Source organism: Erithacus rubecula (genome assembly GCF_903797595.1).
Source record: "Erithacus rubecula genome assembly, chromosome: 2".
NCBI lineage: Eukaryota > Metazoa > Chordata > Aves > Passeriformes > Muscicapidae > Erithacus > Erithacus rubecula.
In genome coordinates, this window is record NC_136685.1 from 8,793,773 (window position 1) to 8,936,065 (window position 142,293).

Consider the following 142,293-nt stretch of genomic DNA (forward strand, 5'->3'; position numbering starts at 1 on the left):
TTTGCCAGAAGTCCCAAAGAAACTGTGAGGTTTGAGAACGAGTGAATGACACGCAGAAAGAAACCCCCAAGACGCGCGACCCGGGATGATCTCCCCTCTTGCTCCTGCCACTCCCAAGCGGGTGGCGGGCGCCTGACGCCGGGTAGAAGGGATGGGCGGAAGGGCTGGGTGGATGGCCGGGTGAACGGGCTGGGTATCAGGGCCGGGTGAACGGGCTGGGTATCAGGGCTGGGTAGCAGGTCTGGGTATCAGGGCAGGGTAGCAGGGCGGTCCCCGCCCTCACGGGGGTCGCGCCGCCGCCCTCCCGGCGCGGGCGGTGAGGGGCGGGTCGGGCCCGCCCTCACGCGCCCCGCGGCCCGGCGGAAGGAGCGGCCCGGCCGCGCCCGCCCCTCACCGCCGGCTGCTTCCGCCCGCTGTCGGCACAGACAGCGCCGGCCGCCGCCGTGCCGGGAGCCGGGGAGCCTGCGGAAGGGGAAGGTACGTGCCTGCCCTGCCCTCCCCTGCCTCCCCTGTCCCCGTGCCGGGTCCCAGAGCCGCCCCGAGCCCGCGGGCGGGCACCCCCGCCGCCCAGCGGGGCTGGCCCGGAGCCTCGCCCAGCAGGGAGGTGCCGCCAGCAGGCTGTGTCGGCTGTCAGGTCTGTAGCAGACCTATTCCGCCAGATAACGCTGGTGATATCTAAGCGTGCGATTGAGGATGGTCTGGCATCCCATGCAGGAAGAAGCGCTTCCTACGTGCTCCCTTGACTTGTTTTGTCGTGGAGACTTCATGAAACGAGTGCTAAGTGGTGTCTCCTTTTCCAGAAAATAAATGAGGTGATGCTATTTGTAGTATTTTTTCTGTGTGTTAGCGCTTGTTGCTGTGAAGCATCTCTCGCAGATGAGTGATGCTTGTTACCCTGGTGGCGTGTTATAAAACAAGAAACGGAGGAAAAGTCTGTGACCTGAAAGGCCTATAAATAGGAAAATAAAATTATGAATTCTTTAAAGTTAGAAGCGAGATGAGCTTTTTTTTAAGTGGGAAGAGGCGTGATTTATCAAAGGAGCTGCTGTTTTGTTTTGCTGTTTTGCCTCCTCCGGCAGCTGCAGCCTGTCAGTGCCGGTGCCGGGGCAGCATCACTGTCAGCACCCACCTCACACCCGCATCTGCTGCACTGCCTGTGCCAGACACGGTGAGCGCAGGGTCAGGAAACTAGTAAATGCTGGCATGGAAATGTGCAGTGAAAGAAATTAGGATAATGATGAAGGGCTGTTTGAGGCATGACAGTTGCTGAGAGCTTTCTTTAGGGGTAAGTTTTTTGTTGTGTTGCAAAAATGAAGAAGCAGTTTATTTTCTTGCAACTTAACTATAATATTAAAGCCTTGAATGGCTTGAATGATGCAGACTCTTATTTTTTTTTAGGTGTTGTTTACTCCTAGCCTTCTGGGGTCTTATGATGCCCAGTTCAGGTCTGAGAGTACATCCACATGGGCCTGTGTCAGAATCTGGATATAAATCTGTATTCTATATGTCTCACAGACTAGAAGCCTTCAATTACTAATTGTGATTATTGCAGCTTCCTATTTTTTTGTGGCACTTGCTTATGATGTCATTGAGGGAGGTGGTCACACATTTACAGACCTGGGTAAGCGATAACACTAAGACTTTATACTTTCCATCATGGAATTACTACAAGGATTATATCAAAGCAGTCAAACTCAGTTATTTTTTATGAATCTTGGACAGTACCCTAAGCAGATGCCTGTGAAAAAGGCAAGCATGTATGATTGTACTTTACCTAGTCCAACTCTGTGAGTGTCCACTCAGCTTGCAACAAAGTACAGTCCAGGAACTTTCTGGAAAAGATGTGCTGAGGTCTTAAGGATCCACTGGGAATTTCTCAACTCATCCTTGTCTTTGACCCATCCAGCCTCAACTAGTTCTGTGGGTCAAAAATCCACTAACTCACTAATGTCTGTTGGTTTTCAAAACGCTTTCTGCTACTTCTATGTAGTATTTCCTACTTTTTAAATTAAAATAGACAATGATTGATTGTTATCTGTTTATTTGCCTTGTTTGATTCACAAGGACAACTACAATAAATAGTGTATGGGTAATGGTAAAACAAAATTTCCAATATGACTGCCAAGTCAAAAATTTACCAAGTAAATTTGACAAGATTTACTCTAAAGCTTTCTAATTGCACTGTTTTCAATGCTGTTTTTATTTTTTTGTTTGCTTTTTGATTGATAGTTTTGATTTCTTTTAAATTAAACATTTTCCATTCTTGTGGTTTATTATAATAAGGTCACCTTGTCTGGAAGAAGGAGTGGTCCCCATTCTGGATGATGTCTCAGTTATTTTTACTAAGTATTAGAATCAGAATTTCAAGGTTTCATCTCTAGAGCATGCTAAGCATGCATTTGTACGAAAAACATGTTTGCAGGATATGAAGGACAAGTAATTTTCACTTGCCTAAATCTCTTTATAGCAATGTGGCTGTGTTTTCTGTGCTCCTTACAAATCATTGTGTAGACACTGAATTCCCAGTGAAATGTTTGACAACATTGGATTCCAACTTACATGTTGAATGATGACATTTCAATGCCTTATGAGGCTTGTAAGCAGGTTGTACTGAGGGAAGTAAGTTATTCTGGTAGAAGAATATTCATAATAGGAAAAAAAAAGTGTAATATGAAATGTCTGAGCTTAAGTAACAGTTAAACATGAGACAAATCAAGTTTTCACACTGAACTGGTGAAATGAATGAGAACTACTTGTTTGGCTCTCTGGGGTTGCACAACCACCTCATGTAGAGTGACAGTGCCTTGTTATCATATGTTAGATAATCCTGATATGCCAAAAGAATGTCTAACTAGTGATGCTACAACTTCAAGTTTGACAAGGTTTCTTTCATCATTATTATTCTTTCTTTCTTTGCTTCCTCCTGCTGCTGCCAAGCTGTTCACTTTGTTCTTTCCTTTTTCCATCTCGTCTCTGGCTGCTGTTTCGATTCTGTTCCTGTTGTCCTTTGTTTAGACCAATTCTTTATTCAAATCTTTAGCTTAAAAAAAAAAAGCAAAACACTTGTGATACAAACTTTTTGCAGAAGTCTGACTCCTCAAATTTTACGTCTTGAAAGAAACAGTAGCACCAACTGGTAATGAGTATCAGATGATAACAGGATCGTTATTTGAACCTGTGATGAGCACAGGCTTTTTGTTCCTCTATGTATTTGCTCATAGCCACGAGTTACCAGGATTTAGCAGAGTTACCCTGATGGCAGGGGCTGGGCCCTTGTGCAAAATGCTGTAGTAGAGTAACTTTGGGGGTTATTACTGTGGTGAGAACAAGCTGCAGTTTTCCCAGCATGGTGAATTGCCTTTGGATCCTCTTGTGACTAGAACTGTAAGTCTGTATGTCAGAGCCTTGGCATTTGCAGGCCTTCCTGCAGCACTGCTTCTGGAGAAACCTTCTGGTTCCTGCACCGTTGTTTCCAGCCTGGCTTTTCAAGTCCCTGTCCTCTCCTCCTGATGAGCAGAACCAGTGGTTCTTCTTGGGAAGGGCTCAGACTCCAGGTCTCATATCAGCAGTACAATCAGTAGAGAATGATATTGCTGTAGTGACTCAGAAAGGGATCTAATGCTACCTGGTGTTATTCATGTCTCCTGTTCAATGATTGTCCTGTTTGACTTTGTTTTTTGTACAGAGCTCCATACAGTCTACTTCAGTCTGTTTTCATGTCTCTGCTTGCAGTACCTTCCTAACCTGTTTAGGTGAGTGGAGGAGTATCAGAATGTACAGCTGCTGCAGGAAACATGAGGAGGAGGTGGTAAGCAGCAAGCACAGGTTGAGAGGTTACTGGAGAATGCAGCTGTGACTAGTGAGTTGGTCTACTGTGAGTAAATGGGATTTTGATTAATTCTTTTATGTCCTCATTAGAAAGAAAACTAGCAGCAGCTGGAGAGATAAGCTTTAAGGTGGGATAAACAGTTGATGTAGGAACATATGCAAGTTGAAATAATAAAATGAGAAGAAAAAGATGTGTTGAATTTGGAGCATATTTTAGGTTAAAGGAGAATAACTAACATGGAAATATGGAAGAAACAAAGAAATAAGGGGTAGTTCTGTGGGGAGATTTATGCTGAACAGCATAGGAAAGGATGGGGGAAGCCAAATCAAGGGTAGTGTGATGCTAATTGTACTTGTGGACTTTTTTTTTTTTTTTTAAGATTTGATACCTGCTTCTTGCTAGCATTCATTATGCCCTTTGAACTTCTCATTACTTGACAAGACAAAAAAAGAATAGTGCTCTCCATGAAGCAGTGAATCATTCTCATAGAAAGTGGAAAAGGTGTTATTGAACATAAGGTGAAATAGATTTGCCTTTTTTGCTTTTGCATGTTGTTATTGCTGCTGAAAGATGGATGTTTCTTCAAATGCTTGACTTCTGGGAGCTCTGGTTTAAGTGATTATGTAGGTTGCTGTTATTTTGCATTGTTGCATTACTATGTTTCATCAATGTTGGGCAGATTACCTGTATTACTTAAACAGCTGTCCAACAGGAATGTGAGAATTGTAGTTATTTAGATGCAGGAGAAAAAATAAGAGTATAGAACATATAGTTAAAGAGTCAAATAGTTTTTTTTTTTTTGTTTTTTTTTTTTTCTTTTTTCTTTTGGAAAGGTCTCATTTTCCCTAGGGGTAGTAGGAACCATAAAGAAGTATCTTTGTTTAGTGAGCAAGTGGCTTTTTTCCAGACTCTTAGACCACAAGCAGTCTTATTTTCATTTCTATGTTTCCTTTCTCTCAATGCTATTTTCAGTTGATTCTTGTCCATGTGTCCTTGATAACTTGTTCCTTCTCTCTTTTTTTCTTTTTTTCTGCAGTATATTTTGATATTTCTCTCTTTTTTGAAGCAGTACCCTGTGGAAGGCTATGTCTTCTCCCCTATAATTCACATAATTGTTCTCTTTTGAACATACTTTGGTTTGTGTGGTGATTTGTGCTGAAGTTTAGAGACCATGGATGTTTCTACTCTCTGTGTCCAAACATAAGCATGATGGGTTATTGTTCATGAAGTATAACATTCCCACCTCTGACTTCAGCCAAGTTTAAACCCAGTCTCTAGTCATGGTGTTACATTTCAGTTTTGCCCAGTGCCTCCCAAAGTACTGATGTCCAACATAATTCAAATAAACAAATTGTATACTTGCAAACTTTACTGTATTTGTCACAATTTTCTCATGCTGTCAATTCCAACGTGATTTATTCTCCCTTTGACTTTCTAATGCAATGGGAAAGTTTATTTACAAGGTTCTCTTGACATGAGTCTGCTGTGTCTTTGAAATTTGTTGGTCAGAAGAGACCTGGAGTAGTTTATTTCCCTGGAAATCTTTCTTACCATGTAGACATTGTACTTCAGTAGCAGCTTTTTATGTTCTTTCACATAGATGCTATATTTGACTGAGGTTTTGCTAGCATTGCAATTTAGTCTCAGAATATAAAATAAATTTATTATACTCACATGTTTTTCATGCCTACCACCTTCTGTTTATTCCTCTGTGAGATTTCAGTTTTAAAAGGCCTGTTTTTTCTCTGGATCCAGTACTTTAATCCAGTATTTGGAGGGAAATCTCTCTTTGAAAGTTACTTTATTTCACCCGTAAATTTCAGTAGTGTGTACAAATGAACGACTTTTTCTTCCTTTGAGACTAAAGGGCTTCCCAAAAATCACACTTTCTGTTCTGAAAAATGCTTCATATCACACCAAATTAAGCCATCCTGTTTGCTTTAATGCAAATGAAACCATCATTATTTCCTTGAGTTTCTCTAAGCAACAGCTTTCTTGCTCATTTCGTTTTGGGTCATGGACATTCTTAGCTTTTCCATCAGGCCTGCATATGACTGGGAAATTGGAAATTTCCTGGGAGAATAGCTACTGCTTTCTTGTAATCTGTGGGATTCCCAACCTTAATTATGCTTATGAAGTTACTTTAAGAAAAAAGAAACCAAGACAAAAAAATATGGATTTGTTTGGGGTCATTTTCATGTTGGTAGCTCTCAACAGGTCACTTGTGAAAAATTGAAGGTATGATTAAATAGAATGGCAGGATATGATATGCAGGACCTCTTCCACTGCATCCTGAAATGTGTTTGATAAATAATTCTCCACTTTTAGAATGCATGTCTTTATTCTTTTGGATACATTCATAGTGGCTGGTGTGAAGCCTCAGGACCCTCAGCCAGGGTAACTTCTCAGGGTTTCCTTTACATTTGCTCTCACTTCAGTGCTTTGTGTTTCTAACCAAGTGTGAAACTGGGACAGCAAATGGAGAAGTTTTGATCTAGCTGGTTGCAAAGGACATGGACTCTGCTCTTTGGGCACTGGGCGAGCATAACTGGAGTTTTGTGACCTTTGTTGAACTGAGGTCTGTGTTTGCCAAAGGAGAGAGAGACCAGGCATCAAACTTGGAGTGTTTGTAGTGAAACATCAGATCCACTTGCAGACTGCTAAGTGCTGTAGGCCAACAGTTGATGCTTTCAGAGGTGTGACTACTTTTATAAAGGATGTCAGTTTGCCTGATCGCCATGGAAGTCTTTAATTTGCTTTTTCACCCTCTTGAGAGTAGTGGGGAAGTCAAGGCCACAAGGCCAAAGTACTCTAGTAATGTAGCTCCATTATGATAATTAATAGAAGCTTTTTTATTTTTTTTTTTTCAGTCTTCAGTACATGCTGAACTTCTCAAAGCTACAACTTGCAGTGACATATAAGGATTGGTTACAAGTTATGGTGGGCCTTCCTTATCCATTTCCCCAGGGTTTTGATCATCTTATCTTTTTAGTAATTTTGTGCCAGGCCAATGTATCATTGTGAGATCTGAAAATGTTTTCCAATTTATTGATTCCCTAACTCCAAGACTCTTTCAAATTATTCATTTCAGAGCAAAGCACCTTTTTTGGAATAAGGTTGGTAGAGAATGCATCTGTTTCTGATTTGACTCCTCAAATGGACCTTTCCAAGCTAACAATTTTTTTCATTTGTGAGTCCTGTCCTGCTTTGATCAATAATTGCTTTTATAATGTTTGGTAGTGTCAAGGGACCACTTGTCTGGTATAAAAGGGATAGCCAGAAGTTATTTTCCCTGCATCCCTAACAGTGGGACTGTGCATACTTTCTTGGTCATTGCTACAAGATTATTAATGGTAATAGGATGTTACAAGGTCTTTCAGATAGGTCCAGTTCTTAAAACTAAATTTCTGCCTCCTTAGGTCTTTGCACAGTCCTCCATATGGTGTCTCTGAACAAGATTCAGACTTGAGGAGTGATTACAGTTTTCATTCTGCACTTCAGCTTTTTATCATTACAACCCTAAACATGAGTAAGCTGTACCCCACTTCCACATGTGTCACTGATATTTTTATACTGTCATCAGTGAAATTCTCCTGGCTGTTTTACTCCTTGAGGGAGGGGCATAGGGAGAATGACACAGGAACAAAATAAATTGAAGGCATTGAAGGTATTGCAAGCTCATCAAGTGATCACTAAAAACAAGGCCTCCTAATTATTTCACTATTTTAGAGGAAAGCAGTGTTATTTGACATAACTATCTTGGTTCGTTTGATGTGTCTGTAATGTTAATTTTTTAGCTTTGTTCATTTTTACAAATAATGCCTTATTTACTAGGAGCTAGTGTGAAAGGGACTTGTATATGACTTTGACAGAGAATTGTTCTGGAAAGTACAATGAAGAAATGTTTCATTTTTATGTGCTACTGGCTGCTGCTGCTTTTCTTACACAGAATTGGTCAAGATTTGTGACTGATGTCACAACAGCTTGCAGAGTCTTTGGCCTGTGTTTGTTGTTTTCCCTGAGAAAATCTGGCATCCATTGTTAATTGTTTTTCCAGATAAATCTTTGATGAGATCTGTGCACCGTGTGTCATGTCATACCTCATCTCTCACATCATGTAATCCCCCCTTTCCACTGTTCCTCTTTGCAGTTTTCTTACCAGGTCGGTCAGTCTGTCCCCTTCTAGTTCCTTTAGCTATGAGCATGCAAGTTCCAGTGTGCAGATCAAAGAGCTTGCATCAGGCTTGGATGATTCTCCTGTGGCAATAATATTGGAGAAATTGTCACAGTCTTAGTGCAGAAGGCAGCTGAAGGAATCTTGTGATTTTTCCCATTAGTTCAATCCAGTCACATAAAATCACCTGTTAGGGCAGGGTTTCTTTTTTTATTTAAGCTGGTACAGCTAATCAGTAGAACACATCTACTTCAGTTTCCTGTATTTTTGGGGGACTGGTCTAGTTTAGATTCCTTTTCTCTGACCTAAATACTTAGTTACTGTCATGTACCATGTTTATGAAACTCTGCATTTACTAAGGTACTAGAAAAGTTGTTTGAGATCCTTGTTTCACCTCCTGCGTTATTTTTTTCTGCAGTTTTAGGGCTGTAAGAATTGTAAACTGTTGATTTGTGGAAAACTCTGGAGAAAAACTTAGACCATCTTTCTGCTGAGATCAGAATTACTGTTTTGTTCAGTCTTAAAAACCTCCAAGAGAGGTTCTGCTGCCTTCCTAGCCATCATCCATTGCCTTCTTAGCTGCTATTTTTTTATGATGCCTTGGAGTGTCAAGACACAACTTGTGGCTGTTTCCTCTTATCTTCTTCCATTGCAAAATTAGGTTTGGCTATGCTGCTTTTGTGGGTCTCCTTCAAATGGCTCTAGGTTGCTGTTTGATTACAGCATGGGAGCCTAAAAAACCACCATTCATAAAGCTTTTCCTCTGGCCTAGTTACTTAGTTGGCTCTCCCAAGTTTCCTTGTGTTCTTGATGTGTTGGGGTTGAACAGAGCTGGGCTCAGTGTTGCTCAGTATGTTTCTGATGAAAAATCCTGAATTTTATAGGCTCCAGTATTGACCCAATATTACTTGACAGCTGGCAGACAGTAGTTGATTATCTTTTAAGCTTGTTCAGTTACTTTTCAAACTATGCAAGTCAGTTTATTCAACCTGCATTTCCTTGGCCTAGAAAGGAGAATGCAGTGGGAGACAGTGCCAAAATTCTTAATAAGGCAGTGTGCATTGTATTTACATATTTTCTTACATTCTTGTAGCCAGGTATTTTATAATTGAGGGCAATTGTGTTGCTTGAGCATGATTTGCTCTTGGCAGACTGGTCACTTATTCTGAATTAACATCTTTTCCTTCATGAGATTAGAGGAATTTACACAATACATGTTCCTGTGTTGTTTTTTTTTTTTTTTTCTGTGGATTAGCTGAGCCAGATCTGCCTATAGAGCCATGAGTGCTCTTTCTTGCCTTTTCTGATGAAAAATGGCTATGATTTTAAATATCTTTTCGTTCTTAACCATCAAGACCTCCACTGATTTACAGTGGTTTTTGATAAACAGCATCCTTGCAGTTGGGACTTTATGGTGTATCTAGTCCAGTCTCGTGAATTTACATGCATCCAACTTTCTAGGTTATCCCTAAAATGTAGTCCAGGTCCTTTCTCAGAAAGGTCTGTGCAGCTCAGGTTGCCGCAAGCATTGTCCTGTTGGACATTGTCCTGCCTTTCAGGGCAACTTTTATTATTTGATAGTCCTAATTGTGCGTGTGAAGGAAACCTTTGTTACTGTTACAGCCTGTTGGTTTGTCTTTTTTCCCCTGACATTTTGCACAGCCCTTCTGGAGTAGCTCCTGTCCTCTGTGCAGATGTTCAGTGAAGACATAGAACATTATCATTGACCAGCACTGATCTTGAAAGGCATCGTTGGTATGTTTCATGTGGTTGTGGTTGTTTCATGTTCTTGGGTACATCTTCAAGAGGGATTTTTTTATAATACAGCTGAGGTGAGTTTGACTGTGCTAGAGCTCCCAGGACACTCTAACTTGGGCATGATGGTTGCCTTTTTTTTGCAATTTCCAGACACGTTTCCCAATCACAGAATTGTTAAGGTTGAAAAAGAGCTCTAACATCATTGAGTCTGACTGTTAACCCAGCATTTACACGTTCATCACTAAACCATGTCCCCAAAGACCACATCTACACATAATTTGGATGCTTCCACCACTCTCCTGGGTAGCTTTTTCCAATGCCATTGTGACCAGAAAGGATAGAGAGTGGCCTCACAGTAACCTTGGCCATGGACACCTTGGGATGTGTCCCTCATATTTTGTGCAACCTTGTATGTCAAATCTGCTGCAGTGGTCGTTTTCCTTTATTTTGATTTCACCATTGTTTTATGCAACTTAACTTTTCCCTTGTTACCATTGCATCTTTCACTGCAGCATCATGTTTCAGAATAGGTACACCAACCTGTTTGACATGTCTTGTGATTGAATATTTTAATTTACTTACTCTGATTACATTAAGTTGTGCTAGTCTGAGTTTGTGATAACTCTTTCATTAGACACTTTTAAGCGTAAATCAAATTTTGTTATTTCCAAATTATCTTTTAAATAAAATGTCAATTCCAAGTAATAGTGTAGGATGGAGCTGTTAAAATGTTCTATCAAGAAAGATGCATAATTAGACTGATGTTTGCAAAGTTCACTTAGCACATTTTACTTTGGGGTCAATTGAACCAAAGATGAAAAGAATTGGTCCTATAGCAGAGATAATCTGCCCTTTGTAGGTAACTCTGTTTCCAGATTTTTTTGTCTGAAAAAATGACTGTAGGTGGCTTCTGGATCAGTAATGAGATACCTGAATATATGTGTTGGTTTGCAGGTGTAAATGTATGCCTTCATATGTTTTTTACTATAGGTTTTGCTAACCAGGAGAGGATTCTTCTAATCCTGAGGTGGCAACCAAGAAGCTGATCCCACAATTATTCCCCTAATCAGTTCATGTATTGGCACATAAGGCTTTGTATCCTGTAATAGGAGTTTGTTTTTTGGTAGACACCTACATAAAGGGTGTGTTAATCTAGAGCTAAAGCCCCATGAATTGAAACCTGTATTTCAGTATTCCATAAGACATTTTGATACTAGATTAAGCAATCTTGGCAGAAACTGAATTTCTTGTAAGACTTTTTGTGCATAGGGTTAGAGAATTTATGTGCAGGGGTTGAAGAGAAGGAAGAAAACACTGCTTGGGATGTAATAAGATCTGATTTCCTAGGTAGTTGCATCTCTTTGAGTCTTGTTACTTTTTTCCATGATAATTAGTGAAATTCCCACCAATCAAGTTTTGTCTCCTCAGCATTCTAGGAGCTGCTGTGGCACAAACTGGGCTCTCTCTGTGGGCTGACAGAGCCAGTAGGAGCCTCATCTCTCCAGATCTCCGCCTGTTAAATCAGTTTGGAAATTGATAGACCATCTTAAGATATTTCTAGGGGAAATGCAGGCAATTTGTGCCAAAGATAGATGCCTGTAATAGAAATACTGTTCTTCAAAGCTTCATTTAGGAAGAAGGAAGGAGATTCAGAGATATTTTTGGCTGTTACTGATTTCATCTTGAAATGGGACTGAATAGTATTATGGGAATATATCCACTATCTTTTCCCTGTTTTTCTCTTCTGTCTATTCTGATTACCAAGGGCCATAAAGTCTCAAATTAAAAACCTAACAATAAATGAATAAAAATCCCTCCTATATTACATAGAGAGAAGCCATTTGGGATTGTCTCAGGTAGTTTTTCAGATAACCATTTCTTCTCTAGTTGCAGTCTTCCTTCCAGGTACTGCAGCACTGTGTGTTTCTGAAATTAGGAGTTAAAGACTGGACCAAAGCTACAACAGCAAGTCTCTGTGAACCTGAAAATCCTTCCATGCCAGTCCAAAATGTATTGCTGAGTTCTCTGTTCTCATTGCTTAACTTCTGACCTTGATAATGGAAATAGTTTTTTTGTATGAAGAGTTGTCAATGACATTTCTATTTAGATTTGTTAGTGAAATCAATTAATAATGAAAATATGCAACATGGTTCAGAAACTTTGTCCAAAACCTAATTTCTTGTGTAAGAACTAGTTACTTGTGCTTCTTGGACTTTAAACACATCAGTCAGAAAAGGGGTGACAAGTTATGTTTACTGTGGTTGTTGATGTAACTGGATTTTTTTGTTGCTCTTGGCTTCTTTCAGCTTTAAATAATGACTAAACAAAAGCAGGGGTAATGCATTAACGATGTATCTCTTTATAGTTTGGCAAAATTCACTTTACTTACATTTCAGTCACAAGTTAGATAATAACATGGCAAACAATGAAGTAGTATAGTTCTCTGCATTGTCATTAAAATAACTTTTTTGGGATGCTGGAGTGAAATAGGCAGATGGGGGTACAAGGTTTCATCCAGAGAATTGTGCTGTAGTTGACATTATTAAAGAATGCTTCTCCTTTCCCTCCAGAAGTGTTTTTCATTTGTACTATATTCAGTTTTTTTCAAGGTGGCACTTGTTAGTTCAAAACAAAACATTTTCTGTCTTTTCTGCCTTGGTTGTTCTTTACCTTAAACCTTTCAAAACCCCAGATTAAAACTGGGGAAAGTAAGGAAATGCTGTTTCTTCAAGTGTACTTTTCTAATGTTGTCAAGTGCCATTACTTGAAATTTTAGTCAGATCTGTTCCTTTTAAGTTATGTAGCAATGAAAATTTTCCTTTGGCTATTAGTGAGGGTAGTGCCCCTCACTTAGTAGTGCAGCAGTCCCTCTTGGGGGTGGGGTGGTTTGGCTGGATTTTTTTGCAGTTATCCTGGGGTAAGGCATAATAGCAAAGAGCACAATAGCAAACTGTGTAAGTATTTACCTGTTACAACAGTGTCTTATTCTACTTAACAGCAAACATGAGGTCGGGGTCAGAAGAGCCAGTCCCCTTACATGAAGAATTTATCTACTGCTGTGGAGCTGCCACCCATGTCTTAAAGTGTGGGCCCTGGAAAGACCTCTCAAAAGATGAAAGTAAAAATCTACCCAGGCTCTTGTTCATGATTATTCCAGGTAAGGATTTTTATTTGTTTATGTCTAGAAGTTTGTTGATTGAAAGGGGTATGTCCAGTTTCATTTTAAGAAATCTCACTATGTAAGTGGTAGATTTTGGCTCATGCACATGGCCAAAAAATCATTAATAATGCAGTGGTGAAATTTCTTTGTTACATTTCATTGTAAAACTCCAGACTGGGTGCTATCTGGGGTGCCAGAACTGATGCCTTGAAAGGCTGACCTGGAAGAGAGACTAGACAGAGCAAAAGGAATGAAACAGGTATTTATTGAAGGGATACACCTTGGGCAGTGCAAGAGCCTGGCTGGGGCTTTGCCCAAATCAAATCCAAGATCCTAGTCATGAGTTTTTACACTTCTATAAGTTTTGGTTCATCTATATGTTGGGTTCAATTGTCCAGCCACAGCCCCAGGCTATGAAGTATCAGCCCCTGGCTTGCCCCCTTCCCTTTGACATTTTTTATGCTTTTTTAGTAATGGGCATCCTTGATTCTCTAGCTGGAATAGGATTGTTTTGTCTAACTACCCTGTGAAGAGAACTTAGTAACACCTAATATGACGTGTCACAGTAACACACCAAGCAGAAAAGAATCTGAAATATATAAAAGCTAAAAGCCAAGGCATCACTACTCCTACCTTTATTTTTAACAGTGTCAGAAGACACTACTTAGAAATTAGAATGTTTTAGTCATTTACTTTGTGGTTGTGGTTTACTGAGAGCGTTGTGGGTTTTTGTTTCATTGCTCTTCTTCCATTTATCTCTTGCACCTTGAAATATTACTGCAATGGCAGCTGTGTGCCAACTGACAGATAAAAGTTACAGTATTTGAGGGAAAAATCTAGATCCAGATGTTTTTTTTAAATAGTAAAAGTTTTTTTAATTTAGATTTTTGCACATGAATTTTTATGCTGACCCTCTTGAACTCAGTGAGTATTGTACAGTTATTCATTATATTTAAATGTGCCTGTCTTAAAATGAGACCTCTAAAGTGGCATTTGGCTTATGTTAAAATGAATGGAGAAGTCCAAATTTTGTTGCAGTCTACCAATGAACTGTAGAAGTTCTGCCTTTAGCAAAAGTAGAGCTTGAGCCTACTCAAGCACAGATACTATGACTCTTTCACTGCCTTACAGTTTGCAGATTTCTAATGCTTTCCATAGTTTATTTGAGTGTACTGGATACTATTGTTATTTCCCCCAGAATGAGTGGTGTAAATCCTGACTTTTCTGTATATCCACAACTTTGGTTCATTGTTAGTGTACCTCGTTGCTGTTTATGGACTGTGTGTGGCTTGATCTTCACTTAGTGGTGGAAGAGAGCACAGGTGCAATTTTTCAGGGTTTATTTTTCAATGTTTTGGAAGTTCAATGGAATATTTTATGTTCATTTCCTTGGGCACAATGGTTTTATACCTTTGCCTCCAGAAGCTGAATAGTAACTTTTTTAGCCAGTGACAGTGCAGTTTAAGTTCTTTCCTTAACTGAACAGAGGCAGCATTCTTTGAGTACATCTTGTTCCTGCTTTGTGGGGAATAACCTTTTTAAACCAAATACACTATGCAGAATCTCTTTAGTACCTCTCTGGAGGTACAAGCCTGACTTCATGCTTTTCAACTGCTGCTTTCTCTCAGTTAAGGCATTTGTGGAAGGTTTAATTGAACAGCTAGGTTTAAAGTTTCTTTTTCCCACAAGTTCTTCAGATTTCACCTGTGTTCAGGCTGATACTTCTGTTTGGTATGATAATAGAGGCTGTAACAGGGATAAATCTAAAGCTAGATTATATCAGTAGAAAGATACGTAGGGGAAGATCACAAAAGTTAAACATTAGTATCCAAGACATATTACCTCTACAAGGCACGTAAGTAATTCTGTTCAAAATGTACCAAGTCACATACATTGCATGGTCTCCATATTCATCACAGGAAATTTTTAATGCAGTAAAATACAGTGGCAGGACTACATGGAGCTGATTTCTTGTAGAACAGTTATAAGAAGACTCTTTAGTAACATCTTGACTAGTTAGATATTTGGAATTAGACATGAGTGAAATATTCAGTGTGCTTCTTCTGTCATGGTCTTCAGGCTCTTGCAAGCAGCTGGTTTATGGTTTTGCTCTTATTTCAGAATTATGTTGATGGCAAGCTGAAGTTCTCTCACTGTGAAAACAATTTAAAACCTCACCAACTGCTATAATGCTATCTTCACTTTAGGTGGCCAATTTCAGTAGTTAGTTAAGATACCCAGGCTTTTTGCTTTGGCTGGCAGGGAGCTTAGTGGGACCTAGCATAACAAAGTGCAGTTTTGCTTCTCATAAAACAAATGGTGGAGGTTTTTGCTACTGTTATGTACCTCATTTTCAGCCTTCAAGGGAATGCTTCAAGGGAATCTGCCAGTGAAAAAAACACAGTCTTAGGAGAAATCTGGACATTTGGGTCATCTGGCAGCATGTTTGTGTACCTAAAGAGTCAGGATTAGATAGCATTCCCCTTGTGCTTTTGTAACTTCCTGAATATGAAATGTGGAGCCTTTCAGGAGTCCAGCAATTTTCACACTTGACAGGCATGTATCCATGGTTGAGATTCTTTATGGAATGAGGGAAAGGGGCAAAAGGACAGCTTGGTACACAAGTCAAGGAAAGGAATAGCCAGACAAGGGCAGCTCTGGCTTTGAAAAGAGAGTATGCACAGCCAAATGTTGAGTGATCCAAAAACTGAAGGTGGTTAGTCCTGCTGCATGTGTTACTACTCTTCATGTATTAAACTGCTCTGGTACATACTTTTCCAGTCCTAATGAAATTCAGTCATATGATTTTGTTGACATGTAGTCAAACTAGAGTTGTGCGTGGGTATTTAGAAAGATGACAGAATTCTCAGCTTCTGCTGCAATTGAATTGTTGCAGGAGATTTGAGAATAAATCCTGTATATTTATTTTCATTTTGTGTTTTAATTGTTACTTCAGAACAGGGAGGATTCCTCTCAGATCCAACTTAGCTTTCTCCATCTCTCCACATTTTAAAAAGAAATAACTCCAGAACATTCTTCTACTCTGAAATCAATGGCAAAATTCCCATTGACTTAAAATGAGGCAGGATTCTGCCTCCTGAGAACTGATAGCTCACTGTGCTTGAAGCAGTTGAAAAACAGAACATGCAGCAGAGTTTAATTTCATTTAGCTGCAACAAGCTAATGGTTTTTTAATTAGTGGCAGTGTGTGTGAACTTATATTAATAAAACTTTACTGTATTAATTGAAATGTTTAATATACACATTTTGTTTCATAACATTTTTTCTTGTGTACACAAAGCTTCTGAGTAGCAATAAGAATGCTTACTAAATTAACTATTATATAGAAGGTCTAGTTTTTGCTCAGTCCAGAATATATTCATATACTTGTTTGACTTTCTTAATACTACTTCTTTTCTATTAAAATTTGTGAGATTTACTCATGAGAATAACATTAAATGTGTACAGTTGAAGAATCAGGTCCATTGTTTCTTGGAAAGGACAGGAATTACTGTTTTTCCTCTTGTGTCCTAAAGGACTGTTTTCATTTTTACACTATTTGTTCAGTGTAAAATTAGTAGATTTTGTATTTCACTTCTACAGCAATATTTAACATTGTTTGTGTTCAATGAAAACCATAATCCACAAAATCCACAAAGTGTAATGGAATTTTTTTTCTGCTTTAATACTGTCTATTTGGGCTGTGTATTTATGAAACATTTAGTCTTGTAAATAAATACAAATTTTAAAACCACTGTGCTGTTTAGCTCATGACATTTTACTTTTCATCAAAGTTTTCTTTGCATTTCATTGCAGGAGTATATTGGGATAGCTTTGTTTCAGGCTACCTATAATTTGTGTTACCATTGCTGTAAACAAGGCAATTTTGCAGTTTACAAAATTTTACTTGGGAAGCATATGTAATGTAAATAATTTTTTTTTTTGTGGTAAATCATCAATCAAAAGTTTCATTTATTAATATACAGAAATAATTTCAGAATCTAGTTTTCTGGCCTGCATGTTGAGTACTCCCTATACTTTGCCAGGTTTCTGGATCTGCCTGTTTGCAGTTGAATCACTGCTGGGTTTTTGGATCCTCTTATTGTTTTACCACCTCATGCTGTCACTTGGTGATGTTTAAGGGCTATGAGGACTTAAACAGACACTTTTTTCAAGTATAAAGATCTTTCTTCTGAGCTAATTGTCTGAGTCAAGAATTGCTTGTGCACAACATAAATTCAGGACTTGGATTCTCTTCATCTCCTAGGAGTAGTTACATGTACTACATGAACAGCATTTTCACTTGAAAACTACTGAGCTATTTTTCAGCAGTGAAAACAGTGCAAACAATTTGCCTGGATTATGACAAGTCTTTAGTATATTGTCTCTTGAGATGGGAATTCCTGTTAGTTTTAAAGTCTTTAAAATTCCATTTTTGACTGTAACATAGGTACTCTGAAAAGCTTTCAGTACATTATTTGGCTTTATCTCACCTGCTGTTTTACTTAACAGTCATCACCCTCAACATTTGCATAAGAAGATTTATAATAAGAATCATTGTGTTTTAATATTTTGCAATAACACTAATTGTATAGCCCTGAAGCTTAGTTCCTTTGTATTTTGTTTTTGGCTCCCACCAAACCAGCTTTCTGAAAGTTATTAATCATTCAATCTTCTCAGCAGTTACTGGAACGAATTGCTCTTCAGAGGGTCTGCTGTCACCACTGAGACCAAGGGGTAAAAGAATCTATTTCCTCAGTCAGCAAACTGTGTAAAGCATGTTTAATTCTCTTCAGTTTTGTTTTAGAATGGGTTGTTGATTTATACAAAATTTATATGACTAAATGCCCTTGTTGGTACATAATCTTTCCACTGCAATTGGTCTGCAACAACTAATTAGGATCTGGTGAGGACTCTCAGTATCAGCAGATGAGGTTTCAGCGTGTAGCTGCTGGCAGCCCTAACCAGGATATAATCTGGAATCCTGTATGGAATTTTGGCACCTCATGTGGGTGCATCAGAACTGTTTATGTGAAGCAAAATCTGATTTTGGAGTCAAAACCATTGAGTTACTTGGGGAAGGTACTTTATCTTCTCAGACACTACTTTCTAAGTCAGCAGCCAGAGTCTCCTCCTCCAGCACATAGCAGTGTTCATGAAATGCAACTGGAGGGAAGGGAATGTTGCTGGCAATGGACAGACATATTAAGAGGAAAACAGATTGCTTACCTCCTGGGCAAGGGGAGTTCTGGGTCATGTATTTTTTGTGCCTACAGTCACTGAATGAGCTCCAGCAACAATTCTGTGAACAAAGTTGAGAACCTGTTATATCTGAATGCGTTAGGCAGTTTTTTTCCTCTTTCTAGTTTTGTGGTTGTTTTTTTTTTCATTTGTTGGGGTTTTTTTTTGGTGGAACATTACCAGAGCATCATCCAGGAAAAAAAGTTTGTCCTCATGTATTCTCTGCAGTTTTGTCACTACCAGCAGGATTATGAGAGCTGTTATGAAGTTGTTTTTATTTTATTATTTGTTTGCTTTTTGCTTGGTGGTTTGTTGATTTTTTTTTGGGGGGAGGGGGAGTTGGAGGGGGTGGTGATCAGGCTGAGTCCATGACATGACACTTGGTTCAGAAAGGGATTCTAAGGCCCAATTTCATCCAGTCTGATACTAAACAACTAATTCAGGTGCAGAAGGAATGAGCATAAATTTCTGGGTGGTTTGTAGAACCAATAGATAGGGATAGGACTGCCATGACAGTTTCTGCCTACTGAGGGATTAGGTTGCCCTGAGATCTGAATTTCCACTTGTGGTGGTAATCAGAACTTGGCTGCGTGTGCAGCCTGCTCTGACTGCATGAGCAGAGAGGGGCTGGGCTCAGGGATCTCAGATGATCCCTTCAAACTCAGTGATCCTGCAAATGTGAGCCCTGAACTGGCCATCCAGGCTCTTGTCCATGTGTGGATTCTGGTCTTGGTTGATATTAGGATACTTTCAAAAGGTACTTAAAGTTTTTGGATAATTTCAGATAAATACTTGCTAGTCGTCCTTTCAAAAGCTGTAGTTGGCTTCACAGTACTGAACAGTGAGAGCCTTAACAATGAAACTGGGTTTGTTAAGTGTTGGGAACCAAATAGAATTAAAAATTGGTAAGGAATGAAGCTTGTTACTTAAATGCAGTATAAGCATAGTATGCCAGAAGAGGGAGCTGTTCTAAAGATTAGAAAAAAAAAAATTGTGTTTTGGCAAAGTTATTGCTATAATAGCCAGATATACCATACTACAGGCTTCAGGCTCTCCTCTGAATGCACAGGTTGATTTTCTACTGTATTCTTTTCAGAAAAAATTACTAGTTTTATAAGACCATGTGACAGTCATTAACCAGTTATGTTAGTTGTTAAGGGTCATACAAATGCCTTATATTTGCAGTAGGAGGAGTGAAATAAAGCAAGTCAATTACAGCAGAGAGTATAAGATTGGGAGTGCTGGGTTTTCTGTTCCCACCTTTCCTTTGGGTTGCTTCTCAGTAGATGGTCAGTCATCCTCACAAATTGTGTTCCAGATCACCAAACAAATCTTCACTGGCATTTACAGTATTTATAATTTTACAGTAACCTAAGCTTCTAAGCTACCATTCACTTACAATCAGCTAACACCAAGTAAATAAATTAACATAAAAGCACAGCTTCATAGAGTAAGACAATAAATACTTCTTCTTCTGGAATGTTTAAGTAATTGGCAGCTCCATGGGCAGCTCCTCTCTCACTGTTAAAAATTCTTGTGCCAGGGCAGGCATCACCTTCCAATGTACAGCAGTAAATACCCAAAGGACATTAAGGAAAATAACTCATCACTTGAAAGTACTTCAGGTCTTTTTTAAAAGAATCATTCATTTAACTTTGGATTTTGAGGGTTGAATTAAGTAATGCTTCTACATGCAATAAGAATTTTTAGGTGAAATTCTGAAAGTGTACTTATGTACTTACACTTGTACTTATGTTGAAAAAAGCTATGGAGGTCTGTTCATACACTAACTTACACTTTTCTTAATCCTGGATCACGTAGTTCTGGTGACCTAAAGCTGAGGTTGTTTTCTATGTGGAAGTTTTCCATTATATTAACATTGTGCTTTGTGTTTTTATCATCACCTACCTCTACTATAAGATACAAGGTTTCATGAGTCCTACTCCCTTTACTTATTTTGGTCATACCATCCCAAGAAATGTAGTGCATCTGTTGTCCATCCTCAGCTGAGACAATGGAGCAGAGAAAAAGGACATTTTAGCTGCTCAAAAATGAAGATGTTGTTTAACACATCTGGTCCAGGAAATGAACTTTAAAATCTTGTTTGAACGGAGTCTTGGCTCTCTCGACAAGGCATGTGGAGGGTTATGGAGCTCAGAATGGCATCTAGTCCAGCTGGCACATTTGACTCGCATGTGGCTAATCAGCAGGAACCACAAAAAGTCTGAATTTTGCATCTGATTCGTGTCCTGATTATATGCTGTTCATATCCAAACAGCTGAGCAGAATTCCTTGTGTGTGTTCACAGATGCTCTATTTGTTTAGCAAGGATTTCTCTTTTACATTTTATCTTAGCAGCAATATTCATCCATTCTATGATATTTGCAGTGCTTGAAATTAAACTTAGTTCTGCAGATACTATACTTGACTGGGTTATTTACTATCAAACATTGTTCCTTACTGTGTGGAGAGAATGGCTGTGAATCTGCAGCCCTTTCCTGCAGAGAGGAGGAGAAATGCTATGCTTTTTTATTGTGGTCTCACCTGTAGCATCAGGGTGGATGATCTTTGAATGTATTATTTGCCTACTGGGCTGTTCATCACACTGGCTCAGAGAAAACTACCTGATGTTCCTAAAATTTTCAAGAGCGTCTTTCCCTGTATTCCATCGCTCTGTGTTATGATCTTATGTGATCAGTACAAGATAATCAGAGTTTTCCAGGAAAGTCTCTATCATTACCTGCTTTTATTAGCAGGCAGTGCTTAATTAACTGAGCCTCTCTTTGGATGTGGGCAGCCAGTGAAGAGACTGGGCCAGTCATAGAGCTCTTGCCTTCACACAGCTGTTAGAACCATGGAGTTAGGTATGTGTATATATATATATATATATATATATATATATAGGTAGGTAGGTAGGAAGTAGATGCTCCTGAATGTAAAGTAGTGTGGAAGTTAGAAACTGATTGTAGAGTGTTCATTAAGACTTACCAGACAATGGAAATGGAAATCCAAGATTAGTGCTTGGAGCACTTAAGAAACTTCCCAAGGCCATTATTTTGCAATTTAAAATGTTTGTCAACAATACTGGCATAAGGTATTCCTTTTCCCATCATGCTGTGCCATTCCACCCCTCAGTTATGCCAGAACAATACTTGAGAGATCGTGCTGTGAATTAACTAAATACATACATTTCTTTCTGGGGTCTTTTTGCAGCTGGAACAGTTCCCTGTTTGGGTTCACAGCAGGGCCCCTGCAGAACTGTGCCAGTGTAACACAGGGGTGGGTGAGCTGTGGTAGGAGGGTGGGAATGATCACCAGGGGGGAAGGTGGGAATTCCTTCAGCTGGATTTGCTACAGAACTTTCTGCTAATAAATTATGGTGTCAGTCCACAACACTCAGCACATGCATGAGTTCACATGCTCAGTCTGGAGACTTCTTTGGCAGGAGCTGGTACCCCACCAGCCTCTCCAGGTGGTAGTGATTCCCTGAGAATGCCTCTCCCTTGAGGCTTCTGCTTTTGTTTCCTCTGCAGCTCCAGATGAAGCTGCCAACTCTTCGCATTTTACTCTGAGTTCTCAGATTCTGATGTGGAGAATTTGTATTTTACATTGTAATGAAGTTTGGGTTTTTTTCTGAGTAAAAAAATTGACTTTCCTATTCTCCTGTAACTGGTATGTGGGATGCAAGAGTCATTATTGAGAAGAGACTACACTGCAGAGTTAGAAGTTTGTGCAGCATAACAATCCAGGTGGAAGTACATAGTGTAAGATAAAATGTTCTTCCCTTTCTCTGTGACTGGTCTTCTTATCAGCAGGTAAGGAAGTAAGAGCACAGTTTTCTATTTTAGTGAGACATAAACACTGCAAAACAGTCTTTATTCTTATGCTTGTATGGGATGTGTGTCACCATATTTTGTGTATTTGACTTTGAACAGGAGCAAAAGCATGCACACAAACCAAGAAACAACCCACCCATATCTTCCTGATATTTCCAAAGGCACTCCTCCCAATTTTTCAAGCCATTTCTTTATCTCTAGCACAAATACTCATGATGTAATTACAAGATCAGCCTTGTTTCCTCAGTTGGTCATGCATGTAAGGTACTGTAAGCTGAAGTTCTTTGTGCGTGAAAATTAAAGTATTACTAGCCACTGATTATTTGGTCTGTTTCTTATTTGTAAAATGTGAATAAATTTTCAGATGATCCTCCTCTTTACTTACTGAGGTAAATAGGTTGACTTTCTGAGGACATTATTTATAGCAGATAATACTCATTTGTCTGTACCTATTTGATTTGTGTTTTCAGTCCACATAAAACTTTGAATATGTCAATGCATTTTCCCCAGGTTTTTTCTGAGACATAGTGGACACCAAAGTATACCAAAAATAAAGTTTGTCTAGAAGACTTGCATGCTGGTAGAGTACCCCCTGAAGGAAAGGTGTGTATTCTATCCCACATTATATATAAAAAATTTAAATTCTTAGGACACTGTTCTCCATTATTTTTGCTGCTTATGTACTACTTGTTTGTGACTAATATTTTAAAATATGCTGACAGTTGAGCTTTGTTTACTGGGTCAGCCCACGAGCTTCTATTGTCTTTAGAACAGAAAAAATCATAGTTTTTCATTAAAAATAAAAACTTCCTCATGCAGAGAGGAGCCTGTATGTCAGATCTAGGCCTGAAATATTCCATTTTTGTTGAATTTCCCAGTGCTCCAGAAGTACCTCTGATGGGGGCTTGGCACAGTTGAGCTTGTTAAGTTTGAGAAGGCAGAGTAATGACAGGATGGTTGAACGTCCAACTGTGCTTGACAGTATTTCCCTCCACTAAATCTGGGTGGCAGATGTGACTTACTGAAGTGACTTACTGAAATTTCTCAATCCACAGTCTTCTTTTGGTGTCCTCTCCCTACTAATGAGGCGTTTTCAGCATGGATCCTTCCTGCCTGGCTGTGTGAGCAGCATCAGGGGAGGAAGTGGTCCCTCTCCTGCAGCATGCAGTGGCTTGGGTTGGCCAGAGTTATGGAAAAGTTGTGTTCTAGGGGATTTTGCTTGATTTGAAAATTTTAAAAAGGATCTGTTTCTCTTCATGGGATGTCTGAGGCAGGAGGGAAGAAGAAATGGCTTAGTGAAGAACCTACCTATGAAGGAAATCCAGTGTTTCCATGTGCATCTTGTACAAATAAAGCACTTAAAATGTTTAAAGCTACAGCAGCAATGTATAATGTACTTTCTTTATGGGAGCTAATACAAGAAATACCTGACCTACCGTGAATTTGCCGTGATGTAAAACATTTTGACACTGAAAAGAATGAAAAATAAAAATCCTCTTTCAGATTCTAGTCAACACATGTCCTTATTTCAATCCAGTAGTAACTCTTTTGGATCACTGAATGTATAGTAGAAATAAATATGACCCATTATGTTTAATATCTGGATTATGGAAAACATTGACCAGAAACTCAGTCTGTCATAACTCTTGCTCCTGTTTTCCTGGTACAGGTATGATGGAAGAATTTGATCTTTGTCTTGATTTCCATTTTTGAAAACAAACCATGGTTATCCTTGTTGGATTAAAAAACTCCCATAGGAATAAGTAAATATATAGTGATACATAAATACTGCCTTCCATCTGTAGGCTTTCCATATTTTATATCCATTATCACAGTCTTCTCTTAAGAGGCAGAAACTCTTCACTATAGATCTTGAATGGTGAATGAAAGTGCTTGTAAAGTGACTTGTGTTATGTGTTTTCCTGAAAACAGTGTTTCAGTTGAAATATTCATGGAGCATCCACTTAGAACCAGTATTAATACCACAACTACAATAACTTTTGCCTCAGTCAGAAATACAGTGGTGTCTATGCAGAGAGTCTTTCCCTCAGGATGTGAATTGATAAATCTTGGTTTATCCCTGTTCAAAAAAGTCTAGGTTTTATCTCACATTTCTGAAGACTCAAGGCAGATGCAAATGCAAAATTCCTTTATAAAATCACCTTAGACTGTTGGTTTCAAATACAACATTCTGGAAGTTTCAATGCACAAAAATTTCAGAAACACATTTTCAGCCTTTTTTCTGAAATTAACTGTGTTGGTGTTCTCTGTTGCTATTTGTTTCTTGTCTGTTCCTATATCAATAAAACAAAACAAGCAATAGCCAAATCTAATAACTCAAAGCACCCAAACCTGTGCTTTTTCTTTTTTTTTTTTTTTTTTTAATTCTCACCAGTGGTACAGCATAGGAAATTCTTTCTGGTGCCTTTTGGGTGTATTGTTTGCTTTCTCCTTGTATATTATTCAAAAGTGATCAAATTTTCAGAGCTGTGTATCTGCACAAAGCAAATAATTTGTGGTTATCTTGGGTTTGAATTATTTATTTTCCTGTCTTTGTCTTTTTCCTGCTGCTGTTTTCTCATCAGGGTTGTGTTATTCAGATGTTTCTGAGGCTTTCTTGTGAACCCATTTGACATCAAGTCTCGTGTTCCTCTTCACGCACTTCCTTTGTTCTCCCCCTTTCTTTCAGAAGAAGGTTTGTTTTCTTCTTGTTTCAGACCACAAAAGCTGGCTGAAAAATTTCCACTGGGAATTCTAGACCCAGCACAGAGCTCACGGTAGCCTCTCTTACCAGCATTGGTTGTAGGATGGATTGGATCAGACCAACCACCTCTGGGGTGTTAAAAGTGGTTATATTTGTCTTCATCTGCTTTAGGCACTGTGTAGGTGTAGGTGTGTACTAGGAGATCTAACTAAATGTTTTTATTTTTTCATTTACTATAGGGAAAATGTCACAAAAATTATTTAAGTGTAAGCACTAGAAAATCCTGGGTTCTACCATTGAAAAGTGTGAAAAATTGGCTGTTCCATTGGGAACTCAATTATTTCAGTTTTGTGTCTCAGTCTTAACCCCCTTCAAGTAACATTAGTTTACAGACACATTAGAAAAAATTGAAATTAAAGCTTTTGTGTTTATGTATCTCTTTTGGTTGAGATGACAGAAGTAATTCTTGAAATACATCTGTGGACTTTATAACCCTTGCAATATTGCTTAGTTTCAAAGTCCAGTAGGTTTGCAGTGGGTGAAATCAGCATTTTGGACTTCATATCTTATCTGCCTGGATAGATGCTGTTAATTATTTCCAGGGGAAGACCATCATATTTTTTCACAATTTTTAGCTGGTAATTTTAATTCCCAAGCTTCAGGCACTCTTGTCACTTGGGTAAAAACAGCTGTGTTAGGTTAATTCAGGTTTATCAGACTATCTGTGGGATTTCTTTAGAGGTGAATGAACTTGCATTTATCCTAAAGGTGAAACAGCATTAGAGAGAAACAGACAAGCTTGTTGGCTTTGCAAAATATATACAAAGAATGTATATTATAAAACCCTATACAGAAGTTTTATAGCTGTGTCAAACTAATAACAGTGTATGTGAGTATGTATATATAGGAAAAAAATGTGAAATGTTCTTGAAAAACTTCTCTAATAAGCTGTGTTACAGACACCTGGCTGAATCCTTCTGAGATTCCATGTTTTCACAACCCAAGCAAATATCTTAAGGTGCTTTCCAGCCAAATTCACCATTCCAGAGTTAGAGAGGATCAAACAGAGTTTTCACATGTGTTTCTCTATAACGTCCTTGTAATGTTTTGTTCCTTGGCTGATGCTGCTTCCCTGGAGTAGGGACTATAAAGGGATACGTGACAAAGAATGCCAGTGCCTGAGACGTGCAAACAGGTGAAGGCTTCATTGACATGAGTTTATGATGGTCACTCAAATATTATTTGACATGTTTTATATGAAATCCCTTGACCTTGCACGTCAGAGAGACCTGTGTGTTGCCTTTTAAGGCCTGATCACCAGCCACGGTGTCAGATTCTGCAGTTTTCTCCCTAGTGTGAGAACATCATTGTGTTTTTTGCATGCTCCATTTAAATTCTTCTGACATCTGCGTGGGCTGCTTTCCATTCATTAACATAGGGGAGTTGCATCTTCTTCCATGGTGGCTGGTCAGATGCCAAAGGCAGATTAAGTTTCCTTGAGCAAGGAACTTGTCACTGAGGCTCTTCGAGCTGGAGCTGGGAGCTTTGGCAGCTCTGTGAAGAGGCAATGAGAATCATCGCCACAAAAATGATTTTTATGTGTCCTGCTGTGCACCCCTGGATTTCAAATTTGATTTATGGTTGCTCTTTTTCTTTCTTTTTAGAAGCTGCATTTGTTTTTTCTTGCAGGAGACTATAATGTAAATATTGCGGCATACACTTAATTCTGAAACCGTGTATTTTTTCTAAAATTATACTTATGGTAATTGCTGGCATATTTTCCAGTTTCTCAAAGTTCTGTGTAAACCCACTGCTGGCTGTGTATTTCCCTTCTTGTATTCATGTAGCTGCCTTGATTCTTTATAGTCCTGCTGAGTCCCAGAGCAAGCAAAAAGCAACTGCTGGAGAAGTGCATAAAGCACCAGGGCTGAGTGCCAGCTACTGCTCCCAGGGATGGTCAGGCTCCTGGAGCCCCAACTGGAAACACTGGGGAATGTCTCAGGACAGTGCATGGAACCCAAACGCTTGTGTCAAAGCAAGGTGCAAGAAACCTTGTCACTGTTTGGGATGACTTACTTAGTGTCAGTTTTTTATTCACTCTCCACCACTCTTGGCTTTTACTATGTACTGCTTAAATAAATCTTTCTCAATTCAGCTATCCCTTCCAGAACTGCTAAAAATTACCTAGTTTTATGTTTTAGTCTCAATTTCTTTTGTGCAAGCTGTATATATTTTTGACTTACATTTTTCTGGACAGAATAATTTTCTTTCATGTTTTGGTTTTATCTTCATTTCTAACCTGGAACATTTTTTGTATGGGGTTATCTATTGCTAGTGTTGTCCTAATTATGGTTTTTATTTGACATGAATGTGTTCTGTGGCTGAAGAATTCAAAATGCTTGACAATTTATAAGCCATAAAAGCTGTCATTGCTTGTGAGGAATGACTGTTGTCTGTGACTTTTTAAATGAGCATGATGTGTTTGTTGTTTTCCATTCATAATTAAACTGATTGAGTTGCACTGTATGTAAGTTTAAATTTATCAAGTCTGAGTAATTTCTCTTGTGCAAGTGCTGCATCTTGAATATTACTATTTCATTTTAAGACAGGCCAAGTTTGACTTTATGATGCATTGTATAGGAAATCATGTGAAATCAGGATAAAGGTTATTCTTTAGGAGTGATATCCTGAGGTAAATATTCTGTTTGTACAAGTTGTTCTCTCTCCATTCCCTAAATGTCTTATTGAGGAAGCAGATGGCATTTAAAGTCTTGATTTGATGGGAAAAGCATTAGCAGGAAAATGTTTGAAAGTTAAAGGTAGGCAAATGCATAATTTTAAGTAATGTATGTATTTCTACTTATATGAATGACTAAAGAGTAGTAGTTCTAGTTCTTGGAATCCTGTACCTGCAGTATATAGAAGTGGAGAATATTTGCCTCCTAAAATAGCTCTGAGTTCCACCTCTGCACTCTCAGTTGTTCTGTCCTGTTTTGTGTTAGCTGTGGGTGGAACAGATCGGAAAAGGAAACAGTGGATTCCCGTCTTCAAATTAAAAATGGAAAGACTGGGCTTAGTGTAGAATAGCTGGGTGAAATGTCATGTGTTACAGAGAAAAACAGGGAGTGTGGCAAGAGTGCTTTGGTTATTGCAGCTTATGGGTACATCAGATGAAGTGGTCCTGCTGTTCTCATTCACTGTATAAATTGTCCATTTGACACACTCTTCCCATGAAATGCTTATAAATCTTCTGCAAATGAGACAAATCCTCAGTGTATTACAGTCTTGGGTCTTTGTTATGGTCACCATTTACAGCTATTGTTTAAAAGACTTCTGAAACAACATAAATGCTGTTGAAAATTAAGCACAGTTGAGAGTAACTGCTTCAGATGTGCTTATGGTTCAGATGACTGCAATTTGAGATTTGTTGGCGTGCATGAATGACTCAGCTGCCCTGAGGTGTCTAAGGATTGATGTGGTATTCAAATAACTGGAGTAACCTTCAAATCATGGAGGTTAACACTGCATTTACTTATGGTTTCCATTTTTTGACACTTAGTTGCTGAGTGATACAGCATAGGCAGTTCTGGTTTACTGTACTGGGAAATCCTTAAAAAGCACAAATGAGCACTGTGTTTCCTGGGTGTCCTTGTGATTAACCTGGTACTTCTTTACTTATAAAATGAAATAATTTAATTGAACACATTTCAGTTTCAAAGATTAGCCTGAAACATAATTTATCACAGACTGCTATACGTATTAAGTCGCAGTTATTTCTGTTAGCTGTTACTAACTAAAAAATCTTCATCAGTCCAGGTCTTTTTCTGTTTCCTCCCCATAAAGTATTCTGACAGATAGCAGCAAAATCAAAAACATACAAAATTAGTTGGAAGGTATGTGAGATAAACATTCTTCACTCATAAATATTGTAGATGCCAGCTTTCAAGAGCAGGGAGTATTAATCTGCATTTACTTAGGTCGGTGCAAGTCTGGAATAACTCAATTGGGATTGCAAGTTCATTAAAGGATAAATTTATTGGTGCTTTACACATGGTGATTTCTCTGTAGAATTTTTTTTTTTCTGTTAAAATTATTGTTGATTTTAATTCTCTTGTGTGCCATCAGTTTTCATTCATACCCCTTCAAGACATTTTGAAATGCCAGTAGCAGTTGTAACAGCTCAGACCTCTCAGAATATCTCTTACCATGAGAAGAGATGCTTTAACCCAGAGATTAGGGATTTTTTTTGCATTTGTTTATTTTCTCTTTCACCTGCCTAAAATACACACCATATTTATCATGGGATAAAAATCCCCTTTCCCTGAAAGAAGTATTATTAGTATTATTTCTTAGGCTTTGTATAATATTTAATGCAAAGCCTCACTGTTCTTGAGCTGTTCTTATCTGACCATTCTTCTACTGATTACCAAATCCTGAGCAGATTTTTTGTGTTAGATTCACCTGGCTGATGGTGGAAAAGAGCACCAAAATGTCTAAGCTGCTGTCATTTCTCCCCCATCCTTGTTCTGCATTATTAAAGAAGAGAAAATTACAAAGAAAAAATGCTGTAATTGAGATTAATTTTGTGATTCCTTGATCTCAAAACTCCTAATGGTATTATATTCCAGGATTAGACATAATACAAAACATTATGATCATTAGTACTACAAAAGACACAATTGGTTTTGGATTGCTGCTACTTTTTTCCTTAGCCTTGCTGAAAGACAGATTTCCTCTGAGTAACATCAATCCAAGGAACTTGACAGATGATGTCGAGATTATGTTTTATTGTCTCTGGGGCCCTTCATATTATATATTTTTGATGTATGAAAGTGTAATGCAATTGTGTGAATGTATGAACCTTGCAAATTTCAAATTGTTTTCCTGTAAATCAACTTGCACAAATTTGGTCATGTGTTCTGGAGTTTTGACAAAGCAAGTTTCTTTTTTTTTTTAAGTTTCCTTTAATGGCAAGCTTACAAAGAGATGCTTAGAAACACCTAAAAACTGATAGTGATATTTTGGGTTTGGGTGTTTTTTCTTTTTTTTCCCCACATCTGTGTAGTCCAGTAAAAATAATGTTTTTCTAAGATCAGTAGTTTTATTAAGATTTAAAAGCCCCTAGTGACACTTCCTACATGTAAGTGAGGGGTGAAGTGTGTGAGATACATTACCTAGAGTGAAAGGCTCCCTTCCTGTGCTCGTGCATCATCCCAGGGTGAGCCCTGGTGTCACCTCCCATGCACGTGGCTCTGCTCCTTGTGGCTGTGGGTGCCTTGGTGGCACTGGGCTCAGGCAACCTCTTGGGAGGGTGAATGAACTTACTCTGGGCTACCCGAAGAGCAAAAGGGTGGAAATAAAAGAAGAAAATACTAAAATGCCCACTACAGAAAGAGAAGAAGTGGAATAACCCTTGTTTTTATTTCCATGCACTGTTTTCACAGGTACTAATTCGATTATAGGTCTAATTCTTCTTCTCTGTCACTGTCAATACTTACACAGCTCAGCCTCTGTTTTTACAATGGGACTGATACAGAGGAGTTGACAAAATACAAATGAAGGTGGTTTTGTTTTGTAATGCACTGGTGTTATTTTGGAATGTCTATGTCTTAAAAAATGACATCCTTTTTTTAAGCAATACTGCTCCTGCTGCCTTTTGCTGTTGATGATATCCAAACTAAGAATTGCCTGATGTGAGAGTTGAAAGACACATAACTGAGCAATCCCAATGATGAGGGTGAGCTTTGCTGGTGTCTAAATGATAACAAAAAACACAGTCTAACTACTCTGGAAAATCACTGAATAAATAAATAGAAATTGTATGTTCTTGTGTCCATGTGGAATTTTTATGCATCATGTGAAAATTAGGAAAGTTCTGCTTCATCTTCACACAGATTTCCTCATCAATTTGCATCACTAGTGATATCCAAAGAGAAAGAAAAAAGGAGGAGCAAAGTGTAGATTTTTGTTTGGCAATCCAGATATCCCTTTTGTATGTGTACTTTTATCTTTGGGACAGTATACCTGTTTTCACTTAAGCAGTGGTATATGAGAGTTGATATTTTCCATGTTTTATAGTGGATTTTAGAGCAGGGTGGTCTGGATTCCCAGGGCAAGCTATGTCCATTCAGATACCAGCCTTTTCTGAGAAATCCTCAAAAGCTGCTGGGACACCAGGAGGGAGGACAGATTCTCCCATTGTTCTAGAGCACAAGGGTTGAAAAGGAAAGAGCTTCTCCACTGGTGTAGAAAGGGACAGAAAGAAAATGAAGTTGCAAACAGGAAAATATTTATTTGATCCAATGTATTTAAAATAAAATCATCCATTATTTTAAGGTCAGGACAGCCTTTTTATGTAGTAACAATGCCACATACCTGTTTTGAAGTGGTAACACTATATTTGAGATATTTGGAGAGCAGACATCTGGATCAGGCAATGCATGCTATAGTCATTGTGATGTTTTAATTTCACATTTCTGTAACTGGATGGGATAGATAAGCAAGCTGGTTGACCTCTGATGGAAAAAAATGTTTTCACCTGTGTTTGACTTCAATTTTAGGTTTTGCAAGTAATTTCAAAGTAATTCTGTAAAATGCTTCCCATGAGTGCTGTTGGTCAGTGGAATTAAACAAGCTGAATAGCATATCCCATAACATTGGGGAAATAAAAACTGGAAATGTACTATAGAAAATAAATTAATAAATTGTGGTGTACTGCTGTTTTAGGTTGTTTTGAAGCAGAATTCTTGCTGTTGGAAGGTTATTATTGACTGTGCTTGTATGTTTTGTTTTTTGGCAGGTAACCCTGGACTGGCAGGTTATTACAGGACCTTTATACAGGCCCTTTATTGTGGACTGAACCAGCAGTATCCTGTCTGGGTTGTGAGCCATGCTGGACACTGTAAACCTCCCAGTGGGATGGAAATGATAGAAGGTACAATACTGTAACTTGTGCATAAGATTTTGTACCCTTCTGATTTCAATGGCAAAACTTATGCCTATTGAAAACAGATTGACATGATTTTTAAATGTATCCATTGTATTTCCACAGAACAATTTTCAGAGTTGTATGAGAAGTTAGTGAAGTATTTCAGGTAAATTAGATTTGCCAGACAAATAAGTGTCGTTAAAAGAATAAGAGAGTTTACTTTTGGCAGTCATTAGAGACAAGTTAGAGTGAAGAAGGTCTAGAATGTGTTTATGTTGAGAAGAGTACATTTTAAAATTAAATGTCCAATTCAGAGATCGAGTACGTTAGGAGAGATATAGTTATCTCTGAATTTAAAAATAGCTGTACTAAATTAGTGAATTTCCTGGAAGCAAGTATGTCTTTCTGAGACTGAGGTATGGAATGTTTGCAGGGGAGAGGTTTCTTGTGTATCTGTTAAGAGTCTTTTGACATGCAGATCTCCAGGAAGAGGTGGTGCTCCAGGCGTTGTTAGATGGTGGGGAACCAGCAGTGAATCCTGTCCTGAAAGCTGATTAATGTTAAAAGTCCTCTGGATTGGTCAAGCTGCTGTGATGTAGCAATAAATTAGCGTTTCTGATATTTTCTTCTGATATCACACTGTGCAAGCACCCCACTTTGGAGACCACTGATTTAGAGTGTGCAAGCATTTAAATTGTGCACTTGACTTATGGCCTGTAAAGGGCTCTAAAATGTAGCAAACTACATAGGAATAATATGCCTGATTCATTTAGTTCAAGTAGATTTTGAAAGTCTCAAAGACTAAAGCAAGTTTTCCAACAGCAGCCATCAATCACAGACTACTTCCTAACTGACTGGAGGGATATCACTTAGCAATTTGGAAACTGAACAAAGCTACACCCTTCATTTCTACTTCTGTATGATATCCTTGTGTTCAGAGAACTCTTGCAAGCTTGCTCCACAGAGACAGCATTAATTGCACATTTCACTGCTGTAATTCTGCTCCTGGCAATCAATTCACTGTACAAAAATATTTGAAACTTAATTTTACTCAGTGAATACAATAGAAGAGTTATACCTCAATTCCAACATCCTTATCCTCCTCCTCACCTTTTAAAAAGACATTTGTTTTGAACACTGCTGTGAATGTAAAACAGGCCACATGAATCCTTAGGTGTAGGCAAAATTAGAAAAAGGAGAACAGTTTTCTAGTCTCCCTTACTTTGTTTAAAAATTAGCATAAAATATATGCACAGACAGCAGGTATGCATACATAGCCATGTTTTAGGGTGGTTTAATTCTGTGGACGTCTGCTGTGGCTTGATGAGAAATAAGAAATAGAACATCTCAGGCAGAAATAAGTGTAGAATCATGGAATCATTACATTTGGAAAAGACCACCAAGATCAAGTCCAAGGCAACCAAATACCACCATACCCACTAAACCATATCATGTATCACATCTGCTTTTTCTTTAACACTTCCCAAGATGGGGACTCCACCACTTCCTGGGGCAGCCTGTTCCACTGCTTAACCACTCTCAGTGAAGAAATTTTTCCTGGTTTGTTGTACAGAGCAGTAAGGTCCTCCCTGAACTTCTTTTTTCCAAGCTGAACACCCCCAGCTCCCTGAGCTGCTCCTGATCAGACTAGTGCTCCAGGCCCTTGCCCAGCTTGTTGCCTTTCTCTGGACACACTCCAGTGCCTCAGTGTCCTTCACAAAGATTGAAAGCTTGCTTTTGTTTGTCATTAGGGCTTCTAATAAATACTTTTGGTAGCAAAGTAAGACTGAGAGTTAGGAAAAATTAAATCAGAATTAAATTACTAATTTATTTGCCCTGATAGTCTATGTTTGCCAAGTGCTGCAGAAATGTGGAACTCTGTGATTCATATCTTAATCAACTAAAGAGACATAACTGATGTATTAAAATATCATATACCTAATAAGCAGTTAGTCAGCATTCATGACTTAATGATGCAATATTTGGTCAAATGATAAATTAAATTCAAGATAAATCTCTAGAACTTTATAAATTATACGGATGAGTATTGAGCTACGCAGTCAAATCAGCAAGGCATGTTTTTCCTTCTGAATGACAGGAAATTTTGAGTGACATTCTTAATAGTTAATTTACAAAGTAAACTTCTATTTTGATCTTTTATGTTCTATGGATTGTAGAAGATAATAGTGTGTCTTTAACATCTGCTAAACTAACCTTAGTTTATGGTTCTTGGTGGAAAAAAGACAGGTAATGATTGATTTCAAGCTTATCAAAAGAGTATTTCACAGCTTTCTCTTTAAACAGGGGGAGTAGGGCCTTCAGACCATTTTGAAACTGAATTACATCCTAAGAAACAGAATGGGAAAAGCAGAGAAGTGGTGAAGGAATAATAAATTATCTGTGAAGACATTGATTATGTGAACCCAAAATGTTAATGTACCATCAGTGTGAAGTTTTGAACTGAAATTAAGTTGTGCATAAAAAAAAATAAATTCTAATGTTACAGGAAAATTTGGAAGTGGTGTGCAGCTTAGATTTATTTGATATATTCCTTTTTGGCTGCTGTTGCAATTCATCTGAATGGAGTTTGCTTTTGCAGCCCTCTGGCTTCTAATGAAACTGCAGAATTGGCTATGAGTAAGAGTTTGCCTCTGGCTCAAGTGATATAAATCCAGAAAAAATGACTGAAATTGTTTGGGTGAAATTGAATTTATCCTTCAGCAAGTTAATAATCTCGTTAATTGCTGGCTAGATGTTCATCAAATGACAGATAGAAGTGTGGGCATGATTAGCAGATATGAGCCAGAAGTTTTTACCCATCATGATATGCTATACTTGTGGGAAAGAGCCTAAAATAGTAGCCTGAGCAAGACAAAGAGTGTGGTGTTCTCTAATAAGAGGGTTACAAGTTATTTAGGACAGTGATTCCCAAACTCTGATCTGGCTGATCAGATGCAGTTGGCACTTTCCTCGCTTTCCACTTCCTAAGCAGGAGGAATAGCAACTAAGAATTCTTTTCCAGTCACACTTCTGTGTAAGCATTTGCTGCAGTGCCCTTGGAGATCTTCTGCTACCATGAACCTGTGGTGATGGCAGGGAGTGGGATTGTGGTCTGCACTGCTGCAGACAGGAGAGGAGGAGGGCATGGGAGTTTGGTGTTCCAAGAACTGTGTTCTTAAATAGGGACTTGTTGGTGTATATCACAGAATTATAGAATAGCCTGGGTTGGAAGGCAGCTTAAGTATCATTTAGTTCCAACCCCCCTGCTGTGGACACAGACACCTTCCACTTCCACTAGGTTGCTCACAGCTCCATCCAGCCTGGCTTTAAACATTTCCAGGGACAGAAGTTACACAGACACAGGGACTCTATGTGGATGTGGTAGTTTTTGCTGGCTTGTGACTCATTTATTTTAAGTAGAATAGATGTTTTTAGCAATTGCTGATGATGGAAAATACCTACATTGCTGAATCAGGTGGATCAGAGATACTGGCAGTTTCTTTGGTCAGTACAAAAACACCTCAGAATTAATCTCTGTCATACTCAGAAGTTTTTTGACCAGCAAATCCTTATCTGTGCTTCAGCCCTGCTATAACAGCAGATATGTGGCCACATTGAGGTACACAGTGATAGGTGTGTTTAAAAAGCATTTCTGTCTTGCATATTTCTATACACATAGGGAGAAAAGCAGGAGGAAGGCAGCTGTGCTGGCATCTCACATGCATACTGGCATACTGGGCTGGCATGCTTTAAACTTGTGCATACACACATATAATTTACGTTACATACATTTAATTCACATTAATTTCTATTTCAGCAACATTTTCTGCTTCCTAGGCATATAAATTAAAAAATCTGAGAGTCCCTGAAAGATGAATTATCTTTAATATAAGTTCCTTTGAGGTGCACAGAGGGACTGGTTTCCACAGGATGGGACTTGGACTGTCAGGAACTGCAGTGCAGCCCTGCTGCCCCTCCTGATCCAGCAACTGCCCCTGCCCAGAAACATTATTCCTTTCTTGTCTTGGAAAAGGCAGTCTAAGGAAGGAAGTGTGTGTGCATGTGTAAAAGTTATTATGAGCCATTTAAATGTTGAGGTTTTTGTCTTAGCCTGGTAAGATCTGAATTTTACTGTATGGCTTTAATGCTAAGTGTCTATTTTAAGGAAACAAATGGTCATTTCATGTTATGAACCCATTGGAATGCTTGAAATCTAGATGTGTGAAAAGTAAGCAGCCCTAGGGATGCTGCACTTCTCCATTTACTTCTTCTCTTTAAACCACATTCAGTTAATTATTCATGGAGGTCCCATAATCATGCCCATAATTATGCAAATACATCCTTAGAGTGAAATCCTGGCATTTGGCATTGACTTTATCAGTCCTGCTTGATTTTAAGCATGTGTTTAAAAGTCTTGTTCCATTCAAAATCAAAACTAAGAAAAATAAAATTTCTCCATATATGAAGTATTTTTAAGTTGCTCTGTTGTTTTCTTTTCTGGCCATTCAAGAATGTTAACATTTTTAAGTGTTTATGTTATCATACCTTAGCAGCCATGTATTTATTTGTAAAGATCACTTAAACACTATTAAGCTCATTTTGGTACCACTTAATGTATCTCTATATCCCATTGAGTTTGATGTAGCAGTGAGTAATTTTTGCTGACATTACAAGGAATAGGGCTTTGTCTTTACATTTCTTACAGCTACATGAAAAATAGGTTCTCTGCATTCTCTGTTTCTTTTAAAGTTTTCCACCAAGTCTGTTGATCTATTGGAATATTATTTAAAAATGTAATCCATTCTAGTACTTTATTCAACTAGTTCATTGTTTAAAAGAACCAGAATTTTTCATCTATATGTACAAATAAGATTAATATAATTCTGTTTTTAAAAGTTTTTGAAAACTGATAAAATCTTCTGGATCTTTATCCAGAAAACAAGATGTTTAAAAAAAAAAAAAAAAAAAGGAATTCATCCATTAGGGAGCACAGTGTCTTTACTGCATTCCAGGAAACTTTGGATGTAGGTTTTGAACTTGTTTATAGGTTACTTTCTGCATTTTGTACCATGACCATAGGTATGTTCTCCAAATGATACTACCATTTCTGTTTAGATGCAGGTGGCTTTTAGTGGGGGGAAAAAAATGTTCAAGAAACTGAAAGTGGTGAGTAGATAACAGTTGCATCTTCTGGCATCTGGCACTGCTATGATGTTTCAGAGTAGCTTGTTTAAATGTTTACCATACTGTTAAATGGAAAGTAAAACCTAATGTAATTTGAAAAAAAACCCCACAGTATGTAGAAGATCAGGTTATTTTCCCCAGGGAGAACACTTAGGAATCTTTTAATGCAACTCAATTTGAAAGATAATCTTGCATCTGCTAACAGAATGACAGTGAAGTAACCCCACAGCAGGGAATAATCATCACGTCTGAAGGTGTAAGTGGTCTGGATTTGCTTTTGTAGTTGAGTCAAAAAGTTTCTTCACTGCACAGGTTGGCTGCAGGAAGAAAGCTGATCAATACTTTCATTTAGCAATTCCAATTTATAATAGGTATATTTGATTTAATTTTGATACCCACAAAATTTGCAACAATTGTTGGAGATCTTGATGGGATCAGTCCAGTGTTTAATAACATTTTTAGTTTTTAATTGATAGCCATCTATAGATGTAAGAGTGAGAAATTATCAGTAATGCACATCATTCCAGATTCTGAAAGTAGTCAGATTTGGAGTGTGGACCCTTTCTGGTTTTGTTTCAGTTTTAGGAATTTCCCTTCCTTTGAGGAGCAGTGTAGGTGTTTCAGGAAAATATGGGAAACTGTAAAGCAGAGGGTTCAGAAGAAGTAACTGCAAATGGCCTCATTCTTCAATAATCAGTAATGAATTAGTGTTACCTCTAGTGTATCTTAAATCTGTAAGATCTGAGTAGAGGCAGAGTGCTTGGAGAAATGATAAAGAACAAAATTATGTGATACTGTGGATTCAGGTTGAATGAGGGAGTCTCATTGCTGCTTGCTGGATGAAGTTTTTCTAGTTTTGATACCACGTGGCACTATTGTCTTTCTTTGAGACAGACAAAGATAAGATACTCTTCTTTCTAAAGGCTGAATTTGAGTCTTTTTAATTAATAGATATGTTCATATGTTATCTAATTTACTACAGTTACTGAATTAATGGTGTGGCCAGGCTGATTACTTAGTTACCAAATAATTCCCTGTTGGGTCAAACGTTGTAGCAGATAGTTAAAATGCTCAGGAATTGCCATTGTAGTGTCACTTTTTTCAGAACAGAATTGTGGTTTTAAACATATTACTGCTGAGTTTGCTGTCAGAGGCTCCACTGACTTCTGTGCTGTGGATTTGGGGTTTTATTTCAGTTAATCACAGAGAAAGCAATATCAGTGTTCCTGAGTACACTTCAGTATGCAACTACTCGATCATATTTGGAGCTGTTTATATCTAGAGTACAGGTAAAACTCAGTTGATATTTTTATATAAATTATACTGTAAGCCTCAGGCAGTTTCAAAATGTTTGTATTGAGCTGTTGCTTCAATGTCTGCTAATGTGAATGAGTGAGGAAACCAAACTTTTTACAACCATGACTCTAGAACTGCTTGTGGTGAACTAATTTACTTTACCTCTCACATGTGTAAAATGAAGACCAAAAATCCTTTATTCATCCCTTCATTCCCCTGCTGTGGGCTGAGACACCTTCCATGAGAAAAGGCTGCTCAAAGCCAAATACAGCCTGTCCTTGAGGGATGGGGCATCTATAACTTCTTGGGGCAACCTGTTCTAGTGTCTCACCACCCTCATAGCAAAGAATTTCTTCCTTATACCTAAACTAAACCTGCCCTCCTCCAGTTTAAAGCCATTTCCCTTTGTTTTATCACTCCATGCCCTTGTAAAAGTCTTTCTCCAGCTTGCTTGTAGCCCTTTTCAGTACTCAGTTTTGTACTGGTGGCACTTCAGTCTCTACTTCACCTATAAGGTAAAACTCCAAGTAGAGTAAATCCATCTGTAGTACCGTGGGCAGGTTGCCATAGTTTTAGGCTGGGCAGTTCAGGTGGGTGACTAAGAAAGAAACTTTCAGCATTTTCTTCAGAAAGTTAAAAAGGAAACTGCTGTCTTGGTAACAGAGAATTAATTTTTAAACAGTGTAACAGAACACTGGAGAAGAAAAGATATAAATCAGAATTTAAGGTAGTCATTTCACAAAAATTTGCACTGCACAGCATATGCAAATGTTACTGAAAGCATCAGCAACTGATAAAGAAACCTGCTAGATTTATACAAAGTATAAGGTGAAATTCTGTTTGCTCTCCTCAGTTTTACCACTGATTTTCATAAATGCAGATTTTGCCCATGCTGTTTTGTTTGTTTCCCTTTTGCCAGTGGGGATCAGTGCTGGGAGTCACTGAGCTGTGGTTGGTTCCCTCTGCTGCCAGGTCACACTCCTTGTGTGAGGAGGAGCCCAGGCAGAGATTACAAGGCTTTTCAAGGCAGGTAGCATTGGGATTGTTGACTGAGTGCTGTGAGTGGCACTGCATTGCAGGAGATTTTGCAGACATGCTGTGCTGCAGCCCTCAGCACTTCTAGCAGGGGGTCGTGTTCTCTGCTGGCATAAACTGATGTAGCTCTTTGCAGTCAGTGCTGTGCCACCAGTTTACAGCAGCAGGAAATACAAGATGAAAATTTTGAAGGCTTCTTATAATCCATCAGTTTTGAGGGATACACATGAAAGATGGGAAAATGTTATGCTTGCCTAAGTGGATAATTTTCTTAAAAATGATGCTGTTGTTACATAATTTGGATCTGGGTATTAAATTTAACATTTCTGTGGACAAGTGAACGTAGAAAACTGCACTTCGCTTTATACTCCTGTTGAAACAGTGTCATCTAAGATGAATATACACAAGAGCAAAGAAAAAGTACTAAGTTTACTGTATGCCATCCTAATCCCTGTTATAGGAGCTGATGAAACAGGAAGTGGATTAGTGTTATTTTGGTATTTTTATGAAGAGTGATACTTAATTGAAAATGATGCCACCGTACTGAATTGATATTCAGTATTGATTGATATCAGTCAATTAGCTTGATTGATATCACAGTACTGAATAAAATTTTGGGATGGATTTTCAAGAAGAATTGAGACTGGCCTAACAAATTAAAAATTAGAGCTCGAATTCAGTAGAAGTGTCAAACACTTCAGAAAATGTCACCCATCAATCTGTCCAGTCACTGTGAAGTACAGATTCTGTATTGTAACTTGTCCTGTTGTATAACTCCCTGCTTTTTCCCTTTTCCTTATCATCATGGTGTGTGCCTTCTCATTTTCTCTTACTTTGAAAATAATTCTTTTTATTTCCTCTCTGTGAAATAACATGGGTTGTCTTCCTTGGCCAGCTGTCTTACTCTGCTCCAAACTCTGGCTCTCCCTTGTTTGCTCTCAGTCCTTTCTCTATTTGTATCTGTTTAAATTTCCCAAAGTTCTGAAGTGGTGTTTTCAATAGGTGTGACTGTTGGACTTGCCTACTGTGGTGCAGCACCTCATTTGTCATAACCAATGGAATCAATGCCTGTGAAGTGATATTCATCTATTTTTGTTCCCTTCAATACTCACACAATTTCTACTGTCCCTTCCTTACCATCTATGCTACATCTATCCATTATTGGTGAAGTGCTGAACATTGTTATTCTGGTTTTCTTCCATCATTAATCTGTATAAAAGCAAGTTTGTGGAAGGGTGCAGTTTTGTTTGTATGGGGGCATTGACACAGCCTTGCACTTGGCTTCAGTGTGTCCAAAAACAAGAAACATAACATGGACCTTGCTGTGGACCTCTTTCCTTTTTGCTCCTTGAGGTCATTTTGTATTGGAAATTCTGCTCCTCTATTGTGATGGGGCTTTAGCCTGCAAAGTGTGGGGATTTTTGTAAGTTTGTTTTGCTGTTTGTTTTCTCTCTTTATAATATGATGCTGAAAATTCTTACATATTGCACTTCCTGCAGTTATTCAGCTTACTGACTGCAAAATGCAGTCATTAAAATACAGAAAACTTTGCCATATACATTATGCAAAACACCCATATAGCATTTGCTTTATGCCCAGCAAGTGCTTGGAATGGAGACATTGAGTGGTGTAGAACTGCATAATAAAACACTTTTTAATGGTGTTTGCCTTGCTAAATTAGGAGACAACAAAATTCTGCTTCAAAGTTTGTACTGCTATTTCATAATTTCTTGATAATAGTTACTCTGAAAAGAGGGAAGCAGGACTGGGAATGTAAAATAAAATAAGTTTCTAAGATAATTTTAAAAGTTCAGGGTACTCTAGTGTCCTGGGGTGATCCTGAACTGGGGCATCTAGTATGCTTTTAATAAAAATCTGGGGTTTAGTACTTGTCATGTTTATTAGTTCATTCTGTCAGACTACACTTGTACTAATTTAATTAGAATACAGCTTCCTTCAAAAAACATATTAGGTGTTTAACAAGTGTCCCAGCAATAGGTGTGTAGAAAGTAAAGGAAATCGGTAGTTCAATTTGTAAAATAAGTCTTTATTATTTTTCTAGTAAAGAAAATAATATATATGACCACTTCAGTATCTTGAGTAAATGGTAATTTATTTGTGGAGGATACCTTTACAAAAAGTAATTGCTCCAATAAACATTAATGAGTGGTGTGTTTATCTTAAAAGTTGCATGAACAGTTCCTGAGGGTGCTAGGGCCAGCCTAAGGTCTAAGGGTTAATCTAAAACACAATGCTTTAAGACCTCATTCTTCATGTCAGGAGGAGTTCTTCAATATTTATTCAACATTCTTTCAGGGTTTCCATCCTATTTCTTTGGCATTTTGTTGGTTACTGATACAAATTATCCATGGATCACTAATCAAATGAAAGACTAAGTGAAACATTGAGGCTTTGAGCAATATAGGAAATTTTGTCTTTTGCTATGAGAAAAAAACCAATCAATTTAATTTCCAGAATTAGACTTCATATTATGAACACCATTTTAACAGCTAATCTAAGTAATTCATTTGTAATTTCTGCCTGTTGCTACATGAAGAAAAAGATAAAAACTTTCCAGGTTTGCTTCATTTAAACACAATTTATTCAGTCAAAACTACTGCTCCTCACACCAGTGTCTGTGTATCTGTTTGTAGTGGAAAAGGAAGTGGTATTTAAAGTCTAAAATACTTTGCCAAGTATATTGGTTTTACTTGGGGGTATTTAGTAGAGATACAGTGGAATTTATGTTTCTCTGAGCTACCCTACTAGTTCAGTCTCCAGACACTTGTCCTTACCCTGCAAAAGATCCAGTTCTGAAAATTCTTGAGTACACTGCTTTATAGAAGTGATTGATGGAAGTTTGTCCTTAGATATCCTGCTGCCACTTCTTAGCATCAATGGTCTGTGAAAGAGGAAGATACAGTGCAGGTAGACCAGTGGATTTTACCTCCCTTTCCTTCATTATATGTAATGGCAGGTCACCTTTCCTCATGGTTCCTTACTTGTTCATGAGTAATTTGGAGGCTTTGTTTATGAGCTGATCTTCAGAGTCACTCATGACAAGTGTTTATAGGTACTGAGCTTAAATATTCAGTCACCTGTTGTGATCAGGGCAGTTTGGAGTTTGGACATGTAAAATTGTGAAATTTGGGAAGTACAAAAGCATGCAGAAATTTGAAGGTCCTGTTAGAAAGTCAGAAATCTTTTTGAATCTTCCTGTAAAAAGAAGTCTATGATTCAGCAGACTTTTTTATGAAAGGCTAACTTTTATGAATTGGCAGTCTGCTCATATAACTGCTACGCTTTTTTTTCTGCATACGAATTTCCTTTGCATACACAGCAGAAAAACAAACAAACACAATTCTCTGTTATTTCCCTGAAAACCCAAGTCCTTTTTCCTAGCAAGATTAGCTTGTCAACTAATCTTACAGCAAACACTTTATTTTAATCTATCATTGTTTTCTGCCTGTAGTTTTAGCAGATGTTAGAAAATAGATTCATTAAAGTGATGGTGCATTTATTTTTCCAAAAGCACATCAGAAAATCAATACTTTGCCAAAAAAATTAAAGAAATCCAGTATTTCTTTTAATACACTAGTTAAATAAAGTCTTAAAATTATGTCTTGGCTCAGATGGGGTGTTTGTAGCATAAGGTACAAGTTGTAGAATTTCTACTATCTGCAAACTGCTTAAATGAGCTCTCCTTCAGCCATGGCATGTATTCCACACCTGAGGTGAAGTCACTCTGGCCCCTTCTTTGATGTAGAGCCATTGGAGTGCTGACTGCCAGTGTGTTTGTGTGAGTCTGTTTGCTTACACAGAGAACCCATTTAAACTTCTCCACCCAAGAAATTCATGTTGATTTTGGATAATCCCTGGGCGATTTTATTCTGTAAAATAAATAAATAAATCTTTCAGACTTGTGATACAGCCCAGCTCTCGCACATTTTGGACTATTAGAAGTGTAGCATTTGTGTTGAGGAAACATGAAGTGACATGAGGCGTGGGCAATTTTATATTTGTTCAGATGTCAGATAGGATGGCTATTTCAGTACAGGGTTACATGACACCAGAGCTTCACCTGAGCAGTGTGGGGTTGGTCCATGATGAGAGTTTTGCATGGGGATTACCAGACCCCACACTGCATGCTTATTCCCCAGTGTGGCTTCTCTGGGAATAGTGCCAAGGTGATTGGGTTTGGCGTTAAACCACTATTTCAGAAGAAAAGGAAAAGTTGTATTAAACAGCTGAAACAATTCTCTGGGGTCAGCCTTGGCTGTCAGGACTCACTTGCAGCCTCAGAGAGGTTCTCTGTGTGTGCAGCACAGGCCAGCAGCTGAGGAGATCAGCATCCTTGCTCTGAGTGTGTGAGCAGGGCTGCACTGAGGATGATTTGGCCCACAGTAGAATGAGTGTCCATGATCATCATCAATCACAACTGACCCATCCTATTAAAAATCACTTCTGCAGGCTCAACTCTCCCTTGCTCCCTTAAGGAAACACTGATGCACAGGCTTGAGCTGGGTGTTCTCAAGTCTGGCCAAATGCAAGGAGGAAAATGCCATTGTTTTCACTTTATTCTCAGTCCCCAGCCATGTCCTTCCTCAGGGTTCTTGCTCTGGCAGCACAGCTGATTCTGAACAGGCACATTTCTACTGAAGTCAATAGCTTTGAGTATGTTGGCCACAATGTCTGCCCTGCTATTTATTAGGTAAATAAGCATTAAATTAGATATGGAGTATCTTAACTAATTAACTGTATTTGTATTTTTCTAAACTTGGAAAATATTGAGGTGTGCCTAGATGGCCTCTGCTGTGCTATTTATTAATTTCATGCCAGCAGTCTTCAGCAGCTCTTTTAGCAGATGCTGAATTCATGTATGGAAAAGCCATTAGCCTCATGAGACTGAATAATAAAAATAAAAATTTGTCTTGTTTCCTTCTTGGGTTCTGGGGTCTTGTGAACCATGAAAAGTTCTCTAGAAGATTTATGCATCTACTTTGTCTCCTTTTCCTTTGCTCTAACTGGAAAATAAGCTGAAAACATTATTTTCAAGAATTGCAATAAAATGTAAGAGATGAGATGTGCTGATACACTACTGAGATGGCAGTGCCTTGAGCAGAACAGTACAGAAATGATAACAAATCTTTACAAGGGACAATTGACTTACACAACCCAACACTATGTATGTTAACAACACATATATATTACAATATATGTTGTAATACATGTACACTCAATGTAATTGCTCTTTCACTTGTTGCTGAATCCAGTGGGGCATCGTGTTTCTACTATGCTGGCATATTTTGTGTTACATATACTTGTGATTAGACTTGGGATGTAGACAACTTATTCCTGCATGAGGCTGAGGTACTGTGTAATTTAATGTAGGAAAGGCAGCTTTTGCTAAAAGTAGAAACTAAATTTAAAAACAATGGTTTTGCCTTAGGCTTTTACTTAGGGTTTGGAAAATAGAGCAAACTCTTTGTTTTCCATTACATGTAGAAAGCCTAATAAATATCACTTTTCATCTAATTTTGCATTCCTTGGATGTGTTTTGGTAAATGCTTTTTTGTTTTGAGTGAATTGCTCTAAATTATGCTGGGATATGATCATCAGTAGTTTTAGCAGAAATACTAGTTTAACTGAAGAACAACTTTCTTGGGGTTTTGGTGATAATTATTTAAACTCAGAAAAGATCCATCTTGAGCAATTATTTTTCACCTAAAGGTTATGTTTCACACAGATGATCAAAAAGGTGATGTACTGCCAGCCCACTTGGGCTACCAATTAGTTCTGCCACTATCAACCTCCCAATAACTTCACTACAGCAATGCAGTAATCTTTAGTATTTGAGGTTACTGTCCAGGTGCCATGAAATTTACTGTGTGTGAATTAAAGCACTGTGAGCCATAATTGGATAAATGCTGTTCACAGTCACAGGCACTTAACTCACAGTTACTTCTTTCCTCAAGCAGGTGCAGATCAATCTGAAACATCTCTGATTCTGACTTTCTTGTACAGTAGTTTTTCAATGCATTTCAGTCTTTTTAATGTATTTATCTTTACAGTGTCTTTGACTGATGGACACTTTCTTCCATATCTATTTTTCACACAGGGGAATGTTGCAGAGCTCATCAAAAGACACTTAGTGAGAAGTTAAACACCTTAGTGAGCCAGTTAGGGCTGTGTGTGCTCTGTTGGCTGCTCTGAGTTGAGGCTTTTGCCAGGAACCTGGGAGCCATCTGTAGGACTGTGGCTCTGTAACGAGCTGCTCCCCTTTGTGTGTTTTGTCAGGAGGCTAAAACTGCACTGCAGGTCAGCCTGTACAGGTGTTTAATCTGTAGTATGAAACTGAATCCTGAGATAATAGCACAGATTTAAGAGATTAAATTATATTAGTACCACTCCATCTTGTCTAGATAAGATAGGGGCATACAATCCTTCATTCTTTGTCTCTTTTCTTTTATTCTTCCTTTTACTATTCTTACAGTCATGCCAGTAGGGTAGTGCAGCATAAACTTAGTGTTTAGTTTAGTGGGTAAAGGACTTTTTAGCAGATGAAAGAGCTCAGAACCCCCTTAGACTGGAGAACTTCAGATACACCTCACTCTTGTAATAAACAAGTTAAAGACGCCTGAGTTGCTGCATATTCTTACAGTCACCAGTTCAGTTTGTCTTGTTGACCAACCAGGAAGGAAGCTGGAAGCAAGGAGCCAAGTCCTCATCATGAGGTATTGCCCAAGCTCCTTTAGAAGGTCCCTGGCCAAACAGGAAAGAAATTGTACAGTAATCTAGAACCATGAAGCTCTAACTTGATTTTCCTCTTTGCAGCTGAATTTACAATAGTGAGAACCTCCATTAACAGGGGTATTTTATATAGGTGCTAGTGTTCTGTGTTGACACATAGGCATTTCCTATTTTTCCTCATTCCATGGGACATTTTTGTGCATCTTTGAGACAGGAGATTTTGAATATCTGAATGTTGCTAGTGCATGATGACATGTATGGTAGCTTGTCTTCTGTGATGAGGATCTCTCAATATAAAGTTGAATTGATTTAAGCTGATCCAATGCCCTGAGTTTGGTCTTGTTCTGGATAAAGGAAATCAAAATAGTGGATGATGTGCTGTGAAATCTCCATGTCTTTACATATCTTGTGCTGTTTCCTAAGCTACACATCAGCTTTACATCCTGTGCATGTGATTTATCAGTCATGATTTTCCAGTGGTGGTAAATGAAAATTAAATTTTGAAGTCTGATTGCAGGGGGTTGTTTTTGTGGGGTTTTTTTTTTTTTTGTTTGTTTGGGGTTTTTTTGTTTGGTTTGGTTTTGTGGGTTTTTTTTGTTTTTTTTTTTTTGTTGTTGTTGTTTTTTTTAAATTAATACATATTTTTATTTCAGTGTTCTACAAAGAAGTGGTGGGGGGAAGACATGCCTGAAATTTCTTTCATTGAACCAAAGAACTTCTTTTCTTTTATGTTTCAGACACAGATATTAAGGAGCTAGAGGATGTTTTTGGACTTAACGGACAAGTAGAGCATAAGCTGAACTTCCTCAAAAAGAATGTATCAAAAGATATAAAGCTGGTACTGATAGCTCATTCTATTGGCTGCTACATCACCCTGGAGATGATGAAACGAGCATCAGAACTTCAGGTACATGAACCTTCTTGAATGGGAGTTGCTTTATTAGTAAAGCAGTGCAAGTGCTCAGCCTTTGGGTAATGCCATGTATTTCCTATGGAAATTATTCTGTTACACACAAACAAAAAAAATGGCTTGATCCTAGTAACATATAATAAAGCAGATAGGTGTAATTCTGAGTCTGAATTTGGATCTTTAACACCCTTGGAATATAAATAATTGTGAGAAATATGTTTATGACTTCCTTCTTATCGTCTTTAAATAATGTATGAGGAAATCACTGGATATTTGGCAATTGCATTATGTGTTACACCAAAAATTAAGACTGGTTGTGATTTTTATAGCGGTTTCTTATCTTGATGCAAATGGATTGCTGGTTATACATGGGAAAATGCATGGGAATGAATAGTAATATAAATTGTGAGGAGTACTGAAAGACATTGATTTTAAAATTTAATACAAATATCACTGCTTCTGCTTCTCAGTCTTGGTTTGTGTAACTCAATGAGCGTGAGAGCTGTAGCTGCATGTTTTGTATATCTGAACTTTTTTCTTTGTCACTGTGAAGCAGTAAGAAGGCTGAAACAGGACCATATCCGTGCCCTCTGTAAATGACAAACAGTGCTCAGTATTAAGTCTGCTTGTTAGTGGCTGATAAATGGAGAATAGGACATTTTTATTCTTAAACATTCACTCTTACTAAATTATTGCTTCTTCCTTTACTTTATAAAACTTACAATGGAAGGAAGTGCCATGTTAGTGGTGGCATGAAATCTGGGGTTGGTATATGCATGTGGCAAATAAATGTAATGGATGTGGTTAATATACACATATCCACTGCTTCATAACCATTTCCACTGCACATCTAACTTTTTCTTCTTTTGAAGGAAAAAGGAACTAAAAATGTGAAACATGAAGATAACCTCATATATTTCTACAGGCATATTTCACTTTGTGATTACAAAAGAGAAAATTTTTTGAGAGAAATCTTACATATTTTTGGAAAGGAGCATTCTAGAAAATATGTGCATTAATTTGTCTAAAAGTGCCAATTTTTGGGGGGTCAAAAACTGTAGTCTTTATTGCTCAAATGATTTTCAGTGCTTTTAATTAAACTGTAAATTGTTGATAACATTTTTACACCTGGCTCACTGAATACTGGCAGCTTTTCATCAATATTTTGAAACGTAGGGATCTTTGGGACACTCTTAGACCTCATGGTGCACTGTGTGCATAAAGTTAATATATGACAAGCTACATTTAAGATGCATTCAACAATAGAAAATATTTGTGTAAGCCAGGGTATTGTGCAATCTTTGTCCCCTTGCCAAAAATAAGTTAACTCTTAGGTTTTATAACATATGAAGTGCGATAATAAGAAACTTGTGTTTCCATCTCTCCCTTTATTTTTACTGGAATATTTGATTCCCACAAGATTTTAAGCACATATGTGTATTTTAGTAGCTAGAGCATTTGATTTTGTATTTGTGTAGTTCTTGGTGATATTTTTTCATTATATGAATTTTGGATTTGGTCTTAAAATTCTCTGCTTTAAGAACTTTTCATTGTTTACAGTTTATATTTCTGAGCAAGAGGTTAATTTGTTGTATTTTTTTATTCAAATAATCCAGTAAATATTTATATTTGGAATGTGTGTTTAGCAGATTTGATTTTTAGAATCACAGAGACATAAAATTGTTAAGTTTGTGTAAGATCTCTAAGGTCATAGAGTCCAATTGTTAATGCAGCACTGCTGCATTCAGCACTGAGCCGTGTCCCCACAGTGCCACATCCACATGTTTCTTGAACACCTCCAGGGATGTTGATTCAAGCATTTACTTGTCTGTGCAGTCTGTTCCAATGCCTGACCCTGCTTCACTGAAGAAATTTTTGTTTCACAAATTAAAGCTCTCTGTAGTCCAACCACATACAGACTAGATTGTCTCTCCCTTAGCATGCATGAAAAGGAGAAATGCATCCCCTTCTTTCTCCTTCTTGGCTCCTTTTTGGCTGCCAGTTTTCACAGAATCACAAAATCATCGAGGTTGGAAGAGACCTTCAGGATCACCCACCATATTCACCCCTAACCCATATCCCAGGTGCTTTATCCGGTATGTCCTTGCAGCACTTACATACACAGTGCCTCCACCACCTCCCAGGGCAACTTATTTCAATGCCTGACCACTCATTCAGTGAAAGAAAAGGATTTCTAATAACTAATCTAAGTCCCCCTTGGTGCAATTTTAGGCCATTTCCTCTTAAGTTTTCACTTGGGACAGGGCAAAAGAGACTGACTCCCACATCATTGCAGCATCCTTTCAGTTGTAGAGATCTCCCCTGAACCTCCTCTTCTCCAGACTAAAAAACCCCAGCTCCCTCAGCCATATCTCGTAAGAATTTTTATCTATACCCTTTAACAGCTTTATTGCCCTTCTTTGGACCTGAGTGCTGCTGCTATCTAGCCCCCTTGTGCTCTACAAGTAATGAGGTACTGTATTTTTACCTTAAACTTGTGAGATAATGCTTTCCTCTTTAATTAAGACAAATGAAAGGGGAATTACCAGTTTATTCCAGTATGAATTCAGTTTTGGAGCCTATCCCTATTTTCCTGTTGACTCTCAGGGAGGCTTCCACTGAGGGTTCCTTCAGGACACCCATTAACTCAAACTTAGCCTTGGTGCCTTTAACCAAGTCTGATTAGTAGAGAAGGGCACACAGGTTACATCCATACTTGTAGCTAAGTGGGGCTATGGCACAGATTTTAGCATTGGGAGAATGATGCTTTAAATTTGTCTTTAAGTGACTTTCTGGCCCAAAGGAGCCAGCAACACCCTTGCATGGTTCTGGGCTTGGCTGAGGTCCAGGACCATTCCCAGTAGTTAGTTTGGATGCTGACATCCTGCTCAGAGGCAGGAGGAGATTCATCTGTGTGAGCACAGACCATCCCATACTCTAATGTTCAGTGACAAAGCTGCAGAATAATTCCTGGCTGCTCTGTTTTCTGGCTCATGAGTAGCCACAAACACTTTCCACTTGTCATGGTGGGCTTCAAGTCTTAACAACATTCACCTCTTCGTGGGAAGTACAGCATCCAGATTTTGCCAGACTGCTAAAAATTTTGGCACTGGGAAGGAAAAAAATCAGCCTCACTTTGTGAAGATGGAAAACTTCAATAATGTACAACTTCCTTGATACTTGCTCTTAACCTCATAATCTTCTTCACTCTATATTCAGACAACAGAACTGAAAAACAAGTCTCAGTGACAAAATTATTTTCTCAGTTGTTGGAACATGCATCTGACTCATAAATATGCTACATCCTCCAGACATTTTCTTCTAAAATGCAAATCCTTACTTGGAAGATTTCATTGTACTTTACTGGCAACACTGTTGAGTGTTTCCTAAAACATTTCATTTGATCATTAATTTAATCACAGATGGACAAGTTTCCGTGCTTGTGAAATTCAATCTCTTACAGCATTAGTCTTTTATTTGCAGTGATGCTTTTGAAATGCTAGCACTTTTGTGCTAGCTTTGAGTAAATTAACTGTAAATTAACTCATGTTAATGAATGCAATGTAAGTATTACTCTTCCTGTAAAACTCATTGAAGAGGAAGAATTTAAAGCTTCTGAGTAGTATCAGTTTAAGCAAATCAAATTTCAGTAATGTGTAAATAAAACCCATGTGTTGCTACTATCTCAGTGGTGTGAAGGAATATTGGATATTGCTGGAATTTGTTGATTTCATAAATGATAGCTAAAAACACAGAACTTGGAATAGTTGGGAATAAAACACATTCCTAACTTGGAAACCCTGACACATCATTTCTGTGCACATACTGATTATTTTGTTTCAGCAGTTGAACACTTGATTGTGAGTATGGGAAGCACTTTGATAAATGTTAGACAAGCGAAAAATACCATGTTTTAAAATATGGGTATTTCTCCAAGAAAACAAAGTTCTTACTCTGGAACTACTAGAAATCCACAGGAGCTGTGAGATGTTGAGACTAAAGGAGGGAGATTTTTTTAACAGTATGGGAACTATGAAGCATGTGTGACCTTTGAGATAAGAGGGTATCTCTTCAGCAGGATTAAAAGTAGAGGGAAAGAATATATGAATGCACTGATACTCATTTAGTTTCTATTTTGCTGAGTTTAGAACCTAAGTATGTAATCCAATACTCGTGGTGTCACCATTACAGAAAACATCTTCTGAAAGGATGGCAATGTGGCAGGTTCTGACTAGAAGTTCTGGTGCTTTTTGGAAAGAGAGAAAAGATGAAAATATAACTAGTTATGAGATTAAAAGAAATATAAATTTTTATTCCATATTTGAAATTTTCATTTGATATAATAGCATCTAATTCCAGTGTTGATTACGTGAATTAAATATCATGGTAAACAAAGTTTATGTAGCTGTTGCCTAGGTAAATTAACTTCTGATGATCTTGCTGTCCATTATAAAATATGCTTAGAAAAGCATATTTTTAACCACCTTAAATACTCCCTTTCAAAAGTAGGCTTATCTCAGGATTTTGACAAGTGCAGTGAGACTGCAAAAATAGACAAATATTATAGAAATATATATATTGAGAGAGGGGGAATAATAAATACATTAATTTCTTCTTAGTTACAGGCTTAAATTAAAAAGAGAAAAAAATAAACATAAAAATTAAAATAGGTAAAATACTTAGAGTAACACAAACTCTGTCACAATATTTGTAAAATTATTATGCAAGGAACAGAACAGATGCCTATGATTAGCAGACTTCACAAGGGAATTGGTGCACATTTCAAATAAATGCATATCTTGTGAAGAGTGCTATGAATAATTATATAAAACAAAAATGAGTCTGGTGTAGTTTTCTTCTTCAGTTCATCCATCCATCCATATAAATGGAATACATATTAAAAGAACAAACAAACAGCATTGGGTTTGTATACACCCACCTTCAACTCCCTTTACATGTTGAGGAAGCAAGAAAAGATACTTTGACACAATTTTGCACAGATTTAAACATGAACCTAAGTGCAGCTGCCTTCAGTAAGATGAGTGTGTTAGTTTAACTTCATGGATGTTTTAAATTGGTCTCTGAGTTGAATTATTTTTATGAGAGAGTATGATTTGGCAGTTCTATCAGTTCTTGGTATATCAAGTCTTTGAAAGCATATACAAGGAAGCCCAGGTGGTCTGAGACAGCAATTGGAATAAAATTTGCTTTAATTGACAGCTTACACATTACAGAGTGCAAAATCCACCTTGCAACCCTGGATGATGCTTTAGGCAGTATCAGTAATTCTGATAGAGCATGCAGGAAAGCAGCCACAGGAACATAGAACATATGCAAACAGAAGTTCTGCAGGTCACTCACCTGGAAAGGAGAGAAGTAATGCAGATTATTTATTAAATCTAACCAAATAAAATAAATAAGACACAGTATCTTTGAAACACCCAAGAAGTTGCTGCAGTGATTTGTAGAATGATTTCTCGGATTTTTTTTTCCTAAAAAAGAATATATGAAAAAACCTTCACATGAAAACCTAAGGCAAATGTAAAATAGCCTCTTCTGTTGAGGTGGAAAGCAAAGTAAAGAGATGGGTTCATGGCAAACAAAGGTTTTTAAGGGAAATATAACTTTGCACTGAGACACTCATAAAAGGCTTGGATTTGAAATTTCAACAAACCTTGAAAACACCATCAGCAAAGAGCCGATTACTGTGGAATGAGGTTGAAAGTGTCAGCTCACCCAAGAGACTGCTAAAAACCATTATTTTCACTGCCTTGATGACAGACCCTAACCCTGAGGGATCCAGTTATATTCTCTTCTACCTTTCCCCTTCAACAAAAAGCTTTGAAAAATATAAACTGTAAGAAAATGCAGCCGTCAACAGGCAGACGGGCTCTTTTGTATAACCCTCCATGGACACTGCCTTTGTCAGTAGGAGCAGGCACTGTCCATGTGCTGTGCAGGTCTGCCAGAAATTCCTTCACAGGCAAACAACCCCACCTTGAATATAGTGGACAAAAGAATGTGAAGTGTCTCAAGGATGCAAAAAAAAAAATAAATTTAGGAGAATTTAAATGAAATGAGATAAACCCTGTGAAGGTGATACAACTTAAGATGTGACATGGCTGAGGGAAGTTTAAATTTTGAACAGTTTTCCATGTGTATCTATAGTGTACCTTGTGTAGTTTTTGAAGTGGATGAAGCAGGTAGGCATCACCTCTCAATCCTAGATCTTTATGGAGAATAATGGATTACATATAGTACAGTACTCTCCTGAGTCAGGAAAATTTGCAGTCCAGAAGTGTTGAGATGAGATGGGTAAATAGTATAGTGACAATTTTTGCAGTTCAAAGACAGGTTTGACAAAATCAGCAACACCGTATCAGTCAGCTTACAATTACCAAGCAGGTGAATAATAGCTTGTATTTTTAACACTGATCACATTTTTAGGAGTGAGGATTCAGAGTTAAAACAGCATTGCCCTAAGATTTCCTTGTTTGATCATAAGCCTGTGATCAGAAGGCTTGAGAAAAAACTTAATTCCCAAACTTTTCTCTGAAAAACTGTGGTTTGTTCATAATGTTCACTGAAGCTTCAGCTTCTCTCACCTTGTCTAATATTCTGGTTTACTTCTCAGTTAAATATAGAAACAATATGAAAAGCAAGATTTCTATCTGTGATAATTCAAAGAAGTTAAACTTAAAAGCAATCATTTCAATTTCAAGAGACTGGATTTTTTTTCATAACATGTTTATTTCAGTGCGAATGAAACATTGATTTCAAATGTATGTAGTCAAAATTCTAGTACACCTATAAAAATTATTTTTTCTAGGAAGTTAAAAGACGTTAAAGTAGCCAAATCCACAAACAGAAAAGAAAGAAAAATAAACTGAAAAGCGGAATCTGTGATCATTCATCAGGAATCCAAAGTAAAACATGAGAATGAGGCGGAAATGAAGGACTAAAAATAAAAAGATGAAAATGGTAAATGGTAGAATAACAGGATTTACTAAGTACTGTGAATTTTTACAGATTTGTTAATAAAATCTTGTTATTTTGAATTTCCAGAAATTTAGATTCATGTTGTAATAACTAACTGCAATGATTGTATAAAAATGAGGGAATCAAAAGCAAGAAGTGAGTTTCAAAGACAATTAGGATTTATGGCATATGTTTTAAGAAGAGCTCAACTCGACATCCTTCTGCAAGCCAGATTTCCCAAAGAGCATTTTATGCTGGCAGGTGAGATCTTTTGAAATTCTGCAGATGTGTGTGCAGAGCTCTTGAAAATCAGAGAGCCAACTCTTTGGAGAATTGAACCAAACAATTGGAATTCAGTGTATATGTTGCACATATCTTGAAAGTTTTTTATGTTTTTATACTGCAGTTAATGTGCTTTTGCAGAAGACAACAGAGCCAAAAATGTAATAGTTCTCATGCTGTTTTAGTAGTAGGTGAAGGAGAACACAGTCAGTTAGGACTTGTTCATGAAAGGAGCAGGTGAAAGGGCATCATGGAGTTTTTGAACAAAGACTTTACAAAGGTTACACTTTGAGCTCAAGCTCTAGTAACAAGTATCTGTTCCTAGAAGCTCTGTATTAAAATGGAATTTCACTGCCAATCCTCAGCAAAGAAGCTGAGGTACTCTGCTCTTGCTTCATGTTACATGTGGTACAGTTGCTCAAGCAATGAGGAAAGACTTGGCTTGAAAAAACTTTATATGAGGTTACTGAGGATGGACAGGCTTGTAATTGCAGATATTTCCTACTCTTCCATATTGTTCATTCCACATGATTCATGGTGAAGTCTGCAGGTGCTTCTGCTGCATTGGTTTCTACCCAAGACTGGCTTCTCCTGATTGAAGAGTTCACTGCAGGAGTGTAAGGAATCAGAAAAAGACACAAACTTTATACAAAACAGTTACAACATCTCTTGAGCTTAGTTAGCACATCCACTGGTGGAGGGCATTTCTAATACTCTGTTGAATTAAGTTCAGGTAAATACTGGAGAATTTTTTTTTTTAATCTTTTTAGAAATTCTTTGATTACTGATTATTTTAGAGAAGTTTTTGCAAATCTCACCACTGATTTTTCAGATACCTGAGGATGTGTTCATCATTATAGTTCATTCACTACAAGTCTGTGTTTAGGGAACTAAATCAAGCCCTAGATATCATCTTAGGAATTCTCATCTGTTCTCTTAGGACTGAAGTTATCTTCAAAATGAAATGTAATAGAAGTCCATTTCCTTTTCTATTTGTTTCAGTGTTTCAGTATTTGATTTCTGGTGTTGGGATGCAAGTCTACTTAACTGTGGCATTTTGTGAAAAATACTCATCAGAGTTTGCTCTTTCATGTGGAATTGAGTGTTAAGTATACATTTAAGCTGAAGTCCAGGAAGGACAATGTATTTAATAAAGTCATTACTTTTGAAGTTCTGTAAGGAAGTTCAATTGATGTTAATGAAAATATGCTTTTAATAACTTTGTTACAACATTTCTAGTCACTGGAAAATTTTAAGAACATTCCGCTCCATTTCAAATTCCAAAACAGTTTTGTATAAGGAGCAGAATTCACTTGAGTCCTAATTTTTCTTGAAAATACTGAATTTCTACTTTATTTTTCTACTTTATCTATTTCTATTTTAAAACAGTAGTATGACTACTGCATATGCATTTTACTGAGATGGAAGGTAAAAACCCCAGTTCTCAATAAACATAATTTAAATTGAGACTTTCAGTTGGCAGATGGCATGGTTCATATTTTTTACCTGGCACTGGCAATTGAAAGATATTCTGCAAATTCTTGTTCTCAGTTGCACTAAAAACCTTCCTTACCTGATGATGAGTTTTATTTGTGTAATAAATTAGATATGATAATTTTTCTCTTATAGCAGATTCCTGCATATATTCAATTTGTCATAATAATTAAGGTTAGCAGTAATCTGTAGTGTTGCAAAGGAAGGAATTTTATATTTTTCCCTTACTATTTAAAATGCTTACAGTTCTGGAAAGATGAAAGCAAGGATGGAAAAATGAGCTGACTGAGAGAATTCCTAACACCCTTCTCTCACTTTTTACCTTCTTCTGATACCCTGACAAGAATTTGGGACATAAGTTCTCGCTCAAACCTCAAATATTCATGGTTTCTTTGTATTCTTTGACAAAAATGTGTTCAGTGTATACGTCCTGATTCTCTCATCATGTTTTTCACTGGTATCACAAGGCAGAACCTTACTGTTCTTCTTTCTCCAGTGTTCATCATTAAGCCACTAATCCACTTTAATTAATTGAAATGGTATGGGTATGAACTCCTTGCAGGATTCTATGCCAGCTTAGCTTGTCTAACTCAGAGCCCTTTGAGCTGAGAAGGACTGTGGGTCTGATTTGACTGGATGTCTTTTTGAGGGTTGACTTAAGTGGGTGGTAAAATAAGCACCTTCCAAAATGTCTTGAGTGGAGCACTTAAAAATAGAGGTCTAGGGATCTCAAGGCACTGATGGAAAATCGTGGCCTTTCCTTTTCATCAGCAGAATGAGATTATAATTGTAAAGCTGGTTTCTCATTTACTTTGTTCAGCCCCATTTCCTTAAAGTGAATGGATTGTCATTGAGATTTATTGGTAGGTGTGGCTGTACACTGATGGCTATGAAAGCAGTTGGTTCAAGACAGCACAAAGTCTGATTCTTAATGCTTTATTTTGGTTGAGCCATCTCTCCACTTTAAGGGTATATTGCTGGTTCATCCTAAGTGGTAAATGTCCCAGAGCATGTGTACAAAATTTGCTAGTCCCTGTGCCATGAGGGTACCTGCAGATGCAATATGGTGATCTCATGGGAGTGCTGCACTGAAAAAAAACCCACCCTGTACTTCCAAAATGAAAACGGAAAGAATTTCTGCTGGAAAGTGGCAGCTGCATTCTGACATTCATGTAATGGGAGCAACTGAAAGCTTTATGGTGTGTAACTGTGACACTGCATTCCAACATAAGCTTCTCCCTGCCCTTCTTCCAACCAATAAACTATTCTTCCTCTCTTTTCACTCTCACCCCTCCTAATCTTCTTCTGTTTATATGCTTTAATCATAATAGCAACAAATCCATCCCTGCTGGTATTATCACACCGTTGCAAATTTTGGCCGTCTCCTTTGGCACTTCCCTTGTAGATGGAATGACATTGCCCACTTTGATGGGGCTTAATTCTCTATGTAAAATACTGCCCTGTCAATGAATATTTTCTCTATTAAACTATTTTCAGTCCAACAATAAGATACAGATTTTTGGGAGAACAGTTTTCTCATTATTACCTTAACCCATAAAAAGACTATTTTTTTTCTTTTTTTTTATAATTCAAACATTTTGGGCAAGTTTTCAGTTACCCAAATATTTGTAGTACAGAGTAATTTGCATTTCAGCCCTGTGAGACTTATAAATGTAATGAACAGTCTGTGTGTTTAATATTTTTTATATTTTTAATAATTTGCAAATAGTTCAGTATGTAGTGCTGACCTGTTGAAAAATAGTTTGCAGTGTCTGTAGAGAACACTTCTGAGACTTTTGTATATTTAGCAGAATTCTGGGCTTCAGCTGGAAAAATTCTAGAAGTACTTCTTACTGGAAAATACTTCAAGTAATGTGAAACAACAGATAATTTTTTCCTGTGCTGTGACCCAGTTGTAGGGTGAGGTATGGAAAGTCCCTCTCCTATTGCTATTAAACAGGTTTCAGCATTGGAAGTCAAGTACACAGAAAATACCAACACCTGCTGAAAGGTGTGATTGAAAGTTTATTGATTTCAAAGGAAATTGTCAGGGGACTTAATTTACTTGTCAATCCAAGAGATTAGTCTGTCACTACCATGATCTGTGTTTTATAGCAGCCACTGTCTTCATCTGTCTATCCAAGAGTAGATAAGAGGGTCTTGGCTTCTAGAGCTGGAATATTGTGTCTTTGGTGATATCTAAGTAGAGTGCAGGCTGTCACATTTAATATCTGGGAAATAGTTCTTTGATCAGAGTTTATTATGGGTCAGAATTAAGACATTAAATTTATGAGAATTTAGCCACTAGTGTCAATAGGAGCAGTACATACCCACCTGTACAGGAGTGCAATCACAGAGGACCAGGAGTGCTCAAAGGGACATGGGGCACAGTCTTGTTAGGGCCCTTCCTTTTTGGTTACTGTGCTTGTGATCACTGTTGTCAAAGGTGATTTCTTACTCTCAGCAGCTGAAGCTGGATACTGCTGAGATTTCCATGCCTCTCACTTGCTTATCCTCAGTTACCTTTGTCCTGTTTCAGTTCTTTTGTAATTAAACTTTGCAGAGAAACTTCTACTATTCCCCTAATAATTTAGCACAAAGTTAATACTGTAGAAACCTAATGGTGATTAATGTTTTAACAGGACTCTTCATATGGAGAGTCCAATGAGTTTGGATGCAGGACTCCAAAGTATAAGGCTCAGAATCAAATTTATGCTAAGTCAGTGGAAAGTGGCCTTAAAGCAGACATAAATTTAGTCACACCTCACCTTGGTGCAAATGACACTCAGGTCCACATAGCTAAGGATGTAATCATTGTACCCAGTGCTGTATTTGTCATTACACTGGAGATCACAGTTTGAAATGCGAATACATTAACAAAAATGCTGGTCCTTGAATTTTGTTTCCATCCAAGTGGAACTGCCAGGAAGCACTGGAGGCTTGGGGTCTTATATAGGTGTACTTCAAATAAAATTGGATAATGTATGTTAAATAAAGAAGGTGCCAGGACATGGAAAAACCATGTGATCACTGCAGAGTATTTTAAACAGATGCAAATTTTGCCCGCTATATATATCATCAGGAAGAAGCTGAAAGAAAATAGTAAAAAAATAAGCAAATGTTTTAACCCATTTGAAAAAATGTGTGAATTATATATATATTTGAAAATAGTTGGCCAAATTCAGATGTTGAAGGAGGTATTATTTATATGATAATATTGGATGTATTAAATGTAAGAAACAATAAGTGAAATAACTTACAAAAATGCAGTTTGTTGTGATCACTGTATTATATTTGACCACTTCAAAAGGAAGATACAAAAAAACTTATGGTCAGAAAACATGAACCAGCTTACACAAAAAAGAACTTAACTGTTGTTAGGCTTACGTTTGTGCCATTTACAAATAGTGACTTTGTCTGATATCCCTGAGGTCAACATTTCCCATACAACTTAATTCCCTTAAAAATAAAATCCAAATATGACCTTATATTTCACAACAGTTGGTACCATTATAGAACATGGTGAAGTTGTGAGGATTATGCACAGCTTCACAAGATGGATCTTTGTGTGCCCCGTATCTTTCATTACCTTGTATCTTGAAGGAAGTTCTTGCTATTGAAATGTTTGGAAACAACACATTTCTGAGGTTTTCAGGAAGATTTAAATGTATGTTTTTTCTTAGAGAAACCTTCCAGGAAGTGTGTGTATATATATATATATATATATATATATGTACACTGTTTCCTGAAGAGCTAGTATAGCTGATACTTTATGCTTAGGTCCAGATAGGAATAGCTAAAAGTATGGGATATGGGACTATTTGCATTTGTGTTGTCCTGAAGCCAGCCTGTTGTAGTCTCTGAAGCTCTCTCTTTTATAAATCAGAATGATGGAGACCTAAGTTGACCAGCTCCCTTAAGATCTGTAATAGTTACAAAATTTTTGAGAGGTGAGAGGGATCTGCATGGGCTGCACCTATGATGGCAGACAAACAAGAGTGGTCTCCTCCTTAGACTGAATTGAATATTCCAATGTATTGGAGTATGCTACAAATAATTTTAACTATTAAGACATAAAGTTAACTATGAAAAAGGGAGAGTGCATCAGACACCAAAAGGCAGAGACATCCTTGACATCAAAGGTAAATGGAAAACAGCACTTGGACAGGAAACAGCCCTTGTCACCCAGCCAGCCTGAGCTTGGGATGTGAGTAGTTAATGGAAAGGACTCTAAAGGAAGCCAAGACAGTACATGGTGGCTGTAGTTTTTGCACCATGTAAATATCATAAATGTCATATATGTGTGTATATATATATATATGTGCATATATATGTGTACATATATCTGTATATATATGTACATATAAATATATTTATGAAAGTATTAGTATTATAACTAAGCTCCCGTTTATGGACTTTTCTATAGTCCAACAAATATTTTTTTTCCCAGTGTGAAGTATAGCTTCTGTGTCCTCATTTGCCTTCCTTGGAGGCAGTAAAAAATGACCACAGGTAGAGAATATATGCAGTGTTCCCCATAACACTGTAGACCTTGTTTACATGCTCCCAGTAAAATTCATCAAATATTTGAAATCACAAAGAAATTCTCCATCGACACTGATCTCTATGTTTTGTTTCAGTAGCATTTTCTGTTGGCTGAAAAAAAATCCTTTCCTGGTCTTTAAAAAATATTTTAATTTCATGAGTTCCATATCAGAAAAGGGGGCCCATGAGTATCATAGTGTTGTGAGTTTGCCATCTTCTCATCTTGTGCTGTATCATCAGTTTTGAGGGTTTGTATCTTTTTCCAAAGCATCATAAAATACATCATTGAGCGCTGGAGGATTTCTAACAGCTTGATGGAAAGGAAATGCAGAATGGTTGTGAACTGGGTTTAATGATCTGTGCTGGAGTGTTGAAAAGTTCATCTTATTAACAGAATACTTTCAATTATAAGTATTTTTTCCATGGTGTTCTCAACATTACTTTTTTTTCAGCCTTTTTTTTTTTCTTTTTGTGGAGGAAGGGTAAAAGCTTTGGGAATAATGTGTGATTGGTTTTCCCCTTCTGAAAGGGTTTATTTATTTTATGACCATAACCACTCTGCATATATTTTGCCAGCTTGCTGTGTAACTGAAACATAAAGACATTTTTAATTTTTTGAGTGTGTTAAACACTTATGTAAAAGAAGGAATAGAGGTGAAAAACTATCACATTTAAAGTCAACACATTTCCTTTTCCTCATTCATTTAGTCAACATCTGTAATACACAATCCCAGGACAATGTACTTGCATGAGAAAAGTTGGATATATAAGTACCATCATCAGGCTTTATGTTGACTAGTTTTTTCAGCTCCCTGACACAGTGTTCTGGTTTGGGAACTCAAGGCTGTCTGCACCATGTAAAATGACATTTCTCTTTCTTGCACCATTCCTTCTTATAACAGTTCTACAGGGACACTACACCATGGTGCAGCATAAAAATTTGTGTCAATACAGACTCCTGATACCTGCTTTAGCATTTTAGATTTTTCATTTCTTTCCATCACATTTACATCACTTGTTCCACCTAGAATATTATTATCATTTCCATTTGTAGCCCTTAAAAATTGTGTAGCTATGATTCTCCAACCCATTACCTTTTTGCTCCCATTCTGTACACAATTCATGCATCTCCCAGGTGTCTTTACTGCTGTATTATGAGCCACAATTTTTACTACTCATTCATGCTTTAGATTATTTTCATGTGTCATATTTAAAAATAGCAGTAGCTTCTGAGTTTATTCTGTGAGCTGAATAATTAAAATACCAAATTTAACTTAACCTCATTATGATACCACCACTTTCCAGTTCAGGAGTGGGGTGAAGGTGGGTATTGTTCTGGGGGTTTTGTTGGTGGGCAGGTGTTTTCTGAACTTCTGCTTAGGAAAATTACCTTTAACATCATAAAGCAGACACCCAAGTTGGATCTCAGAAAGGTGGTTTGACATGTACTGAAGCACTGTGTCCATGGAAATTGCAGTCTAGCTACAAAAGAGGTAGTGACAGTCAGTATGAAAAATCTCTACCTTGTTATATACTACCTATATGAAATTTGAACATCAAATCTTCAAACTTTGACCTAATACCCATAATTACTGCATATTTTCAGTTTTTACAAAAGTAAGCAATACATTCTGATCTTGTTGCATTACTGTGTTAAGGGACATCAGTGTATTTATAGAGTGTCTTCAGTGCTGGAGATCATACATTGCTGTGGATGGGCCTCTTTAGAGAACACTTGCTCAAATACTGCTTAATAGTAGCATTTGTTTCCCTCAAAATATTGTTTAGAAGTGTGAGCTGCTGCTTTTCCCATGGAGGAGGGGTCTTGTTTTATATGATGAAGCTCTTAGTTAGAAGTTGTAGGTCCTCTGTAATTAGTGGGAAACAGATAATTCTACTAGGAAGTAGTTTTAGATCACTTGATATTTTCTGAGGATCTGTCCATGACTGACTTCAGTTGGGAGTCTTGGGTGATTTAACTCCTAACTCAGGCACCTCAGTTTAGAACCAGTAGTGAACTTGGATAACACTGAGCCAAGATGGACTCTGAAAAGGGCAAAGGTGTTTTCTCAGTTATTTCCCCACCATTTCATGGTGCAAATTCAGCAGATACTTTTAGAATCTATGTATATAAACACCTACAGAGTCAGTGAGGAGCTGTTCTTTCATTGCTGAGCATCTGATGAATTATCCCTTGATAACAGAGGGGAGATGTGTATATACTTGCCAAGGCTGACCCACAGTGTGTTTAGAATCTCATGCAGACAAAACCGATTATTAAATATCACTGAACAGGTTAAGGTATTTCTGATTGATTTAGGTAAATATGCTAAGAATTGTATTTGAACTCTTTTTTTTTTTTTTTTTAATAAAACATACCAGGGTCCACCCTGTGGCTTCTGACAGCAAGTGGCAAAATACAGCTTAAATTCCAGGCATGAAGCCTTCCAAGACCCAAATTTGATTGCTTCACAGATGTCCTGTATTTAGAAGAATCCCTGGTCTACACTGTTTTCTAACCTGTGCCAAATGTCCAGCTGGCTCTGCCAAAATCCTGCCAGAGAACATACTAAAAGGTGTTGGTCTTGGAGCCTAGGCCCTAGCCCAGTTTCACTTACCAGTACTCGGGTTACGATGCAGACTGGAAAACATGGGTTCTATCACATGTTAGGAGATAACAATTTTTGTACTGGTTTCACCTCTTTCTATTTACAGAAGACATAGAAGGGAAGAAAAACATGCTGGCTAGTCATTAATGAGTGCCTCTGCTATGATAAAGCTCAGGTTATTGCTGTCCTGACAAAGAGAACTGGTTGTTGTTCTGCTGTTCTGGCACAGCTCAGCTCTCTGCATGTATGCATACTTCACTGCATTTATGAATTTGCTCTTTTAGTGTAAGATGTCATTAATATTCATGTAGCCAGAGTGCTGGATGGGCATCTCTAGGTATTGCTGTATTTATTCTGTGAAGAATTAGGAGCATGTACCTGAGTATGTGCACGTGTGTGTCTGCATGTGTGCATGTGTTGGACTTGGCACATGCCCAAGGCATTGCCAAAGTGTTAACACCTTAGAGGTAAAGGCACTGAAGTTGTCAAGCAAAATTCAATCCAAACTTTATGTGGTAAATGGATCTGTGGACTATTTCCATGCTTTTATGCTCAGTCCTTAAAAGTGCATTTGATTTTATTTTTGTAATACTCATTTATTATATCTTTAGTGCTATTGTTTGTGTGCATATGTGTCTACATAAAAGGAAAATAGCATCCTGACCTTGTAAATCATGTTCATGCTTAGGATCATTGCTCTCTGCTGTGTCCTGTTACATTTACACTGCTGTGCTCTCATCTGCATAAGAACACTAACTGGGTCACTGTGTTTAAAGATGGCATTGGGTAGTTCTGCTGAACAGTAATTTCTTCAGACACTCTGAGAGAATTTCTGCCTCTGTGTCTGTGCATCCTCCATGTCCCTTCACAGCCCTGCATGTATGGATTCCCTTAAAGAACTCAATCCCTAGCTGGATGCTCAGTATGCCTATGGAAATTCTAACAGAAGGTCTTGTGATCAATCCTGTATCCTTGATTCAGTTTATTCTCAAACTAGGAAAATTCAAATACCCTTAGTGAAGTTGAGCTGGCAAACATGAGCATGATGCTGTTGGTGCCATTCAAAAAGTCTGTTTTTCCTAGGGAGCAAGAATTCCTCCAGCTTGTCAGAGAATTTGAAAGCATTATTTAGTTTTACCAGCATGTTCACAGAGTCACATATACTAACTGTGCATTTGTTTGGAAAATAAATTCAGCTCTTCAGGGAGCATATTATGCTCCTCATAGAAAGAGTATTTTTGTGGAAAATTTTAAAATCTTTCCATCACTTAGTCTCACAGATTATATGTAGTGAAATCAGAAGTCCATAAAGAAAGAAACAGAAAAAAATAGAATGTGTCTGATGCCAAAGGGAAAATTTATACACTAAGAAATAGGAAATGTAGAAATTTTAAACTGGAAATCAAGTGCACATACCTCTGCCCTGTTCTATATCCCTGTATGTTGGGAGGAGTCCATAGAAGATGTTAACAGAAGATTCTCTTGCACTAAGCAGCCACTAGTGAACTAAGCCACCATGACATTAATTGTAAGAAAAAATCCAAACTTTTCTAAAAAATGTTGGTTATTTACAAATTTTTGCCATTTTGTTTTAGAGAAACAGTTTGGTTGCCTGGAAAAGTAACCTTTGGTTAGAGCAGAGAATTGTAATTTACCATAGTTATTTAAAATATTCCTGCTTTTGCAACGTATATTTTCATGTGGAGTTATCTAACTTCACAAATTTCAGTTTATTTGTCCATACAAAGCATGCTAAGACTTTTCTGTGGGGTTTAATTCTTACAGAACACTTTGAAATTAGCAGTTATAAGATCTGTTAACTGTGTTTGAGATATTTGTTTTGTTTCCTCTTTAATATGCCAGACATTTGTTTAAAATTACAGGAGATCCATAGGGTAAAGAAGAAGAAAATGCATACAGTATGTTTTGACTTCACAGCAGGAGAAAAACAATATTTTGTCACTTGTGTCCATTCTTTAGCTCTTTTGCTGTCATGAAGTCCTGTTGATTAGTTGATATTGAGCTGTGACAGAGTTTTCTAGTACAAAAACCAAATGACATCTTAAACAGCCGAAGAAGAAATTATTTAAAATTTTAAAGTAGAACTCTGTATTTTACATATTGTATTACATTATATGTAATTCATGAGTGAGCAAAGTGAACAGGCAAGCCCAGTAAGTCCTGCTGTGGGGAGAGGACAGCCCAAGCCAACACCGTCTGGTTTGTCCTGTGCGTTTTCTTGGAAATCTGCTCGGCACAGCTGTAGCAATAAAGCACAGAATACTTCCCTGATCCTCCTTGTTTTGCCTGCAGGTTTCTGCATACTGAGTAGAAGAAATTGTGTGATTAATGTGGCATTCTGTGTCAAGGGTAGACTGTAGATTACTGTTAAGTGCATCATTATGTTATCTTTGAGAAATTTACTGGGTTTCACCTCACAGATAATACCGTTTCCTCTGCCAGCACAAGAGGTGAATAACAAACCAATACATGGGGTGACCTAATACATGTCAAAAGAAGTGCTGCTTCTGACAGAGGGGCTGCTCTTACTTTTTGTAGGGTTTTGAAGGAATTTCACATTAAACTTCCTCACTTGTTTTCTTTCCAGAGCTGTGTGTGTGTGTGTGCAGTGCCATGCTTGGGCGCTCCATTACTGAGCACTGGATGCTGCAATGGCTCCAATGTAACACATGGATTGTTCCCTTGCTTCTGCCCCCTGATTGGAAGTCTGAGTTCCCTGTGGGTTCTGAAATACATAACTGGTGTGGGATCTGAGCCTTGTGAGCTTTTTGCTGGTGGTTGTTGTATTAACCATTTCTGCTGTCCTGGTGGTCAAGAACAGGTTATGCAGCAGGAGCAAGTGCTTTCCAAAAACTTGCCTACTCAAAAGCCAGTGAGAGCCTCCGGTGACCTCTGCTTCTGCCATTAAAGCAGAGTGAACCAGTGGTTTATTTCTGAGGAAGTTTCACTTTCTGGTATTTTCTTCAGTGGACCAGAGTCTTTTTATTTTATGGCTCTGATACAGATATCTGCTCCTGCTCCTTTCTTTTGGTCAATGTCTGCCTTTTCACATCCCGACTGCTTTTCTCTCCCATTTTGTTTCTCTTAGTAAAATGTCTCTCTTACTAAGAGCAGGTGGCATGGTGTGACAGCCCTCTCCAGGCCCTTGGCTGGCTGAGCTCAGAAGGCACACACCTGGGGGCCTGAGTCTGCAACCAGCATTTCTTGTGTAGTCAAAACTGGCTGATTTCAAAAGCACTGGCCTCCTGTTGTTGGCATTGAACTTAACTGCTCTGAAAATTGAGTCACTTCTTTGAGTACTGGTTGTAAGTGGCATTCAGGTTTTGAGCATGTTTGCATAATCAGCACTGTCATTTACCAGTCCCTTAAACAAGTAGTATTACCCACTCAAACTTCAAATTGTAGCTGAAGAATATATTTCAACCCATTCAGTAGAAGGCACTAGTGGAAAATATTACTGTGGGGGTGTTTTTAACTTTATCCAATTTGCATACTTGTGTTATTATAAGGAAACCATTTAAACATTTTGCAAAAATCCTTTGCTGATGTGGTTGAGATAAAAAATTGTGCAGTGTTAAACAGCAACTTATTGTAAATTTGATGATTTTGCTTTTTGTACTCTGTTCTCATTTTAATCAAAACAAAACAACTTCCAGCTTTTGCTGCAAATCCAAACCCAAGTTGACATAACCATTATACAGTGAAGTTGGGAAGGTACTCATCATTTTGTCATCTTTATTTGGATAGATCTAGGTAAAAGCTCAATCAAAAGCCTGAATATACAGGAATGTATGCGTTCTTTATGTAGGTAGTTTGCTGGAAGCCTTTGCTTTATTCTTTAATATTTATGTGGACCAGTGATCATGGGAAGTGAATCATATTCTTTTGGGATCCTTCCTAAACAAAGCATCTTGGTCAATACCATGCTTTTACAGAATGGGTATTTAATATTCTTTGCTCTGAAAGCTCACTTTTCCTGTAAAATAAGTAGTTTCTCTTCCCTCTGTGTTCTAAAATTTACTGTGCGGGTCATACATTCCTGAAGTTAATGGACTGATTGCTCTAGATACCGAAATATATAAACAGTGTCAAAAGGGAAACTCCCCAAGTCCCCACGCCTTCCTCCTGTGGTGTGTGTGGAAAGAATCAAGGGCAGAACATTCTGGGCTGGTTTGTTCTCTGGATCCATGCTCAGGCCATGCACCATTTCATTTTCTCTGTGATATATATACACTGCTGGACGAGGGAGTAGGAGCTGCCTTGGCACCCACATGAGTTATGTGAAGAGTTTGCAGGTAATGTTAGTTTTTGGTTGTTAACAAAGTGTGGAACTTCTGAGATACTGCATCAGATTGTAAGCCCTTAAACCTTTTGGAGCTTGAGCCCTGTGAAATGTAGAGTTAAAAATTAATGATTAAATAGAAGCAATTGCCTTGGTGGCTAACTGAAAGAGTATCTATGCCATGAATAGTGAGCTTTAGTCTATGTGCCATCCTGAGTGTTGAAATCTCACAGTTCAATAGTATGATAAGTGAATAACCGGCAAATAAATTGACTTAGAGTTGTACAAATACTGTTCATTGTCACAGTCATCAATAGTGATAATTCCAGTATAATTTAAGAGTGCTTGTACTGTTTTTAGTGGGTTGACCAAAGCAGAGTCAAGGATAGGTGGTACAGCTCTCAGCAGCTCCTGGACACGAGGTGTGTTTGCTTTCAGTGCAGTCACCAGCCAGCTTTCTGTACTCTCTGGATCCACTCGAGTCACTGTTTCCAGTATCTCCTCTTGCTCAGCTCTCTGCCATTCCATGTGCTTAACAGATAAATATTACTGAACTTTGAATTGGGGGTAGTTTAAACTAGGTGAATCTGAATTTTACTCTCTGATAATTTTAGTATTTGTGCATTGTATCTAAACTTACATATATATATATATATGGATATATTATTTTTTTATTATGTAAATATTTGTAATACTTTTTGTATTTTGACTGGTGGTTATCTCAAGAAATATCATGAATTATGAGAACAGTTTCCATAAATAAGAGGATCATTTACCTTTGCACAATATTTAGTGGTATTTATGTGTCATTCAGAGTTGTGACAATATCTTGTGCTTATGACAGGCAGTGTCCTCTGTTTTCAGAATAATTTGTCTTATAATAATTCTGAAAATTTTAACTTGAATATAATCCTGTGCCTCTACCTGATTTCAGCTAGTGTAAACTGTGTACATATAAGATCCAGGCATTCAAAAAGTTTTTAAAAAAAATATTAACTAATATTGAGCATTTGAATCTTATTAATTTCCTTCATTTTACCTGAATATTTCTACTTCACTTATTTCAAGACACAAATATGACATACTTTTTTTATTGTTACATGGGTCATTATAACGAAGTGGGTTAAATCTGTCATACCTACACTTCTGTTGAAAAGATGTTGAACTGAGTCTTTTGAGCAATTCTGCAGCCAAATCCACATTTCAGGATCCTGGCTTGGGAATCCAGCAGTAAATTAAGAAATAGCAGATGAATGTTTGAAAAATACAAATTTTACGTTTCTCTGTTATTGTCTGCAAAGATTTTAAAAAGAAATTAAATAAAATTATCCTTCATCTCTTAAATTTGTGGGCCATTACAAAATGCAGGAATGTGCAGGATGGGGTAACTGCTTTCATGGTTTGTCCTTTTTCTGCCAAGGTTTAGCAGCTTTCCCCATGGTTAGTACAGCCATCCAAGCAACTAATCCTATATCTATAAACTGCAATGTCAAAGGATTAAAGTGTGCCTGGGAACGCAGGTCAAATCTGCTTTAGATCACAACAGTTTGGGTTCAGCTCCTAGCTGAAATATCACAAAACTACCATGTAATTTAGTAAAAGTTTTGCATTCCTATACTTCAGCTGCTGGTTGCCTTTAATAAAAAGAGGCCCAGGATTGATTTCCCTGAGAAGGTATTTTTCTTTGTCTCATACCAAAGTAGTATCAGCTGGAAAGTAGAAGGATTTCTTAAAATAGTTCTGTGTTTTATATAAATAACTCTTTCAAAGTCTGCTTTTAAAATTTTGTAAGAAGTACAGTTTCTGATGATGGATGCATGACACAGAGGTTTCCCTGCTCTCTCTCCTTCTGACTGAATACAGTGACTTAAGGGACGGGGGATAATGGTGACAGGGTCCTGCCTGGCACAGCCAGTGTGTCTCCTCTGGGACTTCTCCACCTCTCCAGGTGCCCTGGAGTGACAGATGTGAGGCTCTGCAAGAACAGTAACCAGAACAATGGCTCACCTGGCTGGGAGATGTTGCTGAAGTTGTCTACAACCTGTTTCCATAAAAGCTGCTTCCATGAAAAAAAAGATTAATCATTTTCATAGGACACTCCTTCTAAAGGACACAGAAGGACTCACTTCTTACGGAAGCCTGCTGCCTCTCTGAGCCAGGTTAAAGATGTGAAGAGAAGGCTTCCCATCTTCCTACCCTGGCACAGCTCTTGGATTATTACCCATTATTGATTCTTCAGGTAGACAACAATGAGATTGCAACAAGCAGCCCAAGAACAACCAAGAGAGACTTCAGGACCTTGGGACAGCTGGTTAAAGAATCAAAAGCACAGATAGTATTCTCTGTCCTTCCAGCTGCAGGGAATGATGAGGGAAGAAACAGGAAGAGCCAGCAGATCAATGCCTGACTGACCAGTTGTGTTCTAGTATCCAGACATGGACAGTGAGGAGAGTGAAGCCCCCATAATCTGAGGGGAAATGGTTGGTGATCTGTTACACAGCACAGACACACAGTTGTCAGTGGCCAGCAGGACAAGGGCAGTGATTGTCACCCTGTACTGGGCCATGCCTCGAGTGCTGTGTTCAGTTTTGGGCCCCTCATGACAAGAGAGTTATTGAGGTGCTGGAGTGTGTCCAGGGAAGGACAAGAGAGCTGGGAGGGCTCTGGAGGACAAGACTGGTGAGGAGCAGCTGAGGGAGATAAGTGGAAAAAAGAAGTTTTGGGGGGACTGTGTAGCTCTACAGCTACCTGAAGAAGGTTGTAACCAGGTGGGGATCAGTCTCTTCTTCCAAGGAACAAGTGATAAGACAAGAGGAAATAGCTTGAAGTTGTGCCAGGGGAGGTTTAGGTTGGATATTAGGAAAAATTCCTTCACAGCAAGGGTTGCCAAGCCCTGAATAGGCTGCCCAAGAAAAGTGGTTGATGCACCATCCCTGGAGGTATTTAAATGATGTGTAGATATGGCACTTGGGAACGTGGTTTATTTCTGAATGTGACAGTGCAAGGTTAACAGTTTAGCCTAAAGGATTCTGTGATTTTATTATATGTTCTGAATGTTTGTTCTGTTACAATGCTCAGATTATGTAAGCATCTCTTGGTGGCATTCCCTGCCCTCCATTGAAGGTCTGCTGGGACCAGGAGTGCTGCACCCAGGTGTAGTGACATTCATTAGCTGTGTCTCATCTCGGAGTAAAGAAAATTATCATTAAATGTATTTTACAAAAATCATAATCTAGTTTGCACAACATGTAGAATGATGTTCATTAAGCAGACATGTGTAACTACATTTATTGATACTGAGTCACCAAGAAAGCCCAGCTGTTTGCACCGTATTATCTGCCAATGCAATCTCCAGATCCTCTTACTTTTTTTATTGATACTTCTGTTAGGTAGGGCTGTGTCTCTTTGAGGATTATTCCTATATGAGTTATTGCAATATATTTTTTCTTCCAGAAAAAAGTTGTCATTTTTCTTTTAGAGTATTTGCTTGATATTAGCATTGAAATATAACTAAGAGTAGGTGGTTTTAACTCACTTTTGATTAGTATGAGTGGGTGTGATTTTCATTAATTTCTTTGTATTTTAAGACTATAAACTAATACCACCTTCAGAATTTCTATTTTGCTATAAGATATAAAAAGCAGCAATTTATGCCAGTGTACACACTGTAGTGAAGAGCCTGTGTGCTTCTTGTACTGACCTAGTTTACCTGCATTGAGCTGCAAATTGAAAACCCTGTGGGTTGTCAAGTTTTGGAGTTACCATCACAGCAGCTGACATTTTTTAATGTGTTTGGTAGGTTTACTTAGACAAGGTAGTTTACCAGGTGACATGGAAAGCAGTGTACTTTTCCTGACAGTAAGAGCCCGCCAGGATGGAGCGGAGGGCTCCTGCCTGCTGCCCTCTGCTGGGGTTACTCCTGGTGCTTCCCAGTTCCTCATCATCTCCAAAGGACACTCACTCTTCAGTTCTTCCTTGTCTTATCATATATCACAATTTTGTAACCACATACTTATTTGCTTCATGTTTTAAAAAACTGAACCTGGGCACACCGCACAGCCTGAGGGGCAGTGTCTGGAAGTTCAGTTCCATTGCGCTGGAGGCCCATTTGGAGTTGGGTGTGCCAGGCTGGGCTGTGGTGCCATGCCCTTGCTGGCAGTGATTCCTGAGCTCTATGCCCTCACTGACAGAGGCTCCTGTGCTCCATAACCTCACTGACAGAGGCTCCTGTGCACTGTGCCCTTACTGACAGAGGCTCCTTTGCTCCATGCCCTCACTGACAGTGGCTTCTGTGCTCTGTGCCCCCTCTGACAGTGCTCCCTGAGCTCCATGCCCTCTGACAGTGCTCCCTGTGCTCCATGCCCTCTCTGACAGTGCTCCCTGTGCTCCATGCCCTCTCTGACAGTGCTCCTGTGCTCCATGCCCTCTCTGACAGTGCTCCTGTGCTCCATACCCTCTCTCACAGTGCTCCTGAGCTCCATACCCTCTCTGATAATGTTCCCTGTGCTCCCTGAGCTCCATACCCTCTCTCACAGTGCTCCCTGTGCTCTATGCCCTCTCTCACAGTGCTCCCTGTGCTCCATGCCCTCTCTCACAGTGCTCCCTGAGCTCCATGCTGTCTGACAGTGCTCCTTGTGCTCCATGCCCTCTCTCACAATGCTCCCTGTGCTCCGTGCCCTCTCTCACAGTGTTCCCTGTGCTCCATGCCCTCTCTCACAGTGCTCCCTGAGCTCCATACCCTCTCTCACAGTGCTCCCTGAGCTCCCTGTGCTCCATGCCCTCTCTCACAGTGCTCCCTGTGCTCCGTGCCCTCTCTCACAGTGCTCCCTGTGCTCCATACCCTCTCTCACAGTGCTCCTGAGCTCCATACCCTCTCTGATAATGTTCCCTGTGCTCCCTTTGCTCCATGCCCTCTCTCACAGTGCTCCCTGTGCTCCATGCCCTCTCTCACAGTGCTCCCTGTGCTCCGTGCCCTCTCTCACAGTGCTCCTGTGCCCCCAGGTGCTGCGCTCTGTGCTGCTGTTCCCGACCATCGAGCGCATGGCCCAGTCTCCGCAGGGGAAGCTGATGACCCCGCTGCTGTGCCGGCTGCGCTACGCTCTCTACATGCCCGTGTTCCTGCTCTCCTTCCTCCCCGAGGGGCTCAAGGCCTCCCTGGTGAGGTTTGCGCTGCGGGGGATGAAGACTTGTGACGAGTCTTCCATAACAACCTCCATCAATCTCTTCAGTGTCGACTGCATTGGTGAGCACCTTTTCTGTCCTAAACCATCTTTTGTATTCTTCTCATTTAATAAATGTTGGTTTAGGTTTTTAGTATTAAAGCATGAGTTTTGAAGAATAACAGGTCTGGTCTTTTCTAAAATTAAGACCATGGGTACAGGAAAGTCTCATATGAGTAAATTTAAAAAGAAAAAAACCAAAGGCAAAACAACCAAATATTTTCCCAAAGAATATATATTTCTTAAGCAACCTGACCTATACTACTGATGTGATTTCTTATGTGATTAAAACATTCCTTTTACAATCTATTTTATTTAACTTATGTCTGCTTAATTTTTGCATTTCATTCATATTGGATAGTGAATATAAATCAATAATCAGTTTTGCAAAGCGTTCTTTGCATCTGTTTTTTTTTAAGCTGTTTAAACCAGCTGTGTAGACTGTCATCTGAATTGGAATATTGGTAAATTCAGAAAAGGACTTCAACCTAAAAAGACACATAGAAGTTACTTTATGCACTGAATTTCAGCACTATTGTGGGCATAAAGAGAAAGATTAATGTTCCTCCAGTGCATTTTGTACGTATATTTTGCACATTCACATTTAAGAAGCAGAATAATTTCAGATAAATTGTGTGAAGTTTAGAATGAAAACCAGAATGTGAATTGTGCTCTACTCCAGGTATTTTGGTAAGTTAACAGTTTAAAACAATTTGGAATGGAATTGACATGCTAACGCAGTAATAATAGCAAGAAGGAAGTTTTGATTGCATTAATAGTAGTAAAAACACATTCCTACATTTCCAGTTGGGCTCTGTCTTCTATCAGTTAAATTTTACTTACTAATCATCCAAACAGATGTGCCAGAGTAACTGGAATTGCAGTGAGGGGCTGTACCTTCCATGGATCTGTGGGTGTGCTGCTCTCTTGGGTGGCTCACTGTAGGTCTGTACACAGACCAAAAGCAGGATGGGCAGTGGGATTTATGCTGCCAGCCTGGACAGCCCCACTTGTGTTGTACAAACCAGACATAATGACAGTCCTTCCCCTGTAGTGCCCTGTCCCTGACAAAATCAGGCTCCTGGTTGATCATACACATTTCTGATTGAATTCCTGTACTTTGTAGCTTGAGTCCCTCGTAGTTGAAGTCAGTTTCCTGGTGACCAAGGAGAAAGCAAGCATGCAGTTATACCTACATGAGGTGGTAAAGTGTCTTCCTTTTTGTCTCAGAAAAAGGTATGTGGAGGTCTCTGAGGTCACAGCTCTACAAGCCAGGAATCCTTCTCTGGTCCCCACAGATAAACTTTTACCTCTAAAAAACAGGTTATACACAGCCAGGGTTGTATTGGAAATGGTCCTTGGCCTGTGTTAACCTCCAAAAAAGCATGGCCAGCCATTGTTTGTATGTGTTGTTTGGCCCAGATCACAGCAGCCACAGGAATAATTTAACAGAATGGATTGTGTGTGCTGCTGTTGGAGGCTGACCCTCCGAGCTCTTTAGTCTCCAGGTGAATGAGCCTGGTTGATGTGTGCCTGTCAGCCTGTGGTGATTTCCTGTGTGTACCAGTGTCTGACCTGTGTCCCAGCTGTAAGGTAAATTGAGGCATGAAACCAGGCTGAAGGCTCTTCACTCATAGAATGTGTTCTCTGCCTATGTTCAGTTTGTTGCCTGAATTAATTCTACCAGAATGAAAACCCCTGGGAGCCAATGTCTTGTAAAACTTGCATAAATAGGCCTTATTGATGCAACTAGTTCCTTTGGGCTTGTGATAGCATCTCTCTCAAGCAGAATTCCCCTTTGGTTTGCATCTTTGGAAACTGATGATGTTTTACAGCCCAGTGACTCAGGACCACATGCGTGGATTAATAATATTTGAGTGTCCGGATATTGCCTGTTAACCTTCTCTTTTATTGTTTGAGGACAATAGAAAATGTTACCATTCAGCAAAAATTTGCTAAATCTAGCACAACAACTGAGTCTGTCTTATGAGACTGCTCATCTGTGAATTGCTGAAGCCTCTGAATTTGTGGTAGATGCTTTTCTGAACATTTCCTTTTCCCTTAATAAATTACTAGATATGGTTCGGAAATGTTCAGCAAATGAAGTTGTTTCTTCTCTCCAGGAAGGTTGCATGTCAACTCATTAAAATATACATGTTGCCTTTGGCATGTACCTCTGTTGCATTACTGTAATTGTAATAAAAGCTGTGATTAAGGGCAGAAAAGATGGTAAAAGTTTCCTTAAATCTAATGCGTCCGTTAAAACAAACCAACCTGCCAGGGATTTGTTACCACATCCAAAGCTTAGTCACAACAATGTTTTCTCTCCTCTGAAAGGAAATGAGACTTGAAAACTTAATTAGAGCAGAGCTCTAAGACCAAGTGCTTCTCCCATTGACACAGATTGAAAAGATCCATTCAGTTGTTGCAGCATCACGCCCTTAGCTGAAAGAATCAGTAAAGGAAGAATTACATTACCTATCTGTCCCATGTTCCAAATTATGTTTTTTCCTGCTTCTTATCCAAACACATCCTTCTGTTGTCCTAACTTCATAGTTTATGATATATAGAAGCCTCAGTTATGCAGCAAGAGGAATTGTGATGACACTGTCCAGAAAGGGAACATAATAGAATGTCTTGTCCCAAAGAGGAAACAGTACAGAAGGAGAAGAGACAGCAGGGTATGTAAAGAAGATGGATTGCAAGGATGAGAACATACGGTGTATAAATAATAAAGGACCTATTAGGAATAAGCAAAAGGGACTGAAGGGACTTTGCTTACCTGGGTTAGCTTCTAGAAAAGATATCTTAGGGCAGAAAAAGCATTACAATGAACAAACAACCATTTGGGTACTTGTATTTATGAACTTAGAAGATGAATAGACAGAAATATTGAACATTAGTGACCCTGACTTATCTGAAACATTGTCACTCTGTTTATTCAGGCTAGCAAAACAAGGCTATCCCTGTCTAGCACAGTGGTGTTGGTTCTACAAATCATGTACAGTCCTGCAGTGCTGGAATACTTTGGCACTCCAGTGCCCTGAAATTTGTAAACATTTCTTCGGTGACAGATGCCAGTAGCAGGCTTACAGTGACAGTAAACCATTCTATCTACATGGAACAGGATTTATTGTCCAGCCGTTTGACTGGCAAACTTCCTCCATTTGTTTCTGTAAAATTTCCACAAAAGCACAGACATTACATAATGGGTAAACACTGCACAGCTTTTTTGAGAGGCAGGCTCACAGGTCAGAGGTTAATGTCTGGATGACAGGGAAGATACAGATAAGCACAATAGCAAGAAAAACCTCCAACTGGCCCAAATGAGGTGGGTCCTTTGTGATCTTGAACCTGTGACTTCCCTGGAGGAATCTCCCTGTTTGTTTAACCTGGTTGGGGAGCAGGGGAGCACTGCAGCCTGGGGCAGGGGGAGGTCTGCTTTGTGCTGTTGGAGCAGGTTGGGAAGGAAGGGACTCAGAAGCCTGAAACAAGGCTTTCACATTCATTTATGCTGTCACATGAGAAAAAGCTGGAAATGAGATGCCTAGTTAATTTAAGCATCCAACAGAAGTTGTAAAACAAAGAATTAAGATAAAACTCCAGAGTTGTGATTCAAATTTTATCTTGTTCCAAGTGTGGAGACATTCAGATTTCATGTGGAGTGTTTACATCTCCCTTGTTTTACAGAGGAAAAAGGGGCTACAGCAGTTTGTAGTCCTATACAGGACTGTATAGGAAGTGAGTCCCAGCTGAGGTTTGTTTCTCAGCAGTAGCTGCTTCTCCCTGTCAGATGTACAGAATGGCAAAATTAAATCTCTGAGGTGCCAGAGAGAAAAGGTTTTATTGTGGGATAAATTTTTCCCAATTATCAAATGGCACCTGGGAGATAAATTTACATCAAAAACCAGTGAAATGTAAGCTTCCAGTTGCTATGAAAATGGAACAGAAGCTTTTACATTGACTTATTTTAAAATTTTATCTCCAGCCAGCCAACTGGGAGATTGCATTCTGGGTTTGAATTATCCCAGCCTCAGGAGTTACCATGGGTTGAGATCTGTTTCTATTCCAATTCTTTTTATTTATCAGAGAGATTTTTAAATGTGACATTTTGGGTAGTCTTCATCTGATCACTATGGACATCATGCTGTCTGAATAGCTGGCATTAAAGCAGGAAAGGTGAATCACACCCTGCAATGACTGATGCACTTTACTGATCACAAAGGGACTCTACCAGAAACCAAAAACAGAGGAGATAAATGCCACTCTGAATCTACTGACTGTTCTTTTTGCTTCAGATATCAGAAAACAATGTGTTCCAAATTTTCTATGCAGCTTTTACCCTTGCTGCTAGGGCAGTCAGATATCTCATAGTTTGTCTGCATTAGAATTTACAGCTGCTGATTTCTAGTGAGAGTCCTGTTGTTTTTTTCCTGCCTTCTTTGAAAGCTCATTTTATGTTTTCACCTCAATTTCCTGACAAGTAAGATGGGAAATTTTTTGGAGTTCTTTTTTGGGGACTGAAGTGCTGTGGGAATACCCATCTAACCAAAATACTTGGATAATGACAGTGCATTGTGTTGTGTTTGTGGAATTCAGTAGCACCTCCACTTATTCTGCTTGTGTTTTTCAGAGATAAAGAACAGTGCTTAAGGTATTAAGTAAGCACTTGATAAAAATCTTCATGTGAAATGGTGAAATAAGAGGTTTTGCCCCTGAAAAAATATTTTTAAAAGCTGTCTAATTCCAAGCTAAAATTTAGTTTAATTTTCTTTCTTGCTTTGCTTTTTAAATTAAAATGCAGCAGAAGTTATGATGAGCAGATGTAAATTCAGCACAGAAGGCATAGTTTTTTATTTTGTTTTATGAAACAAAATCAGAAGACCTCTGCCTTCCATGCTGAATGGAACAAAACACATCCACTGAGGCCATACACGGCCAAGGGGGATATGCACATTATAGACTCATCTAGGTTTTATTATTTCAAATGCTGTACCAGCATGTTTTAAAAAGAGCCCAGTGTTCAAGGCAAGGGATGAGATATTGGTCAGTGTCACATAGATGGTCAGCAGCAGAACTGTACAGAGACCTGCAACCCAGGACAGCAGCTGAACCTGCCTAGCCTGGTTTAGTTTAACCTAAATGTATATTTGTGTACATATACATCTGCACTGGGTAACTGTGCAGATCTTTGTTGCCAGACCAGGACATTTTCAAGTTGGTTTTCCAGGCTGGTGGAAATCCAGGCCCTGGTAGTAAAAAGTGATTACTTTGTTTCTTCTGATGAATGTATGTTTTAGATAATTTCTGGCTACAATGCAGAAACCATTTCAAGGATGTTTTATATTTTAATATGTATAGAATTTCAGACATGATGGATAGCCAGACAAAATTTCATGGTGAACAGAAATTACTGACATGGTACATAAATTCCATCTACATAAACTAAACCATGTTACATCTGTGCAGTGTAGTTCAGTATATCACAGGTGGGCAAAAACAGTGGAGCCCAGCAGGTCTCCTCTCTTCCCATGTGCATTCTTTGATGCTCAGTGGGACAGAAAGAGGTCAAAAATGATACAGCAGATAGTCTCTCTCTCTCACTAATATCTGATTCATTAGACTTTAAGAGAAGTCTCTCCTGAAGTCGGGTAACTCTACAGTTGTCTATTGCAAAATGTTTTTTACCTCTTTGAATTTGCTCTGCCAGAAAGCTGCTTTAGGTAGCCCAGCAGCCTGGCCTGGTGTCTGAAATCCTCTGGCCCTGCAGAGTTTCTCAACAGCCTCCTGTGTGCTGTCACAGTTGAGTCCTATCCACTTCTGACATTTTAAGTGATGATCGTAATATGTATTTCTGCAAAGTGTTTAAGAGCGTGTTTCCTTACCTGTGGAAACACAGTAATATTTTATCACTTGCTTCACAGGAAAAGGGGCCAAAGAATAACAGTCTTTAATATTTTCATGTTTCCTTTGCTACTGTTTATTTTCCTGTGTGATGCCTGACTAAAATGTTTGTTTAATGTAGTCGGACAACTCACCTTACCAAGGCAGCACTTAAGCTGATGGAAAAACCTCACATCTGCTCTATTCTTTCTGTGAGTGAATAAACTTTTCCTTATTTCAGAGTAGGATGCTCATATTAAATTACTGGAGGAAGGCAGTGACTTTTATGTATTTATAGTCTATTTATTTATTGAAGTCAATCTGCTTCATAATTTACCCCATTTCCAAAAGAAAGATGTTTAATGAGCACTTTTATTACTTGCAAAAGCTTTTACTTTCCTGTGAAAGCCTTATGAAAATAATGGTAATAATGTGGAAATTTCTCATTTGGTCTATTTCTGTTAATTATTCCTCTTTTTCTTCTTGGGGGGAAAACCCAACATAAAAAACTCCCATCATAAATATTATTCATAAGGCGTGAATGTTTTGATAGTGGAAATGCTGATCATTTCCATGAAATGTGAGGTAGAGTTGGGATTTGATTGGGGAAGGGGAGGTTGTTTATTCACCCCTGATGAGGTTTCATCCCCAGGGAGATGATTTACATCCACAAATTTGCAGTGAATGCAATGATGTGTTGCAAATCGCTTGAAAAAGGAAGAGGTAACATCAACAAAGCAGAAAGGATGTTGAAAATAAGTGTATGCCAGTCAAGTGCTACCAGCTACAGTTGCTTTGTGTTAAACTATGCCAGACAGTCATCTGCAAATTGCCACTTTATTTTTCCTGGGCCAATACAACCCCCTCCCAGATTCATGAGCCTTCTGCAGTAGGCTCATGCCTTTTGAATCAGAGGTGTCTGCCAGAACTCCCCCAAGGAATATCTGAAGTAGAACTCCTGGCTCTGTCATAACTTGTGTTTATTGGTTACAATTTTAGCTTGATTCATCAAACTCCTTCATCATGCAGTACCAGCAAAGCACTTAAACACATGCTAAGTCCATTCCCATAGATAAATTCTGGACATTTCTGTCTTGGAATAATTAATTGGTAATTAATGCAGTACCTGTTAGTCCATGTGACTGAAGGAGACACTGGTTTGGGTGTAATTCCTGTGATAAGCTAAAACAATATGGCAACCTACTTTGCTGCTGCTCCTTGTCATGAAGATGTCCACCAGCACTCAACAATTCTTTAATGTGACAATATTGACAAGGAGAAAGTTCCTACAGAATCTTCATGGGTCTGGGAAGGATATGCTGGCTTTTCTTAAGCAAATGCAGTGGCACAAGAGATTGCTTACTGTTTAGCTCAAAGATCATGTGTATTTAAAATGAGCTTTAAAATTAATGGATTATGTTTATGAAGTATAAAGTGGTATAAAGTTCACCTTTCTTATGAACCAAAGCCATACTAGTTAAAAGAAGGTTCACCTTTTCAAAAGATGGGTGGTCCAAATGTTGAATTTCATGAGGCTTCCTCAAGAAAGAATCAGCACCAGGTCCCAGTCCAGAACTAGCAAAGCAGGGTAATGTCATAGAGCTCAGCAGGAACCACAGGGTGGAGATCTGAATTGCTGCAGGCAGCACCATCCCCTATGGGCTGAGCACCACCTGCAGCAGACCCTTCTGTGCCCCTCTTGCAGGCTCAGAGCAGACACTTTCCATGACCAAAGTCTGGATGCTGGCAGAAATCCCAGCATCACAGCCATCTGCCACGCTATGTGAGAGCTTAAGCTGGAGATGAATTTTTCTACCTAAGGGACAGTTCTGTCATTTGAAGATGGTGGGAGCTGTTCCAAAGTAACTTCGAGCAGGATTAAGCCCGTGGACATTTCAGTTTTCCATCACATACGCCACTTCATCTGCACATGCTTCATCACACAAAGTAAATGAGTGTTTTTCACACTCCCCAACAAAGCATCTATTGTTTGTGAAGCACCTGGATATAATTGTTGAATAACTTTTTATGTTTGCCTTTAGCCTCTACTCTGCTTTCTCAAGCACAGCTGAGTGATTTTTTGTATAGTTCTGATCTTCCTGCAACTGTAGTACCAAGCAGATTGGAGAAGCCTGTCCGTAACAATTGCAGCTGTTTCTCTATTCACATCTATCATGGTTATACATTAACTGCTATGTTTGCATTCTAAATTCAAGTGTAAACTTAAGCAGACCCCAAAGTCAATGTTTGTATCCTGTAAACCTCTAAACATCAACATTTTATCTAATGTGTCTGTGCATGTGTGGAAGCACATGTTCCTGCATTAGTCATCCTTGATACAAAGCAGTTCCTTCTGTTTGATGTTTTAAACAATAAGTTATACGATATTTCCAAGATTGCTGTTGGCAATAATTACCGGTAGAAAATATGTTTTCCCCATAGGAAATTACAGTGCTGTTTGGTATTATTAGTTCTTACCACTGTTTTCTGACTCCTTCAGAGGAATGGCAGAGATTGCTTCCTCAACAGCAAAGCATAAACTGGAAATGAAACTTGATATTGCACTTCACTGAAGAACCTTACAGTAAGACAGGCAATTTACCAGGAAAAAAATGTGATCAGACAGTAGTATATTTCATGAGGTTAAACTTATTTTCAAAAATTCAGTCAACTTTTTGCAGATCATTTTGATACAAACATAGCAATTATTCTTTACTTCGAAATTTAAGCAACTTTGCTGTAGTTTAGAGGACTTTTCAAAGAGTTGTGTTGCAGCATATCAAAGTACAGGTGAGCTCTGCAGCACATGAAAATAGCAGACTCACAGGAAAGGATGTTGAAGATGATCCAGTTCCAATCCCCCTCCTGCCAAGGAGAGAGACACCTTCTGCTAGAAAAGGCTGCTCAAAGCCCCATCCATCCTGGCCTTGAACACTTCCAGGGATGGGGCACCCACAGCTTCCCTGGGCAACTCATCCTAGTGTCTCACCACCCTCACAGTAAAGAATTTGTTCCTAATATCTAATCTAAATTTTCTCTCTGGCAATTTAAAACCATTCCATCTTGTCCTACCCCTCCATGCCCGTTTAAAGTTCCTCTCAGTTCTCTTATAGCCCTGTTAGGTATTGGAAAGTGCATAAGGTCTCCCAGAGCATTTTCTTCTCTAGTCTGAACAGTTCCAAGTCTCTCAGCTTATCTTCATAGGAGAGTCTTTGGCAATAATCATCCCATTGAAGTCACATTATTTTATTTTTGTACCCTCTGCTTGTTGTCCCTCAGAAGCACAAGCAAAACTCTGTATACATATCTGCAACTCAATGCTCACCAGTAACACATTTAAAAATAAACTGTAAAATCTGTGGAGTAGAAATGTTATTTTTTCTGATTGCCTAAGTAGCCTCTGAGATGCTGAAGCCAACTTGACTGGGACCTTTAGCTCTCCCATGCAGTATAACTTTTCTTAAGTGCAAAAAAAAGATGCAGTCAGGCACTCAAGACTCTTTCCTTTGGCTACAATTACTGGCAAATTATCAATTTAATTTTATATTGTCCAATTTACCTTTACAGAAGTCAGGAGTAGGAATTTAAAGTTGTAATTTTGCATATTTAAAAATATTTCTGAAGCATTTTATGATAATGGATTATTGTGAAATTATCTTGTTGTGAGGCAGATTTACTAAGGGAGGCCATCATTGAAATGTTCTGAAAGAAAGAGACTGAGAATTTGTGGAGGTTTTCTGGAAGTCTCTTGTGTGACAGGAGAGAGCATCACTTCAGGCTTTTCCATGTCAGTACTGCCAGTACCTGACAAAAGATGTCCCCAGTCTCTGCTGTGGTCCTTAGCCAACACAAACAAGAGTCTGAAGCAATAGCAGCAATAGAAATTAAATGGGAAATGGTGGAATACCAGATTCATTCTGTGAAAAAAATTGACAGTAAATGATAGCTTTGTGAGGCAGAGCATCAGAGGTGTCCTGGGAAGCTGCAGTGTCAATATGGGAAAGAAAGATGTATGGACACTGTAGAGAGTGAGAGACTAATGACAGGGTAATGAGGTTGCTTGTTTTTCACAGGACATAAGACTTGGCCATTACAATCACTCTGAATATTTTCAAATATACACAGAATTTGGAGCACTTTCAATCAGACCAGTGTCATGGGAGCTTTGGCTTCCTTAGCCATGAAAAGGTGATTAACATTGGAACATTTAGTAAAGGAGGCTTGATGATGAGTTCAAGGGAAAATGATAAAAAAACCCTCTGTATCACTGTGAGCAAATCTGAGCTCATAAATGATCTGAAATGATGGTGTAAAAAGAAAATCATAAGGAACAATAGGACTACTGGAAGGTGATGGATGTGGCAGATAATGTGCAGGTGATGTAAATTTCTAAAGTACAGAAAATAAAATAGTATTGCAAACCTTTAAAAAACATCAACATCACTAGCTAATCGTCTTAGCAGACACAGGTGAGAAAACTGACAGTGCTGGAATATCCATATGAAGGGGACCTAACACTCTTGGGAAAGAAGAACATGGAGAAGGGAGGAGGATGGATGAGCTAGTCTTTGCATCACATATTAAAGACAAGAGACCTGTTGAATATTATGTCCACCTGAGCATGACAGATGGATTTAAGGGACTTTCTAAGAAAAGTTTGAGCTGTCTGAAGTGCAGTATGTCATGTGCTTGATGGTTGTAGAGCAGGGAATCCACAACACAGACTGTTCAGCTACTTCTCACAGTGCATTGCTTTACACACACACAGACACATATACATATACATATATATATATATATATAATTTATATGTAATAGAGCAGAGAAAACAATTGGCAGAGAATATATGGCAGTTTGATACAGAGCATTTGAAGACAAGGCAGATTGGCTGTGTATTTTCACAAAAGGATAACACCTATGCTAGAACAGAAATACTTAACACATTTACAACATGAAGTGCTATTCATTCACTAATCTCCTAAAAATCCTGACATAGTCAGTGGAGAAATAGATAACACTAGTCTAATCTATCTAGGACAGCACTTAAGGATGAGCCATGTACTTTTGTCTGACTATGAAGAAAGAAAAATTAAGCTTTAGACACCCACATTTAATCAGGTGACTCCTATAATGTATTTTAGCTTAAAAGAGAGATGTTTAGACTGAACAGGAAACAACTGAAGAACATAGAGTTTTCAAGTAAAGGGCAGTAATTTAACTTAATGTCTCTGTGATAGATGAGGTAATATATAATGGAGTACATTGCAACAAAAGTGATTCAGTATAGATTTTAGTTAATGATATGAGCAGCATTCCAACTAGGATGTCCTGTGAAGATAATGAAACTTTAGTCATGTGTGCTTCCTAATGACAGGATGCATATCTACTTGAAATAATATAGTATCATTGATTCACAAGAAAGAAAGAGACCGATGGAGATCCCTTCCAGCCCTGTAATGTCATCCACACTGATTAAATAGATAAGAGTAGCATCGAGAATTTCAGAATCCTTAACGAGGGACAGTTTACCATAGAAGAGCCAAGCAAAACAGGTGAACAGATGCAACATAGAATGATTGAGGAAACCCAAGTACAGGTAAAACATGCCTAATGGCAGATATTAGTTAAAAGCAAATATGAAAGTTCATAAAATATGGTCTGATTGAATCTCCAAATGAACCTGCATTCTGCAAAGTGAACGCAGGATACAGAAATTTTATGAAAGGACCTGCAAAGATAGGTGGTGAAAAATCACTTTCCTTTCTCGTGTTGTTCTACTTCTTAATATTCCTTTATATTACAAATGATTTGCAAAATATTTTTTAATAACTCAAGAGTTCTCTTCTGGGCCTGGTTACACTTCAGCTTTGTGGCTTTTAATCAATAGTGGGCTGTCTTTCATTAAAAGACAGCCTTAAACACAAGGGAGGACAGACACCAGCTGCAAAGTGTTGTTTTACTGAAGAATAAATGAAATAACTTAGCGACATTCAACCTGGAAAAATAAAGTTAATGAAATACATAAGAATTTTTTTTTTAAGTATATAAAGCATAAGTTGTCTATAGATGAGGAACAGAAACAGAATCAAGGGAGCCAGAATTCGTGCATGGGTGAGTGTGGCCAGGAAAACTTGTTGTGCTGCAGAGTTTCAGAATACCCTACAGAACTACTGAAGAACCTGCAGCCTCCCCCACAGTCACAGGGGGATCACTGATCTCTTACCAACTCCTCCAGTTCTAGCCAAAGAAAGTTTTTTCATTTCTTGGTGAAAAAAAGACAGTATCTTTGTCTGTGGGACCTTCACAAAACAGTGTAAGGCATCTCTTTATTCTCTGTATTCATCTGCTGGAGGGGTTGGTTGATCTGAGTAGTGGCACCAGATTTGCATTTGAGAAGCATCCTGAAGGCAGGGCCATGGTCTTCTTTTCCTCTGAATTTGTCCACTTTAGAAACTGTTACAGTATCCTCTTCCAAGGTTGATGCTGCTTAAACTGTACTATCTGGACCTTGAAGTAAAAATTTGGCTTTGTGTTTCTCCCTGTATCCATTCCAGAGCATAGCTCCTGCTAACTTATAAAATAGAACAATATTTGGATATGTTGGACTTAATAAATTTACACCTCCAGCCACAATCTTGTTGATAGAGTCAACATAATCTAAAGCCAGCATCAGTAGGGAAATGAAGTGAGCTTGGGTAACCCTTTGTAGTCTTGTGTTTGTCTGATGAACAAGCTGTTAAAGAATGTGTGTGTGCATCCATTAAATTGTCTAGATTGGGGCTATCTTCACAACCACTCATTTTTGTTGGAAAAGGAACTATTTTGATGATTTCCTGAAAATCATTGGCCAAGGAAGTTGAAAAGGGTTTTTTTCCCTTTGTTATTGTCCCTTGTTTCATTAGTATGGCATCTCTTTCTGTCTATTCATTCTATCACAGTAAATTCATTTCCTTAGCTCAGCAAAAAATACTGCATCATTTTAATGTAATTAATATACAGGTTACAGAAAAACCACATACAATGAGCTCTAGTCACAGCACTACAACACAGAGCTATTTTTAAATTAATCAAGGGCATTTATATCTCTAAAAGTTTATCAGGATTAAGTCAGAAATACATAACCTTTTGTATTTTATGGATATGTGCACTGTAACTAATTTTTTTCAAGATTTCTTTCCATAAAGTCATAGTTCCAGATCATCTTGAATTGCCTCAGACAACATAGCGTGACCTGTCAGTTTTTAGTGTGAGTTTATGATTAAGTTAGCCTTAATCTAATCTTTTTCTTGCAAATAAGCAGGCAAATCTTCTTTGGATATTCAATAATCAAGCAAGAATTTTAAAGACTTGAGGAAAAACACATATTTCAGTCCAAGTACAGGAAATCTCTCTATTCCTTCAAGAATCAAGTATAAGGTTTATCTGTTCTGAGTTAGAAATGTGTTTCTTCCCTGAAATTTGCCCAACTTCCCAAGTTCTAGCATAGATCTCTTGATACCCAGAGAGTCAATGGACAAGAAATTGATTTAGACTATTGTTCTAAAATCTTTAGAAAACAATAATAATAATTCTCGGCATGCATTTCTTAAAAGTTAGGAAATTTTCTATTTCACACATGGTTTGCTTGGCTACACTGTGCTGTATCAGTGTGTTTGAAGTTTAGCTCAATAGATACAGGTATCCATCTAACAACTGACTGCTTGAATTGGTGATTAAGTAACCCAAAGCACTGAAAAGCTTGATTGATTTCAGTCATTATTGTTCTTGAAAACTAATAATTTAGCTGAAGGATATTAAGTCCTTGCTGTGACACTGGGTTAAAGAGCTACCAATGATGTAAAGCACTCTATTCTTTTCTGGATCCTTGATTTGAGTCCAATCAGGGTTCCTCCATCACAAAACCCCTACAAATAAATCAAACACATTTTGGCACAGTTTGTCGTCTCTGCTTAGCAAATATATGAGACTGGACTGACACTGATCCTTAATCACCTTTAATCCATGGAGAGGGAATGATCCTACCAGGGCAGGAAAAAGGTCACTGGCAGGATCATGGGGAGAAGCTAAGTTGGCAGTAAATTTCATAAGCCTGACCTGGGAATAAATGAGAAACTTGCTTTTTCAATTTGTGTATATAAAAGATCTGCATATAAAAAGTTACAGCATTTTAAGAAGGTATTTATCTGTTAAAAGCACAATAAACCTGGGTATTTGTCTGTTAAACTTTGATTCATTTTTAAGCTCTAAGACCATTGTTTATGATAGTTAACTAAAACTAGATTTTTGTGTTATTAAATCTTGGTGACCTGGTTGTGAATTACAAGGGGAATCAGCAACTTGAGATGGAGTAAAACATAATAAAAACACTTGGGGGTTCTACAGCTGTCACCAGGTACCTTGGCCAGTTTCTGTAAGTTTGCAACCCATTTTTTTGCTTGTAAGAAAAAAATCCACATGAAGGAATATTTGCAAAAGCCATGATACATGGAAAAATTTATGTTAGAAGCTTCACTTTCTGTGCTTTGGCTTATCCCACTGACTGAGGCTGACTTGTCGTACATCAGTCCAGTATATGCAAAAGTAGATTTGCATATACAGATTTGAAGGAATGGGATTATACCATGAAAATTAGGAACAAAGCCCACTCACATTTGCTTTAGACTGTTAAACCAGATCAACATATTAAATAAACAAAAATATATTTGCAGCAAAAGCTAAAGAGCTTCTGTACGTTCTTTTCTTAGAAATCCTTGGCTGGTTCAAAGCCAAATTGTTAGGAGCCCATTTCCTAGATAGAAATTGAGAGTGCTGAACTTTTACCTTCCAGGCAAAGGATAAGAAAAAATAATTTTTGTTCCTTACTTCCAAAGTCTTTTCAGGAGAGAACTGCAGCTCATGTATGCTCAGTGGGTAGAAAGATGGGTTCATAAGTTAGATCCTTGTGAGCCAGGATTTAGGATTTCACTCCAGCCCTGATACTGCAAACCATCCTTGCCCAGTAAAAAGCTTTCAGGTCACTGTTTGTGTCTGTGGCTGGAGTTGTGGAGCACTCACACTCATCTCATGAGAATGCCCTCCTCATTTCAGGGTCTGAATATCCAAGTTCCCAAAGGAACCAATGTAAGTGGTGTTCAGCTCATTTACACATCCCATCATAGCTGTGCTGTGGTTCTTCAGATGCTGAATGTCCTCATGGTTTGTCACTGGTGAAGTTCCTCCTTCAGCAGGGAATAACTGACTATCTTTTGGGAGGAAGCTGTACAAGTGCACAACTTCTCATATTGCTCAGGCAACCACTGTGTACACCTTCATTTTACAGCAGGATCAGCTTCTTTCAGTTAAACTAAATATCAGTTAGGGACTGATAGAAGGTACACAAATTTCAAGCTACAGGACAATTCTCATTCTTCAAATATTTAACACTGTCACTTCAAACATTCCTGCTAAAAGCAAAGAGGCAACACATAATATGCACAAGTGTGTGGGTGCAGTATTAGGTCCTCCAAGCCTTTGGTGTTGGCATGACTAAGCCAGTTCAGAGAAAGATTTTAAGTACAACAAGCACAGTTTTCTTACAGAATCATGTCTTGGCTTCAGGTACTTACAGACTAGCCCTTGGCTGTGTTTTTGAGGTTTTCTTCATTAGATGGCTGTGAAGATTTTGTCACTTGATCACTGTGAAACTCAACATTCAAGGTAGTGGTGAGTGATTCTAAGAGAACATGATGGATTTGGCTCTGTAAACTTCATTATTGATAAAAAAATGTATTATTCAAGGATTAATTAATAGACATTTTTACACAATGTTTTTCAACTGCACGTATTTTTAAGACAGTCTACAAAACACACTTCATTGTCATAACAGCCTGAAGCATGTTTTTAAAATGAGAAAACTGAGATTTTGTAATTTGCACAGGGTCTCAGAGGATTTCAGTGATAGTTCAGAAAAATTCCAGACCTCTTGACCTTTCATCCCACAGCCTTATCTTTCACATGTAATGATTTTTCAGAATACTAATTTGTCTTCTGTTACCTTTACTGAACCCTGGATATTTCTCTCTTTGGTGAGTACTGAAAGACAGTGGTAGATGCCAAACAGATTGAAGCTACACACTCACCCTGATCCAGCATGGACACTGAGGTCACAGCTCCAGCAGAGCTTCCACACAGCCCATTAAGGGCATTTCCTACTTTTGCATTTTGAGCCACAGTCCTGCAGTTAGCTGGGTGTGCTTTATTCTGTGCAGTGACTGGTTCTGCAGGTTTGGGTGAAACAGTTCACACAGGAGGTTCAGCATGTGGGCTCTACATTGCATCTTATATTCTACCTGAAGTCATGACAATAAAACCCAGTATTTATTTTTTCTTGGTAATGATTCTGGGGGTCTCTAGAGATTTCCTGCTAAAGCAAGCATTGGCACATGTTGGAAATCTTTCCAGAGACTGTAACACCAGGTAGCAAACACTGACACAGTGATCTCACAGGACAACCTTCCTTTTCAAACCTAGTGAAAGATTTCTGAACCCATTCATTTTTTAAGTGTCAGCTTCTGGTTGTGCCCAGTTCACAGCCTGATTTTCAGAGCTGCTGAAAAGCTCAAAGTAAAAGTCCTTGAGAGCCTTTTGAAATTACTTTCTAATTGGACACAAAAAAGTAAATTCTGAGTTAGTTATTTAGAAAAAGCTGCTTGGCATTCATGAAATAAGGAAACAGAACAAGTTTTTTTGAAAAGGAAAGAACTAAATATTCAAAAAATGCCAAGGTTAGCAGAGTATAGCATTAGGAAATAGCAGAGAGATTTCTCCCTGAACTTGTGACTTAGCTTTTGAGAAAAATAGCTTTTCTGAAGAAGCCCAGATTGACATTCCATAGCAGCAAGAGAGAAGGTTACTGTTCCTGCTTTATAATGGTATATCTTTAAATATAGCTTTCCACAGACATTAAACATCTTACAGTAATGTGGATTAGAGGAAAGCAGTGGATTTAGGACATTTTGACCTTAATAAAAATGTTTAGAGTGTCTCCCATTATTTTCTTCTAACGAAGTTTGGGAAATATGACATACCTGAAACACCTACTAGATAGATGTATGACTGCCTGGAAAATGGGATTCGGGAAGAATTTTGAAACTGGAAGGATGTATCTAGTAGGGTTTTGTAACAGTCTTCTTAGTTCCTTTAGTATTCAGTAGCTGTTAGGGATGTGACCAGTGGAATACAGTGTGTGTGTTTGCTGAGGTTACAGAAAGCACCATGCTAGAATATGCTGCAGATGTGCTGGAGAGGGACAGGATCAAAGTGACCTTCACAAGCTGAGAGAAATGTTGGGGAGCAAGGAAAGGACAATGCTGTCATTCCTTAAAGAGCCAAGTTCTGTGCATAAATTTCTTAGAAGGACTGTAAATTACTGGTTAAGAAATAGTTCCACAAGAAAATATCATGGAAATATTGTGAGTCACAAGTTCATGTGGTTTAATGTGTTGTAAAATGAGGCATGACTCTTGTACAAGGGCTGAAAGAGGTGCAGCTTTGTTGTTGAAGAGAGAGACACACTGGCATGAGATGAAATTCTTTATCAGTAAAATTCAAGAGAGAGATGAGCCACTGGACATATCCACAGGAAACCAAGAAAGAATAGTAGCAGATGTAGAGAATGGTACCTAAAATGTGAGGCTGATGTAAGTATAAGGTATCTGGCTTTTGTAGAAATTTCCCCTAAAGTTAATTGTATGTTTACAATTAGGGCAACACACTTAAAGTGAATGCGTCAAATATGTGTGTGGATCAGCTTCCTGTGGTAGCAAGGTTCATAATTAATTGCATACGACATTAAAAAGTATTTCCTTTTATTGTTTTGTATTTAAATGAGTTGTACTCTAAGAGAGTGTGCCATGAAGTATCAGAATGTGATGGCAACAGATCTTTAATTGTGCTTCTTTGATTGCTTTCCCCACCACTGTCAGTCCTGCAGTGTCCCTCAGGGGTTGTGGCTGTCAGCAGACAGAATGCACATTTCTTCAGGTGTGCTCACATGCTGTGACTTCTGTAGTGGTACTGCAGAATCCTGTATCATCCTCCTCCTTCTGTTCATGAAACTTGGAATATGGTCTGCTTGGACTTTTGAGTTAATGCAGATAGTGAACACCAGTCATGTTAGAGATCTCTGGATTCCAGTTACATTCTTTGCATTGATTTATAAGCTTGTAAAGGAAAAAAGATACTTTGATTTTTTTTTCTGCATGTATCTTGATTTCTTTAATTTGAACATCATTAGTGCATTGATTTTTTTTTTCTCTCTTCTCATCTCTCACATTCTCATTGCCAGTTCCTCACAAACTGGCTAACATTGTGTCCTATGTAAATGCTGTCAGTAAAGTACTATCCATTTACCAGATCATTGAGAAATAAGGTACCCATTTGTTTTAATATCAAACTGGACTAGAATTTTAGGCTTCATTCCACCTCAGTTTAGGAATTTAATTCAGATTAAGGTCTAAAGGTTTTCTCACTGAAAGTAGAGTCATCTTGGAAGTGATTTAATCTATAGGAGAAATTATCAATTTGCCAGGTGTGACTATTTAGAGATTTTAAAACAAAATTTCAAATTGTATTATTTTATTATTATTTATTTAAATTTTATTATTATAAATTTATTATTTTGAAAATTGTGATGAATATAGACCTTTTTTATTGTTATGAGGACCAGATATTCTAAACCTATTTTTTTATTTGCTTCCAAACTCCTTATCATAAAGCCTTTCATTTCACATATTTTAATTCCAGCCAAACTTTATTGTGTCATATGTGAGAGTTTTTAAAAGACCTGTAATTTTTTTGTCATCTGGTTATGTATACTGAAGAATTTTCAGACAAAGTAAAGATAAAGTAAAATCCTATTTTTCTTTGTAAAATCAGTAGCAATTACATGGTATTTTCTACTCCCAAAGCCATAGGACAGGATGATTCTTGTGTACCAATATTGTTATTAACTCAGCAGTTCTCTATTTAGAGTTCTTTCAAACCCTGAAATATATCTTCTAGCCCTGATATATTGTGTTCTCTCTCCACTGTTGCTGCTTCTCAATATCTCACTACTCAAAGAGAAATTGTTCTTGCCAGAAAAAGAATATAGAGAGCAGAAACCTGAATGTATTGAACAAGAAAGTTGGGTGCCATAAAGGAAAGTTATTTATCTTCCAAACAGCATCATTATCTTCTTTAGCTGCTCCCTTAGCCTGTAGAAATTCTGCTGTAGGCCTCTTGTTTCTGATAAACCTAAGGAATATTTTATTGTTTATTTTTAAATCCTTTAATGTTTGTTCTTGGAAACCTACTTCTGCTCTTTGCAATTTCCTCTTACTTAACGCCTGCTGAAGTTTAAGTTCCTGTTTATTGGTTTCCCTAGGATCATGTTTCCAAAATGTGAAGGATTCCTGTTTGGTTGAAATAGACTCTTGAACCTTGCTGTTCATCCGGTTTAGCTTAATCCTGCCTTCCTGGTACCCTTGCTTGCACAGTACCCAAACCTTCAGAGACATTTCCTTTTGAAGTACTGCCCTTATTGCCTTTGCTGTCTTACAGTTTTACTTTTAGTATCTGTGACTAATCTCATTTTACTAGGTGTGTGAATTCCACTTCATTTCTTACAATTTACTGAAAAAAACACACAAGCCACCCAGAACTGAGCAGACCTCACTGAGAACAGGATGTAGGACAGAGGAAGATGGGAAATGGGGAGCAGGCAGTGCTTACTGTTCCCACTGTGTGACTGAACTGGGGGTGGAGAGCAGCCTCAGAGTGCCAGGAGTGTCAGTCAGTTCTGTCAGGCTCTGCTCTGAGGGCTGCTGGTATTGTCATGGCTTCATCCACTGCAGGTACTGCAAGGTGATGCAGAGGCTCTGACTGCCCATGTGCTATCCACTGTGACCTGCTAACAAGAGCTGCATTCTGGGCTGGAGAGTGGAACTCTTGACATACAGACATCCTCATACAGGGCATTTGGTACAAGTAATGTTGCCACAGATACCCTGAGACAACAGGTTCTTGCACTTAGTGCTTTGTGAAATCTAAATCCAGTGAGCCACCTTGGTCAGCTGAAGCACCAGCACTCAGAGTAGCAAGGGCTGCTCTCCACATCCTGCCTTCTGACACAGAGCAGGGCTTTTGGCAAACACCTTCAGTTATAGGTAATAGGTCTGAGCACTAGAGTTACAGAGTGACCATGTTAGAAACAGGACTCAATCTGAAATGAATTACATACCTATGGAGTTCCTCATTATGGACTCACACAGAATGGTTTTGGTTGGAAAGGACCTTAAAGATCATCCAGTTCTAAGTGCCCTGCCATGGATAGGGACACCTTTGTTGTTCAACACTTGTTTTTTCAAAGCCCCCTCCACCTGGCCTTGAACACTTCCAGGAATGGGGCAACCACAGCTTCTCCAGCCAACTTGTGATAGGGTCACCACCCTCACATTCAAGAATTTCTTCCTAATATCCAATCTAAACCTGCCCTCTTTGAGCTTAAGGCCATTGCCTCTTGTCCTGTCACTCCATGCCCTTCTAAGAATTATATCTGTCTCCCTTGCAGCCCCTTTGGATACTGGAAAGTACTATAAAGCCTCCCCAAATCCTTCTCTCATCCTGCTGAACAGACCCAACTCTCTCAACCTGTCCTCACAGGAGAGGTGTTTCAGCCCTCTGGTCAATTTAGTGACTCTCCTCTGGACTTGTTCCAGTTGTCTTTCCTGTCTCTTATTTAAGTTTTTCCTAGATGATTTTTGAAGATGCATTTGAAGATGTGTGTCTTTCCAAAAACAAGGTGTGTGATTCATCAGTTTGGAGCTGGATTGAGAAGACAACAACCAGTGTCAGGATATGAGCTCAGCAATGCTGCAGATGCACAGACCAGCTGCACCACAGGATTGGATGGCTGGGTTGCTAGACATGAAACTGCACAGAGACCCTTTTTCCCAGCAGAGTAGGATGGGACCAGCAAATCTGTTGGATTGTCTGTGACAGCCCTTTCATCTTGTCAAGGAAAGGAAGAACTTGCACGAGCTGCCTTCAATGTTTAATTGAGGAAGGCAGAGCTCTGCAGGTCTATAATAACTGCATCTGCTGGCTCAGAAGTAGACATTACTTTCTAGGATTTTTTTTTTCTTTATTTGAGAGCACTGGCTTTGTCTATTAACATTTGATATTTGATCTCCAGTGCCATCACTCATCTCTCTGGTGGCATTCTGTTTCCTTAGAGCACTGCTGGAATTCAGCCAACCCATGTTTTGGTCACCACCAAAGACCTATGTGATTGCCATTTCCTCCCCTATCTCAGTGTGAGAATGTTTTACTCCTGTCTCAAAGCAGCATCAGATCCAACACTGTCATTAATTACTTGTGCACAAAACTTCATTGGCTTAGGTTTTTAAAATTGTCAGAATCTTCCCATTTCTCCTGTTTTCCAGGAGAGGATTTAGAATCTTAAAATGCTTTCAGTCATTCTGAGACCTAGAAATTTAAGTGCTTTTGGATAATTTAGCCACATTAGTTTTATAGACTGGTGAGAAAGTAGAATATTGTCATTTATTCCCACATACAGGTTATGAATGTCTCTGTGATCAGAGGTCAGGAGAGGCTTGGCCATTTTATTAGCCCAGTAAGCTGACTTGTCCAAAAAAAGAGATAAAAGAAGTGCTAATTCTTTGGCTAGCTTCACATTTCTTCAGTACAGCATGATGATGACAGAAATGGATAGCCCTTATTAAAACACCCTTTGAAGATCCTTTCATATTCTGGAAAGATAATGCATGGAGCAACTCCTGATTCTGCAGTTGAATACATGAAGTTTGTTCTGGCAGCAGAATTCATAATCTGCAGTGCTTGTTCAAAGCCAGGTTTGGGGCTGTATGTTGAGCTTCTGTAGGTTCTGTTGTATGAGAAGTCAGGCTTGGTGGATACAGTGTGATCCTTCTGTGTCAGAATGTTTAAATTGGTGAATATTTAGGCATCCAGACAAACCAATCTACTTCTCAGAAGTGCTTAGTTCCCATTGCTGTTTAACATACAAGGGACATGCCTGAACTCAAGACTTCATAAAATTAATTAGGTGTCTGAATGCTAGACATTTGTGTTTCTGAGACAGTATCTTGCAGACCAACTCAAAATAAATTGCACTAATCTATTTTTAATACTTTACATTCCAGAAAGCTAAATGTTAGACATTTGGTGTCTAGTCCAGTCCTGATTGAATAGGTACCATCAGTTTTATGGAGGACAACCACATATTTGTAGTTGCCATCGTTTTTATTGTTTGTTGCATTGAATGTTTGAATGACTTGCATATTGAGATGTCAATAATTTAATCATCTACTGATTAATAATGCCTTCTTATGTATGTTTTGTATTTAAAGCCCAAAATTGAAAACCCATAGGGGATTTTCATACTGACCTTTACCTTTCTAAAAGCATATAATGAAAGCCAGTCATTAGAGTTCTTTCTCTGGTTAGGAGAGAGAGAGTCACCACCACAGGCTGATCTAGAAGTCTGTATGATAGATGGATAGAGTTACAAAACAAAGATCCTTTGCATTAATTATGGAATTAATTAATTGGAGATGACTTAGTTCAGTCTGTATGCCTTTTTAATCATTTGCTTAGGTGAGATAAACTCTGTTCTTTCTGTCAGTGGCATTCTTTTCCATGGGATTGTCGAGATGATGAGTGCTCTAGCTGCTCTGCTTGTTTGCAGAGTTGTGTCTGTATTGTTCTTTCTAACAGTTTTGCTATGTATTGACATTATTGCCTGTTTCTTTTTCTGCAGCTAACATCTTGTACATGGCAAGCCAAGAAATGATGAAGGTGGTGGAGAGAGACAGTACCACTATAAAGCAAAATTTAAAGAAGGTAACTGTTTAATTCTCAGTTTTCAAAGGAAGGAGGCCCACATGCATGAGATGTTACATCCAGTTATATTTGTGTAAAACCAGAATTTCAGCAGGCCTGATTCTGCTTTTTTATGAGTGTCTTTCCATTAACTTTGGAGAAGCCATTAAAGGGGTCACTGATCCTTAAAATGTGTTGATCCACACCTTTGCAGATGTGGCACTGGTCACTATCAGATGTACCAGCCCTCCTGGTTTGTTTTCCTTGCTGGAGGAGAAGCAGTCTGTGTTCTGGCTGGGCATGAGGTGTGGTTCCCAGTGGGGCCTGCAGTTACTTGGTTCTGATCAGAGGGACTGATGGACCAAATCCTCTGACTTTGCTGCTGGACAGGTCAAGAAGAACATTTATCCTCTGGGGTGTCAGTTATTATCACGGGATTCTGAAAGGCTCAATCTTCCATGGCTTCAAAATGGAACAGAGAGGAGCCAGCAAAATTAGGGCTCCACTGTTTCAGCCATTGGACTGTAGTGTAAGAGAAATTCCTCAGAGGCTGGAGCTACTGCTCTACAGGTGAATTAATTCATTTCAGGGACCTTTCTCACACACTGAGCTTTCTTGTCTGTATGGATTTATTGTTGAAAGAGATTCTGTAAAGTTCTTATCTGGACCAATCACATTTTCCCAGTCACGGTTCAGGGGTTGGCACAGGCCAGGAGCTGTTCTAATTGGAGTTCTGATATGGTCACCCTGTGGTCACCATGTTTTGGAGGCTGAGATAATTAATAGTGTGACCATGGTCAAACAATTCCAGATGGCTTATGAGCCAGAAAACTGTCACATTTAATAAACTTCTATTGAGTTAGCCTCTGTGAGAGTAGATAATCACTATAGCATATTCTACTGTGTCCCCTTCCCTCTGTCCATATTTTTGTATCATCCTTGTCTTTTTGTTTGAAGAATGATTCTAGCCCTTTGCACTGGAAGAGATTTTCCTCAGAGAATGGAGTTTTCTAGGACAGAGGTCCTAGATCTCTCTAAAATTACTCTGTGCCTTTTAAATAGAGATGGTATAAAGTTCATTTCATAAAGCAGTTTTTCTTTTTGTGGCTGAAAATAGACTTATTTTTTATTTAGCCCATTTGCCTTCTCAGCACTTTGAAAGGTATGTTCATATTTTAAAGGAGTTGAAGTAGCACACATTGACAGGGATCCCTGCACTGTACCTGGCATGCCTGGCTTTCCTATTTTTGTTGCAGAGCACTCAAGGTTCTGCAGTTCATGGGGAGTCTCAGTGAAGAGACTGAAGGACTTATCTTGCAGACTGCAAATACTCCCATTGTCTTAAACAAAACTTTCCATGGGTTGATCCAAAACCCAGTGAATTCAAGGAAAATGATTGATTTTATTGACTGAATCACTCCTTTGAGTGTCAGGGAGCTGGAGGGTCTCTCTGTTCCCTGAACCATGAGCCAAGGCTGACCCCACACAGGCAGTGCCCTCTCCAGGCAGGATGCACAGGTCCCTGTGTTGGCCAGGGTACAGAGTGAAGAGTGCAGGAACAGGACTCCAGGTGCTTGTGGGAATGTTAATCACAAGCACACGTGCTTCAAGTTAAGCAGAAATGCTTTGCTGGGTGGGACAGTGGTGGTGGTGACAATCAGCTGCAGCACCAGTGACTTCAGGTGGTCTGTCAGATGCTTCACATTGCAAAAATTCTGATTTCTTGTACTGAATGAAGGCCCATAGCCAACAGTAAGAGTTTGCAGGTGTCCTAGTCTGCTCCATCTGTACTTTTGTTGACTCTGTCAATCTAAGCGTGGCCTTGGCAGGCAGGAACTGTTTCAAACCTGTGTTAACTTTCTTTTATTGATTCTTCTATGTGCTCATAAATGTGTGGCAAACATACTCAAGAAAACAAAAAGCCAACCCAAGCTTATAAGAGTTAGCAAACTGAAGCAAAAGCAGGTCTAAAAGTGAAGTGAATGCTTCTCTTTCTTCATCTTCTAGTAACTTCTGGGAAAGTAAGAATTAAGGGAAAAATTTTCAGTTGGCATCATGTTAAATTTGAAGAGTATTGACAATAAAAATGGGCTTAACATATAAAGGTTGGAAGTTTATAAAAACAGGAACTATAGTCCAAGTTGCTATAGAACTGGCAAGCTGTTACTTCAAAAAATTTATACTCTTTAGTAGTCGCTGTGATCATATGGTAAAAGCCAATCTTAACACCTGACTTTGCCAGCTGCTGTGGAATAGAAAAGTTATTTCTGGATCTTATTTGCATTCTTTGATCTGAAAGAAGAGACAAAAAATTATTCCAATTTTTCCATGTCCAGGTTTAACTATAATTAATACTAGCTAGCAGAAATTTTATCACCGGACTGCAGATTCTTAGTCTAACAAAGTTAATTGCTTGGATTTATGTTGAAAGAATGGGAGCTGAAATATTGTTTGGATAATTAAATGAGGTTTTTCACTTAAAGTCTTTTAAAGACAGGAGTTATGCACATTAAATAGCAGTGGAACTGTATGAGGAGGATGGAGACCTGTCTTCTAACAAAATAATATGTGATAGAGCCTTTGAAATATTGTGTAAAACTGTTTGTCCGGATCAAGCAGTACATGGATGTCCAGGAATTTGAGCTTCATATTGCAGTGACATGGGGGGTTGTGATAAACCAGAAAATCCAAACAAATAAGGTAAGGGATACTGATAAAAGATTTCCTCAGCTGTAGAGGTTAATTATTAGCTGATCATGTCTAAAGCAGCTGAGCTCCCTACGTTCTCTCACTGTAATAACACCAACTCCCTTTCCTAACAGAAGCTGGAGGCAAAGATACTGCTGAACTAGAGGAAGTTTATTGTAATTCCTGCACAAAAGGAAGTGGGTGTAATTCCATGTTCTTAAAAGATGGATCAGCACTGACCATCATGGAGCTTTAACAAATAGATTTTAAAAAACCTAAAAGGCACAGGAAAATGGATATGTTGGGCATTCACTAGCGTGCCTGTAATGGATAATGATATTTCCTCATAGAGATTCTCTACAGCACTTAGCTTTTTAAGTTTGCATCATGCCATGTTCATTGCTCTCTTTTATGACTTATCCTTATTGACTCTTTTTTCTAAGCATATAAACCTGCTATAATAAATATAGCCTTATATAAATCAAGATGATAATTGCATGAAAGGGTAAAACTGGGGTACTTACAGAGGAAATTCTCTTAAAATAATCACCCTTCAGATTTTTTATTTATTGAGATATATATCTGGTTTATTAGTCCATGTGTAATACACAATAGTCCTATTTTGAATTGTAGGATCTGCTCCAAAGCATTTTAAATCCATTGAAGAGCTTCCACAGGCTTCAGGAATTCTTGAATCAGTGAACTTTTGTAGTGGTTCATAATTTTTTAAGATCATAAACCATCTTCTCCAATTCTTAAACCAAAAACATTTTTATGTTCCTTGAGTTTTTTGCCTGTGGGCTGCTTTAGCAGATGCATTGATTGCATAAGGAAAAAGACAGGAAACTCTAAAGTAAAGATATAATGATGAAAAAAGCAGCACCCTGTTGTCTGAGAAGAAAGGTATGAACTGGAAATTTATTGATGTATTAACCTATTTTTACTCAAACTGTGTAAGTTTGTATTGTAGGTGGCTTATAACCACCCATGTATGAACGGTTAAGTGGAGAAGAAATACAGTTTTGAAAAAATTGAATTAATGAAGTCTATGTTTACTACTTTGTGCTTTTTCTAATGGTGTATTTAAAATTTAAAGCAGTGCAATTTTATATCATACCAGTGATACCATAGATGATGTGTTCTCCAAGAGCATCACCTAAACAATGACATGCAGAGATTCAGAAAAAAGGCTGAAGAACGAAGCATTTCCTTTCCACAGAGAAGTGCCGGGCTTTTCTTTTGCAAAATTGTCCTTGCTAGAGAAATTTTTTAAAACTAAGCAACCAAGAACTATTTTGATTCCCTGAAGCAGCTGTTTTGATGTTGCCCAGTGTTTTCATTTGAGTCTCTGTAGACATCTGCAGGGTTGGTAATTATTCCCACTGACAGCAGCATGATCTGAAGATACGTGCTTAAAATAATGCTACAAATACTTTGCCTGCCCACAGCCTGAGTGAGGTGCTTGCCTACAGTTGTGAAAAACCTTCCAAACACTCTTTCTAAATAGGTGCAAAGTGTTCTCTCTAGCCAAGAACACCTCTTTTTTTGGCTGGTCTCACATCCTTTTTGGCCTGCCCTCCCTGGAGGTGCAGAGTTGAAGCCAGGGAAGTTGCACATGTGCTTGGGGATTTTGGTGCCTGTGTCATTTAACCACAAGAACAACCTTCTCTTTGAAGTGCCCAGAATGCCTAATCAGGGATCAGCAGCTTCTCTCCTTGGTGGAAAAGGATCCCAGTGAGCATTTTAAAAAGTCAGTGTACCACAATATACTCTATACCTGTGACATTTAATTCACTCTGTAACTGAGCTCCTGTTACCATCATTGGTGCTGTGTGGTATGCTAGTAAAGAAGTGATGACAAGAATTTCCAAAATTTTTGGGGTGGTTATAAGGTGTGTGCTGCACACAATGAATGAAGAGAGCAATATTTCCCCAGCCCTGTGAAGAAATTTCAAAGTTACCACTGACCCATTATTACCCCTTTATTTCTTACCTCCTACTGTGTATACCACTGGGGAACATTGTCTTTTACACCCAGATGCTGATCCTGCTGTTACAAGAAAGATTTGACTGATTTACCTTACATGAAGTCCCACTAAATGTAGGCATTGTCAGGCTGATACTCAGAGGGGAAAACTGCAGTAAATACAGTTGGAAGAATCTGTCCCAGCAGTAGTACTGCTTAAATAGTGGTTTCAGGTCTGTTTATTTTTATTTTGGTATTTATACAGACTTGACTTCTGACATATTCATGTTCCTGACACATCTAAAAATGTGCCCTCAAAATGCTTTTAAGTCTTTCAGAGTAACATAGATAATATAAATAAGTTAATCACTCAGATTTGTTGATATATCCTGTGCATCCTTTTTAAAAGCACAGTTTTACTTGGCATTGAGTTTGACCCATCATTATCTGTGAGAAAGTGGAATTAAAAGTGGTCTCTCTTGATCTCATGGGCCTTTGTGCAGAGCAGCTGGTAGCATTGATAATAAACTGCATCTGAGTTAAAAGAGAACCCTTTTCCCTTTGTCAATTCACCAAGTCTCAACACTGACAAAGGCATGAAAACTCTGTACATCAGCATCCCTGACACTGGGGAGAGAGAGCACTCACACTCCTGGAGTCACATGCAAAGTAGCCACTACATCAGACCCTGTCATAGGGATTGCATCCTAATTTTTCTGATAGCAAAATGTTTCTCCACCTTCTTTCCAGACAGGGAAGCTGGTTTTATTTATGCTGGTTTTACAGCTCTGCCACCATTATGTTAAATAAACTCACCACAAGCACTTGAACTACCCATTACACCTTCACTACAAGTCCTAGAGGTCAGTATTTAAAAAATACATCGTGGACCCCAGATTGTCAGCTGCCTCTTTTCAAAATGGTGCAGCTGAAAACATTTGGTTTCACACTGCTCTTGGAAAGCTGAGAAAACCCAGTTCTGGTAAAACAAGCTGAGAAGCAAGTCCCCAAGACCTTGCCATCAAACTGGCTGGTCTCAGCCATGGCAGGATCATGAGGGAGAGAGGTGGTATCTCAGAGAACCATATCCCAAAGCATTTAGGGCTTCCTAGGGGGCAATGCCAGCTCTGAATCTCCAGAAGCCAGAGTACAACTGAAGCAAATTTTTGCAAAGTGTGTCCCAAAACAGTCTGTTCCCATGTCGTTTATCCTATTCTTTTGTCAGGATAAGGTGGAGACACTTTCACAATTCCAGAGAAGCTAGGTAATTTTCAATAAACCTTGTTTGAAACTAAAATTAATTCTGGGATAATATCTTTTAAACTAGTTTAAATCCAAGAACAAATAAAACTTCTGGCTGGTTACTGTTGAGAGATGTCACCCAGAGAGAAGCTGCTGGGGCAGTCAGTGAATGCATGGGGGAGTAATACTGATAAAATGTGAATGTATCAGAGACAAGGATTTCAGCAAGGACACTGGTGCAGTCCTGCTATTGCATGTGTCCCAGTCCTTTATATCCACTGAGATCAGTCCTTCACTCTTGGCCATCAGCTGGAGTGGTGCCTGCCCATGTAATAAGATCCTAAAGTTGTTATAACATGTACCAAATTCCCGAGAGATAGGAAAAAAAAAATCAATTAATATGCTTTAACTTTTTTGATTTGTTTTTCAGTGCTAGTCTATGACAGTTGCAGAAGAGGCAGAAATCTCTGTAATTTGTACTTCTGTGTACTGTCATACATACTATAACAAGTGCCAGTGGAGTCAACTTCAGGAAATCTTTATTATTTTCTTAGAAACTCTTTAAAATGTAAACATCCTGTTGATACAAATCTCAGATTCTTCTGATGTTTACTTAGCAGCTTCCATCATTGTGCAGTGTCAGAGTACACATACCATATTACAGGGTACAAGGCTGACAGAGCCCTATTTGGACTTGTGTTTTATTTTACAGAAGCTAAGGCTGAAAATACTTCCGAGTTAATGGTAAATCATCATCTAAGAATACTGCTGTTATTTTAAAGCTACTTGAAGTTTAGAAATTGCATGACTATTTCAAATGCAGCATTGAAATGGCTCTTAAAGACAGTCCATGTCCCCTTCCCTGTGCCCTCAGCAGCAGATCCTGAAGGAGGACATGTTTAGTCACTCAGGGCAAGCAGGATATTGCATCAGGAATCATAAAGTCTTTGTCATGTCCAGTGGTAGCTGCCATTTCCCTTCTGAGTCAGGAATACCTGGAAGTCTCACCATCCAACATTGCAAAAGAATAAAAGATAATCCTCTCACCCTCATGGCAGAAAAGTTTTTAAAAAATGCAAGTATTGGAAAGTTTAAGCCCATAGCAAAAACAGAAAGAACTTCCTATTTATTGTTTTGCAAATCTGTTTATCTTTAAGCTAGCCTAATTATTTTGGGGCCTGACTCATCATTTCTGAATGCTTAGATTGGCAGCAGCTTTCCATTGCTGGTACAGTGGTTGTGCTGACTCAGATGCCTTTACAGCCATCCACCATCCACAGGAAAATATTCACTTTACAGATCCATACAGTGCATGCCAGTGTTCCCTACATTAATGGACATCCCATGTGCCTCTGGTTACACATGGTTTGTTAATTATTCCTGCCTGCCTGCTGCAGTAGCAAAGCTCCTGATGTTAAAATTAAGATGGGAACATGGATTCTGGAAACTTCTCTTTAAATATATCTAAAATTATGCTGTTTATGTATTAGGAAAGAGGGTGACATCTTAAAGTCTGTATATTTTATGTCTGTGTGTGACATGGGCAAAGAGCAGATACATTTTGTTGTTCAAAAGGAGATCCTCAGTTTCATAAATAGCAGTCAAGTAGCTGTCAGGTTTCCTAGGCCCTGTACCAACATCTGGAAAATTTGCATCTTGGTTGCAGTCTTGCTCTTTCTCATAATCCAGTAATAAGGAAGCATTTTGAAAACAATTCTGCAGTTAAAAAACACTTCTGTTAAAGTTTTGGATGTGCAGGCACATGAACAGAATGCACACACCAACACCTGCACATGAAATAAGCAGGCAAAATAACTGCAGCATCAAATCAAGCTCCCCAAATCTTCTGTTTAAAAACTGTTCTTAGTTGGTTATAACAGACCCAAACCTTACTTAGCTGCATATATGACACAAGTGTCAGTCCTACCTTGACTGGTTTTAGTTCAATCTGAAGGTTTCTACAATGTCTACAAATGAAGCTCAGAGGAAATGCATTGTTTTCTCATGGTAGCAATTCCTAGCTTGGAGAGGGAAGCTTCTCATTCCAGTGTAGAGGAGGCACATGCTGATCTAGTAAAGAGCTAGTGAGGGAGCAGGAGACAAGAGAGGAGGAGGAGGAGTCAGGAAGAACCAAAGGCTCTGGTTTTTGGCCAAAGGTAAGTTTCTGGTGCTATATGAGGTGGTGGATTGGAGCTACCCAAGCAAGACCAGCTTTCTGAGTGTGTGATGGAAATGGGGATTCCTGCTGCACATGGAAACACCACAGTACAGTCACCTGTATGTAGATGTTTTTATGGTGAACTGAACCCAGCCCTGCAGACAGGAACAACTGATGCTTGAGGAACAGCTCTGGGAGTAGAAGCTCTAGAAAAAATAGCTAGAGTTGGAGTTGAGACTCAAAATGAGATGGATGACCTAGGAGACTTGTACTTTCCAAGTATTTTGCACTTTCCAAGGCAAGAACGTGGGACTAGAACAAAAGGCAGAAGTAATAGGAATTGGAAATAATGAGATAAGGAGAATAGAACTGAAATAACCAAAGGGGGTGTAGGGCAATCTTTAGGCCAGAAGGGAACAAGATAAAAGAAGTCATACCTATCAAGAGTGGACAAATGATTTGAAAACAAGACCAGTAGCTGGTAAAAGTTCTGCCCTTTTCTGCTTGGAATGGAACCTAAATTTCCAAAATCTTACTGTTCCTGTTCTCAGCAGATGCCATTTACTATATTTGCCTTAAGAACAGAAGCAGAACAATAGAAGGGAATTTGTAGAGATGGATAGTAAGTGGTGAGGACCTGATAGTGGAGATACCTGAGAGGGTTGTTACTTTAGCCAACAGTTGTCTGGTCCCATGGACTAAATGTCCATTGGTGGCTGGGGCTCTTAAAGTGTGATCCTGAAGAGCATCTTTGCTTTAGTTTCAGTTGGAAGGACTGCCTGTGGTCCAAAGTATGGTAAATATGGACAAACTGGACATTTGCTTCAAAAGCACACCAGAGATTTTCAAACTAAATCATTAATTTCTGTTCTGGACTCCTCCAGTGTGTCCAGCAGGAAGGTGTCCCATGCTCCTCCAGCAGAAGCTGACAGTGCTGCTTCTTTCATTTACACCATGACCTTAAGGAACAGAGGCCTAAAGCAGCAAATCTAGAGGTGTTGACACTATTGGCAGTGCTTGTAGGTGCTATATGTGAAATACCTGGGGTTTGGTTTACCTCCTCAAAGCCCAGCAGACTGTGTACACAAGTTCTGCTAAAACCAGTTGCATTACCAAACATTTCACACTTGGCAAGTCCTGGCCCCAATTCAGACACTTTTTATGTAAGTATTCAGCACTGATCTTTCATGAAAACATCCCTTTTCCTTTTTCTTCTTCATTAACCAAAAGAGCTGTGTAATTAAGGAGACAGCAGGATGCAGAACTCCTACCTCATCTGTGGTAGAAGGAGTAAAATGTCTATTGAAATAAAAGTGAATAAGTTCTTGGAAAAGGCACCTAAACTTTAAAGAGAATGGGCTCCTGGTGAAGTCATCAATATTTTTGTAGATAGTCACAGTTTGTTCTATTTTTCTGAATATCTGATTTAAGACATTGAAATGCATATTACAGACAGATAAACAGTGTTTCAGAACACCTGCAAGTGCAGTCCAGGAGTGCTGTCCTTTGAGTATAGTCAATATTGTGTAGTGCTGCACATGCTGGAAAAGCAGCTCAAGGTGTTTCTCTCTACACTACATGCTTTCAAATTAATAAATGTAATTTGACATTAATTTCTGTGCTTCCCCACCTGCAAAATGAAGATAAAAATTTCACTAAGGTGTTGCAAAACTAAATTAATAAATGTGAGCATGTGAATCCTGTAGTAGTGCATGCCAGAGGAATGCAGAGCATAGAGAAAATAAATCCTGTCTGTAAACCATGAAATATGTAGTAAATAAATCCTCAGACCGCACACAGAATTTAAAATGAAAAATACTATCAAATAGCAGCTCATCAGCTGAATGTCATCCTGTCAGTGCATTGAGTGAGTCAAGGATCCTTTGGATCATGCAGTGAAAGATTAAACTGTAATGCAAATATACCAGGGGCAAGCTAAGAATGTGCATAAATCTTCTATTTAGGCATTTTCAAATCTGTGAGTTCTCAAGTTTACAACCCTACCTGGAGAACAGCTCATTTCACAGTCCATGCAGACTAAGCCAAGTATTTTATCCACCTTTGAAAATGTAAATGGCTTTTCATCTTTTTCTATATGATCATGTGATGAGTCTCCATGATTTGCCTTTCAAAAAATCTAACCATTTCAAGGACTATTCCATTAAACTGGAACTGCTCCATTGCTTTTTTCCCCCTCAGTTTCATAATCTTTATTTCTGTGTCTGTTGGTAATGGAGCCCAGGGTTAAACATAATTTGGTCAGATGTTTTCCTTCCAAAAGGCCTGAATTCATCTGGACATTTTATACTGGCTTTTCTGAACAACTTTTGCTAGTGTGATATCTTGTGATTGATTAATTGAAGGCTAAAAGCAAACAACACACCTTGTTTTCAGCAAGTAGTGAGTGACAAAGTAAACCAATAATGTTTGTTAACATGGGATGGTTTATGTTCTATGTTTTGCACATAAGTAGAAATATAACTGGGGTTGGTGTCTGTGAATATGAGATACTGTATTTTGGATACAGCCAATAGTCAATAATGTACAAGATTTGGGCAAACTTCAACTAGAGAAAAGTGAGTTAGACAAAACCTTGTAATAGTTTGTGAAATGCAGACTGGGCTCTTAGCCCACCTCTACTCCAGTGGGTCCGTTTATTTATATTCCACATGGCTACAAAAATGATGGAATTGAAGATATTTGTGATGAAAGGAAAACTTCTTGTCCCCTAATTTATGTTAGCATTGCTCAATTATTCACTGAAGTACAGAAATGAAATATGAAACAAATGTGAATAATGGAATTGGGCCAAGCTGTGTGTGTGATGTGTTGAGCAGTCAGTGTCCTTCTGGTACCTGCATTCAAACATTTTAGTATGAAGAGTGCTCCTCATTAATCTTGTTCCTGTACAGTCTGAAATCCACAGGCTTTTACTCTCCCAGAAAACTATTTTCCCCTCATATAGTTTATAGAAATTGAAAAGCACAGCTATAGCATGCAAAGTCAAGATGAAAATGGGGAGAAGTGATGACCTGGGTAAACGTGACATTCACTGTTTCTAACAGAGAGAAAAGACACTTCCCTGAATATGGTATTTTCCTGGAATTTATGACTTCAGTGTTTAGGTGGGCTCTAGAGCAGGTACCACCTGCTTCATATATGTCATCAGCCAAGGTTATTTGGGCAAGATCAAAACAAAATGGACTTTTGCAAAATTTTAGCTCCATGTTACAACCCAGAAGAAAGTTGTTTGTTGGTCTCTGGGAGGTGCCTGCACTCCACACAGGCAGCACTTGACAAGGATAAGATAGAGAGCTGGGACAGGTCACTGTGGAGAAGGGAAGGCTCCAGGGAGATTTTAGAGCTCCTTCCAGTACCTAAAGGGGGCCTGTAAGAAAAATGGGACAAAATTTTTAGCAAAGCCAGTTGCAATAGGACAAGGGACAGTAGTTTCAAACTGAAAGAGGATCACTTCAGACTAGCCATAAGGAGGAAGTGTTTTTATAATGAGGGTGGTGAGACACTGGCACAGGCTGCCCAGAGAGGTGATGGATGCCCTATCCCTGAAAACCTTTAAGGTCAGGTTGGATGGGAGTTTCAGCTATATGATATAGTGAAAATGTGCCTGGGGCTGGACTCCATGGACAACTTGATGTTTTGAGCTATGATAAGAAATTTACTAAGTCAGCCAAACTTTCACCAGCAGATTTCTGTTTTCAGAGTTAAGTCTATAGTTTTTTCTACAGTTTTACAGGGTGAGGAAAGTGAGTGGCAGAGCATTTAGTTGTTTTCAGACCTAGAAACAAACAAGATATAACCAACAATCTCTATTTCTCACAGTACATCTCAGGATTTGATGCATTACTTATTTCCAAATGACTCTATTCATCGCCGAGTCAGTAACACTGATTATTTGCCATGCTTTTCTTTGTAGCTGATTTTCTACTATGGAACTGGAGACAGCTGGTGTCCACAGCACTACTACGATGAGATCAAGATGGATTTTCCGGACGGGGACATCCGTCTGTGTGAGAAGGGGCTGCGCCACGCCTTCGTGCTGGATGCCAGCAGGGAGATGGCTGCCATGATCACAGACTGGCTGCAGGATGATCTGACCAAGCTATAAGCACTGATTCCATCTTCAACAAGAAAATGATGTAATTATTTTGTGAACGTGTAAATTATTTTTTTTTTTTTGTGAGAGAATCTTGTCTCATTTTTTTCTGTTTATATACATTACAGCTTGTTTTCTATTGAGATTTAGAGAAAGTTAAAGAGAGTCTGGCTGGTCCAAAGTATAATTTTATTGACTCAGTGCTTATGTAGTTTCATCCTGAGTCTTCAGGACTCTGGAAGACTTGGCAAGTGTGGAATATTGTCTGCTGGAGCTCTAGACAATGCTGGTACAACTATACCTGAGCTACTGCCACCCCACTCTCTGCTGGAGAAGTGTTGGAATGTGGGTGGATCCTGGCAATGGATCCTGGCACGCTGTGAAAGGCCTGGCCCTCTCCTCGTGTCTCACCCAACCCTGTTAGCCAGGTGCAGAACAGCCCAAGGCCCTGGACAGCCCTGACATGTCTCCTCTGGGTCAGAGGGGGTTGGTGGTCAGGCTGAGTTGGGGATGAGTTCAGGGTAGGTGTGTAGATCAGGTGTGCAGTTTCTTCAAGTCTCACCAGGGGTTTGAGGAACTGCCAGGACTCCACAGGGTATTAAAAATGCTGTAAGGTATCTGTAGCTGCTCAGCAAGGGAATACATAAGGATCTCTTAGCTGGAACATGGCCAAGTGTTTCATTTTTCAATTGACTGTAGAGAAAGGAAAATACACTGGTAAAAATGCTAGTATTTAAAAGTTAAAATGGATTGCAGAATCCATCTAGGTGGCCTTGCTCTCCTAATGAAGTCCATGAAAACAGTGCTTGCTCAGCAACTCTAAAGAATTAAACCACTTTTGATGCATGTCTAAAGTTCAGTTCTTTGCTCTAAGGACTGAAGTATGAAATTTTCTGCCAAGCCACAAATTAGGTAAGTCCACCATCAGAAAACATCTGTGACTGTGCCACGGCTGCACCGTGACGTGGCATGAACGTTGCTGTTGGGAACCAGACCCTTGCATGGTGCTGACAAGTTCCCTGTTCCTCACATTTGGTGAACCCTTTCCTTTACAGATGGAAAAAAAAAATAGAAAAAAAGCATCCTACCAGTTGTGATAACAAAAGAAGTTACAGGGAATAGCTAGAAATCAAAATATTGCAAGTAAGGGGAACAGAGCCAAGTGTAATCAGGAAAAGCTTTCTAGCCATGAACCTGTGAAATAGTCTCCCTGTGGAGTTCATAAAGACATTTATAAATAAGCAAAACACTACAGAGTATAGTCAGGGGAGGTCTTGCCCTTGCAAACAGATTAATTTAGATGATGCATTGAGTATCTAACTTACATGATTTATTACCAGTTTTGATGTGTGTGAGAATGGTATTGGAGAATGTTCTCTGGGATGCAGAAAGATCAATTAATTGCTTAGTTTTCTTACACAATTATGCACACCCCTTCCACTGCCCTCTAAACCCTCCTTGAACCTTTCACTACTATTTAGAACAACTTGTAATAGAGTTCAGTTCCTGGATATTCTGGACTAGTTTTCAAACCTGCAGACTGACACTGGATTTAAGTGACCTTCTCTGTATCAGAAACTGGTTTAGCTTTTGAGACTAGCCAGTGGATTTTCAAATTACACTGCCACATAATGAAATGGTACTGATGAGTGGGGCAGGAATGTTGGGAGCACAGTTTCAGCAGCATGGGGAGGAGCCAGGCACGTTCAAAGTGAGGGGACTGTGCCCATGCAGCTGATTCTGCTCAGTGAATTCTGCTCATGGAACTTTCCATCTTTTTACAGGTCCATATTCATTCATGATCAAAACAACCCTTGTGCTCACTGTAGCAATCCATGGTTGTATGTGTCTGTGTGATGGCCCCCAGATGTTGGCATCATCCCAGCTGGATGGCCTTGTGGCAGATGCTCCTGCATCTGTTGGCCGAGGTGCTCCCTGGGGCAGAGCCAGGGAGGACGTGCACACACATGGAGATACATTAATGTACACATATATGTACATGTGCACCTGTTTGTATGTCAGCAGGATAAAAACTACAGTTCACTTGGTTGTTTTGGTTTGCACATTGATCTGGTTGAACAGAGCATTTGTTCTTTGAAGTTTGTGGAGTCAGGGAATCGACAAAGACTTTGTGGGAGTTCAGCTGTTGTAGTGGATCTCCTGAGACCAGATGGAATCTTGCATTAACCAAAGATGACAAGCAGCTACTACAGCCTGGATACTGAAGCACCTACAAGATGCAGTTGTTTACAGTGCTTTATGGGTATACTTTGTATGAGGAATTAATTTAGCAATACTTGTACTTGACTTGTGTATGCCTTTTATACAAAAGTTAATCCATTATACTAAATCCTAATTGCATTAAGACCTAAACTGAGATTAGGTCTGGCCAGTAATGACCAGATACCTACTGCAGAAGAATGCCTTACAATTTTCTTAAAAGAATTTTCTCTAGTATTATAAAAACCATATTGATTCAATTGCTACTTTTCTCCTAGAAGCTGTTACTGTAAGGCTAAGATCTGAAAATTTGCCACTCTATTCATTGCTAAAGCACACGGGCCTAGTTTCCACAGCTGTATTTCCTGGGAGGAGCAGATCCCACACAGGGAGAGCCCAGCTCCTCACAAGCCCCTGGTGTTCACTGTCACCCCAGGCAAAGAGTGTCAAAAGTGCTCGTGGTCCAAATGTGCCAATTTACCATGAAAATACAGTGTGTTTTGCCTATTTTAGACTATTTAGGAATTCTTGGAAAACCTATCACAAATGTATTGACTGTAAGCTGTAGCACCTACTCACTGTCATTCACATCTGTGCTTGATTCTCACCACACAAGTATCCCTGCTAGTGCAGTGACTTTGACTCATGTGCAAGTGTTTTGCTAGATTGATACCTTTTATTAAAAGTACACAACTCCAATAACAAAAATAAAGAAATTTATGGTAAAATGTAACTTGATTCTTTGTTTTGGTAACTTGTTTAGTCCCTAGTTCAGCTCCTTTGTTACTTCATGCATACAAAATCTACAGAAATACTTGCCAAACCCCAAATTTCACATGCAGTGCAGACATCTGCCAAGTGCACAGAAAATCCGTGGGTGGTAGGCACCTGACTCGCTTAAGCATTTTTACCCAGAGCTCCTCCAAAATAATCAATCACTTTCCCCTTGCTGCCTCCAGCTCCATGTTTGCTGCTCTGAATGAGCTATAAAGTGTGGGGATCAGTGAGGTTTGTCCCTTCAGGAAGCTGGATGAGTGCTTGCCCAGTGTTTATGGTGAAGAATTTGGAGTTGGACTCCAAGCTAAACACCAGATTCTTGACTCATGGAGACAGATTGCATACATGAGCCACAGCAGATAATCTCCTCTGCAGCTGAGGTCATTTATGTATTTATTTTACAGAAAATGGGTTTACATGTGCATCCACCCCCCATCCCTTTCTTTGGTCTAGCTAATTGCCAGCAAAGACTTTAAACAAGATGTTCAGTGTTATCATTTTAAAGTCACTCAAACTATTACTGGGTTTGGATAAACTCACTAGACCCAAGAGACTTGCTTTACTCTGTGTCACAGGTCATGCTCAGACTCCCAACTACAATAAGTTTCTGAGGCTCTTCACTTGCAGGCAAATGTTCTATTTCCTGGCACATTTACAAAATAAGAATCCAGAGAGCGTTTGTGAGTGACCAGGAACTATTAAAACAGCATCCATTTCTGGAACAGCTGATGGGGGTTGAGCACAAGCAGCAGATCCAGCAGCAACAGCACAAGCAGCTGCCAGCAGCGAGCTGCTCTCAGTAGCATCAGGCAGAGGCTGTGGAGCAGCCCAACACTCGTGCTCAGAAGGGACAGGCAGGGGGGGATTTAATTAAAAACTCTTTCAGAGTGCTTGAGCTGATAGTCAACAGCCTCGGTTCTGCCTATTGCAGCAATGTGCTTGCAGGAGAACAGTTGTGTTGCAGAAAGTGGAGAACAGTTGTGTTGCAGAAAGAGGAGAATAGTTGTCTTGCAGAAAGTAGATTGCAGATAATGAAATACTGGGTGTTTTTTAAAACATCTGACTGTACCTGACTGCAGGATTTACTCAAAGATCTTTTCCATCCTGTTTGAAACAATTCACACTGAAGGAGGTAACTGGGGCAGGAGGGGTGGGAAGGGGAGCTTCCACTCTCCCCCTTTGTGAACATCTTCAACAAAGGCCCCAGACTCCAAAATACTGTGCTTCATACATTGAGAGGAATCCCTGAGATGAGATAATTTAGAATTGGGAAAAACAGGCTTTCCCAAGAGGCTGCTCCTCTTCCCTAACAGGCACCCTTAAAATTTCATAAGTATTCAGCTATCTAGGACACATTTACAAAATATAAATGTTTTGAAGTGCTAAAATGCTCTCATCATGCAGGGGGTACTGCAACTTATAGGTGCTTATAGGAAAGAACTTGTATTTTCACCCTCAAAATAAACCCATGGGATTTTAAGCATCCAGAGTGGTCCAACCCCAATTCAGATCATGTCCTGTTTTACCAATGCATTGCATTTTTTTCTGTCATATTCATTGGGCATCTCCTCTGTCCTTGCTGGGCCTTTGATTTCTCTTCAGTTACAAACTGACTAGTTTATGCTGTCAATCCTGTGAGCAGTCTGCAGTGCTGTGGAGTAAAAACCCATTTCCATTGAACACAAACCCCACCACTCCCACTGGTTTCAGAATCAGAACAATGCCTGTGAATAACCATTTGCTCTCACCCTTCCATGTTCTGTTGAAAATAGCTTGTTATGATAGCCCATTCCTGTAAAACTCACAGAGTGGGCCAGGGGGCAAAATGCCATCCTGCCTCCCTCCCCAGAGAGCCTTCACAAAACATCCCCACCTGTGGGATGCAGAATACCAACCAAAAGGTGAGTCCTGCTTGGCCTGTCACTCAGTGTGCCCTGGGAATAGAAATGACCATGCCTCACTCCAGTTCACCTTTCTTCTGGGTCCTGAAAGCTGAGTTTGCTTTGTTTTGTCTAAAGCACATACCTGATACCTTGAGGACTCTCTCCATGTCTCCAAATGGGCATTACTCCCCACCTGCATGCTCACAGTACTGTGTGCTTAGGGCTGTGGGAGAGAGCCATAACCCTTATTTACCTTCATCCTCTGTCTCCAAGGCACTCAGGTGATGTCCATTGCAGGAGCACCTGCTACAGCACCTCACCCAGTCCAGTCTGTCCTTGGACACTTCCAGGGATGGGGCATCCACAGCTTCTGTGGAGAGCCTGTTCCAGTGCCTGTCCACCCTGACAGCAAAGAGCTTCCTCCTAATACCCAATCTAGATCTCACCTCTCTTAGTTTAAAACCATTCCCCCTTGTCCTATCACTATCTGCCTGTGTAAAAAGTTGCTCTCCCTCTTTTTTGTAAGCCCCCTTTAAACACTGAAGTTCAAAATGGGGTCTCCATGGAGCCTCCTCTTGTCCTGACGGAGTCAATGGAGGGGATCCTGTTTGGCTGGCTGGAGCTGGGTAACCTCTCACCACAGCAGGTGAACACGATTCAGAAACACAGGGAAGAAAAAGGATGTGCATTTTGATGATAAATCCATCACAAACACTGACTGTTCTGTGACTTTATTTATTGGAAAATACCTGTGGCTGCCCTGGAAGGCAGTTTAAAATGAATGGGTATTTCATTTTTGGTTTAACACCTTAGGTAGCCCAGGCAATAAAGGTGGTTTACAGAGGCTCCTCTAGTTTCAGGACACAGGCACAAGTCATCAAAAGAAAGTCTTGCAGAGGTCTATTTATCAATAAAATATTTAATAAACTTATCTGTACAAAATATTAAAAAGGTTATTGAAGAGTATACAAGAATATTTATTTAACAAATATATACTGCTATATAATATATTCAAGAAAATATAGATTGCTGTTTACAGTTCATTTACAATCCCATATGTACAATCTATTTAAACTTTAGATACATACAAACAATGCATTTACACCATCACATACAGAGCTATCTTCTTTAGAGATATTTCACACACCCAGACCTGAAAAAGCTGAACAAATACATGGATAGTTCAGAGGCACACACAGGGATACGAGTATTGCTTCAAAAATCATAACTACTAGAAATACAGCTATTGGAAGCTTTTTCATTTTTTGATATTTTCCTTTCTAATCAAAGAAAAGAACATATAAATAAAACCACGACTGACCAGCAGAGAGGCTCGTTTTGTCAGAGGAACTCCAGAAAGTGTTGACTTGACTCCAGAAACAGAGCACACAGTGTTGGGATACAAAGGGACTGAGCAAACTGCATCAGCACTGCTCCCTGCTTCATCTGAGAGGGAGCAGCAGGAGCAGAGCAGGTCTGTGCTGCAGACAAGTGTCCATTTCCTTTGGGCAGCATCTCCATCAGCTTTCCCAGTGGGAGCAAGACAGAGCTGGTGACCCCAGGTGGGCACAGCCCCTGACCACTCCTCAGGCTGAGAGCTCCATTTGCAAAGGCACTGCACAAACTGGACCTTCAGCAGCTCAGGAACCTTTCTTTAAAAGGTTAATCACTTACAGCAGGTGGGATGAATGTAAGCAGGGTGATCACACTCCTTCCTGGGCAAGGAGAGGATAAGCTGCTCCTACAAAATGTCCCATCCCAGCTGATCCCTTCCCACCTACCCACTTAACTTTGGCACCTTCAAGGACCAAAGCCTGGCCCCTGCCTGTGGGACCATCCCTTTCCCTGGCCTGTGGATGCTGTTTCACACTGCTGGTTGAGCTCCTGTGATCCCCTTGCTGCTCAGCAGCTCCTGGCTCAGCTCCCTGGAGACCAGCTTGGGAGCAAAGCAACCCAAAACTTTGCCTCCAGTTTATTCTCTACTGTTCTCCTCCCCTCTCTTCCACAGCAGGATGGAGGAAATGAATGAAACACCACAGGGAACACTACCATCTCCCCAAAAACTGGGGTCAAGGCCAATGACAGAGCTCCCAGGGAGGCCAGGCTTGGCCCAGCCTCTGGGTCTCATTCCTCTGGTGATGGAGACCAGGGTGGCACCAGCACAGGTTGGCATTGAGACAAAGAGAAGGGGAGAACAAACTCTCCTACCTTCCATCAGAAAAGGCCTTGAGTGTGTGACCCATTGTGAGCAGGTCCCCTCCTCCCACTGGGGTCACCCCTGCCAGACCTGTCCCCTCTCTGTCCCCTTCCCAAAGGCACAGACTGTACCTCCTCCTGCTGCTGTCTCACCCTTCCCCTCCTCACCCTCCTTCCCCCACCAAACACACAGCAAGTCTCTGCACTCCCCATCCTGAAAACCCAAAGCATGAGCACAAGAATCAAAGCAGAAAAATGAGCTCACAAAATGTACCACTAAACCATTAAGTGGTGATGACAAAAAAATGGAGCAAAACCTGCTGAAAAACTATTGAAAATGTGTGGAGTTCTGGTTTTATCCATGCAATGAATAGGAATGGATCAGGCTTTGGTTTAAGATTTCTCAATACCAGTTCCATGCAAATGCTCTGCTGCCCAAGATTCCTACCCCAGCCCATCCATTGAGCAAGAGTCAAACATGGTGCATCCACCAGCCTGCCAGTGCTCCCCCCACCCACCACCTACATCAGGCTCCTCTCCAACATGGAACATTCAGGGGTTGTCTGAGTACTGCAGACAATAAAAGGGAGAAGCAGACACAGGGCTATTTGTGTCTTGAGGTGCAAAGATGCAAAACATCCATTAAATTGTAGGATGAGTTCCTTGGTCAGTGGGTTACATCAGCATGAATTCCAAATATTTGTCATTTTCTGGAGGCCCAGATCATTGGCTGATAGGACATGAGTGATTTCCTGAGACATCTTTGCACCTCTATCTACCTCACAATACATTGAACTAGGAGCAAAGAGCTTAGAAGGACTGAGTGCAGCTGGTTTTACCCTGGAAGACATAAACCATCTTATGACAAAATTGAAGCTGTCACACAAACCAGCCTGGTGGAACATCTTGCTCTTTTACCAGCCATTAATTAAAAGATAGGAAAAACAGAAAAACTCTCCCCCACAAAGTCACAGGCTCCTGATCACCAGCAACACCCCACCCACAGAGCAGGTACTCCAACTCCTTTCCTCGTGGTGTTTTCATGGAGGACACACTCCCACAGTGGGGACACTGCTACACTCTGCTCCTGCCACCCTGCATCTCCATTCTGACCCCACATAAAGGGATTCTGAGTGGGGATCCCAGCAAAGGGAGCTGCTCTGAGGCCAGTGGGACACACATGATCTGCTGGTCATAAGGACTTAAAAAAAGAGACACACTTCTCTCAAAGACCTTGCTTTTTCCCACCCAGGTTTTTCCATCCACTCACCTACCCAGAGCACGATGTGGAGAGAGGAAAACTCACCCCACAGCTCCAGCTGCACAGGGGACACAGCAAGTGGTTTGGGAACTGCCCAGCCAAGGTGCATGAGACAGCCCTTTGCCCTGATCATTTGCCAAACACAGTGGCACACAGCCCCTTTTCAGGTGACAGCCTCTGTGCAACACCCACATGGCCCCACAGAGGTTTTTGTCTCCCTGGCACAGACAAAAGAGAAGGCACTTGGATTTCAGAACTCACTCCATGCTCAGAAGGAAACCATGGAATTTCCCACCAGTTTCAGTCCAACCCAAGGATGAGCTGGGCTGGTATTTAGGATGTATCTGCCACATTAACATGGGTCTCATGGGTTTTGATGTAACTATAAATGCTGCTATTGATACAACCACAACAAGCAGAAACTCATGGCAAAACTCCTGTCCAGGCTGGAGAGCAAAGCCATGGCATCCCCTCAGCATGCAGGGTGCTCTGCTCCCCTGGCCCAGTGAAGCCCTTGGCACCTGCATTCCCAGGGGGTCCTGAGTGGTACCAGCCTCCATTGTCTCCCCTGCCAGAGAGGGGTGTGTGTGTTGGCTGCTCCGTGGAGGCCTAAATACCACATTTGTGCATGTGGGATAAGGGCTTAAAACTGTAAAAGGAGCTGGTTTTTGTAAGGAGAGTGTGATGGAGAAATTACTGCAGCAAGAGCTGTGCAGCCAAGGACTGGGTTAAAACCCAGGGGTGCAAACACACAGGAGTCACTGGCACTCAAACTTGAGCAGAAGGCTAATGGGGTTTGCTTTTAATCAGAACTGGTGCCTTTGCAGCCTTTTCCTTGTGGGAATCCCAACCATCAGCCAACAGGCAAAGAAGATGTGGCTCCATCTGCCAGTGCTGATCAGAAGTCAGGCCACTGGGATCAGTGTAGCTGTGCCAGGATGAAGCTACATCAAGCCCTTTTCCATATGAATCCTTCTCTCTGCCAGAGGATACTGATTTCCCTTCTATCATTGGATTTGAAGTATGATGTGAAAACAAAAAACAAAACAAAAAAAAATGGGAGGGAGTACATGGTTAGATAAGCCCCCTATTTTAGGAGAATTAAAAAACAGTTATTCCTTTAAGAAAATAAAATCTTTGATTCTTGGGAAGTATTTCTAGGCCAGAAGCAGTCCTGGTGGCCAGGGTTAAACAGGACAGAAAGTCATTTTGCTTCTGACTGCTCCTGAAGGCAGTGGCTTGAGCACAGGCTCAAAGAACCCCCAGAGAAGGCACACACACCACTCAGTCCCTGTCCCAGCTGGGCAGGCTTCCTCAAATCCCAGCCCCAGTGCTTTTAAGTCAAATGAGATCACTCTGCAAGTTTCCCTACTCCTGTGCAATTAATTCCCATGTCAGAGAGGAGGGAGCCAGTTAAGCATGGATACATAGTCCTTTCCAAATGCTCAATATTTCTAGTTTCACTAGTAATTATATCCTGCAGATAAAAATGGTGCTCAAGGTCAAACAAATCCTTCAGGAGAATATGCACTGCATGGAAACTGTTTGGGTTTGTTGTCTTTTTTGGTTTGTTTTTTTTTTTTAACTGGAAAGGTTGTATAAATACTGCAGACTGAGAACCTATAATTATCCATTAAAATCACTCTGAGACTGCTGAATTAATATTTGTCCATGTTCAACCTTTAGTCATATTTATAGTTTATGTGCTCCCAAAAATCAGCTCAGGCAAGAGGCAACTGATCATAAACACATTTTTTCTGTGTCTTTCCTTTGGCATTAGAGGGTGAGGTTCTGCAGAGGAGCAGCTCCAGGGATGAGGGCTGGGATGGGCTGCCACCATCCTGCAGCCAGTGCCCCACCAACCTCTCTCCAAGCAGGATTCACTGTTCCCTGCCTCTACAGACACATCCCTGTGCTGCCCCAACAGTGCAGGGTTGCAACAACTCAGCTGAGAGAACTTCCCTGCCCAGGAAAGGCTTTCCCACCCACCACTTCCATTTAGAATCATGCAATCATTAATACTGGGAAAGATCAAGTCCTACCATTACCACCATATTGATCATTTCACTATCTCCTCAAATATATCCACACAGTTTTTGAACACTTCCAGAGATGATGACTCTACACTTCCCTGGGCAGAGCTTTACAACTCTTTCTGTGACTTTTCTTCCTCAAATATTTAATCTAAACCTCTACACATTTGCAACACCTCTGGTGGCTGTTGCCCAAGACTAATCCCACTGTATTGTGCAATCTCCAAACCTGCCTGGGATGGAGAGGCAACCCTTGCAGGGATTCATGAAGGGGCAGTGGTGCTCTGGAAATACTGCTCTGGGAGCAAGGAGCAATGTGCCAGCCAAGCCCTGAGCTGATACTCGCTGGGGGGAGCAGCACAGTCACCCCCCAAAGCCCAGGAAAGGAACAGGTGGCACTTGGCACAGCCCCAGGGATGCCCAGAGCTGGGAGAGCCAGGCTGGGTTCCCAAACCATGGACAGCATCACTGCCAGCAGCAGCCTCTGTGCTCTCCCCAGATCTTCCCCTCTCATCTATCCTGTGATCCAGGCCAGGAAACTGCAGCAACTGAGCCACTGCTTTTGTCCCCAGCATCAGCAAAGCCATCATGGGGCTCAGGACAACAGCCCCAGCAGTGGGCACTGGCCCAGAATCAGGGTTGGGGTGAAGTGTTTTAAGACCAAACCTGTCACCCTACTCTCCATCAGTCACTCCAGACCTGAGGAGGGTTACATCTGTCTGTTCCTTGCAATTTTTTCTGGCTGAAAAAAATACAATAGCTGGGAGTCAGTGGCATTGCCATCCCTTGGACACAGTACCACACGAGCAGGTCTCAGGACACCTTTTTGGTGGAGGCTCACAAGAGCCACCAGCCAGCAGGGGCTGACAGGAGCTATATATATCTTACTTGGATTTGAACTGCTCATGAACCTTCACCACAAATATTTGGAGGAAGGGGAGGGGGTAAAAGAAACAAAAACATTTTTTAAAATTGTCTCAGCAGTGAGAAAAACTATCAAACAACCGAAGGCAATTGAAAAATTAGGTACTTGCAAAGCTTGGTAACTTTATAACTGATGTGGAATCCAGCAGCTCCAGCACTGCTGTGCCAACCTCCTTCCCCAACCAGCTGTGTTCAAGCCAAGGGGCAGAGGAAACCCACAAACCCTCTGCTGACCCCTCCTCACCCACTCAGGAACCTCAGCCTCCCCAAATGCCAACAGGGAGAAAACCCACAGCATGGACCTGATCCTTCCTTCCCTCCCACCCACAACCTCCATTTCTGAGCATCCCCCTGGAGACAGGTTGTGTTGGGTTCACGTGGCCAGAAATGTGTATTCTGTCATCACTGTGGCACACACTATCTGCTAATGGGGCATCTTTAAGACAAAATGGGGCAATCAAATCAATTTCAAAATTATAATAATATGGAGGGAGGGGGGCTACATTCTCCATTTCAAAGAGAAGCTTCTGCCTTTTTTGGCAGATACCTGTCCTTCAAACCAAGATCCATAATTTACATACATCTACATTCATGCTGAGGTAGGGAGATGAGTTTTCCTCTTGGATGCAGGGGTGTAAAGCCAGAGGAGCTCTGCAGGTGTCAAGGGGGTACATGAGACTTTGGGCAGCACACTCACCCTCTGAGCTGCCACCTGCCACAGCCTGAGGATGCAGAGCAGGCTCTGTGGGTGAGGATGGAGGGAGGCTGGGGTGGAATCCCAGTGGATCTGTCACTGTTTTCAATGGACACATTTACTTCCTGCTGGTGCACTTGGGGGGAAGGGGCTGTTGAACATCACCAAGGCTTTTCTGGTCTTTGAAATCACTTGATCTCAGTAGAGCTCTTTGAGGCAACCCCCTCTCTGCCCTGGCCAGGCCCAGCCTTTCCAGCAGAACACCCCTGCCATGGAGAACAACTGGATTTATGTAGGAAAAATCCCATGTTTTCCAGCAGGGATTTATCTCCTCCAAAAGCAAACTACATCAAGCATCACTAATAAGCACTGATGCTTACACACCAACACTCTGCCCACAAGAAAAAAACAAACCATCAGACACAAAATCTGTGCAAATACATCTCTGGTCTAAACCAACCCACCCAGGAAGCCAAAGTTTGGTACCAAAAGGCACTGAGGTGCAGCAGAAATGCTTCCCAGCATCCAAAGCACACCCTGGTACGGATGAAGAGCTTCTCTGGGTTAAAGGTGTAATTTATACACAGTAATTTAAGAGTTACTAAAACCCTGCAGCCTGCTCAGCACACGTCAAAGCACCCCACTTCACACAGCAATCCCTGAGGGCAGCACTCAGCCCTCTGCATGGGAAAGGTCTCTTCCTGGAGGATCCAGCTCCCTTAATGGAGCAGGGAGCAGCCAGCACTCCCAGGAGGGAATCAGCTCCCTGGGAAATCGATGCCAGATGAAGACAGGGTGGAGCTTAGTGCTTTTATAGAGATCATTTGGAAAGAGAAGAACTCAAGTGAAATGGCTCTTCCCTAGGGAACTTGGGACCTTTGTTTCTCTCCAGACATGCTCAGGATGGCTGTGTGACTTGTGGGCCTCATGCTGGGTTCCCAGTACACCTTGGAAACACAGTTTGGGGCAGAAAAGGGAGGGGGCTCCCAACCAGTACCTCCTGCAGGACACAGACAACAGCACCAGCACTTCCAGCCATGTGGAGCGAGGCATCTCCAGCTAACACCTCCAGGGGCCACCCCCATCTTTCTAAGAGCACAAGCTCTGCTTCAGGTCTGACTTTTTAAGCCCCTGCTTCTCCTTCTTTCCTGTCTCCCCCAACAGACTCACAAACCTCTCCCCACTGTAAACAGGCCTGGACCAAGGGATTACAACCCACACCAGCCACAGGTTCTCCACTCCCTGCCTTGCCCCAGGAGGGAATCCTTATTTTTCCACTAGGAAAGCCAGGGCAGCAATTTGAAGACTGCCAGAAAAACTCTTTTAACTCAAAGAAAAGAGCATTCCTACCTCACCTCCATCCCACTGCCACAGCCAGAGGATGATGCTGACCTGATCCCTCTGCCACAGACACCACTCCACCTCCACCCCAGGTCATCATTCCCAGCAAGACAATTTTGGCTAGACATTTTCCAAAACCTTTGGGAAAGAAGTTTTCATCTCCACAGCAAACCAAGTGTATCAGGCAGAGCTCAGAGGCTGAGGAGACATTCCCTTGGGACTCTGCCAGGCTATGTGTCCCCCTTTCCAGGGGGGAACAGGCAAGGCACAGAGTTGGTGGCAGCCTCACAGTCTCAGAGGGGCATCCCCCATCCCTCTTGGGGTCATGGCCAGGGTGACCCAGGGAAGACAGGGGACACCTGCTCTGAGCTTGGCTTTTGGAAAGGCACACACCAAAATGTGTATGTGTGTGTATATATATATTTTATATATATATATTTATATATATATATATTTTTATATATATATATATATATATATATATATATATATATGTATATCTAAAATGGGCAGGGCTGCTGAGCAAGGCCAGGAGGGGCAGGGAGAGCTGCAGAAATTGCTACCTGCAGCCACACGTCTCCACGACCATGTCCTCGTACTGCTTGTAAACCACGTTGTTGCCAGAGTCTATGTAGAGGATGCTGATGGGGCTGAGCTTGGAGGGCACGCAGCAGCTCGGGGGGGTGGACTCGGGGTCCATGGAGTTCATCAGGGTCTGGATGATGGCGTGGTTGGTGGGCTCCAGGTGGGAGCGCAGCGGGAAGTCGCAGACCCCCTCGCAGTGATAGGCCTCGTAATCCAGGGGGGCGATTATCCAGTCATCCCAGCCCAGCTCCTTGAAGTTCACGTGCAGGGGCTTCCTGCTGCAGCGAGTCTTCGCCTTCTTGCCGTGGCCCCTGCCCCCAGAGCGGGCGGCGATGGTGGTCCTCCTCTTCCTGCGCTTGGCATACGCCTCCTGCCCGGGGTCGGGGGGCTCCAGGAAGGGGGGGCTGCCCAGAGCCTTGATCTTATCCCGGATCTCCTTGAAGAGGTTCTCCTTCCTCTGGGTGCGGGAGAAGGCCACGAGCAGGGCGCGCTCGTGGGGCTGCGGCCGCGGTTTGCCGAAGCCGAGCTGCCGGGGCGGCAGCAGCTGCCCCGAGCGATCCGACACCATCCGCAGCTGGAAGCACAGCGCCTTTCCCGAGAGAGAGCCCTGCCTCGGAGCCCGCAAGGCCTCCCACACATCGAACACCTCCCATCGGGAGGAGCCCGCGTCCCAAACGTCCGCAGCCCTGGAGTCCAGCAGCCGGGGCTGCTCGCCCTCCCGGCCGGGGCAGGTGGCGAGCAGCAGGTGGTGGAAGGTGCCCTCGGGGGACCGGGCCAGGCTCCGGTTCTCCGGGAGCGAGCGCAGGATCCGCAGCTCTGCGCCCGTCACCTCCTCGGCCTCGGGCAGGCTGGAGATGTCAAAGAGGTACCGCTGCTCCAGGGCGGATGGCGAGGCATCTGGAACAGATAACGCAAAAGAAAAATAAAAGGAAAAAATATTTAAATGTCAGCCAGCCAAAGCAAAGCTCTCATTAGGGAGGTGCAAGGGCTGCTTGGTAATGGGGGAGATCTCGCTGTGCAACGCGGCTCCCTGAGCATCCCAGCGGGACACAGGCTGTGTGTCCTGCACCCAGGAGCATCGCGCTGGCTGGGGGCACCAAAAACAAATGGGGAGCAGAAGGTGCAGAGGGAGAAGGAGATGCAGAGGGAGGAAGGAATCAATTCAAACAAGTGGCTTTTCATCAGCACTCTTCTCCACATCCTGAGGAGGCTTCTCTGCCTCCTCCCAGGTGTTCCAGTAACCCCAGACGCACCACTATTCTGTTTTGGCACAGAAGACACACCTGAACCTGTGCGGCACATTACCATCCCCTATCAGCAGGTTGCCCCAAGTGTCACACACTTTTAACACGCTGTTAAAAATTCCCCTTCCCTCTCGCAGATAGGCACAGGCACACAGGTCTGACAGAAGCACCCACAGCAGCTGAAGGTGAGCCCAGCCTCAGTTTGTCACTATTTTTAGTGGATCCAAAGACCTGACACAGATTCATGCAGTTTCTGGCACTGAATAAATTTACTCGATGTGAGTTTAAAAAAGAAACACTAGAGGAGGTGGAGCTGGGAAGAAGAGATTAATTGACTTCTGGCAGGGTTATTTTTTGTTTTCTCCCTCGTTAACGAGAAACCTGACCTGGGCATGCTGCAAATATCTCTACTGTGCCCGGAGCGCCCCGACCCGCTGCCGGCAGAGCCCTGCCCGACACAGCCCTGCCGGACACCCCGCCCGCAGCGCCCTGGGTGCAGCCTGCACTGCCTGCCCCGGGGAAAGCTTCTCCTCCCTGTCGTTTGCTGCTGCTGCTATTATCATTAACAGCAGTATTATTATTCGTTACAGTTATTAAAATTACTATTTGAAAAGCAGATCTAAAATTCCTACGAGAAACAGATAAGAACAGATAAGCAGATCCCTTTGAAGAGTTCATCTGGTTTCGTTTTGCGATGAAACTTCCCAGGACCTGTTCTCAGTTTTGCCCGGCTCTCACAAGTCGAGCATTGCCCATTCTCCTACTGGAGCATCCTCCTCCCGGTCCTGCCTCGTTTCCCCGACGTTTCCCCATCAGTTTCCAGTAAACCTCCTCCCGCAAGGGCTGCCGGCAGGATACGGCTCCTTCTGGCTGTGGGAATGGGGTTGGGGGGCTCTCCCACCACGAGGCAGCCGGCGACAGGCACGAGATGCGACTGCCGCTGCTTTTCAGTTTGCGTTTTCATTTTATTCCATGGGGAATGTATTATTTTTCTTCCCCCAGCCGAGCGAACTTGGCCGGCAGGGCGCGAAGTACATATTTACAGTGATTTGTTAAAGGTATATCGTTAGGCGCGAATATGCGTTTTATTAATACTGTTACTATTATTACTAGATTCGTGGGTATGAAGAGGGCAAAAGAGGGCGAAGAGGGAGAAGGGGACCGCGATACCGGCGGCGTTAGCGGGAGTCGCTCCGCATCGCCGAGCGCCCGCCGGGGCACCGCGGCTGCGCTCCCTCCGTGGCCCGGCATGGCCCGTCGCGGTTCCCCGCGGAGCTTTTCGGGCTGCAAAGGCTCTGGCAGGACGGGGGATGCCGCGCCGAGAAGCTGCTCCCAAGCTGCGCCGCACAGCCCGGCCCGCATCAGGTGGCGGGAGGTGCCAGAGCCGCCCGCACCGCCGCTCACCCCGTCCCGGCTGCACCGCGCAGCCCGTCCCGAACCGCATCCCCAGCACCGAGCGTCATCCTTGATATGGACTGCGTGTGCAACCCCATCGCCGCCCCAGAGCCCCGCTCTGCGCCACGCTCATCTCCGTCGGCAAACCCCCTCACCGGTGCCAGGCACGAACCTTTTGCTGTCCCCATCGTCACCCTCCCAACCGTATGCTCACGCACAACCCCACTGCCAGCCTGTCCTCGCCCCCGCTCCCGCGCTCAGATGCGCTCACGGCTCCATTCCCGTTAAACACCCGGGATGCGCAGCCCCTATCCCGTGAAGCTCGATCCCCGCTATCATCCCGTGCGGAAACCAACGCACAACCCCATTCCCCAGCCAGCGCACAGTCCTATCCCAGGCACAGCCCCGTGCTAGGACCAACATGCGAGCATCCTCTCCGTGCGCCATCAAGCCCCCAAACTCACGCTCAGAGTGATGCACAACCCCGTGTACCCATCCTCACGTCCACACAGGAGCCCGATCCCCACACCCGTGCACAGCACCGTCTCCAAGCCCCATCCTCATCCCCGAGCCCATTCCGAAGCCCAAGCTCCGGCTTCTCCCGGCCCGACGGCGGGGTCCCGGCGGGGCGGCCGCTGCTCCCCGCACTCACCGCTGCGCGCCCGCTCCGCGAAGCCCGTCACGGTGTCGGCGCGGCGGCCGGGGGCGCGGCGGGCGGCCAGGCGCTGGTACAGGGCCACCATGTAATGATGCGGCACCACCGTGCCGTTGCGGAGAGCCCCGTCCCTCCGCGGCGGGGAGGAGAAGGGGGAGGCGGCGGCGGCGGAGGAGGAGGAGGCGGAGGAAGGCGCGGCTGCCGAGGGTCGCTGGGGAGCGGCCGCAGCCGGGCCGCGCACGGCGGCGGCCTCCAGCCCGCGGCGGAGGCGGCAGGCGCCCAGCAGGCAGAGGCAGAGGGCGGCGGCGGCGGCGCGGAGGCGCATGGCGGCGGCCCGGGGCTCGGCGCGGAGCTGCTGCCGCCGCCGCTCCCCGCCGCTTTTGAACATCGTCTTCGCCGCCGCCGCCGCCGCCGCCGCCACAGCGGGCCCGGCCGCCGCGCTCGGGAGCGCCCCCTGCCGGCCGCCGCCGCGCCCCGCGGAGCGCCGCCCGCCCGGCAGGTGAGGGACACCCGGACCCCATTGGACCGAGCCCCGGCAGGTGAGAGAATACCGGAACCCTGCCTCGGACCGAGCCCCGGCAGGTGAGGGACAGCCGGACCACATTGGAGCGAGCCCCGGCAGGTGAGAGAATACCCGAACCTCCCTCGGACCGAGCCCCGCCAAGTGAGGGACAACCGGACCACATTGGACCGAGCCCCGGCAGGTGAGGGACAGCCGGACCCCCGCCTCGGACCGAGCCCCGGCAGGTGAGAGAATACCCGAACCTCCCTCGGACCGAGCCCCGGCAGGTGAGGGACAGCCGGACCACATTGGAGCGAGCCCCGGCAGGTGAGAGAGTCCGGACCACACTGGGCTGAGACCCGGCAGGTGAGAGACGCCCGGACCTCCCCCCTTGGAGAGAACCTCTGTAGGTGAGAGACAACCAGAGCCTCCCTTGGACCGTGCCCCGGCAGGTGAGGGACCCCCGCACCCCGCCTTGGACCTCAACCTGCCAGGTGAGGGACCCCCGCACCCCCCTCGGACCTCGCCCCAGCAGGTGAGGGATCTCCGGACACCCTCTTAGACCTCGCCCTGGAAGGTGAGGGACCCCCCGGACCGCCTCTTGGACCTCGTCCCGCCTGAGAGAGCCCCCAGACCCCCTTCGGAGCTCGCCCCGCCTCCGCTGCCAGGTGAGAGACCCCCGGAGCCTCCACCGGATCCCGCCCCGGGGCTCCCGGCAGGTGAGAGATCCCTCAAGGCTTCAGCCCATCCCCTGTGGGGGGACCCGCACCCCTCATTTGGCGGGGTACCACAACCCAAAGCATCACCCCAACCTAACTGTGGGGTGGGATGGGGTTGTGTTTGTCTTTGGAAGGCGACCCCAGTTCGGGATGGCGAGAGGTTGGGGTTCCATCACCACCTCTGTTTGCAGGGGTCGTATTTCGGAGCGGGGAACCCCCCACTGAAGACTGGACCGGGAAACTTCACCCCGTATTGATACGGGTCACCCACAGCCCCGTACTGGGGCGGGGGCCCGGTCCCACACTGGAGATGGGGCAGTCCCGGCTCTGTTTCGAGCGGAGGAACCACCACCCTCTGTTTCAGACCCCTTTTCCCCGACACTGGCCCGCGGGGTGATGCTGGCGGCGGGGCCGGGCCGGGGGAGCCGGAGCGCCCCGTTCTGGGCCGGCCCCGGGCCCAGGCTCCCCCCGCAGCGCTCCGAGCTGCCCCGGGCTGCCCGAGCCTCCACGGCCCCGGTAATGCCGCCTCGGGAGCCCCACACCGGAGCCAAACAAAGACCCGGCCGGGCTGCGGGCTGATGTTTTCCCTCGCACGGAGGGTTTCCTTGGTAAAATTCAGATGTTTCCTTGGGTCTCGATTAAAATAACAAAGTGGGGTATTTACTAGGATGTTATTTCAAGTCTCTTAAGTCCCTGGTTATGTCTGTTGCGATTTCTCCGCAAATACAAAAACAAGCGCTGCGATGATTTATTTGAAGGAATGTAGGTGTTTCGCCAAAACAAACATGGCTTTTTTCTTTCCTTCTCCCCCCGAAACAATCGCTTCTCACGAGCATTTGTCACTGCAACCTCTTGGATTTCTTTCTGCTGTAACTTTGCAGGTGTCTTGTCACAGTATCGCAAGCGGGTTTCTAATGCCAACCAGCGGCTTTGCTCGGTATGTACACACACACTGCAGAGACACGGACGCCACTCCCAGGACACCATCCCAAGAAAACCCCATCCCGAGAAATTCCTGTCCGTGCAGTGCTGGGTGGCCTGAAGCCGTTTGCACACCTTGCAGAGCACTGGCAGAGTTCTCACAGCCTTTGCACAGAGCTTGCACAGCCTGTACAGAGTTGGCATGGCTTGGGTGGCATTTGCACACTCAGCCCTGTGTTCACACGGGGCCTTGCACACACCACCCCCAGCAGTCAGTGACCCCCCAGCTGGGGCAGGAGGCAGAGGAAGGGCTGGCAGAGCAAGGCTTCATTTGCTGTTATTCTTCTGTCAGTCCCTTATTCAATCCAGCCTGATGCTGCTCAGATACTAAAGGTCATTTTTAAAAACCATCTGACAAGACCTCCCAGCCCCGAGGCCTCTCTCTCCCCTGGCCAGGGTGCTGAGACTCCACTCGGGAGCCCTCCCAGAACCAGAACATAGCGGGCTCAGTGCTCAGGGCATCCCTTCCCTAAAATGGGAAGGCTGAAAAGCACTGTCCAGTCCTCAATGAGCAATGCCAGGCTCCAAACTGTGCTCCTGATTCTCCCACTGCAGTGTATGGCAGCACTCCTTTCCCAGTGCTGCCCAAGGAAGGGATCAAAAGGGTCAGCAAAAGGATGGAAGGATGATGGGGTGGGAAGGACTGTTGAATGGGCCGACAAGTCTATCCATAAACCTCTGGGCTTCTTGCAATGGTATGTGGAGCATCCTGCCATTTCACACAGTCAGTTTTATTGGAACAGTAAAAGGTACAAAATGGTGAGTGTGGACTTAGCCTTTGGCCCCAAAGTCTGTACATCCTCCTGCAGGCTGGGGTGCAGGTACCTGCCACACATGTGGAACCCCAAGCTTCACCAAATTCCCTGGAACGGGAACTGTCACTATTACTCATTTTTTATGTGTATCTTTCAAAAATAAAAACTATATTTATTCAACAGACAGCTGTGCCTCCTATTTGTTCTTCCCCCACAACTTTTTTTGCCCACAGACCAGTCCTCAGAGAACTATGAGCACCAGGGCCAAATCCCTGCCTGCTGTGAGCTGGCAGAGTGGAGCAATGGGTTCCTGTGCATGAGTTTGCAGCACAGCATCCTTGTCCCTGTGTGCAGCTGTACCCATGACAGAGCCTTGTGCTGCTGGGTGACAAGAGCCAGATCCCTGTGCTCCCTGTCTGTATGGAGACCCAGACACAGGCACACACACCCCACAGAGCCCCAGTGACATGGACACACATCTGTGAGCACCAGGAGCACATGCCTGCACCAGAAGGCACATGAACACACACATACACACACACAGGTACACACACAAACACACACACACACACACACACCCTACACACAGGTACACCAAACCAAGCAGCAAATCCTCCGAGCTGGAGGATAGATGTGAAATCCCAAAGCTCATCCTCTCAACCACACAGCATCTATCGAGATGCACAAGCACTGACTTTCCCATCTGTTCTCCATTGCAGCCTCATTTAAACCCTTTTGGGCTTTCTTGAATTTCCATCAGCCCAGCCCAGGCCAGCTGCAGGACCTTCCCAAGCCTCCTGATCCCTGTGCAGCAGCACAGCAGCTCCTGCCCCCAGTCCTTCCCTGTGCTGGGGATGGGTTCCCTTCTCTCCCACTGCAAAACTTTTGTGCATAATTTCATGCTGGCAAAAAGCCACCTTCTACCAGCCCCCTTCCAAACCCAAATTAGCACACTGCTGCAGCAGCAGAAATTGGAGAGGAAAGGCTGCAGTTTTATTTTACAACTCAATTAGCAAGTTTATACAGAAAAAAACACCCACATAACTGAGGGAGATTTTATGTCCGTTCAGCTTCACCAGCAAATAGACTAGTTCCTCCTGAGGGCACTCCCCAGTGCTGTGGGCACAGTGATGTGCTCCTGCCCATGGGGCCCCTCAACCAACCTGGTGATGCTGGCTCCAGCCCTGCTCACTTGCTCCCTCTCTCTTTGCTCTTCCACTTTAAAATCCTCTGGGTATCTCTATAATGGGCTGAAAAACACAGTTTTGAGACTGTCCTGACACCCTGCTCACCAAGTATTAAACCAGGAGTGGGCCAAAACCTAAGATGAAGGGCCACATTTGCCTCTAATTTTTTCCCTAAGAACCAATCCCAACTAACATGAAGCCAATGGCTGTATGCCCAGGAGGAATCCTGACTCCTGAAACAGCTTGCAGCATGTCCCACTGCAGTCTCTCTTCTCCTTGACCACTACACCCTTCTGGTCAGGTTTCTGGAAAGAAGGGGAGAGTCTTCTTCCTAAGCCAGTTTTCTTACTGGCAACATTTTTTGGATGATGATTGCTTCAGGATCAGGAAGGAATAATTTCTGTCTGGCTGACACTTGGGCTTGTCCCCTCTATTGTAGTCCCCCTTCTTCCACTCCCTATTTTTGTGCCCATCAGTGCCCTACTTGCCCTCATGCATTGTCCATGGTGGTTGGGGACTTTGTGTGTGGAGCACTGAATCATTTTCATGCACAGGGGTTGAGTCCCAGTCAAGGTGAATCACCCTACCATGGTTACCTCCTCTTGTACAGCTGTGGGCAAGACCCCATCCCCTGAAGGGCTGCTCCAATGATGCTCTTCAGCACAGGGATGAATTTGATTTAATTAGAACCCCACCAGGCATGAAAGACCACTTATCAAAGTAGGAAACTGAGGCAGAAGAGAAATCCTCAAGGAATGTGCTCATATCTCAGCCATGAGTCAAGGACTCTGCCCCTCCACCTCACCTTCCCTGTCATCAGCCCTTTCTGATGGAATAGAAACAAGTTGCAGTGACAAAACCCCTCCACATTTCAAAACTGGAGGTGTTTGCAGCTGTTTCTGTTAGCTGAGCCAGTGGGGCTCCACCAGCTTTTCGAGTCCTGAGCAAGTTCAGTGATCAGACTATTGATGCCAGTGGCTATTTGGAAGAGTGTGTTTTCATGTAGTGACCACACAGGAAGCCTCTTGGGGCTCCACTTAACAAATGCCTTCTAGCGAGATGGCTGCAAGTGACAGCAGGGCCAGCTCAGCAAGTAGCTAAGCAACAGCATCGTTTTCTTTCCAAATCTTCCAGCAACTCCTTCCAAAACTTACTTAAACTAAAGCCAAGCTGAATTCTTTCTGATTGTCTGCTCAGGGATAGCCAGAGAAGATAAGACAAATCAAGGTACAAACTCCATGCATGAAACATCAGATGGATTCAAGGACCCTGTAGGCTGCTTTGCTTCAGGCCAGAGACCAGACTTCAGCTCAGTCTGGCTGCCTAAAGATGTGCTTGTCTCACATCACTTTCTATTTGAGCACTGTGCTCTAGCTAGGGGACAGGAAATGCTTTGTGGAGAGTTCAATCCTTTTGGAAACAAAAAAGCTTCTTGAAAAAGGCTTTCCAAAATCCCCTCAGGGGAAATTGTCCTATTCAGCATCTGGTCGACAGGGTCTGGCATAAGCCACCTGAAAATAGTGAGTCAAAATGCAACTGAGTGCTCAGTCAATTAAGAAAAAAAAAAAAAAAAAAGAAGAAAAAAAAAAGCTGACTCTGCTTTTTGAAAAGTGCAGAATCAGCAAGTAATTTGCCAGTGCTCCAAGCACAGATTCTGGATCATGGTGATGGCTCACCCCAAGTGTCCTCACGGTGGAAGTCTAGGCCAGTGTCTGGTTGGAAGGGGTGGGATTCACTTCCCTTCACGCTAGGGTCCTTTTCAGCCTAACTAACCACCTTCTTCCCATTACTAGTTCCTGGAGAGAGAGCAGTACCTGCAGAAAAACTCCTACAGCATTAACAGAGAGCCCAGCTGAGACAGCTGTCACAGAGGTCAAGAAAGCCATCAGCTGCCTTCTCCCCACCCTTGGATGAACAAGTGAGGTGTTACAAGGGGAAGCACTGTCCTACAGCTCTCCTCAACCTCTGCTTATTGATTCCTTATTCTTATGTATTAAATCCTTTGATCTCCCCTCAGTCTTATTTTCACTCATCACTGTGCTCCTCCTCATATTCTTGTCCTCCAGCTCCCAGTCCCTCTGTGAAGGCTCTTCAGATTTGTAGGCATCAGGGGAGAGAAGGGGAGAACTGGCTGGGAGAGTATGTGAAGCAGATACCCAAGGCAAGGCCAGAAAAGGAACAGAGTACCTCACCCTGATCTTTCTAGTTACCAACTACTCCTAGGAGGTTTCTTCTCTGCCTTCTCCCTATCCCTGCCCAGGCAGTGCTGCTCATGACTGTTATGTCAAGCTCAATTTTCTGCCACTTGAGACAGAATTTCTCCATCCAAAAACCAAGTTCTTTGCTTTCCATAGCAATTCAAAGTCTTACCAGCAAATCCAGTTATTGGTAATAACTCTAATAAAAACTCAGTTATCTCACTCGACTTTCTGGATGCAGCTGCTCACCACTATGAACATGGAAACAAGGTGTTTTCTTTTTGCCTTTAAGTTATTTTCCCATCCTTTTGTATTGTTGTTACCTTTTCTCTCTCATTCACTTCAGTGCTCTAATCCCTTGCTTTTATTTTCTGTCACAGACCTGACAAATGGAACTAAACTCTGGCAAATCTGGTTTCCTGGACAGTTCTGGGGTCACCAACAAGCCCTGGGGGTCAGCAGAGAAGACCTGCCACCCCTCAGCTCCAGCCCAGCATTCCTCCCTCCCTTCACTCCTCTGTGGCTGCTGCTGTGCTGGGCTGTGAGGAGGAGAAGGAATGGAGGAAGGTGGGTGTGTGGGTGGGGGAAAAGGTCGTGTTTGATTGCAGCTCTGCATGGCCTGCAGCACTTCCATCAAAGATTGTCCCTGATGCCCCTGGCAGGGCAGCATGCCCTTCCATGACAGATGTGGGATTTGGGCTGATAGGAGAGATGACTCTCACCTGAAAGGCTCCACAGACACCAGCACACACCATGGGACAAACTAAGCAGCTCACAAACTAATTCTTACCACTGGCACCTTCTGTTCTCCTACCCAGTTCTGCATTTTAACCCCACAATTTCTGCTTTCCTTCTCCATCTCGCCTTTTCCAACTTTTTGTTTCATAAACAGAAATTCATGCCGTGGGCCTTTCTCCTTCAGCTGCTGAGCAGCATGAGGAGCTCAGAGAGGACCCCATCCCCCAGAGTGACCCCGTCCCAGCTGGGCAGAGGGGCCGGGTGGCTGGGAAGGGACCGAGCATCATCGGGAGCGTGCGAGCGCTGGGAAGGCTCTCCCGGGGCAGGAGCACCATCTCCTGGAAAAGGGGTTTATAGCACTGGGGCTCCGTGTGCTTCCCGAGGCACAGGTGGAATGTGGAAGGCACTAGCAGTTTGGAAGGCACCCACTCTGGTTCCTCTCCGTGTAGGCTGTGAAATACACATACAGCAGCTCAGTACAAGGGTGCCCTGTGTAAAAAGGAGGGAGAGGGAAATCTGGCTGCAAATGGGAACACATTTTGTGGGCACACTTCTTTTTTTTCTGTGCTGTGCATTAGACATTAGATCTGAGTGTGAGTTGCGGGATCCAATGTTAAAATCTTTACTATGGGTATATCAGGTGAAGTTCCATCTTATTTCACATTTGAGTCTCTGTCTCAAAGTTAATACAAAGACAAATACAAATCACATCTTGCTTAAGGAAGGGTCCTTTGCAAAGTTTTAAGGTGTAACTTAGAACAAGCTTTCTGCCTATATATCTTTCCATTGGCAAATGCAATAGAAGGAGATATATGCAATGTATTACATCCTGCAGCCCCCACACATTTATTTAGTTCTCCCACTAAAGTTAAAGGCATGCCTCTGGACAGGGACAGTTGCATGGATGGAGCCACTGACACACATCAGTGTGTGATGTCTGGTGCCCAGTTAGGGATGACCTTGGTTTCCTAACACATCATAGTGCTGTGTGTTCACAGCTGCCTCTCTCAGCTCTTTGCAGACAAGCTGGTGTGGGCTGTACTGACATCAGTATTTGGGTAGCATCTGTTTATGCCTCAGCAAGAAAGGCATGGACCTGTTATTTATAGTAGGACACAAAGATGACCCCAGGGGTGAGGCACCTCTCCTGTGGAGGCAGGCTGAGGGAGCTGGGGCTCTTCAGGCTGGAGAAGGCTCCAGGGAGAGCTCACTGCAGCCTTACAGTGTTTAAAGGGGCTCACAGAAAAGAAGCAGAGCAATATTTTTATACAGGCACACAGTGATAGGACAAGGGGGAACAGTCTTAAACTAAAAGAGGAGAGATTTAGATTGGATGATAGGAAGAAATTATTTGTTGAGAGGTTGTGAGGCACAGCCACAGGCTGCTCAGAGAAGCTGTGGATGTCCTATCCCTGGAAGTGTACAAGGTCATTTGGATGTGGCCCTGAGCAACCTGATCTAGTGGAAAAGTGTCCCTGCCCATGACAGTAGGGGAGTGGCAAGATGATATTTAAGGTCCCTTCCAACCCAGGCCTTTTGGTGATTCTATAATTTGTATTTAATGTGACATGCTTGCTTTGCTTTGTCCTTACACATCAGAACACTTATGCACAGGTTCAGGCACCTGAGGCAGAATCAGATTGTTTGATGTGAATATATGGTGCTACCTGAGACATCCAGACCCCCAGCTTCTACCTCAGAAAAGAGGAGTGCATTCTAACCTTCTGCCTCATTGACCATGATGTCTCTACAACTTTTCCAACTTAAAGGATTGTGTGAATCTACAGTGGTGTCCCAAGTATCCTGCAGAGAAACCCCAGGTATCTATTTTAGCACCTGTGCACATGATCTTATGAGATCATCAGAATTTAGCAGGAAAAAAATAAATAAGATGGGGTTTTGTTACTGAAGAAACCCCTGAAGAGCACAGCACTGTGTGTGGGTTGGTTCAGCAATGTACAGGGAGCTCTGCCTATTTCTGTGGTTCACACATTGATCTCACTGAGTTAGTAAGTCAAAATATGCCATTTTGGGCTCTTTCATCTGTGTCCAGAAGAAAAGTGCAGCTCAAAATGACTTAATATGACCGGGTCCTGTATAAAACAAAATTAAATTATTTTTGGTAGGGCAGTGGCTGATTTGCTAGCCAGCACTTCACACTTGGAATATGGAGGTGTTAAATTCTGACTCTGTCCTTTGTGTAGGGCCTCATCCTGCATGCAGATTTACTCTTGGCTGACAGTTTTTATAAGAGTCAGAGGTACAGGGACAGTTAAAGGTTGTCCTGGGCCTTAATGAATTAATGGTATGGAAACTGCAAGTGAACCTAGATCTGAATTTTCTCTGTAGCTTTTTCCTCTGAACCTTCTCTGTATTTTTTTCCTCTGTACAGGAATGGCTTGTGGATACAATATTTATAAGACAGGTTGTGAACATAAAGACTCATGAGCTCTTCAGGTAGACATAATTGTGCAAGTAGAGGTAACTACTTGGGCTACCTCTGTACACGTACATTAAATTTCATAGGAACACTCACTGGTACCAAGGTCAGATACTGTGGATCAGCCCATGTCCACATGGATAAACTCCCACCATCTCCCAGACTGATGGTCATGTACAAGCTGGGAGCTGAGAAAGGTCCTCAGCCTGTGCTAACAACTGAACTGCCCCAGGAACTCCTCATCAGAGTCTGAGTCCAAAAACACACCAGAGACCCTCTTAACTCTGTGACAGTGCTGACCTGGCTCCCTGGCACAATTTAATTTACTTGGGTAAATGAAATGCTGGAGACTCTGGAGATCAGGTCAGGGTACCTGATGGGCTGGTGTGTATAAAACCTAGGTCATTGACAGGATTGTCTGTGGCCTTGCCTTCATTCCTTCAAAAGCTTATTCCAGCATGGCTGGACTGAACCTTAGCCAGCCAAGAAACAGTGGCTTTTCTTGTTGGAACAAAGGTCTGTCTTTGGCATTTGGTGGGGAGCTAAGCTGGCAGCAAGAACAATGAAGAACACTGCCTTGGGAAGGGACCTCAGCCAGAGCTGTCTGGGACTCTGGGACAGCCACACTCCTTCCCATCTCAGTTTATCCCTCTCTTTGCAACAGGTCCCTGACTGCTGTTGTGGGCAGCTTGAGAAAAGAATTAAGGAAATACTAAAGGTGTATTTACAAAGGAATGGAATGGATGTTCCTGGTGTAGTGTCAGGAAGGAAGAGCACCTTCCATGCAAACAGATTTTCCTCAATTCCTGCATTTCCCTTTTTACTCCCCAACTCAGCACTGCCCAGACCACTTCCCCTGACTGTAATGCTCGGGTAGCAATAACCATTCTGGTTTTGTAATTGTAGCTTTGAACACACATGTGACTGATTCCAGCTTAGGCTCCATCATATGAAGCAGGAATGAAAACAGCTGGCTGTAGGACCAGCTTGAACAATGTGGTCTCCCAAGGAGACTTCATTTCCATTCCCCTCAGGCTGATTGTTTCTCTCACCAGGTGGTGGTTTCTTCTTGCACTACAGAAAGCTGAAAACTTGACTCATGAGAAAAATATCCAAAATGATTGCTACACACTGTACCATAAATGTCTGCATCTCTCTCTGGGGATGTTTTTCCCTCTGTCTTTCTGAAGCACAATCACCCACCTTTCTCTAAAATCTCCAGCACCCATATAGTGCCATTTTAATATTCACTGTTTTAGAGGAATGTGATGAAGAAGTATTCAGAGTAGATTCATTTTACTTGATCTACAAAATGAGGTTTGTTAGACACACATCAGCTGTGCCACTCATCGGACCAGAATTTTTCCTTTTGTCCATTGACTACAAAGCCAGTCTACCAGATCAGCATAGAGCAAGATGCTGAGCAGGTCAAAATCTAATTTGAAGCAAGAATAATTTCACTGTGTGACACTAGATAGGTAAGTAGTTACTGCTTCAAAGCACCTTCACAATTGCAGCCACAAATATCTTCATTAAAAAACATGAATTTAAATACCCATGTCCATGACCTGGTGAAACCCAGAATCTGTTAGCCACTTTCTAAGTAACATTCATAGCATCTGACTTAAAAAGCCTGTTGTAAAACATCTGTGAGCTAAACTCAGTTCCTGAAAGAAACAGCAATTACCTGGAAAGATGTTCACCTTCCTACCACAGCAGTGTGTGAATGATTGGTTGATGAGATGGGTTGTACTGATTGTGCTGTGAGACTGAGGCATCTTGCAGATATCCTTGGATAACTGGGTCACTCTATCCTGGCTTACTGTCACCTAGAAAAAGTTAGGCCATTGAAATGGCTCTCATGGCATCTGCCAAATTAGCTATCTTGGACTGAAAAAAATATGGCAGAACCAATGCAACTCAGTTTACCAAAAAACGTGCATTGTACTTCCCTTTTATTTCCATCACACACTGGAGGCATATGAGAAGCAACTGGTGAGCCAAATCAAACAGGTATCTGCTGAGTTTATGCCTCAGCTTTTCCCTTAGAGGCACATAAATCCTGGCCTCTCACCTACTGAGCTGCCAGGTTTTACAAGGGTTGAAGGAGCTGAAAGTTGTCCAGCCCTTTCTTCGTCTGTTGTGTTTGGTTAAAATGGGTCATTGGGTTACTGCAGTGTTTTTCACTGGGGAGCAGCCACAGAGACTGGCAGATACATGGAGCAACAGACAGAGCAGTTGCACACACCTTTTTAGGAAAAGGTGCTGAAAAATAACATAGTAATGCTCCTTCACCTCCCAGCCCCTTCTCATTTTCTTGCTAATTCCAAAAGTTGAAATTTTTCCTTTTGGGGAGAATTTCAGTCAGGTCCAGAATCACTCATAAAACGGAGGAATTGTTCCAACAATGACCCTGAAAGCTTTCCTAATTTTAAAAGGAAATCCAGGAACAAAACCTGGCCAGCTCTAACCCGGATGTTTCACACTGTGCTCTGGTGGGCAGTTCAGCAGAGAAGCCTGGGTCTCCATCACTCTCAGCCTTTACAGTCAGGAATCTGTGCAAAGGGACTCACTTCCACACTTTCACACAGGTAATGAGCAACCAGCAGCCAGCACCAAAACCAAGCAGACCTTGGGGTCTTGCTCATCTCCAACTAAATAACTTAGCACAAACATAAACACCCCCTGAGCTTATTTGATGGGAATGAGGGAAGTGGTGGTAAAATTCTTGGGCACCAGCTTTGGTCAGGTGTGTGGTGAAGATGGACTTGGAAAACCTGGCAACATGTTTAGGTGTAAATTTGTGCAGTTATTGACTGCCCAACACTGTTCCTTCAGTTTTTCTGGACTGGGGAAATACTTTCCATTGCTGCTATGTAAAGACTCAACTACCCGAAAACTATGAAACTATGGTTTCTTTTTTTTTTTTTTTTTTTTTTTTTCTTTTTTGGGGGGGGTGGGAAATGACAAATTTACTGTATCTATCTACTGTAGATGTGATTTTTGAATAATATAGACAATTTTCTGTATTTTAGGATTTGGTTTTATTAAACTGAGGCAAACCAAGAAATCTCATCTTTTCTTCCTCACTGGCTACCATGAAACTTATCCATGATTTACCTAGCACCCCCAAACTAGAGAGAGATGGAATTTTAATTCCAGGGCTGCAGCAGGTCAAGAGCCAGGCTTATCTTTCAGCAGGGATTACCTATGGTTTCTACTAGATTATTCCTGACATGTGGCTCATCATATTACAGGTTAAATGTTTAAAGCAGGGAGAAAAGCATGAGGAATAATGAATAACAGCTCTATAACTCTGCTCCCTTCTCTCCAGAATAAATCTATACCAAGTTTAGGAGGTGTGTAGATTAAAAGACTGCCATGACAGGCTATCAACAACCTTACCACATCATATAACAAGAGTGAACTTTAAATCTACCATTTTGGCTACCTTTGAAACTCACTGAGAAGCCCAGTCATAATATAAAATCTCCTAGTAGCTCACATCTGGGTTTTGTAATTGTCATCCGAAAACAAATAGTGTTAGGAGTGATAAGTGAGTGATCATCTCACTGGAATTTCAGTGCAGCCTTTTTCAGTAATGAAATTATATTGCATTTCTACAAAAATCAAGGCTGAAAAAGGTTCCATGTTCAGCTTTTAAACCGTGTTTCCATAGCTGATTTATTTTATTTTTAAATATGTTCCTCTGCCCTTGCATTTTATTTACTATACCCTAAGCAGAGCTCTGGTTTCCCCTCATCCTGCCATGATTACAGCTAGAGTCCTCTGCCAGGGATTCAAAACTTGATGGAACAATTTCCTCTGGGCTTATAAACTCACTGTTGTTCTCCTGCTGCTTTGGGGGAGATGAAAAGCAAATCCACGAGCTGCCAAGAATCACACCCAGGCAGAGATGCAGGGCTGGGAGAGCTGGTCCCTGCTCAGTGTACAAGAGACAGACACGACGCTGGGATGAGTTCATGGGGTCACACCTTGACCCTGATGGAGACCCTCCATCTCCCCTGCCCCTGTGAAGAACAGAGAGGGATTAAACTGCAGGGCTGCAGTCCGTTTGCATCGAACGGGATGAACAGACCGCAGCCACAAATCACTCAGTCTTTTATCAGGCTCTGAGAGGTTTTTCTTCCTTGCTTTAACCCTTTGTGGATTCTCAGTGCCTGATGGAGATGGCTGGTGAGGAGTTCTCAAGCACAGGTGGTGATTCTTCCCCCTTCTCATGCCACACATTTTACATCCATGCTGAGGCAGGCGGCTGAGAAAACCCCTCTGGGCTATGTGTCAGTGAAAGCTATTGGGAGTAAACTGTGTATCAAAAGTAAATACAAACATCAGTCCTAACTGCAGTTGTCTCACTGACTACAGCTCTGTAGAAACCCCAGTGTAACTGGTCCCAGAGCCAGGTTTTCAGCATGAGCTGAGGGTTACACTGGAGTTGGTGGGATTGTGAGTGCGAGTGAATGGTGCGAGACAGGAGCTGGGCAGTGGGCTCCCAAAGACTGGCTGCCATGGTTTACCAGATACTCTGAAGAAAATGAACTTTACTGCATGCAAAATCAGCCCGATGGGACAGAGCTGAGGATTGCACCCGCACCGTGCCCATCCCGCGTCTGTAGGCGGTATTTGAGTGCTCTCTAGTGGACAGAGAAGCGGATCCGGAGCGAACAAAAATGATGCGCTGTCCCCGAGCCTGAGCCACTCTCTGGGTCTGTAATACCCACACACCACGGGCTGTGCTCAGTGTCTGAAGCATTCACTGGGTCTGTAATACCCACACACCACGGGCTGTGCTCAGTGTCTGAGGCATTCACTGGGTCTGTAATACCCACACACCACGGGCTGTGCTCAGTGTCTGAGGCATTCACTGGGTCTGTAATACCCACACACCACGGGCTGTGCTTAGTGTCTGGGAGCAGGATTTAGGAGGGAGGCTCAAAGCTGGGTCTCCCTGATCTGTGATGCTTCAGGGCAGAGGTTTGATGAGAGAGCCTGCAGAGTGGCAGGGGATGCCCACCTCAGCTGGTAAGAGCTGACTCACAAGCACAAGAATCACCTCAACCCCTTTGCACTATTTTTCAGTGTTTTCCCTTGTGTTGAAGGAAACACCTGCAGCTCCTGCTCCTGTGTGTAGTCAGTGGTTAGAAGAGCAGAGAGGTATTGCAGGAGGAGAATAGAAACATTGGTCATGCAAGGGAACAAAGAAGTGGGCAGAAATTATATGAACACATTTTCCAGCTGCTGCTGAGCCTCCAGGAGCCCTCTGCTCTGAGAGCCCTGCCAGTGCTGGATATTGTAGCTTTGAGGGAAAATATTCTTGTTTCATAGCACAGAATGATAAGCCACTGGGTAAAGTGGAAACCTAGACTATGTCAGTGTAAAAACAAGGTTATTAAGGAAGTCAGCTCAGGACACAGGCCATAAAATAGTTATGTAGTAGGTGCTCCCAGATCAGCAGAAAAATACTGCTGAATAAAAAAAGGTACCTCGAAATAATGAAATTTATAAGGATATTGTAGTGCAGTTGGGATTTACTTAATTTTAGGTTTTTTACTAGTTTTGAGTTCTAAGAATAACTAATTTTCCTTTTATTTCTGTGAAATGATAGCTAAAAGATTTTTTTATAATGGTGGTAGTAAAACCAGAAAGAGCCACTTGACTCATGAAACAGCTACACCTCTTGTTAAAGAGGTTTATATGCATTTCTCCATAAACTCTTTGTTTAAAACCTGGCTTTTCCATTACCTCTGTGTTGGGAGGGCTGTCATCTCAGCCTTCCTGGATGATACTGTTTTTCAGCATGAGCTCCTCTTACATGACACTTTCCAATGCTCAGAAACCTTGAAGACAAAAAAACTTCCTTCAACCTCCTATTGAGCTTAATTACTTGTCTCCCACTCATTCTTTTCCTTCACTTCCACAGGCTTTTGACTGAAGTCAGCCTGACCTTTTCTTCCAGTATCTTCTCCCACTTGGAGCAGTCATCACTGGCCTTGCCTCCTTTATGCAGAAACCACAGAGGGTCTAGTACAGTACCACACATACCTGCAGTGAAAGAACATGCATTTGTATTTAGGCTATTCTAATTCTATGCAAATAAATTAAAGAATTTTGCTACAGAGGCTGTGCATAAATTAGACTAGTAAATACGGATTGCATGAATATGCTGATTCAGTTTGTTGATGGCACAGAAAGAAAGCAAAAAAAAATCAGAAAAAGAATGTATAAAAATAATTCAAGCAATGTACCATACCAGCCAGTAGTGCAGAGCTAAGAGGCAGGTAAAAAAAGCCATAAATCCAAAAGAAAATAGTCCTGAAACTTCAGAGATTTTCTTTGTCTTTTCTTCACTCATAAACATTTTAACTGAGGCAAAAGCAACCATGAAAGAGAGAGGAACAGCTGAGGGTAACCCCAGTAGTAGAAAAGAAAATGTACATTTATAAATGATGACTGTTTCTGGTATTGGTTCTCAGATATTCTTTGCACATTCTCCCATAGGCTTTCTCCTGCAGGTTTCTGGTGGATAATTGAGTCAAAAATTGGTTCAGTGGAAGAAATTTTCTGTGTAGCATCCAAAGCAACATGAGAATCAAACTCCAGGTATTCTGGGAAGTTGCTTCTCAAAGAGGCAAGTTGATGCTTAGCTCCTGCAGACAGCTCTATTGGCATATTAGTTTTCTCCTGACAGGTTTGATTTGTGTCCACCTTTTATGCAGAGGTTCACTCTTCACAGTCATCATCTGAACAAAAACACTGCCCTAATCTCATGGGAAAATCAGCAGATTATTTACACAACTTCAGAGGTCAGCACCACTGAGGTACTTGTTTTATTCATACATTACAATGATACAGGCTGTAGAGTTATAAAAACATCATATATTGTAAGACTAGTTAGGAAATCAGATAAACATGCAGTGCTTGGACTTCTTCATGAGTACACAAAACCTCTCCAGGACAAAGAGTGGCTGCTTACTGGGGCCAGGCAGACACTGCTGTTTGGGGGAAAATCCCCAGCTTTTGAAGCACCTTCACAGGCACTTGGCAACATCTGGAAGAACACTGCTCAGTGAGCACGACAAGCTTCAGTAGGAACTCAGGTCCTGCTCTATTTAAACTGCCAGCTGCTTACTCCTTGTTACTATCTGAATAAATTGCATTATCCAGGAAGTCAAATGGGGATAAAAATGCCATTAGAGAAGCAATTTGTTTAGCCATAAAACCATTCACTATATGCCTTCAGAAACTCCACCCCAGGGCTTTTTAACCCTTCAAAGGCCACATGAGATCAATTCATGTCCCAAAATCACTTTCTGGTGGCTTGCAGTACTTCTGGAAACAGCAACTCCTGTGCCAGAAAGGCTGCAGCTGGGTGGTGGTGTTTACACTCTGCTTAACAAAAGGTTTGCAGTGGCAGGGAGAGAAAACAATGGGGATTTAGGAAGGAACCCCACCTATGTAGTCTCCCTTTGGTTTTTTTTTTGACTCGTGGGTTTCATGTTCCAGATTTCTTGTTTCACCACAAGCATCAAACAACTATTGTGTCTGCCACTTTGGACCTCTCTTGATTTTGACATTTCAATCAGATCCCAAACTCTTCCAGCTGTTCCTTTCTGGGGTGAAAAGTCTCAATCTGCTCCCTAGGTCCCCTTTGAAGGGCTGCTCCTCTCTGGGGACACTGTTGCACACCCACTTGAGGTGCTGGGCCTGTTTGGATGCTGGCTGCATTGATGTAGTGTCAGCATCTGGTTGTTATAATTTTTATAATATTTCCTAGCATCACCTGTGGTTTCTGTCTGTCCAGAGAAGGACAACAGAGCTTGTGAGAAGGGACTGGAGCACAAATATGATGAGGGGCAGCTGAGGGAGCTGGTGGTGTTTAACCTGGAGAAAAGGAGGCTCAGGAGGAACCTCATCACTCTCTACAACCACCTGAAAGCAGGGTGCAGCCAGGTGGGGATTGGTCTCTTCTCCCAAATAACAAGTGACAGATGAAGACATAGCCTTGAGTCGCACTTAAAGAGGTTTAAATTTGATATTAGGGGAAAAAAAATTCTTCACTGAAAGGGTGATCAGGCATTGGGATAGGCTGAGTTGTTGAATTGTCTCTGGAAGTGCTTAAAAAAACATGTGGATACTGCACTTAGAGTTATGGTCTAGTGGTGGACATGGTGGATGTAAACGATGATTTTAGAGGTCTTTTCCAACCGTAACGATTTTGTAATTCCGTGATTCCACAAAGCTGCGCCCGGTGAGAAGCTTTTATCCCGGCAGGAGCCCCGCACAGCAGCGCAGAGAAGTGGGATAACCAAGCGCCCAGGTACACCCAAACAAAGCAGGGCTGCCCAGCCCGGCCGCGGGTGCCGGAGGGGCAGCAGAA

The 142,293-nt window shown here is 41.0% G+C and overlaps 2 protein-coding genes across 2 annotated transcripts; one reads left to right on the forward strand and one right to left on the reverse strand.

The window, feature by feature from the left end:
* The first annotated feature begins 338 nt into the window (after nucleotides 1-338).
* LDAH (lipid droplet associated hydrolase) lies at nucleotides 339-110,120 on the forward strand. Its single transcript, XM_079298167.1, has 7 exons — nucleotides 339-477; nucleotides 12,760-12,918; nucleotides 31,502-31,636; nucleotides 46,633-46,802; nucleotides 72,018-72,258; nucleotides 94,938-95,020; nucleotides 106,988-110,120. The coding sequence occupies exons 2-7, from the start codon at nucleotides 12,765-12,767 to the stop codon at nucleotides 107,177-107,179; spliced, it is 975 nt and encodes a 324-aa protein (XP_079154293.1). The 5' UTR covers nucleotides 339-477; nucleotides 12,760-12,764; the 3' UTR covers nucleotides 107,180-110,120.
* A 10,836-nt stretch (nucleotides 110,121-120,956) lies between these two features.
* GDF7 (growth differentiation factor 7) lies at nucleotides 120,957-124,837 on the reverse strand. The gene is made up of 2 exons (XM_079297828.1): nucleotides 124,373-124,837; nucleotides 120,957-121,978 (listed from the first exon to the last, which is right to left on the reverse strand). The coding sequence occupies exons 1-2, from the start codon at nucleotides 124,761-124,763 to the stop codon at nucleotides 121,056-121,058; spliced, it is 1,314 nt and encodes a 437-aa protein (XP_079153954.1). The 5' UTR covers nucleotides 124,764-124,837; the 3' UTR covers nucleotides 120,957-121,055.
* Between the last annotated feature and the right edge of the window lie 17,456 nt (nucleotides 124,838-142,293).

What these genes read in the sequence shown, in the direction of transcription:
- LDAH (XM_079298167.1), top strand. Translation starts at nt 12,765, where the DNA reads ATGAGGTCGGGGTCAGAAGAGCCAGTCCCCTTACATGAAGAATTTATC. An exon ending in TGGGATGGAAATGATAGAAG is followed by an intron (nt 31,637 to 46,632) that starts GTACAATACTGT and finishes TTTATGTTTCAG; the next exon opens with ACACAGATATTAAGGAGCTA. An exon ending in CTTCAGTGTCGACTGCATTG is followed by an intron (nt 72,259 to 94,937) that starts GTGAGCACCTTT and finishes CTTTTTCTGCAG; the next exon opens with CTAACATCTTGTACATGGCA.
- GDF7 (XM_079297828.1), bottom strand. Translation starts at nt 124,763, where the DNA reads ATGTTCAAAAGCGGCGGGGAGCGGCGGCGGCAGCAGCTCCGCGCCGAG. An exon ending in CGCGGAGCGGGCGCGCAGCG is followed by an intron (nt 121,979 to 124,372) that starts GTGAGTGCGGGG and finishes TATCTGTTCCAG; the next exon opens with ATGCCTCGCCATCCGCCCTG.